This window comes from Coffea arabica, chromosome 1e (genome assembly GCF_036785885.1).
Source record: "Coffea arabica cultivar ET-39 chromosome 1e, Coffea Arabica ET-39 HiFi, whole genome shotgun sequence".
NCBI lineage: Eukaryota > Viridiplantae > Streptophyta > Magnoliopsida > Gentianales > Rubiaceae > Coffea > Coffea arabica.
In genome coordinates, this window is record NC_092311.1 from 38,357,331 (window position 1) to 38,501,509 (window position 144,179).

General features: G+C 34.3%; 8 protein-coding genes, 3 long non-coding RNA genes and 1 pseudogene across 21 annotated transcripts; 2 read left to right on the forward strand and 10 right to left on the reverse strand.

The window, feature by feature from the left end:
- Positions 1–22,189: 22,189 nt before the first annotated feature.
- On the reverse strand, positions 22,190–23,823 carry LOC140016908 (uncharacterized). Its single transcript, XM_072071074.1, has 3 exons — positions 23,597–23,823; positions 22,927–23,464; positions 22,190–22,828 (listed from the first exon to the last, which is right to left on the reverse strand). Exons 1-3 carry the CDS (start codon positions 23,821–23,823, stop codon positions 22,190–22,192), a joined length of 1,404 nt encoding a protein of 467 aa, XP_071927175.1.
- Positions 23,824–28,505: 4,682 nt separating this feature from the next.
- Positions 28,506–30,285, reverse strand: LOC113703073 (glucan endo-1,3-beta-glucosidase). The gene is made up of 2 exons (XM_027224297.2): positions 30,162–30,285; positions 28,506–29,695 (listed from the first exon to the last, which is right to left on the reverse strand). The coding sequence occupies exons 1-2, from the start codon at positions 30,217–30,219 to the stop codon at positions 28,734–28,736; spliced, it is 1,020 nt and encodes a 339-aa protein (XP_027080098.1). The 5' UTR covers positions 30,220–30,285; the 3' UTR covers positions 28,506–28,733.
- Positions 30,286–46,208: 15,923 nt separating this feature from the next.
- On the reverse strand, positions 46,209–47,387 carry LOC113703080 (glucan endo-1,3-beta-glucosidase-like). The gene has a single exon (XM_027224307.2). It carries the CDS (start codon positions 47,295–47,297, stop codon positions 46,434–46,436), a length of 864 nt encoding a protein of 287 aa, XP_027080108.2. The 5' UTR covers positions 47,298–47,387; the 3' UTR covers positions 46,209–46,433.
- A 6,934-nt stretch (positions 47,388–54,321) lies between these two features.
- On the reverse strand, positions 54,322–56,155 carry LOC113689276 (glucan endo-1,3-beta-glucosidase-like). Its single transcript, XM_027207072.2, has 2 exons — positions 56,074–56,155; positions 54,322–55,389 (listed from the first exon to the last, which is right to left on the reverse strand). The coding sequence occupies exons 1-2, from the start codon at positions 56,126–56,128 to the stop codon at positions 54,425–54,427; spliced, it is 1,020 nt and encodes a 339-aa protein (XP_027062873.1). The 5' UTR covers positions 56,129–56,155; the 3' UTR covers positions 54,322–54,424.
- A 2,937-nt stretch (positions 56,156–59,092) lies between these two features.
- LOC113689285 (uncharacterized) lies at positions 59,093–62,108 on the reverse strand. Its single transcript, XR_003448182.2, has 3 exons — positions 61,948–62,108; positions 59,564–59,783; positions 59,093–59,344 (listed from the first exon to the last, which is right to left on the reverse strand). It is a non-coding gene; the product is annotated as an uncharacterized lncRNA (long non-coding RNA).
- A 3,667-nt stretch (positions 62,109–65,775) lies between these two features.
- LOC113693991 (glucan endo-1,3-beta-glucosidase-like) lies at positions 65,776–68,371 on the reverse strand (annotated as a pseudogene).
- A 2,360-nt stretch (positions 68,372–70,731) lies between these two features.
- On the reverse strand, positions 70,732–73,536 carry LOC113703113 (glucan endo-1,3-beta-glucosidase-like). Its single transcript, XM_072055359.1, has 2 exons — positions 73,283–73,536; positions 70,732–71,877 (listed from the first exon to the last, which is right to left on the reverse strand). Exons 1-2 carry the CDS (start codon positions 73,335–73,337, stop codon positions 70,916–70,918), a joined length of 1,017 nt encoding a protein of 338 aa, XP_071911460.1. The 5' UTR covers positions 73,338–73,536; the 3' UTR covers positions 70,732–70,915.
- Positions 73,537–81,154: 7,618 nt separating this feature from the next.
- On the forward strand, positions 81,155–97,570 carry LOC113703090 (GDP-mannose transporter GONST1). 7 transcript variants are annotated; one of them, XR_011816963.1, is made up of 11 exons: positions 81,155–81,534; positions 82,969–83,139; positions 85,303–85,429; positions 86,914–87,151; positions 87,259–87,398; positions 90,317–90,446; positions 91,582–91,680; positions 94,443–94,577; positions 95,448–95,564; positions 97,010–97,107; positions 97,194–97,570. XR_011816963.1 is itself a non-coding variant. In XM_072055341.1 (11 exons), exons 3-11 carry the CDS (start codon positions 85,386–85,388, stop codon positions 97,244–97,246), a joined length of 1,074 nt encoding a protein of 357 aa, XP_071911442.1. In that variant the 5' UTR covers positions 81,157–81,534; positions 82,969–83,139; positions 85,303–85,385; the 3' UTR covers positions 97,247–97,570. The 7 variants fall into 7 exon arrangements, 6 of the variants coding, with proteins under 6 accessions (XP_071911442.1, XP_071911447.1, XP_027080137.1 ...); XM_072055341.1 differs by having other exon boundaries at positions 81,157–81,534; positions 94,443–94,597; XM_072055346.1 differs by having other exon boundaries at positions 81,157–81,534; positions 82,983–83,139; positions 94,443–94,597.
- Positions 97,571–100,459: 2,889 nt separating this feature from the next.
- On the reverse strand, positions 100,460–105,560 carry LOC113703120 (uncharacterized). Of its 2 annotated transcripts, none has more exons than XM_072055378.1 (8): positions 105,291–105,560; positions 105,102–105,169; positions 104,495–104,596; positions 103,284–103,357; positions 103,143–103,200; positions 102,969–103,070; positions 102,257–102,365; positions 100,460–100,853 (listed from the first exon to the last, which is right to left on the reverse strand). In XM_072055378.1, exons 1-8 carry the CDS (start codon positions 105,359–105,361, stop codon positions 100,718–100,720), a joined length of 720 nt encoding a protein of 239 aa, XP_071911479.1. In that variant the 5' UTR covers positions 105,362–105,560; the 3' UTR covers positions 100,460–100,717. The 2 variants fall into 2 exon arrangements, with proteins under 2 accessions (XP_071911479.1, XP_027080182.1); XM_027224381.2 differs by having other exon boundaries at positions 104,495–104,614; positions 105,291–105,550.
- Positions 105,561–107,118: 1,558 nt separating this feature from the next.
- On the forward strand, positions 107,119–111,505 carry LOC113703129 (uncharacterized). The gene is made up of 2 exons (XR_011816967.1): positions 107,119–109,009; positions 110,962–111,505. It is a non-coding gene; the product is annotated as an uncharacterized lncRNA (long non-coding RNA).
- Positions 111,506–121,974: 10,469 nt separating this feature from the next.
- On the reverse strand, positions 121,975–122,451 carry LOC113694001 (non-specific lipid-transfer protein-like). Its single transcript, XM_027212833.1, has 3 exons — positions 122,320–122,451; positions 122,097–122,266; positions 121,975–121,987 (listed from the first exon to the last, which is right to left on the reverse strand). Exons 1-3 carry the CDS (start codon positions 122,449–122,451, stop codon positions 121,975–121,977), a joined length of 315 nt encoding a protein of 104 aa, XP_027068634.1.
- Positions 122,452–136,665: 14,214 nt separating this feature from the next.
- Positions 136,666–138,795, reverse strand: LOC140021468 (uncharacterized). Of its 4 annotated transcripts, XR_011825273.1 has the most exons (6): positions 138,452–138,795; positions 138,204–138,267; positions 137,923–137,968; positions 137,768–137,835; positions 137,507–137,632; positions 136,666–136,909 (listed from the first exon to the last, which is right to left on the reverse strand). It is a non-coding gene; the product is annotated as an uncharacterized lncRNA (long non-coding RNA). The 4 variants fall into 4 exon arrangements; XR_011825269.1 differs by having other exon boundaries at positions 136,666–137,632; XR_011825272.1 differs by having other exon boundaries at positions 137,507–137,968.
- Between the last annotated feature and the right edge of the window lie 5,384 nt (positions 138,796–144,179).

Consider the following 144,179-nt stretch of genomic DNA (forward strand, 5'->3'; position numbering starts at 1 on the left):
CCCTTTTTGATGATGACAAAACAAAAGTTTGAAATGAGATTTGATGATTGCAGTAAAAACTCCCCCTTTCTTAATAGATAAGAACTCCCCCTTACTTAGTGAATCATAAAAATTTTGAAAAAGTTCCCCCTCACTTGGCTGCCCAACCGAATTAAACAATTATCCACAATATGACAATTAAGCAGCCAAAAACCAACATTTTACAAATTCAATCCATCAGCCAATCCATCAGCCAACATCATCAATCATCAATCATCAACCAATCAAATCATCTCCCCCTTTTTGTCATCACAAAAGGGCAAACAATTATATCCATCTCATCCACACACATTCATCAATGCAAACCAAAAACTTCATTACATCCACACAATCATCATTCCAAAATACTTAAGCATCTATTAAACAGTACCAAAAGAAACATAAATATAATCAAAACCAAATGTTGAATTCATCTACATATCCATTGTTGAACACCACAAACACATGAAATAGACAAACAAAATGCAAATGTCCTAAATGGTGAACTATGTGGATCCAGGAGTTCTTCGAGAGAGCTGATATTGGGAGAGGTCCTCCTCTTCAGTTTCTTCATCAGCTTCAGCAGCCTCTTCAACTGGTGCCTTGCCTTTATCTGCTGTGGAAGGGCCATGAGGAGTCACAGGAGTTGATGAACCAGGGTCTGGAATTGATGAGTTGGGATCAGTGGGGTGTGGCTCTTTGTCATGGGACACTTCCTCAACCACAGGTGGGGGAAAGAGAAGGTTCTTTTTGTCTAGAAAGGCAGTTTGTTGCTCAGAGGACATGGTGAGCATTAGGCCATGTTCTAGAAGAAGAACATGCTGTTTGAGTTCATGAAGAAGCTCAATCACTCCATCATTGGAGGAGGAAGATGCCTTAGTGGCAGATTTCCTAGGATGAATGGGAGTGAGTGGAATAGATGAAGGATCATGTGCAGACTTAGACTTCTGTTCACTAGATGATGCCCCCTTATAAGCCCACAGATTATCTTTAAAAACAAGATTTTTCCTTTCAAAATATCATTTGGTAAAGGCATAAGAAGTGCTTCTTTAGGACAAACACCTAGAATAGGGACTTTGTAAAACTCAAAAATCTTTTGAAGAAACTTTCCATAAGATAATTTTCTGCGAGAATCAGTGGCATAGCGAAGTAAAAATTTGCATATGACAAAACCAAAATCAATACGAATTTTTTCTCTAAAACAATAAAAAAGGTACAACTCCATTTTGTTTGCATCAGTTCTATGGCCATCAGTAGGCACAAGCAGGTTTGAAATGATAGAAAAAGCAATTAAATTCACAGGGGCAAGATCATTCAGTTTAGCATCAGCAGGGGAGGAAAAACTTCTTTTAAAATAGGTCAACATTTTAGCCCCATCAAAATGATTATCAGCATTAGGGTGCTCTTCATAGGAAAAGAAATTTGCAATTTTATCCTTGCACCCACGTTCAATGGTAGTATTTAAAATGGAATTCACAATTTCAGAGTCAAAGATTAAGTCTACCCCATTAACCCTGAAAAAGATTTCAGTTTGGTCAGAGCCTTTCCTAAGATTAGCAAAAAATTGATGCAGCATTTCAGGATAGTAAACATTTGGCATAGAAATGATATGCGACCATTTCTGAAAGGCAAACAACTTCAGAATGGGTTCTAAACCTATGAGACGAAATTCAGAAGGGTTTACAGTGCGCTGAGGGATGACACCTTTCTGGGATATCAAGGAGTGTTTGTCTCTCACTGTATCATCAAAGAATGTAGGAGGAGGGGCTGATTTTGGAGGTGGTTGTGAAGATGTCCCCTGTCCAGATTCAGGCTGAGAGGAGGGTTATGGTGTAGGCCGTGACATTTGACCCTTGATAGCTCCCCTTTTGAAGCGTTTGGATGTCCGTTTGACAGTAGGAAGATCCTCATCCTCATCCCTGAGTGGATGCTTGCGTCCGACAGTAACTTTTCCTCCCCTTAGATTCACCATTGTGCGAAATGTGTGGAATGAAGGATGCAAATGATGCACACAGCAGTAGGGAAGTGAATCGCACAGAAATTTTGGGACACAAAGTCCTTGAACAAGATTTGACAGAGCGGTTATGAGAAAGTAGGGTTTTGAGGAAAATTTGGGAATTTACGAAATGTTTTGCGATTCGATGAAATAATCAGGAGAAATGAATCGCAATCAATCAGGAAAAGTTTTGTTTGAGTCAATTTGGGAATGAGAGCTTCAGAATGGTATGAATTTGAGAGTGAGAAATGAGAGGGTTTTCGTCCGAGAGGAAATAGAAGAGAAGAGTTTGAAGCAAATGCGGGAGAAAGTTAATTTAAAAAGTGAGCCGTTGCACTGTCGGACGGCCGAACGAAGTCGTGTGTCCCACAGCTTCGTCCGAACAGATGTTTTCTGGAAAAAAATATCTGAAGAACATTATCGGACGTCCGTTCATCTTCTTTCAGACGTCCGAAGACTTTGAGAAATTTTAGGATGATTTTTCGATTATTCCTAATTTTGACCTTAGATGAATGAACTGATCTAATGGCAAAACTTTTGTAAAAATATCAGCAAATTGATCTTTAGAACTCACATAATTTACACATATTTCACCTTTTTGAACAAGATCACGAATAAAGTGATGCTTTATGTCTATGTGCTTTGTCCTAGAATGATGAATAGGATTTTTGGTCAAATTTATAGCACTAGTATTATCACAGAATACAGGCATGCAGTCATACAACAATTCAAAATCATTCAAAGTGTGCTTCATCCATAAAAGTTGAGCACAACATGCACTAGCGGCAATATATTCCGCTTCGGTTGTAGACAAAGATATTGCATTTTGCTTTTTGCTAAACCAGGAGACTAAACAATTTCCAAGAAAGTGACAAGTTCCACTAGTACTTTTTCTATCCACACGACAACCTCCAAAATCAGCATCCGAATAACCATATAGTGCAAACTCATTAGATCTAGCATACCAAAAACCATAGTCTAATGTACCTTTCAAATACCTAAAAATCCTTTTTACAGCATTCAAATGTGATTCTTTTGGACAAGATTGAAATCTAGCACACAAGCAAACAGCAAACATAATATCAGGTCTACTTGCGGTTAAATAGGGTAGGCTTCCGATCATACCTCTATAATGCTTTTCATCCACATGATTACCTTCTTCATCTTTGTCAAGCTTTGTAGAAGTGCACATTGGAGTTCCAACTTGCTTTGAGTCCTCCATGCCAAACCTTTTCAGCAATTCCTTGGTATACTTTGCTTGATTTTTAAAAATTCCCTCAAGGGCTTGATGTATTTGAAGTCCAAGGAAGAAATTTAATTCTCCCATCATACTCATTTCAAATTCACTTTGCATAGTGGTGGAAAAATTCTTGCATAGATACTCATTAGTAGCACCAAAAATAATATCATCAACATATATTTGCACAATAAGAAGATCATCTACATATATTAGCATTGTGTCTAACTACCCACATGCATTTCATCCATTTGTTCAGATTTCTTTTCACATAGCAATCTCCTTTCAAATGCCCTCTTTGACAACAAAAACCACACATAATGGAAGAGTCCTTAACATGTACTGGTTTGACATATCTCAATCCACCTCTTCTATATGTTGTGAAACCATGTGCATTTTTGTTGTGTGCTAATGTTCTTTGATGAGCAGTAAGAAAGGTAGATAACATGTTCTTTTTGAGAAAATCTTGCTTTCTTGCTTTCAAAGTCTCATCCAAGTTGTCCATTCTTTTCTTCAAATCACCATGTCTTTCCTTCAGTATTTCACAAATACTTGTCTTTCTATCAAGCTCATTTTGAACATCAAATCCGGCTCTTACAAGACATTCATTGTCAGTCTTTAATTGTTTATTTTGTTGAAGAAGACTTGCATTTTCATGAATGAGAAAAGTAATTTTCTGTTTTAGTTGCTTGTTTTTATCATAAGATTCTTTCAAGGCATTATGCAGTTTTTCAACAAAGGATTCAAGATCATCATCTTCTTCATCATCACTTTCAGATTGAGAGTGTATGGAAGTTACCTCATTATCTCCAATAGCCATGAAAGCCATTTGAGCTGATTCTTCTTCTTCTTCAACTTCGCCTTCGGAGTTGCATTCATTCCATGTAATCTGGAAGTTGTTGAACCTTGGCTTTCGATCAGCTTTTCCATCTTTCTTTTTCTTTACAGAGCATTCGTTTGCATAGTGTCCAGGCTGTCCACACTCGTAGCATTTGTCCACTTGCTTCTTGTTGAATTCTTGTTTTCCTTTGTTCCTTGCATTTGATGAATAATTTTGGAATTGATTGCTAGGTCCTCCCTTTCTAAACTTCCTTTTATTCAAGATTCTCTTGAAGCCTCTTGTGATGAGAGCAAGATCATTATCATCACCATCCGAATCTTCATCATCCAAGTGAGCTGGATCATCTTCACTTTGAATAGTCTTTAGAGCAATATTTCTCTTTGCTCTAGCATCCTCTTCCTCCTGCACTTTAGATTTCAGTTTTAACTCATAAGAGGTTAGTGAGTTAATGATAGATTCAATAGGCACAGAACTTAAATCCTTAGCCTCCTCTATTGCAGTCACTTTATTTTCTCATTCTTTACCCAATGCATTGAGAATTTTTCTGTTCTTCTCTCCCAAGGTGTACTCTTTGCCCAACACCTCGAGATCTTTGATCAAGTCAGTGAACCTGCAATACATTTTGTCAATATCCTCAAGAGGTTCAATCTTAAATGATTCATACTTTGTGACCAAGATGGCCTTTCTCTGTTCTCTCACATTGTCACCACCCTCATGGATTTCTCTTAACTTATCCCACATTTCTTTGGCTGATTTACAGCCTTTCACTCTAATTGATTCATTTGAATCTAAGGCACTATAAAGAACATTCATGGTCTTGGCATTCAATGTGAGGTTAGTCCTATCTTGAGCATTCATTTCAGCTCTCATTTTTGGCCGAAACAGCCCTGTATCTGCATCAAGAAAGTTAGCTTCATGCGGTCCTTCACTCACAATAAACCATAGCTCAATATCAATAGATTGCAAAAAGATAATCATCCTTTCTTTTCAGCTAACATAATTGGAGCCACTGAACATGGGAGGCCTAGTAACAGATTGCCCCTCAACAAACATAGCATGACTGGTTGTCATCTTTACTCCAAGCCGTTAGAGCTTAATCTCAAGGAGACCAAGCTCTGATACCAATTGTAAGTCCCAACGACAACCAAGAGTGGGGGTGAATTGGGTTGATTAAAATCTTAACCAATTTTATGCACTTTTTCTTTAATAAGAATTTACCTTCTTTTCTAGTAATGATCAACCAAGTTGATTAGAAGACAATAGCAATATTGATCAGAAAAACAAGTATAGATAAGCAATGAGAATTTTATTAAACAAAAAGTAAAATAGGAAATCAAACCAATTGTCTACCAAGCTTTCCTCAAACTTGAAGACCAATCACAAGGTTGAGCAACTTCTCTTTGATGAAAGATGATCAACTAGATGTACAATGGAGGGAGCACTTCCTCCTTGCCCTAAGCCTCACTTAGTCAAGCTAAGAAGTTTTACAAACACTCAGATAACCCTCAACAAAGCTACACTAATGAAACTTTCAACCACAAGAGAAAAGCTCACAAGAAGTTCACACCACTTCGAGAACAAATCTAACTTTGGAGACTATTTTCTAGCTAAAATATCTCTTGAGATCTTGTAGACCAAGTGTGCAAAAGTCCCCACTTCGTTCAGAACAGTTTGATTTTAAAGGGGAACAGAAATGGACTTCATTAAAGCTTCCAACGGATAGAAGACAGATGAAGAGTCAGCTAGCCGTTGGGGCTTTCAGACGTCCGACGATCAGATTATCGTCCGAAAACAGCCAAGATGAAGTTCGGACGTCCGATGAGTTTTTGTCGTCCGACAGTACAGCGTCCGATCGTAGGCCGAGAGTTGACAAGTTATCTTGGAATTTTTCGGACGTCCGATCTGGTTGATATGCGTCCGAGGTGTGCGTCCGATCCTTCCGGACGTCCGATGCTTCCTTATGAGCGTCCGACAGAGCTTCCTTCCTGATGTTTTTTATCCTTTCGGATGTCCGACAGATTCCTTTCGGCCGTCCGACATGAGTGTCCTGTTTTTGCTTCTTCTTTTGGTTGATTTGCATTTCATGACATTTTAGTACCTGATTCTTTGATAGGCAAAAACACTTATATGTGAAGAAGGTTAGATAGATATTTCAAAGAACTTTTGTGATCATCAAAACCAAGAATAACATTATACACTATTATTACTGAATCAACAATAGGTGTGCAAAAGTTGGAGTTCAAATTCAAATTTTGCATAGTTATCATTCATTTAATACTATACACTATCAGTGTAAGAAAGATTAATCCCTACAATGTGAGAGCAATGCTCCTTTTTTTTCAGACGGGATCCTTTGTCCATTATATCTGTCCATTTTTCCCGTCCAATGCAAAACTACGTAGTTCCACTTATTAATATTGCTGATGTGGCACATAATATTAAATGCATATTTAGGGAGTGTTTGGTAAATGGATTACAAATTCAATTTTAGCATGGATGGCCTACTTTTTGAATCAACATGACTGCACGTAACTGCAACTCTGACAAACTCAAGGATCTCGTCCTCAAATACTTACCTAATCTCATCTAAATCATACGGCATGAAATTCTAAAGTAGAAGACTATGGGTACAATTAGAATATTATTGAATTTGAAACCCATTTACCAAGCACCCCCTAAATATGTATTCAATGTTATATGCCACATCAGCAGTATTAATAAGTGGAACTACGTAATTTTGCATTGAACAGAAAAAATGAACAGATATAATGGACAGAAGATCCCGTTTGCTTTTTTTTTGGGAGAATGAACAGATCTTAATTGATTTCCCTTTTTCCTACCTGAATATTTTTGTCTTTTAACTTTAGAATCTGAATAAAATTGATCGCTTCTTGTCTAGCTGCTTGTATGGTGAAGAAAATTGAACTCTAATTTTGGTAGTAAAAAAGATCTGCATTCTCATTTTTAATACTTGGGTTTAGCGAAAAGAACTTGAACCAAAAAAGGACAAAGGATGTTTGTTGTAAGTTTTGCTATTACACTCTTGGTACATTAACAGATCAGACAAATTGTTGTCTCATTTATCAAGTATACAATCTCGTGATCAATAAACTATTGCCTTTTAATTGAGTTTAATAAAATCTAAGCTAACAAGTTATCTACTTATTCTGCTTAAATAGTGCAAATTACATTAATAGTTCACAAGCAAAATTAATGGTGTTTGATTATAATTTAATGGATCTTAAGTAGTATAGTACACTGCAAACCACTGACCTATTTCGGATTCTCGTTTAAATTTTTGTGTCAACCCACTAACTCTTGAAAGTAACTTTTTACATTTTTGGATCCAACAAGGTGTTACGAGGGAGGAGGAATAGTAAGTGAGGATAGGGACCAAGGCCAACACATTGTCAGAATAATCATTTGGGGCGATTTTTGTTCAAAACACACGGGATATAATATCATTTGTTCAGAATATAATTTACTTTTAACAACTTGTAAATATAGAACAAAAATTTATGAAATCCCACGTGTGGGGAGGGACTGTCGTGACCAAACGAGCTGCCCAGGAGGGGCGTATAACAATATGATTTGATTGTACACAATCAAAAGTGTAACTGCTCAACATTTATTGTTTAAGTTCATACAAGTTTACTTATTTGTTTGTGCATACACCGGTTGACGACTATAGAGTCCTTAATCCACTTTATATCTCTAAATTTATATCACTTTTTCACTTTGTGCCCTAAACTTAAATTTTAGACACTTAGCACCCTAAACTCTCAAGTTTTATCCTATTTTTGTCCAATTAATAATTAATTTTCCAAAATTAACGAGATAAAGAATGGTAAAAATTAATGAAAATATACCATTTTATTCTAATTACGATGCCTTTGCTTTTCTGACCACTTTTAGCATATCATCATTGATTTATATGATTTCAATTATCAATATTGTTCGTAAAATTAGCAAGATAAAAGGTAGTGTAAATTAATGACAATGTATTATTTTATTTTTGCTATGAATTAGCACCTTATGACTCCTGTCGGTACATTGTCATTGATTCGCTGAGTCCTCTATACCGTTAATTTTGCTAACATTGTTATTGACTGGATTAATTGGATAAATTTGAGAGGATGCAAAGTATCCAAAAGTGAGAGTTTAGAGAGTAAAGTGTCTAAAATTGAAATTTACGATTTAAATTAGGAAATGATACAAGTTTAGAAGTACATAGTGGAGTTAGTCCTCCCCAGTTATGAGCTCTTAGCGCCCTTGACTGCATGAACTTGACTTTAGTTTCATTTGAGGGCTTTCAACGTCTTATTATTGTCTGTGGGAGTACTCCTGTCCCAGATCATGCTACTGGAATAGAGAATTTAATCAGATGGACCAGAGATGTGGACCAGTTGATTTTCAGTGTCTGCGAGCGTTGTTCACATATTTTCCGACCCAAGACAAGACCATTGACTTCATATTTGCCCTCGTCAACTAAAAATTGATTGGCATCCCCACTAATTAATTATAAAGCTTAGAAAAAAATATTAATGATTCCAAACCCAATTTTAAGTGCTCAAAGAATAGTCTCTGGTGATTGTAGAAAAGATGCAATCTAATACTAACATCCATGTGTACTCGTCAAGCCTGTGATCCCCAGTGGACAATTTAGCCAATGATTCTAGAAATTCAATATATATATTGGTCAACTTAGAATTTTCCTTGGGCAACTCAAAATTTAATAGTAGGGTTAATTACAATTAATTCCTATAAGGTATACCTCATGTCTCACTTTATTCCCTAATCCTTATTTTTCGTCACATATTCTCATATAGGACAAAGTTACCCTTCCATTATATTAATTTTTCATTTATTCTCTTTCCTTTCCCCTTTTTTCCCTACTACATTTATTTCTCTCGTGTTTTTTCTTCTCTCTTCCATTATTCCTAATAGATATCTTCATCCCAATACAAAACTTTATTTGTAGTTTGTAATTGGGTCTATGTGTAAAGGTTGGAAAGACAACAAAAGCTAATTTCAATCTTTTGTACAATGCCATGCGTCGCAAATTGTAATTATTGATCATTAATCAAGTCACAAATATATTTTGTGATTTTTTTTTAGAATAAAATGAGAAACTAGGATGGGAAGGTGAAAAAACAAAAAGAATTGAAAAGTAAAAAAAAAAAGCTATTTAATTTGGGAAAGGAATTTGCATATTTAATGACCATTTGAGAAGAAAATAGATCTTTGCAATTTCCTTTTTTTTTTATTTTCAATCACTGAGATAAAGTTTTTTGTGGAAAAGCAGAAGAAGTAAAGAAAGAATAAAGAGACAAAGAAATAACGGAGAGAAAAAGGGGAAAAAAAATAAAAGATAAGAATCTAGAATAATAGAGAGTTAATTTTGTCCAATAAGAGATAAAGTGAGATTAAAAAAAAAGGTTAAGGAAATTGAGAATTGGGGTAATCTGAAGGGGATTAATAGCGATTAACCCTTTAATAGTATTTCCACTAACAAACTGAAATTCCCAAAGAATATCATTGTTGAGCACTTACACACACATATATAAATCGTGCAAATTGCATTGGTAGCACGCAAGCAAAAACTAGTCGTGTTTGACTACATTATAATGGCTGTGAATTGTTATATGAGTGTGAGATTGAAGAATTAATAAAACTTAAGAGCCATAATTGTTAAAGCTTTAATAATCAAACTGTGACTTCTCAGTTATAGATGAAGTATATTATCAATTAGGTTGCAACTTTGTTGTTATTTACCTTGATATGGTTCGATTTTCATAACTGAAATTGAAGTTGGGCTATATTTTGATTTATATTTTTAAGGTGCAAAATTCTAGTTGCTATTTCATCAAGAGTTAGCCTTATTAAATAGGCCTACAATGGTTGAACCCTGATAATGCATGTAAACCTTTCACAGGGGCAATCATTTTCTCTTTCATTTCCAGTTGTGCCTTAAAGCTCAGTAAAGATGCTTTCGCATTGTAATGAGTATGAAATTGATTAAACTAATGAGAATTTATCTCAAGAGCATGGACCAAGAACATATTTATTTTCTTCAATTTGGACTTTGTCATGAGTACGTCATAGATTGGATCTTAGTTGCCTAACAATGAACTCTGTCTATCATTATATTGGGTTTATTTGGATTCAAAGTAATTTGAAAATTTATTTATTGTTCACTATAACACTTTTTGTAAAGGCGACTGGAAAGATAAAAATACAGTCATGAAACATGTTTTAGAGAATAATATACATAACATGGATTATCCCCATTATCATTTCACCTCCGAGATTGATCAGCATGGTTAATACAAATTTTATGCAATAGTTCTTGCATCTGCTAGTTATATTAAACTAAACGTAGGAAACGTTTTCTTGATTATATGAGACAAACTAATTTTGTCTGTCTTAGCAATTAGTGATTGTTAAAAATCTTCATTGGAACTTTTGGCTCGAAGAAACCTTAATGGAAATTGCTGAAAAAGTTTTAGGATTGCTACTTCAGCAAAATACATATCTAACCTTCCGTCTCTTCTTATATTGAGGGTAAATTTTATACACATTGGCAGTTTATACACTATCACTATTGAATCAACAATAGGTGTGCAAAAGTTGGAGTTCAAATTCAAATTTTGCATAGTTATCATTCATTTAATACTATACACTATCAGTGTAAGAAAGATTAATCCCTACAATGTGAGAGCAATGCACCTTTTTTTTCAGACGGGATCCTTTGTCCATTATATCTGTCCATTTTTCCCGTCCAATGCAAAACTACGTAGTTCCACTTATTAATATTGCTGATGTGGCACATAATATTAAATGCATATTTAGGGAGTGTTTGGTAAATGGATTACAAATTCAATTTTAGCATGTATGGCCTACTTTTTGAATCAACATGACTGCACGTAACTGCAACTCTGACAAACTCAAGGATCTCGTCCTCAAATACTTACCTAATCTCATCTAAATCATACGGCATGAAATTCTAAAGTAGAAGACTATGGGTACAATTAGAATATTATTGAATTTGAAACCCATTTACCAAGCACCCCCTAAATATGTATTCAATGTTATATGCCACATTAGCAGTATTAATAAGTGGAACTACGTAATTTTGCATTGAACAGAAAAAATGAACAGATATAATGGACAGAAGATCCCGTCTGCTTTTTTTTGGGAGAATGAACAGATCTTAATTGATTTCCCTTTTTCCTACCTGAATATTTTTGTCTTTTAACTTTAGAATCTGAATAAAATTGATCGCTTCTTGTCTAGCTGCTTGTATGGTGAAGAAAATTGAACTCTAATTTTGGTAGTAAAAAAGATCTGCATTCTCATTTTTAATACTTGGGTTTAGCGAAAAGAACTTGAACCAAAAAAGGACAAAGGATGTTTGTTGTAAGTTTTGCTATTACACTCTTGGTACATTAACAGATCAGACAAATTGTTGTCTCATTTATCAAGTATACAATCTCGTGATCAATAAACTATTGCCTTTTAATTGAGTTTAATAAAATCTAAGCTAACAAGTTATCTACTTATTCTGCTTAAATAGTGCAAATTACATTAATAGTTCACAAGCAAAATTAATGGTGTTTGATTATAATTTAATGGATCTTAAGTAGTATAGTACACTGCAAACCACTGACCTATTTCGGATTCTCGTTTAAATTTTTGTGTCAACCCACTAACTCTTGAAAGTAACTTTTTACATTTTTGGATCCAACAAGGTGTTACGAGGGAGGAGGAATAGTAAGTGAGGATAGGGACCAAGGCCAACACATTGTCAGAATAATCATTTGGGGCGATTTTTGTTCAAAACACACGGGATATAATATCATTTGTTCAGAATATAATTTACTTTTAACAACTTGTAAATATAGAACAAAAATTTATGAAATCCCACGTGTGGGGAGGGACTGTCGTGACCAAACGAGCTGCCCAGGAGGGGCGTATAACAATATGATTTGATTGTACACAATCAAAAGTGTAACTGCTCAACATTTATTGTTTAAGTTCATACAAGTTTACTTATTTGTTTGTGCATACACCGGTTGACGACTATAGAGTCCTTAATCCACTTTATATCTCTAAATTTATATCACTTTTTCACTTTGTGCCCTAAACTTAAATTTTAGACACTTAGCACCCTAAACTCTCAAGTTTTATCCTATTTTTGTCCAATTAATAATTAATTTTCCAAAATTAACGAGATAAAGAATGGTAAAAATTAATGAAAATATACCATTTTATTCTAATTACGATGCCTTTGCTTTTCTGACCACTTTTAGCATATCATCATTGATTTATATGATTTCAATTATCAATATTGTTCGTAAAATTAGCAAGATAAAAGGTAGTGTAAATTAATGACAATGTATTATTTTATTTTTGCTATGAATTAGCACCTTATGACTCCTGTCGGTACATTGTCATTGATTCGCTGAGTCCTCTATACCGTTAATTTTGCTAACATTGTTATTGACTGGATTAATTGGATAAATTTGAGAGGATGCAAAGTATCCAAAAGTGAGAGTTTAGAGAGTAAAGTGTCTAAAATTGAAATTTACGATTTAAATTAGGAAATGATACAAGTTTAGAAGTACATAGTGGAGTTAGTCCTCCCCAGTTATGAGCTCTTAGCGCCCTTGACTGCATGAACTTGACTTTAGTTTCATTTGAGGGCTTTCAACGTCTTATTATTGTCTGTGGGAGTACTCCTGTCCCAGATCATGCTACTGGAATAGAGAATTTAATCAGATGGACCAGAGATGTGGACCAGTTGATTTTCAGTGTCTGCGAGCGTTGTTCACATATTTTCCGACCCAAGACAAGACCATTGACTTCATATTTGCCCTCGTCAACTAAAAATTGATTGGCATCCCCACTAATTAATTATAAAGCTTAGAAAAAAATATTAATGATTCCAAACCCAATTTTAAGTGCTCAAAGAATAGTCTCTGGTGATTGTAGAAAAGATGCAATCTAATACTAACATCCATGTGTACTCGTCAAGCCTGTGATCCCCAGTGGACAATTTAGCCAATGATTCTAGAAATTCAATATATATATTGGTCAACTTAGAATTTTCCTTGGGCAACTCAAAATTTAATAGTAGGGTTAATTACAATTAATTCCTATAAGGTATACCTCATGTCTCACTTTATTCCCTAATCCTTATTTTTCGTCACATATTCTCATATAGGACAAAGTTACCCTTCCATTATATTAATTTTTCATTTATTCTCTTTCCTTTCCCCTTTTTTCCCTACTACATTTATTTCTCTCGTGTTTTTTCTTCTCTCTTCCATTATTCCTAATAGATATCTTCATCCCAATACAAAACTTTATTTGTAGTTTGTAATTGGGTCTATGTGTAAAGGTTGGAAAGACAACAAAAGCTAATTTCAATCTTTTGTACAATGCCATGCGTCGCAAATTGTAATTATTGATCATTAATCAAGTCACAAATATATTTTGTGATTTTTTTTTAGAATAAAATGAGAAACTAGGATGGGAAGGTGAAAAAACAAAAAGAATTGAAAAGTAAAAAAAAAAAGCTATTTAATTTGGGAAAGGAATTTGCATATTTAATGACCATTTGAGAAGAAAATAGATCTTTGCAATTTCCTTTTTTTTTTTATTTTCAATCACTGAGATAAAGTTTTTTGTGGAAAAGCAGAAGAAGTAAAGAAAGAATAAAGAGACAAAGAAATAACGGAGAGAAAAAGGGGAAAAAAAATAAAAGATAAGAATCTAGAATAATAGAGAGTTAATTTTGTCCAATAAGAGATAAAGTGAGATTAAAAAAAAAGGTTAAGGAAATTGAGAATTGGGGTAATCTGAAGGGGATTAATAGCGATTAACCCTTTAATAGTATTTCCACTAACAAACTGAAATTCCCAAAGAATATCATTGTTGAGCACTTACACACACATATATAAATCGTGCAAATTGCATTGGTAGCACGCAAGCAAAAACTAGTCGTGTTTGACTACATTATAATGGCTGTGAATTGTTATATGAGTGTGAGATTGAAGAATTAATAAAACTTAAGAGCCATAATTGTTAAAGCTTTAATAATCAAACTGTGACTTCTCAGTTATAGATGAAGTATATTATCAATTAGGTTGCAACTTTGTTGTTATTTACCTTGATATGGTTCGATTTTCATAACTGAAATTGAAGTTGGGCTATATTTTGATTTATATTTTTAAGGTGCAAAATTCTAGTTGCTATTTCATCAAGAGTTAGCCTTATTAAATAGGCCTACAATGGTTGAACCCTGATAATGCATGTAAACCTTTCACAGGGGCAATCATTTTCTCTTTCATTTCCAGTTGTGCCTTAAAGCTCAGTAAAGATGCTTTCGCATTGTAATGAGTATGAAATTGATTAAACTAATGAGAATTTATCTCAAGAGCATGGACCAAGAACATATTTATTTTCTTCAATTTGGACTTTGTCATGAGTACGTCATAGATTGGATCTTAGTTGCCTAACAATGAACTCTGTCTATCATTATATTGGGTTTATTTGGATTCAAAGTAATTTGAAAATTTATTTATTGTTCACTATAACACTTTTTGTAAAGGCGACTGGAAAGATAAAAATACAGTCATGAAACATGTTTTAGAGAATAATATACATAACATGGATTATCCCCATTATCATTTCACCTCCGAGATTGATCAGCATGGTTAATACAAATTTTATGCAATAGTTCTTGCATCTGCTAGTTATATTAAACTAAACGTAGGAAACGTTTTCTTGATTATATGAGACAAACTAATTTTGTCTGTCTTAGCAATTAGTGATTGTTAAAAATCTTCATTGGAACTTTTGGCTCGAAGAAACCTTAATGGAAATTGCTGAAAAAGTTTTAGGATTGCTACTTCAGCAAAATACATATCTAACCTTCCGTCTCTTCTTATATTGAGGGTAAATTTTATACACATTGGCAGTTTATACACTATCACTATTGAATCAACAATAGGTGTGCAAAAGTTGGAGTTCAAATTCAAATTTTGCATAGTTATCATTCATTTAATACTATACACTATCAGTGTAAGAAAGATTAATCCCTACAATGTGAGAGCAATGCACCTTTTTTTTCAGACGGGATCCTTTGTCCATTATATCTGTCCATTTTTCCCGTCCAATGCAAAACTACGTAGTTCCACTTATTAATATTGCTGATGTGGCACATAATATTAAATGCATATTTAGGGAGTGTTTGGTAAATGGATTACAAATTCAATTTTAGCATGTATGGCCTACTTTTTGAATCAACATGACTGCACGTAACTGCAACTCTGACAAACTCAAGGATCTCGTCCTCAAATACTTACCTAATCTCATCTAAATCATACGGCATGAAATTCTAAAGTAGAAGACTATGGGTACAATTAGAATATTATTGAATTTGAAACCCATTTACCAAGCACCCCCTAAATATGTATTCAATGTTATATGCCACATTAGCAGTATTAATAAGTGGAACTACGTAATTTTGCATTGAACAGAAAAAATGAACAGATATAATGGACAGAAGATCCCGTCTGCTTTTTTTTGGGAGAATGAACAGATCTTAATTGATTTCCCTTTTTCCTACCTGAATATTTTTGTCTTTTAACTTTAGAATCTGAATAAAATTGATCGCTTCTTGTCTAGCTGCTTGTATGGTGAAGAAAATTGAACTCTAATTTTGGTAGTAAAAAAGATCTGCATTCTCATTTTTAATACTTGGGTTTAGCGAAAAGAACTTGAACCAAAAAAGGACAAAGGATGTTTGTTATAAGTTTTGCTATTACACTCTTGGTACATTAACAGATCAGACAAATTGTTGTCTCATTTATCAAGTATACAATCTCGTGATCAATAAACTATTGCCTTTTAATTGAGTTTAATAAAATCTAAGCTAACAAGTTATCTACTTATTCTGCTTAAATAGTGCAAATTACATTAATAGTTCACAAGCAAAATTAATGGTGTTTGATTATAATTTAATGGATCTTAAGTAGTATAGTACACTGCAAACCACTGACCTATTTCGGATTCTCGTTTAAATTTATGTGTCAACCCACTAACTCTTGAAAGTAACTCTTTACATTTTTGGATCCAACAAGGTGTTACGAGGGAGGAGGAATAGTAAGTGAGGATAGGGACCAAGGCCAACACATTGTCAGAATAATCATTTGGGGCGATTTTTGTTCAAAACACACGGGATATAATATCATTTGTTGAGAATATAATTTACTTTTAACAACTTGTAAATATAGAACAAAAATTTATGAAATCCCACGTGTGATGTTAAAATCTATGTACAAAATGTGATTTGGATCTTATATTTATTTTTGACCAATTTAAGGCGTCAACTTTTTTGGATGATTGCAGGTACATTTGTTATTCTTTTTTTTTTTTTTTGTAAAAATTTATCAACGGTGAGTGACTCATCACTTGCTCCCTTGATAACTTAAATTGTCATTTCAAATGTCTTATCAAATTGGTTGCGTTTCATTGTCACCATTTACTTTGATATTTCATAACTAAAAATGAAGGAAGTTGGGCGTGTTTTGGTTTACATTTTGGGGATAATTTCATAAACCTCCCCTGAGGTTTTATAAAATATCATCTAGTTCTCTTGAGATTTTTAAAATCTCACTTAGCACCCTTTGCATTGACATTTTGATAACATTGGAAGCCCTTCTAACCAAAAGTAATATTAAAAAATTCATGTTTGAGGAGAGAGATTATTTTAGTGCCTTTAATACCCTTAGGCTATAAAAAAATGAACATTTTACGAACCAAGACAAAAAGTCCTAAATTGGAACCATCTTAAAAGTAAAAAGATGAAAATTGGTAAGATTTTATGTTACAGCCAATAGTCACTTCTACAGTAGAAAGAGATAGTAAAAACAAATACTATTTTTTAAACCATTTCTACAAATAGAACCCTTCATAGCGTTGAAGGTAATTAGCATGTAAAATCATACATTTGAACAAAAAAATCTTAGTAATAGATGAAATTCAACTTCAATATCAAACAAAAAATTTACTCAAAATAGACAGACTTTTTTTATGGGTGTGAAATATGAAAATTTTATTATAGAAAAAGTCAGACTTTGAAAAACTTTTCGGAGTTTCAATTACTTTTATTTCTCTTGCACTCTACATGAATAGGAATAAATAAATAAATAAAGTTATGAAACACCAAAAAAGGGAAAAAAATAAAAAGACTTGCAGCTATTCTTCTTCAAGTGCATTGAATATTTCATTGATTAAATATTATATTTCATTGACATTTGCAATTTAATTATACATATATATATATATATATATATTTATGTATATGTATGTATGTATGTATGTATGTATGTTTGTCCAGACATTGTTAAAGAAAAGTAGGAAATTTAGAGAAAGAAAAACAAGTTTAGAAAATTTAAATATGATGGTATTATTGACAATTCATCACCTTTGATATTAGTATATGGCCCTACTATCACTTTAAGGGTGCTAAGTGAGATTTTGAAAAGTTTAGGGGAGCTAGGTGATATTTCATGAAACCTCAAGGGAGGTTTATGAAATTATCCCTTACATTTTTAAGGGGCAAAAGTCTAGTGGCTATTTCGTCAAGAGTTAGCTTTAGAAATAGGTCTATAATGGCTGAAACCGTGCATGTAAACCTTTCACCGGGGCAATCATTTATTCTTTCATTTTCGGTTGTCCCTATCTTGTACTAGTGAGAGATTTATGTATTGCTTGAAAGGACTAATTTTACTTTATACTCCTAAATTTGTATCACTTTTTTATTTTTATTTTAGATACTTTAAACCTTAAATTTTCACTGAACTCTCAAGTTTGTCTCATTTAAATCTAATTAATGACAACCTCAGCAAAATTAATAGCAAGAGAAGTCAACAAATCAATGATAATGTGTCAAAAGTGATCAAAAGGTGCCAAGATATCGTAGTAAAAAAGATAAAATACATTGTCATTAATTTACACAATTTTTTATCTTATTAATTTTGATTATATATGAGTGATTGAAACCATAAATCAACAACAATGTACTAAAAGTAGTAAAAAAAGCTAAGAGATCATAGTTAGAACAAAAATGGTACATTGTCAATAATTTTTAGTATCATTTATCTAGTTAATTTTGTAAATGTTATTATTGATTGGACTTAAATAGAACAAACTTGATAGTTTAGGGTGCAAAGTATCCAAAATTAAGTTTAAGATGCAAAGTGTTCAAAATTCAAGTTTAGAATGCAAACTAAAAAGGGCAAAAAGTCCCAGTGGCCCTCAATCTATTATCCGGATGAAGTTTTGGCCCCCGAACAATTAAAAGTAAAGTTTTGGCTCCCGATCTATCCAAAGTACAAATTGTTAGACCTTCTGTCAAATTCATCAGTTAATACCGACGGAATCTACGACCATGTGAGAAGCACGCCGAAATACGAAGGGCATTTTTGTCCATAAAGAGCTGTCATCCACTTGGTGAAATGGAACTTCTTCCTGAACTTGAACAAAGAAAAACTCAATTGCAGCCAAAGAAGTTGCTGAACTGGAAGCATGCGAGAAACCAACAATCCGGATTTCCTATTGTGCAAGTGTGAGAAAATGTTGAGGGTCATAACTTCGTGGACCTCAAGAAATCCTGGACGGAGATTTGCGGTGTGCGCGGATGGTGGTTGCAGATTTTGGCAGTGGATTGACAAGGAGATGTGCAGCCGGTCAACAGAGATCATACCTGGGCTTCTGAAAAGAATTAATGTAGCTGAACAGCAAAGAGATGCGTATGAAGAAGAAGTAAGAAGACAAGAAAGGAAAGTCGCAAAGTTGAAGGTCAAAGTGAAAGAACTAGAAAAAGAAATCCGTAGCAAAAAATGGGTGAACAAGTGTCTGGTGAGATTGTTTTTGTTAACATGGATGCTTACAACTATAATATTAGTTAGTTGGGGCAAAAAAAATGAAAATCTCACAGTTTTTAGGCAAATAGAAGGAGCAGTATGAAGATGAATGAAGTGGGTGCACGTTATCGTTTCTGTACTCTGTAATGACTGTATCGGTAGATGTGCAATGAAATCTAAGTTTTGATTTGTTGAATGAAAAATCAGGCATGCTTTGTTGGGAAAAAATCAGACTATATTTGTGCCTGCTTTATTGTTTCACTTGTTTGTTGAAGTACTCTGTAATGTTGTTTCACTTGTAAAAGAACTGCCTAGCTTGAAAGGAATGACAAAGTGAAGATCAATTGAGTCCCAGTGGCCCTCAATGTGAAGACGCGACACAATTCCATTAACTAGATATACTAACCAGACAAAGACATTAACATTTGCAAAAGTGGAGTAAGCAAATATAAACACCATCAGATTATACTGACCCTACATAACCAATGCTAATGTCAATGGTCTACAAAAATATAGCCAGAATACAAAACGTAATCAGCACTAACAAAAGTTGATTGGAATTCATCCACTAACATCCAACGAGATTCAAGATTGTAAGACAAAAAACAGTTGGCAAAAAATACGACTAGAGGTCCCTCTTCAATCAGTTCTTGACTGTTGCCCCTCTTTAATTAGCTCTTCCCCGTCCCTTGTCTTTTGTGGCTTGTCTTCCTCTTCCTCTACCTCTTCCACTCCACTTTCCTCTCCAAGAACCAACTGTGTACGGTGGCTCCTTACCCAAATATGCATAGTTAGCATTTATGGCTCATTTTTCTGCATCAGTGAGTGGTTTTCTAGTTGAAGTTTTCCTGCTACGGGTTGGTGGACAAGCCCTTTCACTCGAGCCTGGGGTAGATGTTTGTTGCTGCTGTTGTGGTTGGTGGTGCCCAGGTTCATGATCATGGACTTCATGTGGTTGTTGCTGGCCTGGTTGCTGTTGTGGCTGCTCATGCGCAGCTTCATCAACCTGTTGTTGTTGTGGTATTTCTGACTGCATAACCTGCAAAGTTTCATGAACCATGTTAGCTGCTAAACAGGGAAAATTAAAAGTGAACGTTGTTGGTTGTACTTACTGTCTGTCTCCTCCTTTTTGCACTTGATTGCTGCGTCACAGGTTCAATTGAAGTGTCTTGCTGCCCTTGTTCATTGGTTGGCTGCTTGCATGTTGCTGCATTATGACCAGCCTCCCCACATTTTCGACAATGAATAATGATCATTCTTCTTAGTCTTCTACCGTGATTCTTGCCTTCAGTTGTGTCCCTTCTTCTAGCCTTTCTAGGCCTTCCAGGTTGAGTTACTGATACCGGGGGCTCCAATTCAGGCATTGTTGATGGGGGTCAATGATCCTCACCACTAATAGGTTGTAACACATTTTCATAAAGCTTCAAGAATAGCCCCCTACTATAACAAACATTCAAGTATTGCCGTGGGTCTTCATTGACGGGTTCTTTTTGTATCAATACAAGTTTAATTCCGATTTTACACCCGTTGGACTGCAAGTATACAGGTCGCAATTTTAGTACAAGATGTGTATCGGGTCGATCCCACGAGGAGCAATTTAAACAATTACTAAGCCCCTGTTCTCTCTATTATTTAGACTTACCATTAATTTTGAGCAGAGAAAATCTAATGCTGTAATCTACAAATCTGATATACAAATCTAGTTTAACAAATGCTGAATGCAAATAGAGAAATTTCGCTTAATGAAGATTCTAGGGATGTAGATTCCACTTATGGCATAAACTACACAAATAAATGGATTTACTTCTTGCTATTATTCTTGCTTAACCAGAGATTTATTTCCAAGATTACCAAGTCTCATTTCCATGATGAAATGGCTTAGAGCAATATAGATTTCCCTATTTCCATGGTGAAATACTACTACAACTCTGTTTTAATTCATGAAATACTAAGTAATCCACTTAAGTGTATTTCTATTTTCATGAACATACAACTCAAGCTCTACTCATGTGTTTCCATTGTTATTACCAATTCTCATTGAACAATAACAACTGTAAACAAGTTATTGGTGATCAAACAATAACAAGAAATCACAGCTACACAAGTAGACAAGTTAACTCAAGATATAACAAGTGTAAATCACATTCAATTAGTATTATTTAGCCATAAGTTTCATCTACTCCCCAGATGAAGGAGTTTAGCTACTCATGAATGATTTAACAATCAAATTCACAAGTTTATTAATGTAAAACATCATAAAGTACAAGTATAAGAAAGATAAAAGAAAGCTTAGCCAATTGAAGGTGAAGCTCTCCAATTCCTGCTATGTTCTTGCACAATATGATTACAAGTGAAAATTCTCCAAAAAAAATGCTTCTCCAAGTACTCCTATCTAGAGAGAAAACTTGTTGCAAGAAGGAAAACTAGCTACGTATATTTTTTGCTATTCCCTTGTGTTTCTGCATAAAAGGTGGTAGAAATTCCATTCCTCTCACTTCATAATTTCCTCCACTTAGATTTTGTAAAAAGAAGTCAAAGATATGATGTTCCTTTTGTCCACACTCATTTGGTCTTCTCTTTTATTGCAGAAGCATGTGCCACCGATTTCTGTCCCTCAAAATAGCTGTAAAAGTTGTGAGAAAGGTAAAGAAAAACGGCTGTGCCACTTGCTGAGGAGAGAGACAGATCCGAGCCTCGGATCCGAGGAGTGATAATGGATCCGAGCTCGGATTATAGGATCCGAGGCCTTCCCATGATGGATCCGAGGTCGGATCGTCCTGACCTCGGATACACTCCGCCAGAAGTACAGACGAGGGGTCGGATCCCTCTTGTACACACGGATCCGAGCTCGGATCCGTGTTGAGCATTTTTCCAGTTTTTCACTTCTTCCCTTTTTCTACATTTTTGCTCCCACTTTCTTGTGTACTTTGTCCTCTGGATGACCCTGACATTTCTTTCAACTTGTGCATGAATTTCATACATCAATTACCTTCACAATTTCACAAAATTACGCATTAATCCACTCATTTATCAATTTCTTAACTCTTAAACAATATTTAAGCAATTATCACCAAAAGAGTTTAAATATGGCTTTAATCTTCTCAAAACATACCAAAAATTCATGCCAAATTCATACAAAATGTACGTTAAATATTCACTTATCATTCATTCCTCAAAAGAATGGCAGCAATGGCGTGACAACATGGAATGCCACTAACCTCCCATAACCTGCAACTGCAGTTCTTTTTCTCCATATCTACGGCAAATTGGGCCCCTCTTGGTCCTTTCACCTGGTAGCCATGCATTGCATTCCAAATAGGCATCCACTGACTTGCAATTTTTACCCTATTTTCAATAATTTCGTTGATTAGAGGTCCAGTTGGGCTATCATATCTTTCCATTGCTGATTTTCTCTTCCGGATCCTATCCATAAGGTACTCCCTGATCATTTCCAGCATTGTTATAATTGGCTGGTCTCTAGCCTCAAGAATATGTGCATTAAAAGACTCACACAAGTTGTTGACCAGCATGTCACTCTTTGTATGAGTCGGAAAGAAGGCCTTGCACCAATGCCGAGGAGCTAGAGCATTTTTTACCCACTGATATGCCTCGTTATCAAAATCTTTGAGTTCTGCCATTGCTTTATTGTAGAGTTCCTCTGTTGTGCTGTTGGCAATGTTCCACAGCCTATCCTTAAGAGGCAAACCTGGATGTTTCTTCTTGAAGTTTCGATACATGTGTTGGACACAATACCTATGCTCACGATTTGGAAGAACTTCAGCTAATGCTCTATCCAACCCCTGTAAAGGAAGAAACAAAATATCAAGGGAGGTTACTATGTATATACATACACATATATACACATGTTCACATTATTGCAAAGTGTATATGTGTATACCTTTTGTTGGTCAGAAATAAAGGTATAATGAAATTGATTTTCAATTTCCAAATCATCACTGAGGTATTTCAAGAACCACGCCCACTGCTCCGTAGCTTCTCTCTCTACAACTGCCCAGGCAATAGACCACCACCCATTATTAGGGTCAGCTGCAATGGCAATCAATAACTGCCCTCTATAAGTCCTCTTCAAATGGCACCCATCCAATGCTATCAATGGCCTCAAATCATCCTTAAATCCTTTCTTCAATGGCCCTAGACAGCAGTAGAGTCTCATAAATTTTGGGTTGCCCCCAGGCCCTCTAAATGGAGTAAACATCACCTCCATTGTGTTGCCCTCATGTGTCTTTTTTATCTCAGCACAATATTCCCAAATTCTCTTATACTGTTGTTCAGCTGATCCCTTTATCATTTCAAGTGCCAGTTTCCTTGCTTTGGCTGCTATCCATCTGGAAATTTGAGCTTGGTACTCCTCATTCACAGTTTGCCGGATCTCCCTAATTGGGATTCGAGAGTTCGACTTAATCCTCTCCATGTACCTGTTAGACAACCACTTAGACTTCAGGTTTTTATTTTTTCAGGCGTGATTGCAATTTTCATGCTTGTCATTCATGCTTTTAACTACCAAATCAGTACTCCCAAGTGCTTTTTCAATTGAGACAAATACAAACCATTGGCATGGGGCCTTGCACTTGGCTCTCACCCTTTTACTCTCATTTCTCTTGGTGTATACTGGTCTCCCCATCTTGATACCATATTCTTGAACAGCTGCCTTAAACTGGGCTCTTGAACCAAATTTCATACCCAACTCAAATCTGGTATCAATCTTGAACTTCTCCATACAAAAATCTTTGTACCTTCTTTGGAATTGGTCACCATCTTCTTCTTCTTCCCTCATCACTGCTAAGGTGGTATGGGATTACATCTTCAGCCAATGTATTAGAAGCTTCTGGTTCATTTCCAGCTTGTTGCTGCTGTGCTTGTACATTTTTCCTTCTCCTGACCTGTTTTTTTTTCTGTTGTGGCTGCTGTGCATCATGCTATTGTGAAGAGAATGTGCCTGTTGCTTTATTATTTTGCTGTGAATCAAGCTGCACCTCATGTGTCAGTGGCTCATCAAATTGCTGCTCTGAAGTTCCACCCCCTGTTGTCTCTGGTATCAAACCATCCAGTAGTGCCTCATCGCCACAGTAGTCACCAGTGCTAAATCTGTTAGAGTCATGCTCTGATTCTGATTCTGAAACATCTTCTATGACTCCTTCCTTTGCAATAGGTTGTTCACTGCTATGATGGCCAACAGGTTGCTGGATAGTAGAAGCTTCGAATGTGCCTTCTTGCTGGTCTGTTGAAGCAGAGGCAACACCTCGTTCTGGATTTAGTTCACTAGCTTGCTCATGCTGGATAGTAGAAGCAGAGGCAGCACCTCGTTTGAATGTGCCTTGATGCTGGTCTGTTGAAGCAGAGGTAGTAGTTCTCCCTTCTAGATCTAGTGCACTAGGAAGCTGCTGGATGCTCTGCCTATGTCCAGCACTATGAGGCTGTTCTGATGACCCAATTTGTTTCTGCTGTAAACCTGAGTTCTGTAACACATCTTGCTGTAAACCTGAGGTAGTAGCTCTCCCTTTTTCAGAACATGGTTCCCCTATTATTCTTCCATGCTCATCCAACTCCTCAATCACAACACCACAACGTTTTTTTTCTACTTGTTTAACAATCAAAGGAAACCTAAATTTTTCAATTTCTTCAGGTATCAGGTGGTTACAAAATACCTCCATCACCTTAAACTTGTAAGCCCATTCTGAAAATTTGTTAACATCCTCATCGGTGCATAACTCTCTTAAACCATTGGATAGATTTTTGTTTGGTTCAACATAATAATACAGTATAGCAGCTCTACGATGTCCCAATTTTCCCACCATCTTATTCAGTTCAAGAATGGACATTCTCTCGGCGCTGCAAAGATCTATATCATCTACATCTCCATCAACATACCCCACATATTGTCCCCAATTAATTCTCCCCCCATAATGCAAACGTATAGTAAACCATTCAGAATCAGCCACTGCAACAATAATTTTACCTTAGGTCAATACAATATTTAAAATAGGAAGAATAAATTATCTCACAAATTATGAATCAAAACAGTTGTATTAGGCCAATAAACTACTATTTCAGTAGCCCCTTTTTGTCGGACATGGTCAATGGGTAAAATAAAAAAACAATGTAGGACCACTGAAGCGAATATAAATTTCTACAGTAAAAGATACCAACATATAGGACCACCAATCTTCCCGACAAACTGAAAATTTGACTAATACCATCTTTTTAAACGTTATTGACAACGCTTTGTTCCTCTGTTATATACAAACCATCACTGCTCAGACGAAAATGGAACAAAAATAGGGTCAGACCATTTACCGTAAACAAGAAATGGATCAAAGTACACGTCTGGCTTCCTTATTTGCCACTCCATTTCGCTTCAATGTCTACTTCCACGGTGCTGGTAGTAGTGCTCGTAGTCGAAAAGTTGCAGCAACAACCGTTAATGGCAGACAGAGGGAGAGATAGTGGAGAAAGTAAACAGTTTGGTCAAAATCATTTTTCGCTCCATTTCACCAAGTGGATGACAGCTCTTTATGGACAAAAATGCCATTCGTATTTTGGTGTGCTTCTCACGTGGTCGTAGATTCCGTTGGTATTAACTGATGAATTTGACAGAAGGTCTAACAATTTGTACTTTGGATAGATCGGGGGCCAAAAGTTTACTTTTAATTGTTCGGGGGCCAAAACTTCATCCGGGTAATAGTTTGAGGGCCACTGGGACTTTTTGCAAAAGTGTTTCAAGTTAGGGGTGCAAAGTGAAGTTAGTTCTTGCTTGAAATAATCCCATTAAACTATAATTTTAGGTTTTTTGGAGTTGAAATTTGAAATTGACGAGACTGTGCAAACTGCAAAGGCTAAATTATAGGCTCTAAACATGCTAAAACAAACGCAAGTTTAATTAAAAGATATTTTTCTTGAAGGGAAAATCGTTTAAAACGTCCCTCATATTTTGCAAAATAACTTTTTTCGTCCCTCACTTTTAAAAATGTAATTTTACGTCCCTTACAAATTTACATTGGTTAAATTTGGTCCCTACTTAGGTTTCCGACTAGTTTTTGGTCGGAATTTATCACATACCTTGCATGTGATCATATTTTAAGGGCAAAATTGTCAAATCAAATTTTATATAATTCGATTCATAATCCCTCACATTTCATAAAATAAATTTTTTCGTTACTTACATTTCACAAAATGAATTTTTTCATCCTTCACATATTTCAAAATGAATTTTTTCATCTTTTATTGATCATGTGTGTGAATGATTTTTTTTTTAAATCCATGTATATATCTATTTGATTTCACTTAAATAGTACGAATAGCATGTGAAACCAAATAGAGATATATTACATACTATTCGTACTGCTCAAGTAAAATCAAATAGATATATACATGGGTTTAAAAAAATTGTAAGTTTTTCACTTATATGCATTTTCTTTTGCTCGAAATTTGAAAATGAAGAAGACATTTAATCCTAAATATTATCGAGTGTTTATATCGAATTAAATTTGGACAGAAAAATAAACAAAAGAAAAGTATGACAAAAAGAAATAACTGATTGACACTTTCAAATTTTAAGACAATCACAAGGCAAGTAATTTAACTGTTGGTCTTAAAAGTGTCAAGTAAAAATTTCAGATTTAAACTGAAATTTGTTATCACAATTATAAAATTTGAGTTAGGACCCATTAAATAGATGACATTATTATACAACTCAATAAATAAATTATTACGAGAAGAGAAAGGTCATAAATATTGAATAGGTTCAAATTGTGAAATCATATAAATATATACATGGGTTTCAAACAAAATTATTAGTTTTAAACCCCTATATATATCTATTGAATAGCATATGTATAACTACGATTAACATGTTTAGATTAAATCCAATATAGATAAATTACATGTTATTCGTACTGTTCAAGTAAAATCAAATAGACATATACGTGGGTTTATAGAAAAAAAGCTATTCGTACACATTATTAATGAGGGATGAAAAAATTTATTTTGAAAAATGTGAGGGATGGAAAATTTCATTTTTTGAAATGTGAGAAATGAAACAATTCATTTTGTAAAATGTTAGGGACGAAAAAATTCATTTTGTAAAATGTTAGGGACGAAAAAATTCATTTTGTGAAATGTGAGAGACTATGAATCGGATTATGTAAAAATTTGATTTGACAATTTTACCCTTAAAAATGATCACATGCAAGCCACGTGGTGGATTTCGACCAAAAACTAGTTGGAAACCTATGTAGGGACCATATTTGGTCAATGTGAATTTATAAGGGACGTAAAATTACACTTTTAAAAGTGAGGGACGAAAAAAGTCATCTTGTAAAATATGAGGGACGTTTTAAACGATTTTTCCTTTCTTGAATAATTGCACAAGAAAAAGATAGTATTTGCTTGTTGAAACTCTTATCCTATTTACTACGTTACTTTAATTAGTTTACAACATGGTTGAGTTTTTCTTTTATTATAATTTTTTATTATTCAAGAAAATGCTCTAAACTGAATATAGACATGATACTAACTGTAAAATACTCCTGAAGAGTAGCATTAGCATTTTTCTTGTTTCTTTTTTTTTTCTTTTGAAATACAAACAAACATGTTGTCATTTTTTTAAGGTCATCTGGAGGCCGAAGCCAGAACAAGCTTATTTTCATTACCTAATAACAAACGTTACATCATTCTAGCTTAGACAGCTTTTTCACGCGGTACAGCTACTTGGTTTCTATCTACATTGACTAAGAATGACTTAGCAAATAAACAGGAAGTATGAACCATGCATTAACGATATCATGGAGAATGGGTCTTACTTACAGTTGGATAAAACAGTTCGTTTTGATAAAGATTTTTTTTTTTTGTTCGTTTTGATAAGGATAGAATAATGGGAAGTCCATTAATCGTACCCACTTGATACAGTATTTGTTATCTCTGCTTCTGAAACTCTTTTTGGAAAGAATAGATGGATAGTTCTTGAAATAACATTATTGAAGTCCAAAATAGAGAAATAGTAGCATCTATTAGTATGTCTTTAAGAAGAGCCGGAAGGTTATATATATTATGTTGAACTAGCAATCCTAAAACTTTTTCAGCAATTTCCATTAAGGTTTCTTCGTGCCAAAAGTTCCAACGGAGATTTTTAACAGTCACTAATTGCTAAGACAAACAAGATTAGCTTGTCTCATGTAATCAAGAATAGCCTCATACATCTAGTTTAAGCACCATTGCATAAAAATAAAATTAACCATGCTGAATCTCGGAGGTGAAATGATAATGGGGCAAATCCATGTTATGCATATTATTCTCTAAAACATGTTTCATGACCGAATATTTATCTTTCCAGTCACCATTAATTATATCTAGACATTTATCATATTACAAAAAGTATTATTCTAAACAATAAATAAATTTCTGAATTCATTGTTAGGCAACTAAGATCCAATCTATGACGTACTCACAACAAATGTCAAATTGAAGAAAATAAATATGTTTCTTGATCCACGCTTTTGAGATAAAGTCTCATTAGTTTAATCCATTTTATACTCATTACAATACGAAAGCATCTCTATGGAGCTTTTATTGCTATACTAGAACTTTTGTACTGTCTCCTCAATGTCCTCATCAAGAAGTAGTGCATACTAAGTATGACAAATACAGGAAAAGACTTTCAAACGGTTTAGTACATGTTTGACCCTTGAATTAGTTGAAACTGATTCCATACTTAGACTGTTGATTTGGAAAAAAGAGGCCAAAATGTCTCTCTGTCTCTGCTCCAGGCTTCTGGTTTTCATCAAACATGGCAAACAGATAAGTTTCTATACCTGTTCCAGGCCTTCTTGGAGTCCCTTGTCCACTCTTAACATGGCTAATCACATTCCTATAGTAAGTGCCCGCATTTCCAGATGATGCAGCAGGAGGATTCCCATCCGATGGCCAGCCAGTTTCCGACACAACAATGTTTACATTAGAACCACCTTCTTTTTCTAGAGCTGAATAATGAGCATCCAAAATTGCATCAAAAATGTTTCGATATCCAAACGAGCCATCTTGAACAACAATTCTTTGTGAGGTGAATAATGCATAATCTAGATGAATGTTGACTGGATCACCGATATAGCTGAAGTAGGGATACACATTGACTAGCAATGGTGCATTATTTTGGACTAGAAGATTAATTATAGGTTTAATGAAGCGTTTAGCCTCGTTTGAAAATGATCCTTGTGAGGGAGGAGAAGAAACGCTTAGCAGATTTGCAGCTATTGATGTTGAAACCTTGATTTGGTTCTGAAGCCCCGCCGATGCTAATGCACTTTGTATCCTTTCCATGGCTGGACCGACATATTGAGCAATGCTAGAACTTAATGGTACTTCATTTCCAACTGCTATGTACCTAAACTTCACAGCTGGTGAGTAGTTTTTGATGTTGTTTTGAACCCAATTTGCCGCTGCCGAAGGATTGGTCGCAATGGATGGAATGTCTTCATTGGCAACATCAACTAGGAGTTCTATATTGGTTCCTCTTAGAGCATTGAGAACTTCATGGTCTGGGCCATAAATTCTCATTCTTTGGATGCCATATCTATTGTAGAGATTTATGACGTCCTGTTTTGATGGTAGCTTGTTGCCATTTAGTCCATAACAAACGCCTATAGATTGTACCCCTGCATAAGAATAGCTGTTCATTTCACTTAGTGTTTAAAAACAAGTCTATGTGAGACTTTGGGTCATATGATTTGCATGTGATAACACTACCACAGTTTAAACAAAAGATTCTTCATTTTAATTACAACTAAAACTTGGAAGGGTACGAATCTGAAGTTGCAGCTTTATGCATGAGTTATGAGTCTCACGTTAAACAATCTAAATAAGCGAAGAACCTATGACATGCATGAAGAAAATAATGTATGGTGAAAGAAAAGAATTATTTGTGTAAAGTGGTCTAGTTGATATACTGCATATTCACTTGCGGACTCAAGAGTCTATGTGCTTAAATAATCCTGCATGCATGGTTAAAACTATTAGAAAAAACAAAAGATTAATTCGTACAAAATAATATAACTAGTCAATTTCCATAAACATATGATGCATGGAAACAAGCAAGGAACATGTAAAGAGGTTAAGATATACCTGTGATTTTAAGACTAACCAAAAACAACCCAAGCAAAGTCAGGATAGTTGTCATCATACTTTTGTTGATAAATGGTACAGAATATAGCTGAGGGAAATTGGAAGAAAAGAGCAATAGAATGGTTTGCGGAAGAAAGGTATGAAAGAATAGAGTGGCCAAGGTGCTTCTTAAAGGAAAATATTGTCGATTTTTCCGGACGGTTGGCAGGCATAATTAATTAAGCTTTGCCAAGTCAATACTTCACAGTCCAATACATTGACGAATTCTATCACAATTTTCTCAAGACTCTTACACAATATTTGGTAGCACTACAATTTTTCTTTTATGAAACTATCCCTGTATATATTGCCACTGAGATTCAGGCAATATGTACAGGGATGATATATTGAGCGATTATGTTGTGTCTAGTTTCGTCCAATTATTGTATATGTTAGTACAATCACATTATTTTGTTATATGAAATATATGTGAGATACTTTCTTTTTTATACTAAATATTCCACTAGTATAACAATATGATTTGATTGTACACAATCAAAAGTGTAACTGCTCAACATTTATTGTTTAAGTTCATACAAGTTTACTTATTTGTTTGTGCATACACCGGTTGACGACTATAGAGTCCTTAATCCACTTTATATCTCTAAATTTATATCACTTTTTCACTTTGTGCCCTAAACTTAAATTTTAGACACTTAACACCCTAAACTCTCAAGTTTTATCCCATTTTAGTCCAATTAATAATTAATTTTCCAAAATTAACGAGATAAAGAATGGTAAAAATTAATGAAAATATACCATTTTATTCTAATTACGATGCCTTTGCTTTTCTGACCACTTTTAGCATATCATCATTGATTTATATGATTTCAATTATCAATATTGTTCGTAAAATTAGCAAGATAAAAGGTAATGTAAATTAATGACAATGTATTATTTTATTTTTGCTATGAATTAGCACCTTATGACTCCTGTCGGTACATTGTCATTGATTCGCTGAGTCCTCTATACCGTTAATTTTGCTAACATTGTTATTGACTGGATTAATTGGATAAATTTGAGAGGATGCAAAGTATCCAAAAGTGAGAGTTTAGAGAGTAAAGTGTCTAAAATTGAAATTTACGATTTAAATTAGGAAATGATACAAGTTTAGAAGTACATAGTGGAGTTAGTCCTCCCCAGTTATGAGCTCTTAGCGCCCTTGACTGCATGAACTTGACTTTAGTTTCATTTGAGGGCTTTCAACGTCTTATTATTGTCTGTGGGAGTACTCCTGTCCCAGATCATGCTACTGGAATAGAGAATTTAATCAGATGGACCAGAGATGTGGACCAGTTGATTTTCAGTGTCTGCGAGCGTTGTTCACATATTTTCCGACCCAAGACAAGACCATTGACTTCATATTTGCCCTCGTCAACTAAAAATTGATTGGCATCCCCACTAATTAATTATAAAGCTTAGAAAAAAATATTAATGATTCCAAACCCAATTTTAAGTGCTCAAAGAATAGTCTCTGGTGATTGTAGAAAAGATGCAATCTAATACTAACATTCCATGTGTACTCGTCAAGCCTGTGATCCCCAGTGGACAGTTTAGCCAATGATTCTAGAAATTCAAGATATATATTGGTCAACTTAGAATTTTCCTGGGCAACTCAAAATTTAATAGTAGGGTTAATTACAATTAATTCCTATAAGGTATACCTCATTTCTCACTTTATCCCCTAATCCTTATTTTTCGTCACATAATCTCATATAGGATAAAGTTACCCTTCCATTATATTAATTTTTCATTTATTCTCTTTCCTTTCCCCTTTTTTCCCTACTACATTTATTTCTCTCTTGTTTTTTCTTCTCTCTTCCATTATTCCTAATAGATAACTTCATCCCAATACAAAACTTTATTTGTAGTTTGTAATTGGGTCTATGGGTAAAGGTTGGAAAGACAACAAAAGCTAATTTCAATCTTTTGTACAATGCCATGCGTCGCAAATTGTAATTATTGATCATTAATCAAGTCACAAATATATTTTGTGATTTTTTTTTAGAATAAAATGAGAAACTAGGATGGGAAGGTGAAAAAACAAAAAGAATTGAAAAGTAAAAAAAAAAAGCTATTTAATTTGGGAAAGGAATTTGCATATTTAATGACCATTTGAGAAGAAAATAGATCTTTGCAATTTCCTTTTTTTTTTTATTTTCAATCACTGAGATAAAGTTTTTTGTGGAAAAGCAGAAGAAGTAAAGAAAGAATAAAGAGACAAAGAAATAACGGAGAGAAAAAGGGGAAAAAAATAAAAGATAAGAATCTAGAATATAGAGAGTTAATTTTGTCCAATAAGAGATAAAGTGAGATTAAAAAGAAGGTTAAGGAAATTGAGAATTGGGGTAATCTGAAGGGGATTAATTGTGATTAACCCTTTAATAGTATTTCCACTAACAAACTGAAATTCCCAAAGAATATCATTGTTGAGCACTTACACACACATATATAAATCGTGCAAATTGCATTGGTAGCACGCAAGCAAAAACTAGTTGTGTTTGACTACATTATAATGGCTGTGAATTGTTATATGAGTGTGAGATTGAAGAATTAATAAAACTTAAGAGCCATAATTGTTAAAGCTTTAATAATCAAACTGTGACTTCTCAGTTATAGATGAAGTATATTATCAATTAGGTTGCAACTTTGTTGTTATTTACCTTGATATGGTTCGATTTCCATAACTGAAATTGAAGTTGGGCTATATTTTGATTTATATTTTTAAGGTGCAAAATTCTAGTTGCTATTTCATCAAGAGTTAGCCTTATTAAATAGGCCTACAATGGTTGAACCCTGATAATGCATGTAAACCTTTCACAGGGGCAATCATTTTCTCTTTCATTTCCAGTTGTCCCTTAAAGCTCAGTAAAGATGCTTTCGTATTGTAATGAGTATGAAATTGATTAAACTAATGAGAATTTATCTCAAGAGCATGGACCAAGAACATATTTATTTTCTTCAATTTGGACTTTGTCATGAGTACTTCATAGATTGGATCTTAGTTGCCTAACAATGAACTCTGTCTATCATTATATTGGGTTTATTTGGATTCAAAGTAATTTGAAAATTTATTTATTGTTCACTATAACACTTTTTGTAAAGGCGACTGGAAAGATAAAAATACAGTCATGAAACATGTTTTAGAGAATAATATACATAACATGGATTATCCCCATTATCATTTCACCTCCGAGATTGATCAGCATGGTTAATACAAATTTTATGCAATAGTTCTTGCATCTGCTAGTTATATTAAACTAAACGTAGGAAACGTTTTCTTGATTATATGAGACAAACTAATTTTGTCTGTCTTAGCAATTAGTGATTGTTAAAAATCTTCATTGGAACTTTTGGCTCGAAGAAACCTTAATGGAAATTGCTGAAAAAGTTTTAGGATTGCTACTTCAGCAAAATATATATCTAACCTTCCGTCTCTTCTTATATTGAGGGTAAATTTTATACACACTGGCAGTTTATACACTATCACTATTGAATCAACAATAGGTGTGCAAAAGTTGGAGTTCAAATTCAAATTTTGCATAGTTATCATTCATTTAATACTATACACTATCAGTGTAAGAAAGATTAATCCCTACAATGTGAGAGCAATGCTCCTTTTTTTTCAGACGAGATCCTTTGTCCATTATATCTGTCCATTTTTCCCGTCCAATACAAAACTACGTAGTTCCACTTATTAATATTGCTGATGTGGCACATAATATTAAATGCATATTTAGGGAATGTTTGGTAAATGGATTACAAATTCAATTTTAGCATGGATGGCCTACTTTCTGAATCAACATGACTGCACGTAACTGCAACTCTGACAAACTCAAGGATCTCGTCCTCAAATACTTACCTAATCTCATCTAAATCATACGGCATGAAATTCTAAAGTAGAAGACTATGGGTACAATTAGAATATTATTGAATTTGAAACCCATTTACCAAGCACCCCCTAAATATGTATTCAATGTTATATGCCACATCAGCAGTATTAATAAGTGGAACTACGTAATTTTGCATTGAACAGAAAAAATGAACAAATATAATGGACAGAAGATCCCGTTTGCTTTTTTTTTGGGAGAATGAACAGATCTTAATTGATTTCCCTTTTTCCTACCTGAATATTTTTGTCTTTTAACTTTAGAATCTGAATAAAATTGATCGCTTCTTGTCTAGCTGCTTGTATGGTGAAGAAAATTGAACTCTAATTTTGGTAGTAAAAAAGATCTGCATTCTCATTTTTAATACTTGGGTTTAGCGAAAAGAACTTGAACCAAAAAAGGACAAAGGATGTTTGTTGTAAGTTTTGCTATTACACTCTTGGTACATTAACAGATCAGACAAATTGTTGTCTCATTTATCAAGTATACAATCTCGTGATCAATAAACTATTGCCTTTTAATTGAGTTTAATAAAATCTAAGCTAACAAGTTATCTACTTATTCTGCTTAAATAGTGCAAATTACATTAATAGTTCACAAGCAAAATTAATGGTGTTTGATTATAATTTAATGGATCTTAAGTAGTATAGTACACTGCAAACCACTGACCTATTTCGGATTCTCGTTTAAATTTTTGTGTCAACCCACTAACTCTTGAAAGTAACTTTTTACATTTTTGGATCCAACAAGGTGTTACGAGGGAGGAGGAATAGTAAGTGAGGATAGGGACCAAGGCCAACACATTGTCAGAATAATCATTTGGGGCGATTTTTGTTCAAAACACACGGGATATAATATCATTTGTTCAGAATATAATTTACTTTTAACAACTTGTAAATATAGAACAAAAATTTATGAAATCCCACGTGTGGGGAGGGACTGTCGTGACCAAACGAGCTGCCCAGGAGGGGCGTATAACAATATGATTTGATTGTACACAATCAAAAGTGTAACTGCTCAACATTTATTGTTTAAGTTCATACAAGTTTACTTATTTGTTTGTGCATACACCGGTTGACGACTATAGAGTCCTTAATCCACTTTATATCTCTAAATTTATATCACTTTTTCACTTTGTGCCCTAAACTTAAATTTTAGACACTTAGCACCCTAAACTCTCAAGTTTTATCCTATTTTTGTCCAATTAATAATTAATTTTCCAAAATTAACGAGATAAAGAATGGTAAAAATTAATGAAAATATACCATTTTATTCTAATTACGATGCCTTTGCTTTTCTGACCACTTTTAGCATATCATCATTGATTTATATGATTTCAATTATCAATATTGTTCGTAAAATTAGCAAGATAAAAGGTAGTGTAAATTAATGACAATGTATTATTTTATTTTTGCTATGAATTAGCACCTTATGACTCCTGTCGGTACATTGTCATTGATTCGCTGAGTCCTCTATACCGTTAATTTTGCTAACATTGTTATTGACTGGATTAATTGGATAAATTTGAGAGGATGCAAAGTATCCAAAAGTGAGAGTTTAGAGAGTAAAGTGTCTAAAATTGAAATTTACGATTTAAATTAGGAAATGATACAAGTTTAGAAGTACATAGTGGAGTTAGTCCTCCCCAGTTATGAGCTCTTAGCGCCCTTGACTGCATGAACTTGACTTTAGTTTCATTTGAGGGCTTTCAACGTCTTATTATTGTCTGTGGGAGTACTCCTGTCCCAGATCATGCTACTGGAATAGAGAATTTAATCAGATGGACCAGAGATGTGGACCAGTTGATTTTCAGTGTCTGCGAGCGTTGTTCACATATTTTCCGACCCAAGACAAGACCATTGACTTCATATTTGCCCTCGTCAACTAAAAATTGATTGGCATCCCCACTAATTAATTATAAAGCTTAGAAAAAAATATTAATGATTCCAAACCCAATTTTAAGTGCTCAAAGAATAGTCTCTGGTGATTGTAGAAAAGATGCAATCTAATACTAACATCCATGTGTACTCGTCAAGCCTGTGATCCCCAGTGGACAGTTTAGCCAATGATTCTAGAAATTCAAGATATATATTGGTCAACTTAGAATTTTCCTTGGGCAACTCAAAATTTAATAGTAGGGTTAATTACAATTAATTCCTATAAGGTATACTTCATTTCTCACTTTATCCCCTAATCCTTATTTTTCGTCACATAATCTCATATAGGATAAAGTTACCCTTCCATTATATTAATTTTTCATTTATTCTCTTTCCTTTCCCCTTTTTTCCCTACTACATTTATTTCTCTCTTGTTTTTTCTTCTCTCTTCCATTATTCCTAATAGATAACTTCATCCCAATACAAAACTTTATTTGTAGTTTGTAATTGGGTCTATGGGTAAAGGTTGGGTCTATTGATCATTAATCAAGTCACAAATATATTTTGTGATTTTTTTTTAGAATAAAATGAGAAACTAGGATGGGAAGGTGAAAAAACAAAAAGAATTGAAAAGTTTAAAAAAAAAGCTATTTAATTTGGGAAAGGAATTTGCATATTTAATGACCATTTGAGAAGAAAATAGATCTTTGCAATTCCTATTTTTTTAATCTTCAATCACCGAGATGAGGTTTTTTGTGGAAAATCAGAAGAAGTAAAGAAAGAATAAAGAGACAAAGAAAATAAAGGAGAGAAAAAGGGGAAAAAAAGATAAAAATCTAGAATAATAGAGGGTTAATTTTGTCCAATAGGAGATAAAGTGAGATTAAAAAAAAAAAGGTTAAGGAAACTGAGAATTGGGGTAATCTGAAGGGGATTAATTGTGATTAACCCTTTAATAGTATTTCCACTAACAAACTGAAATTCCAAAAGAATATCATTGTTGAGCACTTACACGCACACATATACATATGTGCTTATATGTAGTGCTTGAGTTTAATTTAAATTAGTTTCATCCAATCTCACTTTTGTGGAGTCTTGGAACCTCAATCACTAGAGACTATATTGCCTTAGAATCTCCAGAAACGAACTGAAATTCTCAAAAGAAAAGCCCCTGATTTTTTGAAACAATTTATTAGTTCCTAAATTGAGCTTATAAACTAAAACGTGAAAAACTATCCTCGACTTACAAATTCATTTATAAAATTCTTGACTTACAAATGAAAAAAAAATAAATAAATCAAACATGGATAAGAATTGTAGTTCCTCAATTACTAGTCATTCATGTACAAGTTGTGGTAACTATAAAATTTTACAATACTTTCACTCTTTCATATCTTAGGTTCGTTTGATAAAACTGAATCTGAATTCTGAAGTCTGAATTCTGAAATCTAAATACTGAAATAATTAATTTGCTGAATTTTAAGTACTGAAAAGAAATATATGAATGTCTGAATTTTAATGCTAAACTTATTTATACTGTTTGATAAATATTTATAACTGAATGCTTAATAAGTTTAATTTGACAATTTTACCCTTATATCTTTTCATCCAAAAAATAAATAGAACCTATGATTTGATTAGCTCAAAATTATTAGGTATAAAAATGACAATATTTATTTTTAAATCAAATTAATATAAAAGATAAAATGTATTATATGAGAAGTATAGAGAAGATGTGAAAGTCATTAAAAATGAATAAAAGAGAAACAGAAAACCGTTAGATAGAGAATATCAGGTTATTTAATTAGATAAGAATTTTGAACATAATTAACAAATAAGGGTAGATTTGGTAGATAAGATAAGGTAGTTGAAATAATTCTATTGATTCTTATTAGAATTAAGCATTCAGTTAGAATTTTTGTGCTGAAAAAAATATACACAGGTTCAGTACTGCTTAACAAATTCAGCAGATGGATTTTCATTTATCAAACACTCACAACATCTGAATGTCTAAAAAAGGTTCAGTTTCAGCACTTTTTTATGTTATCAAACAGGCCTTTAGAACAGATCAGACAAACCTCTGTCATATTTGTCAACTATAAAAGCTTGTCATCAATAAACTATTGCCTTTAAATTGAGTTGAATAATCTACATAGTCTATATAAATCGTGCAAATTGCATTGGTAGCACGCAAGCAAAAACTAGTTGTGTTTGACTACATTATAGTGGCTGTGAAGTGTTATATGAGTGTGAGATTGAAGAATTAATAAAACTTAAGAGCCATAATTGTTAAAGCTTTAATAATGAAACTATGACTTCTCAGTTATAGGTGAAGTATATTATCAATTAGGTTGCGACTTTGTTGTTATTTACCTTGATATGGTTGGATTTTCATAACTGAAAATGAAGTTGGGCTATCCTTTGATTTATATTTTTAAGGTGCAAAAGTCAAGTAGCTATTTCATCAAGAGTTAACCTTATTAAATAGGCCTACAATGGTTGAACCCTGATAATGCATGTAAACCTTTCACAGGGGCAATCATTTTCTCTTTCATTTCCAGTTGTCCCTTCTCTTGTACTAGTAAGACTTTTATGTATTGCTTGAAATAATCCACTCAAATTACAATTTAACGTTTTTTGAGTTGAAATTTGAATACAAACTGAAAAGGCTAAATTAGTAGTCTCTAAAAAATGCTAAAACAAACACGTCTAATTATAATATATTTTCTTGAATAATTGCACAAGAACATGATAGTATTGCATGTTGAAATTCTTATCCTAGTTACTACTTTATTTAGTCAAATATATGGTTGAATAATTTTCCTTTTCATTATAATGTTTTATCAATCAACAAGATGCTTTAAGCTGCATATAGACATGATACTCAATTATCAAAAAGTCGTAAAGAGTAGCTGACAAGAGTATATTTGACCTGTTTTAACTGTGTTTTATTATTTAGTTTTGGTGTGTTTTAATTTTATAGCTAATTAACTAAGATTCTAGTGAAAATATACATTTTGTGGTTTAAATGGTAAAAATTGCATTTCTATGAATTTTTATGGCAAAAACTTCATGTTTTGTAGGATTAAGGATTCAATCATCAAATGGCATGAATTGAGAATATATTTGGATAATTGATGATGATTTGAAGTGGTTTAAAGAGAATATGAATTGCAAAAGAGGAAATGCAATCAAGAACAAAAGGAAGCAAGTTTCACAGCTTTGACACCTTTGTGGTATTTTAGAAGTATCCTGAGTGACAAGCATTGGATTAAGGTGATTCTTAAACCTTTTTGAAGTTGAGAGATAGATCTACATTTGGTATGAGACATCGAAGTCCAGATCAGTTGTTTTCCTTGTCAAAAAGTCGAAATACAGAAGCGCAAATTCTGTGGTCGTAAGCTGAAATAGAGCTCTGACAAGTTTTTGGTATTTTGATCATATCTCGATCCACAGAGCTCCAAATTGGATGATTCTTGAGGCATTGGAAAGCTAACTCAAAGGGCTACAACTTTCATGTTTTGTACAAGAGTTGGTTCGGCCTTCATCATTAACAAAATAGTAGTTGAAGTAGTGCAGAAGTGAAAACGCGACTCAATGAATACGTGGCTTGAGTTGCGTATTCTCAAGTCACGTATTCTCACCTGTTTTCTGCAATTTGCTCACCAACTTGCCTTGTTTTCACACAACTTTTCCAACTCAATTCCAGCTAGCAATTCCGGTTGTATCTGACCAAGAAAAGGCTGGAAAGTTGGAGAAACAACTCAAGAGAGTTTCAAGAGTCAATTTTGACAACTAGAAACAACTCATATTAAGCTTGAATTCTCTATAAATAGAGGCCTTTGGAGAACATTTTCACAACTTTGGAAGGTTAGAAAAACTCACAAAAATGTGGTCTTCACTAGTTTTTCTTAGTTCATTAGTATAGAATAGTTAGTGTAGTTTATCCATCTTGTATTTGTAGCTATATTTGGATGAAGATTGGAGGAGCAAAGATGGAAAGTTTGAAACTCATGTGACAAGGGTGACATCTCTCCTACCACTTTCTCTTGTGTATTTGATTTCATGTTTAACTATAATACAAGTTTGGACCTTATTTTCATGTTTAATTAATGTTTATGCCTAGAGTTATGGTTGAACTTGCTATATCGTGCTTGTGATGTTTATTTGGTTATTTGATGATATTATTTTGAACAAGTTATTTATCACTTTTGCTTTTCTAATCATGATTAATCGGCCATTAATTGTGATTATCTAAAGGTATTAAGTTTACAATGAGAATTGGAATTTAACACTAGTTCAAGGAAGTGATAAATTTAGGAAGTACACTCACGAGAGTAAAGGTGCACCTATGTGACTTAAGTGACTTGTTTCATATAATTTCATAGAAGAAATGAGCTTGTAGTTAATTCATAACCACGAGAGTAGGTATGGCTTAATTACAAGTATAGTTGATTCACTACGAGAGTAGGTTTCACATGTATAAGGAAATTACGCCATAATTAGCCAAGATAATAGCATTCACTTAACCGGTAATCTCATTTGCAAGAGTAGTAAGGAATTCCATATCTCTAGGGGCTTTCTAGTGTATTTTTTATCACTTTTATAGTATAGATTTAATTTCTTATACTTGTGATAGTCTAAATAATAAAAGAGTTTGAAAAAAACCAGTAATTGCACTCTTCCCTGTGGGATCGACCCTTAATACCCTATACTCGCTCAGGATTCGTATACTTGCGATAAATCGCGTGTGGGGTATTTAGAAATTTATAAATGTAAAACTTGATTGTGGATGAGTTTATTGTATATGTATATCCCGTGCACATTAAGTTTTTGGCACTAAGATTTGTCAATATCGGTGCTAAGAGTAACTTTATTAATTTAGATAATTTTTCTTGTTTTTGTTGGGTCAAGTGTCTTGTTTGTTAAGTTTAGTGTCTTTTCGAGTCTTTGTTTGTGTTTTGTTTGTATGTTTAGAGTCATCTATTCTCTTTGACTAAACTTGTTTTTAAGTTACTTTGAAAGCATGTTTAGGGGTTCAAGGAGAGTAGAAAACATGGGAGAGCAATACTTGAGAAGTGAAAGATCGGCAACGGATGGTTATTATGTACAAAGCTCCTTCAATAGAAGTAACCAAGAAATTACCGAAGGTATGTCATTTGAAGATGGTTTAAGGAGTTTAAAGGCTAAACTTGATATTATAACATTACAAATTCAAATGGACACTTTTATGCATGAAATTGAGCAAAAGAGGAATATTAATGCTTTTAATTCTTATCATATGATTTGTGACTTGTATGGAGGTTATCATGCTAATCATACATGTAGACAAGCACAAAATGTGGATTATTTTGATGAATTAGGGCATTACAATCCTTGTTTTGATCAATTTGGAGCTTATTGGGGTAATTCTTATGCTTACGGTTGGGATAATCAATATGTATATAGCGATTCTTCATGTTCTTATGATTACCAACCCGAATGTGTCCAATATGAATCTAAATCATCTTGGGAATTGGCAATTGAGAGGTTAGTTAATGCACATTCACTTTCAGAATTAGAAAGTGAACTATTAGCTAACGATTCTAAGCCATCTTGGGAATTAGCTATAGAAAAGTTAGCAAATGCAACCTCCGACCATTTTGATAGGGTTGAGGAAAGATTAGATGAATTAGCTCTCACTTTGGTAGAATACAAGAACAATTACATGTTTTATGTGAAGTTATTTCTTCTAATGATATGCACTATGACCCTAACATGAATGGTGAGCATTGCAAGTGAAAGTGGATTGTATTTTGATGAAAATGATGAATCTAATGTGTGTTTCAATGAGAAAATGTCTATTTTACATGATAGTACCTTTGAAACTAACCTTGAACCTCAAGAGATGAGCCTTAATGACTCATTTTTCACCTCTCTTAAGGAATGTGTTGAGAGTATAGGTTTTAAAGGTATTCTTGCCCAAGAAGATCAAATGGACGTTCCTGTGGTGAGTTCTCAAGTGGTGCACATTCAAGGTAATATCTATGAAACACTTGAAATAGGTAAGTCACTTCTGCCTCTCACATCTTTAGAACATGTGGCTTTTACTATAAAGTCACCTCTTAATGATCCACCATGACCTAAAATGGTGGATTATTCATTAACAAAGCCTCCTTGAGAAATGAGGTTCAATAGTCGAGCCAACAACTATAAACAAAAGCGCTTGTTGGGAGGCAACCCAATGTTTTAGTACTTTATGTTAATTTGGTGTGATTTTAGGTTTAAATTATGTGTTTGAGTTATGTTGTTGTTTTTTATTTGTAGGTATTGGAAATAGAAGCAAAAGTGACTAAATGAGGTGAAAAAGGCGAAGTTCAATCAAAGAACTCAGCCCCTTGATTTGTGTTAAAGGTGTATTTGATCCTTTAAAAAGGGGTAAAATGCATGTTTTGATCGTTTTACATGTGCGTGCATTGATAATTTTGGCAAAAGAATGATCTATGATGCATTTTGAGTAATTGGGGTAACATGTGTAATTTTCCAAAGTTGGCATTTCTGCAAAAATTTGCACCAGAAAACGTGGATGACTTGAAAACGCTCTATCGAGCCACGTTTTACATGAGCCACGTTTTCAATTCTGCAATTTTTGTACAGAAAGCGCGGCATGAAAACGCTTCATCAAGCCATGTTTTACACGAGCCACGTTTTCAATTCTGCAATTTTTGTATAGAAAACGCTGTTTGAAAACACTCCATCGAGCCACGTTTTACATGAGCCACGTTTTCAGTTATGCCCAGAAGGAAGAAAACGTGTCTCACACAAAACGTGGCTCGAAGGCATGTTTTGTCAAGTCATGTTTTGCCTTCTTGTCCGAATTCTAAAAACGTGAGATCTGATTCATTCTTCATTATTCTTCTTTTCCTTATGTATTCCCTTGTACCTTGAATAGTTTATTGTGTATTTTCTATAGGTACATCACCACCACAAAGGTTTAGGAGTTACGAATCGCCGTTATATGTTTATTAATGTCTTTGTTATCATCTTTGTTTCTCATGTTTCATTTTTAGGTTTATATCACTAATGGTTATCCAATGGAACTCATGAAGTGTTGGAGATACACGTACAATGGATCTTGAAGCTTCATATTCAATCGCAACAATAGGGGAGTATTACTTTCTTTATCTTGGTTTCCCTTTTTACACATTGAGGACAATGTGCATGTTAAGTGTGGGGAGGAGAATTGAGATTGTATGCATTGTATGTGATTGACTTGTTGATTCCAAAATTGCAAAATTACCCAAAAAGTTTCAAATTATTTCAATTTTATCCAATGGGTAACCAGTTCCATACCATTAGTAGTTCAAATTCCTTCTACTTTTGAGATAAATATATGTGATTTAGAAACCTCTTTTCTCAATTAACTTGGAAATGACTATTATGTGATTATAATTTGTACATTTATAGGAAAGTATATCTTTTAAAGTGGAGAAAATTATGCCTATATTTTGCATATTCAATGAAATTTTTTCTCTTTATTTGATTTTATAAAATAAGTGATAAATATGGTCAATAAATGTAGCACTCTTCTCATGATTATTCTTTTGAGGAAATATTTATTATCTTTGCTTAAAAAAAGTAGAAAAATAAAAAAATAAAAAAAGAAAAAAGAAAAAAACAGAATAAGAGTTGTTCTATTTCAATGGTTCTTGTGCTTAGTAATCGGGAGTCTTCATCTACAAATGTCGACTTTCGCATAAAACGGTACTTGAATTAAGAGTATGCAACGCAACTAGAGTATGTGAAGTGTTGAGTAACCGGTGATCTTCATCTAAAAATGTCGATCTTCGCGTAAAAAGGTACTTTCACAATTTAAGTATATATTTAGCTAAATTATATGAATAAATCCCTCTCTAAGTTGAACAAAAAGATGATCATGGGATTAGATAGCATTTTTATTAATCATATGACTTACTTGCTTGTGAAATAGGTGAAGATGAGAAATTGAATTGAACTAGTATAATTAGGGTATAATTAGCTCTCTTTTACTTGATATTATGAGTACTTGAGCTTAATTGGATGATTGTATAATGGTTATTTGCCTTATTTTTTAGGAAATGAAGTTGAATGGTACACATATGTTTATTTTCAAAGTATTGGATCATTGTTGGTTTGTATTTCTTATTGCTTGAGGACAAGCAATGGTTCAGTAGCATTTTCTTTCTTTTTATTTTACCTTTTTTTTTTGTTTGAACAACAAACAGACATAATTTCATAACTTGATAACAAACGTTGCATCATGCTAGCTTGGACAGCTTTTTCATGTGCTACAGCCACTTGATTGTTAACTACATTGACTAATAATAACTTTGCAAATGAATAGAAAGTTAGGAACCATTAATAATATTGATGTCATGGAGAATGGGTCTTACAGTTGGAGGTGCATTATGGATTTGAGCCTGATATTCCAGAAGCAATAAATTAAAACAGTCCGTTGAGATCGTTGATGAGGATAGAAGAATGGGAAGTCCATTGTACCCACTTGGTAGAATCCAGACAAGTTTGCTCTTCAACTATTTGTTGTCTCTACTTCTAAAACTCTTTTCGAAAAACAGATGGATAATTCTTGAAACAACATTGAATTGAAGTTCGATGTACGAGACAACAATAATATCTATTAGTATGTCTTTAAGAATCACTAATACAACACTGTTACAATTGGTCTTATATTAGAGGAAAGAGGAGGCAGATGAACCTATCTAATCTATTAAGAGGTTTGAAGAATGTTAAATAACCTTCTACCAGATACCAAAATATTTTAGAGAGAAAATGCAATCAAGAATTCAGCCCCCTAACCTACGCCCAGGGAAGGACTTAGTTCCTCTTTCGATGGCCAACTGAGATCAATTGGTTTAGTATTTCTTTAAGAAGAGACAGAAGGTTATATATATAATGTTGAACTAGCAACCCTAAAAGCTTTCTCAGCAATTTCCGTCAAGGTTTCTTCATGCCAAAAGTTGCAATGAATATTTTTTAATAGCCACTAATGGCTAAGATAAACAAGATTAGCATGTTTCATGGAATCAAGAAAAGCTTCCTAAATCAATCGTTGGGGTTGGCTTAGTAGCCAAGGGAGGACTCTTGGAGTTCTGCTCGTTGTCAGGTTCAAGATTCAAATCTTGAATTTGATAGTTGAGGGTGGGAAGAGTCTGGAAAGGGTTGGAAGGTTAAAAAAGGAAAAAACTGCATACACTAACGAAAGCTTCCTAAATCTAGTTTAAGATAACTAGCCGATGCAACACTATAGCGATAGGAGATTATTTGAAATAACACTATAGAATTTTTTATGATATGATATATATTATATAAAAAGATGGTTAAAAGAGTAAAAAGTTGGTTAAAAAAGTGTTTATGAAACAAGCCAAAAAAATATTTTAAAAAGGATAAATTACATATAATCTCCTATAATTTTGAATAATGCCAGATGACCCTTTAAGGTTTTAAAATAGCCACATAATCTCCTGTGGTTTTGTATAAAGTGAAAAATGTATGGAATGCATAATCAGTTATGGAAATAAGATCACACGCACACCAAAAGTGGGTGTGATGAAATCATAATATTCACTTAACCCCCTATAATTTGTATAAATATCTACTTTATCCCCTGTAATTTTTGTATTTAACCATGTAATATCCCTATAGTTTTGTATAAGATGGCTAAGAAAGTTGAGCCAAGATTAGTGAAGAAACTCCCAATGATCTTCTATTTCTTCAACAAAATAAGTTGTTTAATGAAGTCTCCAATTGTTCTCATAAAAGTTCTAGCTAGAAAGAACAAAACAAGACCAACCACTAAGCTCTAATTCTAAAATCTGATGAGAACCAATTTGTTTAGGAGAAACACCTCGCGAGAGTCCACCAAAGAATTCAATATGTAAGTTAGAAACCCAACTCTTGATCCAAAAATTTAAACGACTAGATCTCGGACTTTTACTTATATATTAACCGCTCTTTTGTTATCTCTCGGACTAATGTGGAATATAATCTTTTACTCATGAACTTAACAATTTTGGCTAAACATATATCTCATTACAAAAAGTATTATAGTGAACAATAAACAAAATTATGTAAATTACTTCGAATTCAAACCCAATTAATCATACACATTGATTTCCTTGTTAGGCAACTATGATTCAATCTATCACGTACTCACGACAAAGACCAAATTAAAGAAAATAAATATGTTTCTTGATCCATGCTTCTGAGATAAAGTCTCATTATTTTAATCCATTTCATACTCATTACAATAGGAAAGCGTGTCTGTGCTGTGCTAGAACTTTTTTACTGCCTCTCAATGTCGTCATCAAGAAGTAGTACATACTTTGTATGACCAATATAGGAAAAGATCTTCAAACGATTTATTCTAGTACATGTTTGAAACTTGGATTTAGTTTCAGAATTATTCTAGTATATGTTTGATACTTGAATTAGTTGAAACTGATTCCATACTTAGACTGTTGATTTGGAAAAAAGAGGCCAAAATGTCTCTCTGTCTCTGCTCCAGGCTTCTGGTTTTCATCAAACATGGCAAACAGATAAGTTTCTATACCTCTTCCAGGCCTCCTTGGAGTCCCTTGTCCACTCTTAACATGGCTAATCACGTTCCTATAGTAAGTGCCTGCATTTCCAGATGATGCAGCAGGAGGATTCCCATCCGATGGCCAGCCAGTTTCCGACACAACAATGTTGACATTAGAACCACCTTCTTTATCTAGAGCTGAATAATGAGCATCCAAAATTGCATAAAAAATGTTTTGATATCCAAACGAGCCATCTTGAACAACAGTTCTTTGTGAGGTGAATAATGCATAATCGAGATGAATGTTGACTGGATCACCGATATAGCTGAAGTAGGGATACACATTGACTAGCAATGGTGCATTATTTTGGACTAGAAGATTAATTATAGGTTTAATGAATGGTTTAGCCTCGTTTGAAAATGATCCTTGTGAGGGAGGATAAGAAACGCTTAACAGATTTCCAGCTATTGATGTTGAAACCTTGATTTGGTTCTGAAGCCCCGCCGAAGCTAATGCACTTTGTATCCTTTCCATGGCTGGACCGACATATTGAGCGATGCTAGAACTTAATGATACTTCATTTCCAACCGCTATGTATCTGAACTTCACAGCTGGTGAGTAATTTTTGATGTTGTTTTGAACCCAATTTGCAGCTGCCGAAGGATTGGTCGCAATGGATTGAATGTCTTCGTTGGCAACATCGACTAGAAGTTCTATATTGGTTCCTCTTAAAGCATTGAGAACTTCATGGTCTGGGGCATAAATTCTCATTCTTTGGATGCCATATCTATTGTAGAGATTTATGACGTCCTGTTTTGATGGTAGATTGTTGCCATTTAGCCCATAACAAACGCCTATAGATTGCACCCCTGCATAAGAATTGATGAATAAGTGATTAAATATGAGTATAGAATTGTGAGAGATTTAGATTGTGTCACGATCTCTATTCATCTGTTTCTGAATTGAATTTTTTTTTTACCGCTGTAGCTTATTAGACTCCCTTTCTACTGTTCATTAGCACAAAATTTTTCGCTTAAAAAGGGTGTCTAATTTCCAGTTCCCCTGTTGAAAACTTGACATGTACAATATTGCATAGGATTTATCTATGATGATTAACAAAACTAAACTCATAAATGATTTTTTTTTTCGATAAATGAACTTTTAAAAATGTCCAATCACTCGATTTGCATGTATTATCTGATGGTACAAAAGCAGCTAAGATCACTGTAACATAAATCAAACCACTAAATTACTTTGTAAAACAAATCAAAATGCTTAAATAGTTGAATAAACAATTTTTGCTCTTTGTACAACCCTAATGTAGATAACACCTACCATAGTGCAAACAAAAGTTTCTTCGATTCAATTACAACTAAAAAATGGAAGCATATGAATCTGAATTTGCAGCTTTATGCATGAGTGATGTGTCTCACGTTGAACAATCTTACTGTGCGATTATAACCTCATTAGTAATGACATGCATGAAGAAAATTATGCACAGTGAAAGAAAAGGGCTGATTTTGTAAAGTGGACTTCATAGTCAGTTACAGATTTTAGAGTTTATATACTTATATACACCATCATCCATGTTTAGAACTATTAGGGGAAAAAATGAGATTAATTCCTACAAAATAAGATAACTAGTCAATTGCAATAAATATTTGATGCATGGAAACAAGCAAGGAACGTGTAAAGAGTTGAGATATACCTGTGATTTTAAGACTAAGCAAAACCAGCCCAAAGAAAGTCAGGATAGTTGTCATCGTACTTTTGTTGATAAATGGTAGAGAATATGGCTGAGAGGGATTGGAAGAAAATAGCAAACGAAAGGTTTGCACAGAAAGGTATGAAAGAATAGAGTGGCTAGGGTGCTTCTTGTAGGAAAATATTGCCCATTTTTTCAGACGTTAGGCAGACATAATTAATTAAGTTTTGCCCGGTCAATACGTCACAGCCCAATATATTGACGAATATGCTATCACAATTCTTGATTGATTGTACAAGATATGCAGCTTGTTGGCATATTAAATCAAGGTTCAAAATTAGAAATTTTCATATTATTATTTAGTAGTATTTTAGTCAAGTTAGAATTTTAGTAATTCTATTGGAATCAAGTTATGGTAGTTTTATTATTTAGAAATTTGTAGTTTATTAGGAAATTTCTTATAGTTATAATACTTGTTTACCAAGTTATCTAGTTTATAACTAGCGCGGGAGTCATGTTATTGTATTTAGTTGAAAAGAGTGAAGAATTGAAAGCCTTATTCTTATGATGTGATTAATAAATTATTATTGGTCTTATTTCTCTTCTCCCACACATATTTTTATGCGTGTAAATTGCCTCCCCATATATATTGATTTTATGAAATATATCTCCTATATATTTTTGCTTAATTTTTTTGGTTGATACCACTCTGATGGACCCAAATTGATAATAAATCATAAACTCACAAGAACAATCAAAGGGAAAAAACGAGATAGAGGCAAAGGGAAATTTTCCATTAATCAAAACGAGGCTCTGGCTACACACGAAGGCTGCTACTTCTTAAAAACTCAAACGGATGCGGAGGCAACAAATACTAATCCCTTGCTGACTTCTATCAGTAACATTATATATGGGCCGAATCCGACATGGCCAACCTTACTAATTCACAATAGAACTTATTTAACCAGCCAATAAAATCTTATTCTCAACCACATTATGTTGTTATACAGAATATATGTAAAATATTTTATTTATATATACTAACTATTCCACGAATATAACAATATAATGTGATTGTACATTTAATAATATAACAAGTATAATAGCCGCACAGAACCAAACACAGTACAGCTGCTCAATGCTAATTAAGTTCATACAAGTTTACTTTTCTGTTAGTGCATATACCATGGCTGACAACTGTAGAGTCCTCATCCTCAATTAGCCCCCTTAAGTGCATGAGTTTGACTTGAGTTTCAATTGTTGGTTTTCAACGTCTCATTATGTTTGTGGAGTCATAGATCATGCTCTACTGGACTAGAGAGGTGGATCAGTTGATTTACACTGTGTGAAAGTTGGTCACAAATTTTCCAACACAAGACAAAACCCAAAACTTCGGATCCGAGGCCTCACAATTTGTATTTCGTACAATTTTACACAAGTTAACATCTAGTATAAATCAATATAACCACTGAGTTTAGCTCAGTGGCCACCAGGGAGGGATTACCTTGTGCTGTAGGTGAGGTTTGGTGAGCATTCAAATCTCACCTGTAGCAAAAAAAATCTAAGGGTTGTGTCATAGCACTCCCTTGATCTAGTTGACTCTGTCTACCCACTAGTTTCTAACACAAGCCTCCTGAGGCTCCTCCTCCCCCTAGATTAGAATAGAGTAGGTTATACGCTGTATCGTTGTTAGGAAAAAAATAGTATAAATCAATATGATTTCGGTATAAATTAAGTCCGATTTGATGTAAATTAGGTGTAATTCAGTGTAAGTTGATTTGTTATTATTTGGTGTAAATCAAGTACAGTTTGGTATAAGTTGATTATTATCATTTAGTGAAAACTGAAAGTAATTTGGTATGAATTGAGAGTAAATTGTTAATCTACACCAACTTGTGCGAAATGGAACTTGTGAGGCCCCATTTCCGAAAAGTTCATATTTGCCATGGTCAACTAAAAATTGGTTGGCATCTCCACCAATTAATCATAGAACTTAGAAGAAAATATTAATGATTCCAAGCCAAATTTTAAGTGCTATAGAACTGGATTAGAATTGGATCAGTTGATTTACAGTGTGTGCAAGTTGGTCACATATTTTCCAACACAAGATAAGACCACTCACTTCATATTTGCCATGGTCAACTAAAAATTGATTGGCAGCCCCACTACTTAATTATGGAGCTTTAAAAAATATTATTGATTGCAAACCAAATTTTAAGTGCTACACAATAGTCTTTAGTGATTGTAGAATAGATGCAAACTAATAACATGATGTATACTCGGGCAGGCCTGTGATCCCCAGTGGACAGTTTGGCCCATGATTCTAGAAATTCAATATATATGTTGGTCAACTTCAAATTTTCCCTGGTCAAATCAAAATTTAATAGCATTTCCACTAACAAACTGAAATTTCCAAAAGAATATCATTGTTAAGCACTTATACACATATATGTATACACATATATATATCCACACACATATATGTATGTATACATACATATATACATGTATACATATACATACATGTATGTGTGACACACACATATATATACATATATATGTGTGTGTGAATATATACATATGTATGTGTGTGTCTATATATATATATAGACATATATGTATCCACACACATATATGTATGTATACATACATATATACATGTATACATATACATACATGTATGTGTGACACACACATATATATACATATATATGTGTGTGTGAATATATACATATGTATGTGTGTGTCTATATATATATATTCACACACACATATATATGTATGTATGCATGCGTGTGTGACACCCATACATATATATGAGTGTATGTATATGTGTGTGAGTGTATCATTTGTGATATATAAGATAAAATTTAATTTTGTGTATTATGCAATGTGAGTTTACCACTTCCAAAAAATATTAGTGAGGGATCCTTTTCCAGCGCCAGACATGCTTGCACTTTCTCCGAGTCAATACGCCAATCTATGAAATTATGACGCCAAAACTTGGTCTGGTAGGCGGGCATACTTATAGGCCCTACAATCACGCCAAATTTTTTCCAGCTGTTGTGAGAAACAAGAACATCTCCAAGGGAAAATGTGATATAAGCTTGTTTTTTTTTTTTTTCCAAAACTTGTTTTAGTTTGAAAAACCAAAATATAATACAACAGTACTTCTCAATTATTTATTGGTGTGGTTTTTCTATCCTCATTTTTGTCAGTTATCTCTCCATGGATATACATGCTGCTTACGTCTAGATTAACCAAACGGATTGTTCACATCGTTCCTTTGACTTGCATTCCAACATGATGTTTAAAAGGAAGCATGGTGCATCAATGTTAGCAAATTATCCCGAAGTTGCCATTGTGCACCCATCTGGTCTAAAGGTAGGTTCTCTCTATCTCCACTGTCAATGTGTTTGAATTGAATCTTCGTCGTTAGCGTAGGAATAGATTAGTATCGTTGCCTCTTGGGGAAAAATAGAAAAAAAAATAGTTTAAATAAACAAAGTAAGCATGATAAACTTAAAATTCAAGCCTCAAATAATTGATTTGAATATTTTAGGGTAAATTACATATAATCCCCTGAGATTTCATCTATTACCACATGATCCCCTTAACATTTTAAAATAGGACAAATTACATTTTATTCCCTGTGATATAGTTAATTTTCACATAACCCCCTATAGTTTTAAAAGCTATATATAACTCCCTCATAATTTGGATTAAAGTGTCAAAGTGACAAAAATGATTATCCATAGCTGAACTTATGAAAATATCGAAATTACCCTTGTTTAAAAACTAAAATAGTTGAAGTAATCAAAATATATAAATATAATATGCATGACACTCTAACCCCGTATGATTTTATATTTTATCATATGACATTCTTATGGTTTAGTATTTTACTATATAACTCCCTTATGATTTTCAATAGATATACCTAACCCTCCTGTGGTTAATAAATAATTTTCAACTTTACATAGGGGTATTTTTGATATTTTAGTTGACTTCATTATGGATTACAAATTTCGTCATTTTGACACTTTAATCCAAACAATGAGCGGGTCATGTATAACTTTTGAAATCATAAGGGGGTTATGTAAACAAATACTAAATCACAGGAGGGTAAAGTGTAATTTGCCCTTCAAAATATCCACTTTACCCCTCTATAGTTTTATATAAAGTGGAAACTTGGCGGAAAATAATCTATGTAACGTCGTTAATTGAAATATTAATAGTGTCTTTACTTAAATGCTAAATCAATCAATGGCTTAACTACCTTGTATAAAATTATAAGGAGATTACGTGAACAAATGCAAAAATTACATAGAGATAAAGTAGATATTTATACAAAACATAAGTGGGTTACATGAATACTAAGGTTGTGTTTGGATTGCATTTTCCGTGATTTTTCATGGAAAAATTACTGTAGCGATTTGATGTATGTGAGGGAAAAAGGTAATAGGGAAATGTGATCACAGAAAACGACGTAATTTTTCGACGGAAACCGGCAATCCAAACAAGGCCTAAGATTTTGTCATATGCACTTTTAAAATACATTTGTTATAAACACTATAACTGATTGTACATTTCGTCCATTTTTCACTTTATATAAAATTATCGGGGGGCTATGTAGTTATTTTAAAATCTTAGAGGGAATCATCTGATATTATCTAAAATCACAGAGGGTAACAAGTAGTTTACCCAATTTTTTATGGTCGAGAGGTCAGAATTTCTACAATGAGGAGTTGAATAATCGACTGAAAATTCCTATAGTTGGGTGATCAAAATTTTTACATTTAAAGTGGCTTAGTATCACTTTAGACACTTTTTACTCGGTGGTTTAACACTCAGTCAGATTGAGACAGGATAAGACATCTCCCAATCTTTTTTCAAAACACAAGAAGCTACTAATCTCATATTCTAATAATAATAAAATATATGATTGCAACTATTAAGATTTGATGAAAGGGTCTTAGGTCTTCTCCTAATACTTTTAGCCTTAATAAACAACATTACAAATGTAATCCTGCATGTGGACCGAATCATTACCCGTTCTACATCAATCCAAATCGATCTGCACATCAGAATCAGCTCCAGTTTCCTCTTTTCCCAAATCGGGTAGGGTCGTTGTCCAGTTTTTTGGCTTTCCCGGTTTACTTTTAATCCCCCTAACTTGCTTTTACATCTGCATTTTCAATATGTTAGTCTGCCAAAAAATGCAAAATTTAGAATCTACTAAAATGTAACTTTAGCTGATTCTAATTGTTCACCATAATCACTTTTAAAAATCTAAACCACATGAGAACAAACCCTACATACTAGACGATCCTAGTGAATTACGGTTAAAGTTAGAACATGGTTCTTCAGCCATAGCCCCAGAATTCAAATTAGAAAAGACAGAAATAGAAATTATCATGGACATTGATTTCCTAGTTTGACAACTAAAATCACATCAATGACGTACTTAAGCCAAAGACAATATAGGGCAAATTACATTTTACCCCCCCGGTGGTTTAGCCTTTTTTTTACATAACCCTCCTATGAATTCAAAAGCTATACATAATTCCCTCGTGATTTGGATTAAAGTATCAAAGTGATGGAAATAGTCACTCGTAACGAAACTTCTAAAAATGTCGAAATTGCCCTTATAAATACATGACACATTAATCCCGTATGATTTTTATATTTTACCATATAACCCTCTTATGGTTTAATACTGTACCATATAACCCCCTTATGATTTTCAAAATATACACATAACCCCCCTTGGTTAATAAATAATTTTCAACTTTACATAAGGGTAATTTTGATATTTTAGGTGACTCCATTATGAATGATCATTCCGTCACTTTGACATTTTAATCCAAACCATAAGTGAGTTATGTATGGCTTTTGAAACCATAGGGGGGTTATGTAAAAAAATGCTAAACCACAGGGGGTAAAGTGAAATTTGCCCAAAAATATATATATAAATTTTTTTTTATTCCATGCTTTAGAGATAAACTGTCTTTAGTTTAATAAATTATATCCTCATTACAATAAGAAAGCATCTCAAGGAGCTTTCATTGCTATAGAACTTTTGTCCTCTTTGCTCAATTTTGTCATGAACTATTATTACATACTTAGCATGATAAATACAGGGAAAAAACTTTCAAATTATATTTATTCCAATACGTGTTTGACAGGTGAATTAATTGAAACTAATTCCATACTTAGACTGCTGATTTGGAAAAAAGAGGCCAAAATGTTTCTCGGTCTCCGCTCCAGACTTCTCGTTTTCATCAAACATGGCAAACAAATAAGTTTCTATACCTCTTCCAGGCCTTCTTGGAGTGCCTTGTCCACTATTAACATGGCTAATAACATTCTTATAGTAAGTGCCAGCATTTTCAGATGATGCAGCAGGAGGGTTCCCATCAGATGGCCAGCCAGTTTCTGATACAACAATCTCCACATTAGAACCACCTTCTTTTTCTAGAGCTGAATAATGAGCATCCAAAACTGCATCAAAAATGTTTTGATATCCAAACGAACCGTCTTGAACAACTGTTCCTTGTGAGGTGAATAATGCATAATCGAGTGAAATGTCGGCTTCATCACCAATATAGCTGAAGTAGGGGTACACATTGACCAGCAATGGTGCATTATTTTGGACTAGGAGATTAATTATAGGTGTCATGAATGGTCTAGCCTCGTTCGAGAATGAGCCTTGTGAGGGAGGATAAGAAATCCCTAGCAGACCTGCAGATATTGATGTTGAAACCTTGATTTGGTCCTGAAGACCCGCTGATGCTAATGCATTTTGTATATTTCCCATGGCTGGACCAACATATTGTTGAGCAATGCTAGAACTTAATGATACTTCATTTCCAACTGCTATATATCTGAATTTCACATCTGGTGAGTAACTTTGTATGTTGTTCTGAACCCAATTTGCAGCTGCTGAAGGATCGGTTGCAAGGGCCTGAATGTCTTCATTGGCAACATCGATTAGAAGTTCTATATTAGTTCCTCTTAAAGCATTGAGAACTTCTGGGACAGGAGAGTAAATTCTCATTTTTTGGATGCCATTTTGATTGTAAAGATTTATAACATCCTGACTTGATGGTAGATTGTTGCCATTGAGCCCATAGCAGACGCCTATAGATTGTACCCCTGCATCAGAATTGATGGACAGCCGTTGAATTCACTTGGAAGTTCAAATAATAAGTATAGAATTGTGGGAGATTTGAATTGTGTTACATTCTTTTTTATTACTTTGCAAAACAAATAAAAATGGTTAAATAGAATTAAAAATGTTAGACTTGAAATATCATTTCACTACTTGAATGAACTGCAAAATCAGGTAGAGTTTAGCTCTTTCTACAACCTAATGGAGATGGCAATCCCACAGGGGAGGCAAAAGATTCTTCGTCTAATTACCACTTAAAGTTTTGGAAGGATCTTAATCTCTGAAGTTGCAGGTGTAGGCATGAGTGATTTTCTCACATCAAACATCATGCATTTGCAACTTTAAAGAATTAAACAAGATGCATTGCACTGTTTAAGATAATCTAACATTGAGATTAATTACATCTTCATTAGTTATGAAATGCATGAAGAAAATAATGCATAGTAAAGAAGAGTTTACTTGGGTAAAGTGGTCCAGTTGGTATGCTAAACATTTTCACTTACTAACTCGTGAGTTTATATACTTAAATACACCACCATGTTCAAAACCAAACGAGAGAGTGAGAGAGAGAGATTCATTGCTACCAAAATAAGATCATAACTAGTGATTTCCATGAACATTTGATGCATGGAAACAAGCAAGGAAATTGTAGACTGGTTGAGATATACCTGTGACTCTGAGACTCAGCAAAAAAACCCCAAGCAAAGTTAGAATACTAGTCATTGTATTTTTGTTGATAAATACGGCAGAATATAGAAAGGAAAATTAGAAGAAATTAGCACTCAAAAGATTTGCAAAGAAAGATATGAAAGAATGGAGTGGCCAGGGTTCTTCTTATAGGGAAAATTTTTCGATTTCAGACCGGTGGCAGTCATAATTAATTGAGTTTTGCCCGGTCAATACTTCACAGTCCAATAAATTGACAAATTCTAGCACAGTTTTTTCTCAGGACTGAAGTATCCAATAAAAAAAGGACTGAAGTATTCAAGCAGGCAAGTCTTTAGTGATTGTACAAGAGATGCAACTGATAATATCTTTGAATATCCAGTCAGGCTTGGGATCCCTAATGGACAAATTTAGGCAATGAATCTAGAAAATTCAAGATTTAAGATGGCTTAAGGACTCGTGCAATTAATAGTCAAAATTATCCTCTACAAAATACGTAATTGCACTAGTAACCCTCAAAAATATTTAAGAAATTGTGATTGTTTTGCGCTCGTTGTTTAAGTTAGTAAATTTGTCACATTGATTCGTAAATTATATTTGACAATTATAGATTCTTACACATTTAAATGCATTGTAATAGAATTCTTTGCTACCTTAAGGAAGCAAATTTGACTAGAGAATTGAATCAAGTGGTTTATACATCGTGCAAGACAAGGCCATCCACTTGCCATGGTCAACTAAAATCTCATTGCCAAATTATGCAACTTCAAAAAATGTGAAGGTTAAATGACTTCAACTGTCCCCCACTTTCACCCATACATGTATGTGGTCCCTCAACATTTAAAAGTTTGTATTATGTTCCTCAACTTATCAATTTTGTTCTAAATGGTCCTTCCAAACCAAATCCAAGTATACTCGCTGGGATTTGATTCATTTCTATTTTTTGCAGAATACTATCCTATTCATGTTGGATTAACATTTAATTTTGTACTTTTTTATTTATCAGAATATAAGTTAAGTGATAACTGAGTACTATAGCAACAACAATAAATGCAGTTGATAAGATTTTGTAAACTATTGAATAGTAATTCTTCATCTTTTTTTTTATTTATGTAAATTGGAAGATTAGTATTTTTTTTTAATATAAGTCAAATTAGTTAACTATTGAAAGATTAACCAAGACTATTAAAAGAGGCACATATGCCTTGTTTTAAACTTAAAGGACCCAAATAGACATCAAGTTTGACTTTAGGGGGCAAAGTGAAAATTACCATATTAAATTTGGCTACGAGGGACCATTTATAAGTTGAGAGACTTAATAGACAATTTTAAAGTTGAGGGATCATGGGTAAAAGTTGGGTAAAATAGGATCATGGGCAAAATTTGATGGAACGTTGAACTTATTTACCTAAATAAGAATAATAATACAACAGGAGTGATGTCTACAAAGAATAGACCTCATCCCATGCGAAATTTTTAATGCCACATAATAGTCCTCAAAGCCAAAATCCCCACCCCAAAAGTTTAAAAAAATTAAAAATATTACAAAAATAAACAATAAGGAAAGAAAGATAGGAAGAATAAAGAATATCATTTGCCCCTGACGTAACTCAAAAGTCTAATTTTATGATGGAGGAGCGGACAACTCGACTGATAAAAAATTTAAATCCATTTTTCTTATGATAGTATAAGAAAAATTAATCTTATAACCAATGGGATGTTTCTTTGTTCTCATCTTTCTTTGGAATCTTACACTGTTATACAAGACATTCTTCTACTTACAGAATAATAATTGCTTCAGGTGTGTACCTTTCTGGTATGCAGTAGGACTTAATTATCCAAATTGGTGACCATGCATTCCAAATTGGACATCTAATATGACCTGCAATCCGGGCTAAATTTTTCCACATGTTATGAGAAGCAAGAGACAATAACTTTGCCCAAGGAATACTTCATGGAAAAACTTGATTACAAAACCAAAGTAATAAACAATAGTACTTCTCAACTATATATCTATGAGTGTGCTAGTTGATGGTTTTTCAATCCTTAGCTCTTTTTCAATTGTCTTTTATATGGAAGTAAATTCTACCTAAATTCAGATTAATCTAACTAGATTGAGTACGTCCTTTGACTTCCACTCCCACATGGTGTTTATTAAGGTAGCATAATCTTCTGGATTAGCCAAAAAAATCCTCATGTAGTCATATTATATCATTTTCCTTAGCATAGGAGTATGTTAGTAAGGTTGCCTTTTGGGGATAAAAAATAAAAATGAAAAAAAAAAGAGCAAAACATATAGTTCAAATAAATGAAATAAGCATGATAAGTTTATAATGGAGTTGACTGATTGATTTGATTTTGTAGTTGAGCGATCAACGTTTCTACACTGCGAAGGAGATGAACAATTGACTTGAAATTCTTATAGTTGAAGTGATCAAAACTCCTATGTAGATGTAAAATATTTATAAATATTAAATATTATAAATGAAAAAAAGAACTGTTAAATATCACAACAACAAAAACTGCCTTTAATGGCATTTAAAAGTGTCAATATAAATAATCTAAATTGACACTTTATCTTTCCTCACACCTCGGACGAGTGTCGTCCCTTCCAATGTGGGGATATACTCATAGCATTCAAATGTATCAGGAAAATTATGCTGTTACAGTGTCCCATTTGCCAACAAAAACCTTTTTTCTTGACAATCGAAAGTGTCAGGATAGCTGTAGTACAGCATTAGGATATCGAATTCTATGAATGCATCTTGAGTTGTCTTAATATATGGCTTTTAAGGACACTTAGTCATGTCCTAAAACACTGCTTTGGACGACATGTCCATGTGTCATTAGATATTGCTTTAGAAGCTAAGCTATGCTGACACTTTTAACTGCCAGGAGTTTTTTTTTTTTTTTTTTTGATATAGAAGCAACCTGCAGGTAGTGCTCTCTACTATATATTCCGTCAATCAAAAACCCAAAGGACTTATAAAATTATCTCAAAGAACAAAATGCATGTAGTAATTTAAAAGCAAAAGTCAATGCTCAAATATAATTTGTTGAACTAAAAGTCAGTAACAAGTACTAACATAGCAAATCCCTTCCAATGTTTAAAGTAGTGTAGCAATGTTAAACAACGCCACTAGCTAAAATTAAAATAAAAGATTCTCCTAATGTAAAAAGTTGAAAGAACTTGCAGTAGCTTCCAAACTTTCCAATGAAATGAGAGCCTTTAGTTATAACCACGAAGACCCATCAATCTTCAGTTGGTTTCACCTGTGCACAATGTAGTTTGGTATAAGAAATAGACCTAATCATAAATATTTTAGTTTGAGCAACAAGCAGAAATGAAGCTTCAAAAATAGAAATTCTCCCTCTGTTAACTATTAGAAAAAGAACTATTTGGACATTCCATACAAGGTGGGGATCATCAGATCATCATAGCTAGCAATAAAATTCCAAAAAAGTCACAAAGTAAATAAGTGCATATATTACCAAATGACAAGGCTAAGCAATCGGTTCACCAAGTGCATCTTGAATTGTTTGTTGCAAATCATATGGTCTAATCAATTGTTCACTTGGACTCGTTGTAACTTGTATCTGTATCTCACACTAGTTTGGTCCAAGAGCTTGTCCCCCAACCTCATCCAATGGATTCAAACTCCGTAAATATCCCTTTGCCACGTTTTTTCAGCATGAAGTTCTTTTTTCAGCACTACCCCAATAAAAAGAACAATCATTAGGACATGCATCGATCTTTTCATAACCCAACCCCAATGTATTCATCAATTTCTCAGCCTCATAGTAAGCAGAAGGCAAATTAGTCATGGCCTCTGGAAATGCTTCTCTCAACAGCTAGCTCAAGAAGCATATTAAAAATCTTGTTACTCAACTTACCAAGGCATTTTAGGTGAAGCAAAAGACAACTTCAAGAAATTTTTGTAACCATTATACAAATCCTGTTGAGAATCATCAATCAATTTGTAAAATTTTTCAGCCTCTAAAACAGGAATGTCCCCTACTCCATTCAATTCATTTGTTCCATGTGGTATCCCAAATACATCATGGACTAAGTCTTGCATGTCATTAGTTCCATTTGAAACTCCAATTGATGTATTTTCAGAATTAGATGTGGCTTCATTGTAGTTTGAAAGTTCTCTATGTGCTATCCAATTATTATAACTCTTGATAAATCCTATCACTTTCAAATGGTCATATGCTTCCATTTTAGTTACACAAACACCCATGCCGCAATCTTTGCAAGGACACAAAATCATTTCGTCACAACTTGATCTAGAAAATGCAAAACCTAGAAACACTTTAAGTTCTATCTCGTACTTTTCACTTATTCTTGGGAAATCCATCCAACTTTTATCCATACTTTTAATATAAAAGAAATGTCTCCAACAAGCTTTCAATAGCACGAAAATAACAACTACAAATTAGTTCTTAGAAAACTGGACAAATGACAACAACAACATTTTCCCATCAAATCATTGAGAATAACAAAGCAATGAAGATTTGGAACACAACAACAGCTTATGCAAGGCATCAGGATTAAAGAGATCAAAATTAAGTTGCAAGGGAACAGGAATTGTTCTGGAACTATTCAGCCTGGATCATGAGAAATTCCAAGATGTAAGTCCTGGTCATTCATGTACACTTTGGCAGTTAATGTGGTAAGAACCACACAACTCCTAGAAATTATTTTGGTTGCAACTAAATCTGGAAATCTAAAATGTGTATCACCAACAAGGTAGAGCAGAAGTTGGAAAGAAAAATCTTTCATGATCTTCAAAAGTTAGACCTGTCTAATTCCATATCCTCTCGCATAATCTAGAGGAAACAAACATGTGGTTACCTTATATGGTTGAGATTTTTCACTAGATTGCTTTGGAGGATATTTTGAACAGGCAAGAATAGATTGTATGCCCTAAATATCGCAAAGTTGCAAGTATGATTGAATAGGGTACAATTTGAAGATGCATTAAACTGAGCCTAAACTTTTAAGAAAGTGCCAAACTGACTACAAATATCTATGAAAGAACTATGTTCTTTATAAGTTTTATTACCTTTTGGTATCATTCAGAAGTGATGCTACCGATATGTGGTTGGCCAAAATGGAGTCTAACCGTAATGAGTAAGGGGCATAATATGCTTTTAAGAATTTATGTAAATTTTAGGGACTTTAAAGAAGAAATAAATTCTATATACTCATCCCTGACTAGATTAAAGGAAAGAAGAAACATTGATAAATCCTACAATCACATCAGAAGACAGCTTTTATATAAAAGCAAGAAGCCAGATTCAAAATTAGGGAACAAAGAAAACACATCTTATTAGAATTGAAGAAGTACAAAAACTGATAGAAGGAGAAAACTCTATTAAATCTGTACCAACAATCAGAAGTAAGAAATAATTCAAGAAAACAAGAAGCGCCAGTTATTGTGTTCTCCAAATGCATTTTGGTTCTCAAAATTGCATGAAAGAAAGCCTAATAAACTTTTACTAACCAACACGTCTCTGGTGTGTAACATCAATATTAGAAATTGAGTTTCTTTTCACTAAATTTCTATTAGTGTATATATTATTGAGTAAATTAATCATAGTACCAAAGGAAAGAAGGTTGACATTTCATCGAACAGGTTATGGACAACAAATCCATAAAACTGAACAGGGAGATTCGGCAAAAAATATTATATCAGATTTACCGAAAAACATTTTATCAGATTCAAGTAGACAACCGAGAGGAATAAAGTTGAACAGGGAGATTCGGCAAAAAACATTACATCAGATTCAGCAAAAAACATTATATCAGATTCAAGTAGACAACCGAGAGGAATCAATTTAGGGCAAAAATTTACTATGCAATTACATACCTTCAATGGGAAAGTAAGGGTAGTTTGATTGCAGAGACATTCAGCAGAAAAAACTTTGTTGGGAAAGCAAAATTTTGGTAGAGAGTTTTGAGAGATAGTTTGCCAAGAGAGAGAGTTTGTGATAGAGACGAGAAGAAGCAAAATTTCACTGGCAAGCAAAATGAAAATTTTGAGATTTCACTAAGTGTTTTGGTAAAGGAATCCTCCACCAAAATCAAATGACGTCGTTTTGTGTTTTAATTTTTTTTTTTTTGATCTATCTCACATTTTCTCAACTGTCATGATAGGGAGTCTAAAGGCACATTATTATTTTTATATCCGATAGAATAAAAAATTTAGAATATATATTATTGAGTTGATAACAAGTGTCATGATAGAAGTGCTATAATGACACAAATCAGCAAGTGTCCTTATAGGTGTGTCAGAAGAGGCCATTTTTGTTGTAGTAATTCTAAATGTTAGGCTTAACTACATTAAACCACAATGTCATTAGGTGTTTGTTAAATTTGTCCCTTAAATACTTTGTATCTGCATTTTTCCCCCATAACTAAAAGTTAAAGTTCATAGTTAGTATTTTATCTACAAATATGACACTGTGACTTCTAGACCTTAAACAATAAGTTGCCTAGATTTACTTACCTTTCTTCTTTCATTTTCTTTGCTTTTTTTTTTTTAATGCACTATTTGACCTATCACCACTATCTTCGATCTGCTTTGTGTTCGTATAGTTAGTTTTTTAAGATCTAGTGTATCTCATTTTTAATACATCTTAAGAGCTACAATACAAGATACTATCTGCTGCTTCAATATGCACTCATATGTAATCCGGTGATTATATGTTTTATCGATAACATAGAGATAAAGTTAGAGATTATTATGCTTACCAAAAAAAAATTACAGCATTATCCTTAATTAGTTGTTGGCGCTTAAAATAACAAATAAGAAATCCAACTAATTCCATAAAGTGTCAAAATAAATCACAAGTTTTATTATATACGCGTGACTATGTGTGGACACAGTGATCAACACCTAGAATGCTAGAAAAGAAGAGAAGACGAACTAAGGAAAGAAAAAAAGGGAAATGTGAATAGTTGATATTGGCACATAATGTTCAAGAATTAGTTAATCTTAACACTTGATATACAAGGTCTTGAAAGTTATTATATCATATGAAAAAACAAACCCTAAGCTTGACCATCTTTACTAAGGGGTAATTTGTTGAAAAGAAGTCTTGTGGGGGAAACACTACAACAATCACCTAACTACAATAGGGGTTTAGTGTGATTAAACCAAAATGTTATAATGCTTAGAGTCACAGGGTCATAAGTAGTACAACCTGCAGCGCAATGAGAAAGTCCAATACATAGTAGTACCAAACGAAATGCGAGTATTATTGGAAAGAGCAATCCAAATGGAGCTAGTATATTGCTTAATTTCATATTTCTACCAACTAAGCCTTTGGGCTGGTGGCCATCACTAAGCTATTTAAGGCTTGGTGAGGTGGGAGATAAGAGTTCAACCATTGCCTCCCACCAATTACCACATTAAGTGGTTTCTTAAAAAATTCAGACGGGTGCGTAGTGCATTCGTACTCTTAGATTAGGATAGTATAGGATTCTATAGATAAAGTGATGATTGACAAAAAAAGAAGAAAAGAAAAAGATGAACTCTAAAGACTAAGGCCTATTTGATAAATCAGTTCAACATTTAAACTTAATTAATTCAAATCTTAACATGTTTAGATGCATTTAATAACTAAAAATTGAATATTTAAATTAATTAAATGGCATCAAATTTCCTAGATAAAATTTGTTTTCAAAAATAAGTGATAAACTATTCACTCATTATTTATGTAATACACACTCAAATGTATCAAATTTAGTATTCAAAAATATAATGGATTTAGATTTCAAATTTCAAATTTTAATTTTCAAACTTTAATTTTATCAAATGCATCCTAGGTACGAACATGAAAGGTTTTGACATGATCAAAATATATTTGAACTTAAAGACCCGTGATAACTTGTGAATGTCTACAATCTACCCTTTGATGAATTGTGTGGGCTTGACTTGTTGGAGTAGAAAATTCTTCTTTGAATTTGAATAAGTGGCTAAGGGTCTGTTTGATAACATAAAAAAGTGCTGAATCTGAATTTTTTCAGACATTCTGATGTTTTGAGTGTTTGATAAATGAAAATCTATTTGCTGAACTTGTTAAGCAGTACTGAACCTGTGCGTATTTTTTTCAGCACAAAAATCCTAACTGAATGCTTAATTCTGATAAGAATCAATAAAATTATTTCAACTACCTTATCTTATCTACCAAATCTACCATTATTTGTTAATTATGTTCAAAATTCTTATCTAATTAAACAATCTAATATTCTCTATCTAACGATTTTTAGTTTCTCTTTTCTCCCTTTTTAATGACTTTCACATCTTCTCCATACTCCTCATATAATATATTTCATCTTTTATATTAATTTGATTTAAAAATAAATATTTTCATTTTCATACCTTACAATTTTAAATTAATTAAATCATAGATTCGATTTCTTTTTTGAATGAAAGGATATAAGGGCAAAATTGTCAAATTAAACTTATTAAGCATTCAGCTATAAATATTTATCAAACAATATAAATAGGTTTAGCATTAAAATTCAGACATTCATATATTTTTTTCAGTGCTTAAAATTCAGCAAATTAATTGTTTCAGTATTCAGAATTCAGACTTCAGATTCAGTTTTATCAAACGGAACCTAAGACAAGTTACTAATAGCTCACACTTTTAAATATTAGTAATTGATCAAAATATCATGTACTCCCAGTGTACGATGCGGGGATCATATTGGAGAGAAACACCCGGAAGACCCCTACCAAAGAGATTTAATATATAAGTCAGAAATTGAATATTGACCCAAAAATTGAAACTACTAAGTTTTGAACCCTTACCTATATATTAAACATTCTTTTCCATCCCTCAAAATAATGTGGGATACTATTCTTACTCATGGAATCTAATAATTTCTTCCTCCATACGTAGCCTTCACATTAAATTCAAGTTCACAAACTTTTAGCCAAACCTACTCTAATACTAGGGCAAACCCACATTAACACCTTAAAACTTGTGAATTACTTTGATATTTTGTTGAATTAGTTGTCTTCTTATTCGTTATGGACAAATTTAGACCAAAAGTTATACTATAAATTATACTACTCATTTCGTTCCATTGAAAGTGTCATATTTTTCATTTTGAAATATTCCAAAACAACTGTAATGTTAGAAAAGTCAAAACAGTTTTTAGTCTCTCTTTCTAATCATATACATGTTACCCTTCTTTCTAATCATATGCATGTTACTATTCAAATTTAAATTTTGAATTTGTGGGGATAAAATTGGAAAGAGAAGTACAAACATCACTATCAAACCATTATTTTTAAGAAGTTGAATTTCTCAAACATAACTAAATAAATGGGACAGAGGAAGTAACTAGTTTCAATTGGACAAAACTCATCTTATCAGGCATTTTCATAGACACCAATTCCCAAGTTCGATGAATAAGATCCTATATCAATAACGAAATCACGGCAAAGACCAAGTTAAGGAAAATAAATCTGTTTCTTATTCCATACTCTTGGTCATATGAGCTCTTATTATTTTAATCCATTTCATCCTCGTTACAATTAGAAAGCATCTCTATGGAGCTTTTATTGCTAAAGAAAGCATCTCTTTCCTCAATGTCCCCAGGAAGTAATACGTACGTAGAATAATAAATACAGGAAATCTTCTTCAAAGTACATGTATTATAGTCAAGATTGACACTTGAATTAGTTGAAACTAATTCTATACTTAGGCTGTTGATCTGGAAAAAAGAGGCCAAAATGTCTTTCTGTCTCCGCTCCAGGCTTCTGGTTTTCCTCAAACATGGCAAACAGAAAAGTTTCTATACCTCTTCCTGGCCTTCTTGGAGTCCCTTTTCCACTTTTAACATGGCTAATCACATTCTTATAGTAAATGCCTGCATTTGCGGATGAAGCAACTGGAGGATTTCCATCAGATAGCCAACCAGTTTCAGATACAACAATGTTTACACTAGAACCGCCTTCTTTTTCTAGAGCTGAATAATGAGCATCCAAAATTGCATCAAAATGCTTTGATATCCAAACGAGCCGTCTTGAACAGCAATTCCTCGTGAGGTGAATAATGCGTAATCGAGTGAAATGTCGCCCGGATCACCAATATAGCTGCAGTAGGGGTACACATTGACTAGCAGTGGCGCATTATTTCGAACTAGGATATCAATTGTAGGTTTAATGAATAGTTTTTCCTCGTCCAAAAACAAACCTCGTGAGGGAGGATAAGAGACGCTTAGCAGACCTGCAGATATTGATGTTGAAACCTTGATTTGGTTCTGAAGCCCAGCCGATGCTAATGCATTTTGTATCTTTTCCATGGCTGGGCAATGCTAGAACTTGATGATACTTCATTTCCAACCGATATGTACCTGAACTTCACAGCTGGTGAGTAATTTTTTTATGTTGTTTTGAACCCAATCTGCAGCTGCTGAAGGATTGGTTGCAATGGACTGAATGTCTTCATTGGCAACATCAATAAGAAGTTCTATATTGGGCCATCTTAGAGCATTGAGAACTTCAGGGACCGGGGCATAAATTCTCAGTTTCTTGATGCCATTCCGTTTGTAAAGATTTAATAACATCTTGTGCTGATGGTAGGTTGTTGCCATTTAGCCCATTACAGACGCCTATAGATTGTACCCCTGCATAAGAATTGATACTATCATCATAACAACCGATCTATATAATCATCGGCCCTCTTCTGTGGTTCTTCAACAACTGTTTCGCATTTTACTTTGAGGTCCAAAATTTAATTAATTAATGGCCCAACAGTAGTCATGTTTCGTCGTCCATCCGCGAATGACCCAAAGTCTAATACGCGTTGGGTCTAGTTTTGCTCAACAAGATTAGCATTGAGTAAAACAGAAATAGCAAATAAAGTGCTCTCACAAGGGTAGTCCAGCGGTAAGCAGGCTCTTAAGAACTCTTGAGTAGACTTGTCAACAGTCCGGGTCTAGATCCGGATCCGGACCGGATCCCTGAAATTATTGCGGGTACGGGTAGGAATTTAATTCCGTTACTCGGAGCCGGATCCAGATCTGTTTTGTCAAACAAAAAACGGTTCGGATACGGAATATAGTATTCCGATCCGTATTAGACCCAGATCCGGATTTAACTAGATTAATAATTTAAAAAATATATATTTATCAATATAACTTGATTAGGGTGATATATTTGAGTAAAGTCAATTTGATTTCTTTTCTTATTTGATTTTTTTTTGTATTAGTTAGAATTAGTTTACAAAAATATTTTTTTCTCATTTTTATTAAAAATTGTAAGTTTTGATAAATTTTTTCAGCTAGACCCGACTCGGATTCGAGACCCGTCGGATCTGGATCCGGAACATAGAATAGAAGACCCGTCGGATAAACGGGTCCGGTATGGTATACCGGGTTCGGAATAATGAATTTCGGCCCGTTGACAGGCCTACCCTTGAAGTCCTGTGTTCAAATCTTACCCTGTACTTAAACCACTGTGACTCGCCCGTAGTCGCTGCGTGGGGCCGTGGCGCACTCTTCCGGTTTGATGTGCCAGCTCGGATTCTAAGGGTTCGAGTCGGGTATATTCCGGGTACCAAAAAAAATAAAAAAGAAATAGCAAATAAAGCAACCTAAATTATCTCTCAAGCTCCAGAGGTTTTTTAGTTCTTTTTTTAAAAGCAAGAAAGAGGTGGGATTTAATAAGCAGGGAAGAGCTCCAAAATTTTTTTTTCTTTTTTTTTAAGTAGGGAAGGGGTGAAATTTAATAAACAAGGAGGGGGAGGAGGATTAGAATTTAAGACCAAAAAACTTAAGAACTAGGAATGGCAACGAAAATGGATGCCTACACGAGAGTAATGGGCAGGGGCAGGGGTACTACAAATTTGCTTTCAATTTGATTACATGGCCATTAATTTGTTGGATTGATTAAAAATAACATAAAATAGAATCATGTGTCTGTTATCTCTTATCTCTTGGGTTAGTTGAATCATTAACAATTTTGAGACTGGGAAGCATGTTTTTTTAAATATTTTTCTTTTGGTGATACTTTTTAGAGTGGAGAATTTGATGATAGTTTGTTATATGCTTTTTGCTCTATTAAATCATCAGCAATCCATTTATTCTTGTTTATTCATAATTTTGCTTTAGTATATGATTTCTTGTAAAGTTCACCATTGTGTGCATATATTTTTATTGTTGGCTTCTTCCCCCGCGGTGGAAACAGGGCAGGGCGGGGCTGAGGGCTGGGAGATGGGGCGGGGGACGGGGGACGGGCAATGGGTTCCGCCCCTACCTTGTCCTGTTGCCATCCATATCGAGGACCTTCAACAAGGAAAATGGAGCCTTTATAAATAAATTTCTGGCGATGCCATATACAAGGAGCACATCCAAGTTATTTCTCTCCCTTTCTGCAAACTTTTTTCAGCCAATAGGTATAGGCATGGTTGGACATTGATGAAAATTCAATGGTGTCTAGTGTCAAAATCAAATTATCGTTGGTTAATAATTAGACTTTGCATTTTTGGTCCTCATTATTTGGAATTTAGGTGAATGTGGTCCTTGGGAGTCGAATAGTTAATAGTCGAAATTTTGAGATGAAATGAAATGCCAATTGAATTAAAGTATTAAACGCAATTGGAATATGTTTCAAAGTCCATAAATAAATCAAAACAAGAAAAAGCAAATAAAAAATTGTTTGATTTTAATTATGATCTAGTAAAAATTACAGAATAATATTTTTTTCAGAATGATAAAGAATTCATCATCCTCTAACATCTAAAGAAAGTTATTCAAAAAATTCCCATAAAAGTCCATTCAAGCATTTCGTGTCAACAAAAATATATTCTCAAGCATAAAGAGCACTATCGTTTTAAATTAGTCTAATTAGACAGTAAATGGAAAACATAGTGGCTAAGAACAAGGTTTCAGGACTCAAAGATCCTAAGTTTTAATCCCCTTCCGCCTCCTTACTTCTTGAATCCCATCCCTCTGTGCTAGAAAAAAATTATTTTTAGAAATTAAAAAAGATAGTGTAAGAGTAGCAGAAGGCTAATTCTAATACAACTTTGTCCTAACTACTATTGCTACTACAAAAATTCCACCACAACTTTTGGATTCAAGTTTCAAGTGTTCCTAAGTTGGAATAACTAGTGAAGGCAAGTAGCTGTAAATGCTTGTAGGGAAGTTGCCAATTTATTGAATTAGTTTAACAATTGCTTTAAAAATCTAAGTCATTTAAAACTTAATTGTGTATAACCTAATGAAATCCATAGAAAAGGAAGATAACTTAATGTACACAAGCATACATCTACATGCTTACATTTTAAAAGTTATATCCAATTGAGTGTTAAGTGCAAACTAATATAGCAAGATATTCATGTGTAAGATAATGTACATATATTACACTAAATGAATTTAGTTTTCCTTTCCATTACTCGAATGGTTATATTTGGTGACTAACTCTACTATGTGACTATGTGATTATATCTTGTATCTCCTATTGCCAGATAAGGTGGAGATATTTTAGCATTCCTACATTCTTACAACCTATAAATAGAGGTTCTAACATAAATGTCTTGAATCCACATTCTACACTTGTTGATCCTAATCAAAAGTGGATTCTTGTAGTATAGTCTCTACTCCTAAAACAAGTGTAAAAAAGACACTAAATATATATCGGACAAAGTACACAAAAGGAGATTCTTGTGGTATGGTCTCTACTACTAAAACAAGTGTAAGAAAGACACTGAATTTATATCGGATAAAGTAGAGTGTTAAGTAAGGTTTTAGTCTAACTTTAGGTTTCAATTTGTAGATTGGAGTGGACAATAGTAAGGTTTCAATCTAACCCTAGGTTTCAGTGTGTAGATTCGAGTGGACAATAGTGAGATAAAGGCTATGGGTAAATTGGAGTGGACAACAATAAAATAAGGTTGTGTGTAAATTGGAGTGGACAATAATGAGATAAGACTGGTTGTTTATCTTGGATACGATTCACAGAGACCTATTACACCAGATTACACACCAATTCTATAAGGGCTGTTTATCTTGACACGATGAGTTGAGACCTTTTACATTGGATTACACTAATTCTATAAGGGCTATTTATCTTGAACACGATGAGTTGAAACCTTTTACGCTAGATTATAAGCGTGTGAATCATCTGAAACCTATTGCACCGGATTATACTAATTCTATAAGGTCACGAATTGTCTGAGACCTATTGTAGCTTATTACACTTATTTTGTAGGGGCGCATATCGTCTCACTAATTTTGTAGGGGTGCATATCTTGAATAGAACGACCTAGTCCACACCTTAACCTATGCCAAATTTACTTTAAATGGAACAAATTCTTACATTTTTCATGCACTATGGAGGTAAGGTTAATTTTGTCCAATGTTCTGTTAAATTTGATTTGGAAAATTACTCTAACTAATCTGATTATTTTACCCCAGAACCAACACTTTCTATATTCATTTTTTTTGCACAAACCCTACATATTAGAAGATACTTGTAGCATAGGGTTTTTTGCTTAATAAAAACAAAAGAAATGAAACAAATGAAGTGGAACCATTATCACAGACATCAATTTCCGAGTTTGACAAATAAGATCATATCAATGACCGGCAAAGACCAAGTTAAGGAAAATAAATCTGTTTCATGCTCTTGATCAGATAAACTCGCATTATTTTAATCCATTTCATCCTCGTTACATTAAGAAAGCATCTCTATGGAGCTTTTATTGCTACAGAGCTAAAGAAAATATCTCTCTCCTCAATGTCCTCATGAAGTATGACAAATATAAGAAGTCTTTTACATACTAAATGTGGTCTTGTCATGCATGACACTTGAATTAGTCGAAAGTAATTCCATACTTAGGCTGTTGATCTGGAAAAAAGAGGCCAAAATGTCTTTCTGTCTGCGCTCCAGGCTTCTGGTTTTCATCAAACATGGCAAACAGATAAGTTTCTATACCTCTTCCGGGCCTTCTTGGAGTCCCTTTTCCACTCTTAACATGGCTAATCACATTCCTATAGTAAGTGCCTGCATTTGCAAATGAAGCGGCAGGAGGGTTTCCATCAGATGGCCAGCCAGTTTCTGATACGACAATCTCGACATTAGAACCGCCTTCTTTTTCTAGAGCAGCATAATGAGCATCCAGAATTGCATCAAAAATGTTATGATATCCAAACGAACCATCTTGAACAACAATACCTCTTGAGGTAAAAAATGCATAATCTAGTGAAATGTCGACTGGGTCACCAATATAGCTGAAGTACGGGTACACATTGACTAGCAATGGTGCATTATTTCGGACTAGCAGATCAATTATAGGTTTAATGAATGGTTTAGCCTCGTTCGAAAACAAACCTTGCGAGGGAGGATAAGAAACGCTTAGCAGACCTGCAGATATTGATGTTGAAACCTTGATTTGGTTCTGAAGACCTGCTGATGCTAATGCATTCTGTATCTTTTCCATGGCCGGACCAACATATTGAGCAATGTTAGAACTCAATGGTACTTCACTTCCAACCGATATGTACCTGAACTTCACAGCTGGTGAGTAAATTTTTATGTTGTTTTGAACCCAATTTACAGCTGCTGAAGGATTGGTTGCAATGGATTGAATGTCTTCATTGGCAACATCAACTAGAAGCTCTATGTTGGTTCCTCTTAGAGCATTGAGAACTTCAGGGACTGGGGCATAAATTCGCATTCTGTGGATGCCATTTCGATTGTAAAGATTGATAACGTCTTGTTTTGAGGGTAGACTGTTGCCATTTAGCCCATAAGAGATGCCTATATATTGTGCCCCTGCACAAAAATTGACGGACAATAGTTCAATCACTTGAGAGTTCAAATCAAAGTATTGAATTCTAGGAGATATGGATTGTGTCGCATTCACTTTCTTATTTGTTTGTGAATCACATACTTGTTTTTTTTTACACACCCTTTTCACTATTTCATAGCATCAAAATTTTCGGTTAATGGGTATGTAAATTTCATTTTCCTTCTAAAAACTTGAGATGTGCAATATTGCGCAGTGATACCTATCATGATTAACAAATTATTAAGCTCATCAATGATTTTTTTTGGGCAAATTTCACTTTACCCCCTGTGGTTTAGCGTTTTTTACATAACCCCCCATGGTTTCAAAAGCTATACATAACCCCCTTATGGTTTGGATTAAAGTGTCAAAGTGACATGAATGATCATTCATAACGGAGTCACCTAAAGTCAAAATTACCCTTATGTAAAGTTGAAAATTATTTATTAACCAAGGGGGGTTATATGTATATTTTGAAAACTAGAAGGGGGTTATATGGTAAAATATTAAACTATAAGGGGTTTATATGGTAAAATATAAAAATCATACGTGGTTAATGTATCATGTATTTATAATGGTAATTTCGACATTTTTATAAGTTCCGTTACGAGTGACTATTTCCGTCACTGTGACACTTTAATCCGAACCATGAGAGGGCTATTTATACCTTTTGAAACCATATGGGGGTTATGTAAAAAAAAAGGCTAAACCGCATGGGGATAAAATGTAATTTGCCCTTTTTTTTCACGTATGAACATTGCAGAAAATGTTCAATCACGGATGGTGCAATAAAAATATTTGAGATCAATATAAAAAGGTTAAAGCAGTTGCATTACTTTGTAAAAAGAAGTCAAAATGCTTAAATACAATGTAATATTTTATGTTGGACATCCATTTCTGCTCACTGCTTGAATCAGCTATGAAATCAAGTGGTTGTTTTGCTCTTTCTAAAAAATCCTAATGGAGATAATAATTGCCACTGTGTAAGCAAAGATTCTTCGTCTCATAACCACTACAAACTTTCGAAAGTGTAGACATGAATGAAGGATGAGTCTCAACTCCCAATCAAATATCATCCAGTTGCAATTGTAAAGATGTAATTATGATACATTGCACAATTTAAAACAATCTAGAATTGTGATTAAATCTTCATTAGTGAATATGGGATGCATGAAGAAAATAATATAAAGTAAAGGAAAGGGCTAATTGTCTAAAGTGGTCTAGTATACATGCAACACATATTCACTTGCAGACTAGACTCTATATATTTCATTACACCTACATGCTTAAAAGAAAGGGACAAAAAAGGAGATCAATTAAAATAATAGTCATTTGCATGCACATATGATTCGTGGAAACAAGCCAGGAACATCTAGAGAGGTTGAGATATACCTGAGATCCTAGCAATAAGCAAAAACAGCACAAGTAAGGCCAGGACAGTAGTCATCCTACTGTTGTACGTTGCTAAATGGTAGGGAATATGGTTAGGGGAAAAGGGAAGAAAATAGCTCTCAAAAGGTTTACAAAAGAAAGATATGAAAGAATAGACAGGCCAGGGTTCTTCTTACAGGGGAAAAATGACAGACTTCAAAGAAAAGAAAAGAAAACATGCAGCACAAGTTTGATCCTCACCATTCTTATATCCACTGTTTATTCCCCCATCATCCAAATCTTTATGTGGTTGAGGTGCATGTTCGTCTGTACCGGTCATTGCTCACGCATATGTACTTCATTCAACTCTTTCTAATTCATGCAATTTTTCTATCCTACTTTTGTGCTAAATTGAGGATTGAGTGTTCTTCAGGTAAATGGGTGCAAGTAGAAAAAAAAAAAGTAAGAAACTGGTACATATTCAATTAAATGGATTGTTACTAGATAATTGGCCACCATTATCCGTTTAAGTACAATCTATTTATAACCATTTAGTAAATGGATCTAAGTGAACTAGATCAATTCGATCCATGAACATTTAGATGGAACCGTCAATGATCCAAATATCCATTTTGCCACCTCTAAACGTCGAATTCTATCACAATTTTCTCAAGACTCAAGAATTTAGGCTGAAAACTCTTTGTAGTTTGTATATCAATATAGCACCATCCCTGTATATTCCAATAAAGCTAGAAAATTGAACATTTATGTAGGCTTAAGGACTTTCAATTATACTCTACAAAAATATGTAATAACACCATAAATGTGTCCGCTAAGATAACCAATATATGCACTACTAGAATAATACTTATTGCCACAGATCTACTCTCAAAAAATATGTAAGAATTTCTTTTTTTTTTTAAGCAAAATTCTTTTTATTGACATAGAAATCAGTTTAAACAAAAAGAGGGAAGCCTCAGTAAAACAAGGTAAACACACGAAAACTATGTAAGAAGTTGTCATTCTTTTACGCTTGTCGGTTAAGTTCATAAAGTTGGTTTCAGTTGAGGGTTTTCATCCAATATCGTTCTTGTCTGTGAGATCATGGTCCTGGTCTAGATAACATTGCGTGCAAGTTAGTCACAAATTTCCAACATAAGACAAGATCATCCACTTCATGTTTGCCATGGAAAATTCAAAGTTAATGCATTTGGAATTTAAGAATATTAATTCAAAAGAATGATGTCTACAAAATAAAATTAAAATCTGTGCGAACCAAATTTTTAATGGTACAAAATAATTCTCAAAGCTATGATTCCTTCCGCAAAAAAAAAAAAAGAAAAAAGAAAAGGAAAGAAAGACAGGAAGGGCAAAAGAATGTCTGGTAATTGGAGAAGTCAAAGGTCTATGATGGAGATTCAAAAAACTTGAGCGACAATGAATAACCTACAGCAATGTTTCCTAGACTAATGCAGGTTTTTTACACTGGCAGCTTGGATGCGTTTGATGTTAAAGCCATAAAAGTTGGCCCTCCATATATCAACTTTATCTTTTATTTTTAGATCGGGTGCATTTCTTTTTTTTTTTTTTTTGTGTGTTTTAACTTTACTAGTAAATAAGTGAATATATTGATTCTATTATCTAATATTCATGTATATATGAGTTGGTATTTCACAGTATTAAATTGTGACACCTCATTTTAATCAATTTACCTTAAAACCATTCATCTCTAATTTTTTTTATTCTTGAGAATAAACAAATTTTAAAACGAAATTACAAATACCAGAGTTCTCAAATTTTCATGAAAAACTCCGTTATTCTACTTTTTCTTTTTATTGGAGAGAATTAAAACTCTTAGTTTTGATAACTTTTATTTTTTTTTAACGTAGAGGAAACAAACAAGAAAGGCAAAGGATAAAACGTGAAACCAAAATCATTGCAAAGTTTGATGGCTTTGCATACAATTAGGTGCTACCAATGTTGTGCAATTGTACAGTTTGAAGAAAAGAAAAAATTTACTACATTGATATGAGATCGAGGTCTATGTTATTTTGGAAATCAATAGGGAGGTATTTAACTTTTGAAAAAACTAGAAGAGAGTAGAGTTAGTGTAATTTACTCTAGCTATATTATAATACTTCTTTTGTTTCAAGTAAATTATATGCCATCTTAAATGCCCAATAGTCATATTACTACATTTTTTGTGACCATTTGCAGGGGCCAGAATTCCGTGCACTTATGCCCAGTTTAAAAACCAAAGTGAAAAATAGTTGTACTTCTAAATTATGTAATTGGTTTTCTACTTGATTGTTTTTTTATCCTTATCTTCTCCGCTAAATTGCTTACCCAAAAAAAAAAATTCTTCTTGGCCAACCTCTATATGAATGTGTAAATTCGGCTAAATTCAGATTAATCAAATGGACCAAAGAGTTGGGTCCTTTGAGTTCGCGACTCCCAGTTGTTGTTTAAAAGGAAAATATTAGGGTTCCCAAGCAGCAACAATTCAAATGGTGCAGTTGTATGTCTAATTTATTTGAGGTATTTTAGTTGATTTGGTCCAAATTTCTTAGCTCACAATAATTTAATATCTTTTTTGGTACTTTGTTTTTGGGTTTAAGAATCAGTTAGTCAGTTTGAGGTAGCACCATGCATCTCCTTAAGTAATTCTCCACCATGTAATGTAGCCTCGTTTGGAGTTGCGATGATTTTGATAAAAAAATCACTTTTAAGTGGTAAAAGTACTTTTGAGATGTTTGACAAACACCATCTCATAAAATTAGAAGTAGAGATTTTGGTGTTAAAAGCACTTTTAGTAAAACTCAATATGAGAAGCAATACAAGATTATTAAGATAGTCGACTGAAAATTATTCAAAGCAATACTAGGCTTAACTACATTAACCACTAAAATTATGTTCTTGTTGCACTTTGACCGCTAAGTTCTTTGTATTAGCAATTTGCTCCTATACCTAAGAGTTTAAGTTGATAGCAATATAGTCCTAAAAGATGATATATTGATTTCTATTCTTACATACTAAGTGCCTAGAACTACATACCTCTCTTCTTCTTCTTCTTCTTCTTCTTTTTTAGGGTTAATCACATTTTATCCCCTTAAAGAATACTTCATTTCTCAGTTTACCCCCTAACCTTTAATTTTACTCATTTAATCCCCTTTTGACTTTTCATTTACCTTGTTTTCCTTTCTTTTATTTCTTTTTCTCTTTCTTCTTTATTTAATTCTTCCTCTTTCCCACAAAAATGTTCACCTTAATGATTGAAATTAAAAAAGAGGAATTGCAGAGATCTATCTTTTCCTTAAATGATTAAAAAAATATTCAAATCACTTTCCTAAAATACAATTTTTTTAGCCTTTCAATTCTTTTAATTTTGGTTTTCCTCTTTCCTTTCTAGTTTCTCATTTTTTTCTCAAGAAAATATCATAAGATGAAATTATTTTCCTTTCTTTTATTTATTTTTCTCTATCTTCTCTCTTTCACCCTTCCCAATAGAAATTTCATTTCAACGAAAATTTTTGTTTTGAGTTTGTAATTGCATATTTCTGGGTGAAGGTTTAAAAGGCATCAAAAACTAATTTTGATTTTTTGTATGATGCCACATGTCACAAATTTCAATTGATGATTATTAATCAGGTCACAATTTCATCTTAAGATATTTTCTTGGGAATAAAATGAGAAACTAGAAAGGAAAGAGGAAAATCCAAAATTAAAATAATTGAAAGGCTAAAAAAATTATATTTTAGGAAAGTGATTTGAATATTTTTTTAATCATTTAAGGAGAAGATAGATCTCTGCAATTTCTCTTTTTTAATTTCAATCATTAAGGTGAAGATTTTTGTGGGAAAGAGAAAGAATTAAACAAAGAAAAAAGAGAAAAAGATATAAAAGAAAGGAAAACAAGGTAAATGAAAAGTCAAAATCATGCAAGGGCAATTTTGTCCTAAAGGGGGTGAAGTGAGCAAAATTAAAGGTTAGAGGGTAAACTGAAAAATGGGGTATTTTTTAAAGGGATAAAATGTGATTAACCCTTTTTTTTATTGTTGTTATCTACCACAATTTCCTTCCATTTGACACAAATAATTGGATACTTGGAATTTTTATTTTAGATTTGTTGTACCTGATTCTTTTATTTTTTTTCATGGTATTTTGGTATCTAAGTTCCCATTGTTAAGACCTACAAAATTAAAGGTTCCCTATGTATAAAATTGTGTTTAATCTAGTAATTGTATGTTGAAAACATATAACGATAAAGGTAAAGATTATATGCATTAGTTGTTAGGTTTAAAAATAACAAATAAATGAGCCAACTCATGCACAAAAATTTTGTTAAAGTAAGGCCTGTTTGATAACCCAATTCGGCACTTAAACTTGATGAATTCAAATCATAATATGTTAAGACGCGTTTGATAGCCAAAAATTAAACATCTAAATTAATTAAGTGGCACTGAATTTCTAAGGCAAAACTTGCTTCCAAAAATAATTAATAAGTTATTCACTTATCACTGAATGCAATATTCATTCAAATGTATTTGATTTAATAATTAACAATTCAAAAACTTAATGAATTCAAAGTTTGGATTTCAAATTTCAAATTTCAGTTGTCAAACTTCAGTTTTATCAAATGCACCCTAAATCAATATTATTATTTTGAATATACAAGTAATTAGGAGACAAAATTATTGCAGCATAGAATGCAAGAAAAAAAAAAAGAAGAGATAAAGTTTAAAGAAAAAAGGAAAAGAAAGTTTAGTTGGTCTTAGCAATTAATGTCCAAGGGCTAGTTAATTAGACACTCAATATATATCAAGGGCATGAAAGTTATTATGGATTCCCTAAGCATTAACTATTCGTTATAGGGGGCAAAATGTTGATAGAAAGAATTTTCATGGAAAAAGTGCAACAAACGCCAAAGTACAATAGGGTTTGATGTGATTAAGCCAAAATGTTGCAAGTAATTGTATCCACAAAGGCCTGCAATACAATGAGAAATTCAATACTCAAGTTGCATTAGTGATTACACAAAATGCAAGTATTATTGGAAAGAGCAATCAATCCAAAAGGAACAATGATTAAACAAAATGCAAGGATTACCGGAAAGAGCAATCCAAAAGGAACAATGTCATGGGCACATGTTCGTTCAATTGGCACTCCACGAAATGGTGGTTTGGGTAGAAAACGACCCCGCCTTGATGTATTATTGTGGTCCTCAGTTAAGTTGAAGCTTCTGGTGCAACAAACCTTAGAAACACACCTTGGTATATTCTTGGAAAAAGCCTCAAAGAAAAGTGCATTACTATTATGTCCTTTGTTATTTTTATTTTTTTCCTTAAATTTTAGACTGATCTATATATGTTGCCTAATGAATTTGATAGAGTATGATTGGCACATTCTTCTTAATTTGGCTTGAGTTGTTTTGAAGTTCTTTTACCAGAAAAAGAGATTATAGTCAAACCTAAGTTGGTTTATGCTTGGATCTGACTTTCTTCTTAATTTGCTTTTAATTTATTGGGTTTAGGCTGGACCAAGTTATTGAGCAATGCTAGAATCTAAAAGCATGTTATTTTCCAACAAGAAAGATTTTGGAAGCCAAAAATTACTTTCAAAGAAAAAAATAAAGGTTGATTCTCAAAATTCACCTTATCTTAGCTTGAAGTAAGCTAAACAAACAGGGGAAAAATAGTCAAAAGAGCTTTTATTATTATTATTTTTTTACCGTAACGATAACATTTTTATAACCTAATTTATTCAATTCTGCAAGGAAGGGGGCTTAAAGAAACTATATAAGAAACTAGCAGGTATAGATCTAATTAGATCAAAAGTGTGCTTCGACAGCTTCTTTGGATTTTTTCCACTGAAGGTGGAGTTTGAATCCCGACCTACGACCCAAAGAGGGATTTAGTTCATTTTTGGTGGCGAGTTAAAGCTCTTTGTGGTTTTTTTTTTTTTTTTTTTTTTTTGCAACTGCTCTTAGTGGTTCAAAAGAGCTTTTGATAATGGGACAGATTTTGTACATAGTCTAAAAAAGAACAAGTTGACATAATAATTTATGGGACGAGAGTGTGCGGAGAAATAGTCAAAATAGAACCAAAAGTTAAAACTTTGCATAAAATTCTAAAATATGAAGAGGTCAACCAACAAACAGCATTTATAAATATTGTGGGCGAACTTAAATAATAACATTTTGCTTAGAAAATGACATCAACAGCCAAAGTCAGGCAAGTGATTGCCTATCCTAAGAAATAATCTAAATTTCATTATCAAATTACCAGGAAATATAGGTCACCAACCATTTCTTGAAAGCAACTTTGCTATTCTTCTTAAACGCTTTGTTAAGTTACACAGTTATTTTACTTCTTTCATCATTGCCATGTACTCTCTTTCACTAGTTTTTATTCTAAAGAGTAAAATATTTTGCGAAGCCAGTTTGATAGCAGTTAAAGATAATCTTGTTAAACAACTTCCTTGAAGGTAAAGGTTATATTTGAAGTGATAAATCATTTGGATTAGAGTTTCTGAAAGTTTGTGTAGAAAAATGTACTGTAACGATCTAGTGTGTATAAAGTAAATAGATAGTTAAAACTAAGTTAAGGGAATATTTTAAAAATTTTTCATATATAACTTGCAACCCAAGCGAGATCTATTTTCCTTAAATCATGTAAAGTGGACAAGAAAAGCTAAAGTTAAGGCCCTTTTAACATAAACAACTGCTTGATACAAGTTGCTATGTACGTGTACGTGTGTATCTATATATATATAGGCCCACAAGTATGAAAAACGGACCATGGCCCCACACTGCTGAAAAGCGGCCAATGGCCTTCGGCCACGTGACATTGGAGTACAGTGAATATATATATATATAATAAAAATTACAATGTTAAGCTTCATACATACTCAAAATCAGATAAAGCACTGCAAATCCAAGAAAATTTGTGCATGTTTTTCCAACTACTAATCTTCTAATAATTAACTTCTTGATAGGATAATATCAATCTGACCATATCCTTCATAGTGTGATGCAAGATCTCAAAGTTTTAGCCATGTGCTAACATTTACTTCTCTTCTCAGACAAGAAGGAAAAGAGAAGTTCTTGCAACTCCAAATAAGTGGAAATAATAAATAACGTTAGCTTGGATCTAGATTTTTTTTGTTTTTGTTTTCAATCTCCAATAAATACTAATGTAGGTATTATCTATCATTTAATTTTATTACTTCATATTCTTCATTAAATTAAGAAATAAAACGACACAATATTCTAATTAAGCTTACACTTTAGGATCATTGCATGTTTTTAAGGGATTTTTTTTTGGGTGTTAAAAACTTCTTTTTATAGTAATTACCAATTCAAACAATCAAGATCCAAAAACTATAAAACTTGATTCATTGCGTAATTCTTATCGCTCATCATAAATACAAAAGGGTGATGTTAATGATACTCTGAAAATTGTTATTCACACTCCTCTTTAACTTTTTCACCTGTGAAATGATTTTTATGATAATACACAAAGTTATATTTATGTTTTCAGATGTATTTAACAATAAATACTAAAAACTAAACAACTTGTACGAGAATGCATTACAAATCTGTACTTCATATTTTACAATAAATTTTTTTTAAAGTGGGAGGTTTTGAACCCAAACCTTCTAATTACAATAAGCTATTTGTGTATAGTTGAACATAATCATCCAATTGCTAATCAACGAAAATTTGCATTTAACAAGCACCATGTTTAATCGAACTTAGAAGTCACATAATCAAAAAGCTTAGAAGTCACTTATTAATTAGTCAAGACACATGAAAATAGATCAAAAATAAAATACCTGAGGGTAGAGCTGGTATTTCATCGGATAGTACTCTGGCATGATGGCTTTTGCCCTGGCGTAATTTATTCTCCATGGCAATTTGAACTCCCCAATTGCAGAACTAGAGAAAGAGACGGGATTGGCCATTGGGTTTCTGCCAAATTGCCTGCCACTTTTGGGAAATTGTCAAATTAATTACAATTATAAACCCCATCTTTTAACAGGCAAAAAACATCCTTTCTTTCTCCTTGCCATTTCTTTGTCTGACTCTTTCTGATTCTGATACCTTGAGCACTTCCAAACTGGCCTTGTACTAATATTCCCACAATTGTTCTCTCATTATGTATCAATCCAATATTTAATCTTAAAAGGGTTCTCTCAGATTGGTGTAAACTGATAAGGGTTCTTCTCAGATTGGTGTCTGGAGTTCATTAGCTACAGTCTTGCATAAATTCATGGTGAATCCTTTTCTTAATTTGCTTGATATGTTGAATTTGAAGATTATACTTGCTGGCATTAGGGTTTGATCAAGTAATTCAAGTGTTTTCTTTTAACTTTTATATGATTTAGAACAGTGTATAATCCCAGATGAGGATTTTCTTTTATACCTCTTTACCTCATCAGATAGGATTGCTGAGTAAAAGTTCATAAAGAGATGGTCTCTATTATCTTTTTTACGTTTTCCATATCTGATTGCTAAAAAAATCGAAGCTTCTATTTTAAAACTTTAGAACCTTTGTGCAATAACTCCTCAATTTGCTCATGCTCACTGGGTTAGATTGTATTTAGCAGTGTTTTTTTTTAATTAAGGATTTGACTCCTAGATTTTGCTTTAATGATATTTAAACTTCAGAGTGCAAAAATGTGAGCAGTTGACCGAATAAATGCAAGATGAATTTAGCTCCGCTCCCATATATATATATATATATATATATATATATATATATATATATATATGCTTATAACTGTATCAAAGGCTAGTTTACATGTATCCTTGTTTATCACTAATTCTCGTTTGAGTATTGATGGTATACCATTTCAGATTGTAATTTGTTGTTGGGAAATCACTGGATTTCATTAGCAGTCTACCTTTTTCAGTGTTGATATTCCGTACCTAGTATATGCATATATGTTGTGTAAAAAGTTGAGAATTTTACTTGCATTGGATAAGTGTTCTGGGGCTTTTGACTGCAACTTTGGACGAAAATGGGATTTCTGGGCACAAAATACTTTGCTCTGTCTGGTTTTGATAGTGAGTAGGATGTAAAGGACTGGATGTGCTCCTATGCAGAATTTTTAACCTCCTTTTTCTTAAACATTCCAAGGAATTTGTGTAGGATTTTGAGTGTGACATACGTTCGAGTAGGGGAGAGGATAAGAGTGATACCATAGAATTAGAAATTTAATGTAGTTGCAGAGACCGTAATTATACTCAGTTAAAACCCAACCAAGCAATCCTAAAAGTTGATGAGGCCAGATTTAAGAGATTTGGTATTGGCCCTTTTTGAGGATTTTGATGATCTTCTGTAAATGACTATGATTACATTTTCTTTAAACAGTCGTTTGTTTCTATCCTGGCTGTCAAACCTCTGAAGATTTGACCCACACATCAGAAAGGATTTAGAAAAAGTGAAAGCATTTTTATGTTGTACAATACAACTTGGTTCCTTAACTGTACCATCTCCAAAATTGGATAATTTGGCTGGCTTGTAAGAATTATGGAATGGCAAATTATTGCAACTCATGATTTTTGTATCTTAAAACAAATCCCATGAAAATTTATAGCTTTTCTATTGATGTTTAGGTTGACTGTAATGTTTACTTGGAATTTTTGCTTCTTTCTTCTTAGTTCTTAACCATATTTTGAAGCTAATGGCATTTTAATGTTGAAGAACTTTGTCTATAGGTTCCCCTATAGATTCTCCTGACCTCGTAGTGGACACAATCCTCATCAACAATATTGGTGGGGCAACGGAAACTGGGGAGAGAATCCTCAAAATTCATCAGTCAAAAAGCTTAGCAGATCAAGTCTACAGTCCAGTCAGAAGAGAAGTTTCTAGTAGGTAGGTTAGTATATGTAATCATTTTTAATGAGGCACATGTGGCTGTTATGCCATCGCACAGTTCTGATGCAGGCTTATATGCTGTCTACTTTTATATCTTCTGCCAATCAAATCAAAAAGTTGAAACAGAAATTATTTGATTCGTTGGATTATGAAAATCTGATGGTCTTCTTTTGAATGTTGATATATTCCCTCATTTCTTGCTAGTTATTTTCATTTTTGTGTAGTAATGGCATGAAAATAAGTATGTACTTTTCTTGTCAGTGTTTTTGACATATTCTTGTAAGTGAATCTTGCACAGTGAACAATTTGATTGTCCATATGGTAGGCGCTTCACCTTTATATTTGCAGAAATGAACTTTGTTTTTGTGCTCAGCAGTATAATTTAGTTTTTGGACATAAGAAGTTTATTAAATGGAATATGTATTCTACTTGGTGCATTAGAGGTCGTAGATAGTTCAAAATGGTGTGCTTCCTTGAAAATGCCCTGAGAACTCATCATTTTCCTCTGTAATATCTTTCTTATCTTGGTGACCTCCTGGGGAAAAATTATATCTGGTATTTGATATTTCAATTCTGCGTGCCTTTTTATATTTGAAAAGCTGACCTTGGGTTGGCTTCATGTGAGCTTTGATGGTGTGGTGTACGCTGACACCTATTCGATAGATGGGTTGCAATGGATGCATGTTTGCTTGAACTTAAACTGATTGCCATCCAATTTCATTAGTAGATCAAAAACAGGAAAGCTAGTGCTTGTCATTTTGCGTTAGACAGAAGATTCAAAACTCTCTGACCTTTTGAATTTTCCATTTTAACACTGAGAGGAGCAGTAGTATGTCGATTCTGACATTGAAGGGATCAATCTACATGTTATTTGGTTCAGACATACAGGGTATCAGTCATCTGCACTTCAGTTGGATTTCATTTGTTGTTCTTGACATGAAATACTATTTTGAATCACTTCTCGGGACTCTTAGCGTGTTGATTTTTGTGGAAAAGAAGGCATTGACATGGATCCATGTGTCAGAAAATGATGGAAAAGTTTCAAAGAGAACAAAACCCCTAAAAGGATACTACTGATGAGAATTTGCACTCTTCCACAAGAATATTTTTTAAAGTAAGTGGATTTTTTACATAATTTTTTATCACTATTCTAAGAATCCTTGAAGATCTAGTCAGAATTGGCTTCTCTGGAATTGCAATTGGAACCAAAGTCAGCGCGCATGAGACTTCTTACTTGAGCAGCACTTAACCTTTCTCTTTTTGGTGTTTTTGATCCTTCATCTAAAATTCAACTCGACTCCTAATCCTGAATCAACAATGAAGATTCATCATTAAGTTCTTTTTTTTTTTTTTCTGGTTCTATCTGGTTTATTACATTTATCAATCTGTATCTTTTATCTGTTTTACTCTTTCATTTCTTAAAGGCTGGTGATAAATTTTCAATTTTGGAGCCTCATGTGGTAGTACTACAGATTTTTGGAGTCGCATGAAGTTATTCATTCTCGTATGTCAACCTTCTCACTCAGAACAGAAAGGGTGTGAAGTATTTGGATGCCCTAGCAATTATTCCCTCTGTCTCACTCATGTTGTCACACTTGCTAATTGAGACTTCCCAAATATAATGTCAACACTCTTAAAAATTCAATAATTTAGTATACTATATTAGATCTCTTACTTTACCAAACACAAATTACAACCTTTTGTTTTATCTTATATCAAACATGAGGGATAATGTAGTTAAGGGAATCATGAATTGATTCTACAAAGAAGCGTGGCCACAGCGTGGTTGACTATGAAAGCGGGATGGAGGGAAGTAGTAGATGGGTTCTTGGCAGAATGTGTTTCTTGAAATATTATAATGCAATACGTAGTCCATATATAGAATTTAAGTTTCATGAGCAAGAGCACAAAAGCCAGTGAGTACAGAAATGATAAACAGAGAGTGTTCCCTCGAAGGAAAAGTTTAATGTATGCCAGATCTAATGTGTACAGGACAGTTAATGACTCACTATTTTTTTGTTCATAAATGACTTCACAGCCCTTTAGTAACTCTCAAATAGCCAAAGGCTGGTTGCAGCCCATTTTGCAGATTCCTGAGTATGTTTGTTCAAGACTCCTATATTTTTTGATATTCCAAATTGTCTGACTTTGTTGCCAAAGCTCTTGGATTTTCCTATAGGTATTGGAGAAACTTGAATTTTAAACTGGAAAAGGAGTTCAGTATACTTTTAAGTTTACCGCAGATGAGAGATCCAGCATATCGGTTGTTTAGGAACCATGAGCCTAGGTAAACAAAATGCACAACAGCTTGGCAAAAGTTGAATGAATAATCCTTTTACTAGCATCATGCTGCTTTGTTGGTATATAATTAGCCCTTCTTTGATTTCATTAACTTGGTTTATTTGGAAAAAAAAAAAAACTATGTCATGATTAAACTTGTTATAGCTAATTTCTACAACATCGTGTATCTAGTCCTGCCATAGTTCTCATGTCAGGTCATCTGTAGATAGCGTACTTGGTAGAATCAGTATTAAAGAATCATGCCGGGTTCAATTAACCAAGATGATTGCATTGCTGGGGAAGGAATAACTTAAAGATAAAAATCTTGCAAGGAAAATAAGTAGATAGGGAGAATCTGAAAATTGTGCTTAACTATTCATGATCAACTCGTATTTATATTTGATAGCATTGTCTCCTTTTGTTTTACTCCTGAAGTAGAGCTGGGTGGTAAACTACATTTTGGAATCTCCAGGACTTTGAAGCTTATTGTTGGCTTTTTTCCCTCTACGAGGGATAGTATATAAAATGTTGAACTTTCTTTTTTCTGTCTACTTGGCATTGCAACAGAATCTGGTGATGAAATCCATTAGGTGCAGAAAGAGAATTTTGGAATGTGCATCATTTTGGTCTCTTACTTGATATATTACCTACAATCTATAGTAGATTTGCATTCCCTTCACAATTGCAGAGTACCGACAGTATCCAACTGAAGAGAATGTTTGCCTTTGGAAAATGAACTCATTCTCTCAGATGTATATCTCCTTATATGGGTAGCTTAGTAACCTTTTGAAGTATGAGGTAATAATTTGTGCAACAGGTATAACTTACATGTTCAACCATTTCAGGATCTCTATTTAGTCATGGTGGTCCCGAAGTGTGTACCTACTCTGCTTTTGTCCATATTAATTTTCCTGGTGGTTAGTGGAAGTATTTTTCTAAGAGAGAAATGGGAATCCTGGAGGCCAGCTATATTGATTTATACATCTTACTTTTGTGCTAGTGAAAATATATTTTCTTGGCATGTGATGTGAAATATTTAAAAAGTTAGTTTCTAACTAGACACTAATCAGATACTATGTTTGTCATTACTTAGTACTCAAATTGCACCAAAAGTTTCCTTCTGTCTTTTCTTTGAACAAAGATTGCTAGATTTTGCATTCGATTTTACATAACTCACTGCAATTTTCAAGGCAGCAAGCAGAAGAATTCTTATATGCAAGTTTAATAGTCCTCTCACTGAAATTCTGCAGTAAATGTTGACATTCTTGTTGTTATTGAAGATTGAAAACACCAGTGATCTTTTTGGTGATGTCATTTAAGCAATCAATGTATGGTATACTGGTAATTGCATCATTTCTTATCTAGCTTTGGCACTATCTTCTGAGGTCCATAACTCTCTGTGAGGGATCATGGCATTATTACTTTTCTTGATATAACAATTCTTTTATCTTAGATATCACTGGCTCTTGATATTTATCATTTTAAGTGTAGATCATCGTTTCTGATGAAGTCTCTTGACAAAGATGATGAGACTGATTTGGAAAAAGGAAAATTTCTGGAGAAAGACCGAGAAAAGACAACAAGAAGCCATAGAGCAATTGCAGCTCACAACAAGGCATTACTTTCTGGTCTTGCATATTGTATCTCTTCATGTTGCATGATACTGGTTAACAAGTATGTCCTCTCCGGTTATGGCTTTAATGCTGGGATTTCTTTGATGCTATACCAGGTATTTTACAGTTTTTGTTTGTGCTTGTAATCTAATTAGAGACATGCATACGCTTTTTTTTTTTAACTTGGAAGCCTAATTAGTTACTTTTTTGTTCTATGATGCAGAATTTTGTTTCAGTGGTGGTTGTTTCTGTTTTGAGTTTCTTTGGTGTAATATCTACCGAACCACTCACATGGAGACTGATTAAGGTCTGGTTGCCTGTCAATGTTATATTTGTTGGGATGCTTATTACAAGTATGTTTAGGTATGATGTTTTCCACATTTCATGTTCAAGATTTGTTTTCTCTATAAATTGAGTTAATCGAGGGTTTAGAGCTTTCCAAGATAAATTGTAGTCATGCTGACCTTGTCCTGTTCTTTGCACTGTTTCTTTGCTCATGTCCAAGCTTAATTTGTTCTGAACTTTTGGGCGGTACTTTTTTGTGCAAACTGCATAGTGGATTGTTCTGTTCATGAGTTGAATCCACCACCAATCCAAGACATACCATATGATCAGAGAATAGAGGTCCTCTTGCTAGTTTCAAATGGCAAACAGTGTTCTGTCATCAGCATTTTTACGTTTGAATAGCGCTGTATTTCATAATGCATTTACATTTGGCCTCATTAGAAAAAGCTTCAACTTGTCAATATCAATTTTTACCTTCCACATGGTATTTTTGATTGTGCCCTTTTATTTTTATGGCATGCAATGTATGAGCAAAAGTAATGATATATGAGGAATTCTGCATGTGAAGCTCAATGTGCCTTTAGGACAATTTCATGATTTTTCATGGATGCTCCCCTTATGCTCATGCGAAAATAATAAGTAGATAAATAAAAGGATGTTTACCACATCTGATACTGTAAAAGTTTTCCTTTCCTCAAGGAAAACTAAGGGTACACTACTTTCCATGGTCAAGTTACTGATTTTCAGTAAAACTTACACCTTAATTTGTATGGTATACATCCTGAAGTTATCTGTGTTTGTTGATTACCCTGACTTTGACCAAATTGGCAGTAACTTTTTGCCAAGTACTTTGTCATTACCTTTTAGCAGCTAAGAAATCAAGTTTTGGTATTTTTTTAATGTACAAAGGAATGAAGCATGGTTTAGGAAGATGTTGCCCCAACGATTTGTAGTTAAGTATATTTTCAGTAGGTTCTTGGCATTATTTACTATAGTTCACTGATTTATTCCCTTATGCTAGCAAATTTTGGCACATTTTGGAAAGCCGAAACTGTTCTCCTTGCAAGCTTATGTATTCGGTACAATTTCTCTGGGGAAGTACACTGAATTACGTTGAGGTTGTGCCTTGGTTTCAAACCCCTAAAGTTGTTTTGCATTACTTAATTAACTATGGTTAAGTTCAACATAAAGAACTAAAAAATTGACCAGAATATCTTTTGGAGAGATGAAGCTATGTTCCCCCTTTACATCAAATACCATCATTTTACTCCAAGATGGTATGTTGCTATAAGATCTGTTGCCAAATTTAGTCAGACTAATACATGTGTATGGTTTTCATGCACAAATCCTTTACTGAGCACCAATACAAAATATTGCATACCCATTATTATAGTATATTCATATGTATCATGCATGATAGGATATATGTTATCCAGGCATCATTGGTCGTTCAGTTCAGAAAACTTCAAAGCAAATTCTAGCTGTTTATGTAAAGCAGATCTTTGATGAGTGAGAAACAGGGGAAGAAGAGTTCAAATGGTTGATGGATGAAAGGATTTTAAATTTGGCCATCTCATATGTGTAGGAATTTAGGACATCTTTGTACTCAGTTTATATCAATTATGAATCACAACTGTATTATTTTCTTCAAAAGATGTAGTCCGGATATTTGTTCACTGTAAAGTTTGTTAACGCGTGTAGGAATTTGGGACTTCTTTGTACTCAATTTATGGCAATTATGAAATGCAACTGTATTCTTTTCTTTGGAAGACATACTCTGGATGTTTGTTCACTATAAAGTTTGTTAACATACTCAACGGGCTGGCTAAGTTCAATGAAAGAAGTTCAAGGGTTAAAGTGTAGCTACTTATGATTTCGTGCTTTGGTCATTTTGCATCCTCATTAGCTTTAGTTATTTATTTGAAAGGATTAAGATATTGTTATGTGGGTCAAGAGGTTAACAGATAGTGGGTTAGCCACTTTTTCATGGATATTTATTGGTGTAAAATCATATTCATGGGCCTGACCCAATATTTCTGAAGATAAATATTAACTAGAAGTCCTGTAAATTATAGTTTGTCTGGAACTAGGAATAATGTATTAATTCTCATAGTGGATTAGAAAGAATTGAACTCCTGGTGCTGGGTCATGAATGAGAATTTGGTGCACTGGATGCCAATAATTGCTGCACTTTTCTGTCGCATTTCGTTTGTTCTTCTTTCATTGAAGAGAGGTGGACCGCCATGACTGATTTGGTGGATGTTATATATGATTAATGTTCCTTGTAGAAACATTTGTTGTTTTGGAGTAGTGGCTTTGAGTATGTCTCCCTCTCGTCCTGTAAAACTGCCTCAGTTTGGTGAACCAAAAGTTAAACATGACAACTAGCTTCAAAAAGTGTTAAAATTAGCAAAGTGATGATAGTGTCATTTATATCTAGTTTCAGTGGGCTTAACATGAGAAATGATCTCTTGCTGGAATCTTGGCAAGAGATTTCTTGTTTACACTGTCCCTGGGTAGTTCATAATCGCATCATTAATCTTTTTCTACATATGAGAGGACTCTTATGAGATGTTAATCCTCAGGCATGGAAGATCTTTATAATTAACCTACAACCATGAAGGATGTGAGCTCAATCAAAGAATTTGGCTTTAGCTTTACAAAAATATAATCAAGCTATGTCACTAGAAATTGATCCATTTGGTTGAAGTTATATACTCTATCGGGTAGGACTATCCACACAAGTAATGGAAAAGGTGCAATATTTAAGATTTTGTTTTTAAACAGATTCTTTTGTAGTTAAAAATGTAAATGTGGCTCTTTTTGCCTGGCTACTTGTTACTGCTCCTACTTATGACATACATAGCTAAGTATATTTTTTGTGAGCAACAAGGAGGACTTTGTGGTTTAAACTTTTCTGTATTATTGTCATATATTTTGTTCCAAATGTTGTCTAATATCTTAGTTTTCTAATTTTGATGCATTGACTTTTGCAGTTTGAAGTACATTAATGTTGCAATGGTCACAGTCCTGAAGAATGTAACAAACGTGATAACTGCTATTGGTGAAATGTATCTTTTTAATAAGCACCATGACAACAGAGTTTGGGCTGCTCTTTTCCTAATGGTATGTTTCAACAACTATAAGATAATTTTCCACAATATTTTAGCTCTTTACTGAAGTTAAAATTATACAAATTCTGAAAGACTTGTATGTGTACATTTTATGTATGCACATTTTTTTATCAGTGAATTTGATTTACGTACATTTTTTTAGTCAGTGAATTTGTTGGATGCACATTGTAAATGATTTTATGTATAAACCATTTTAGTGAAAACGATTTGGAAAAAATTGTAGATGCAGCTAGAAGTGAAATGCTGAAATTCATCTTGAATGTGTATAAATACTAAGAAAACTGAATTTTCAGCTTTTGAAGGAATGGAATTGGTGAAACTTGTAGGATAAAGTATTTAGCTGAGTTGAGTGCTTCAAGAGTTTAGCTTAAGATGTTCATTATGCATTAATCATGATTTCCCATAGAGATTAAAGCAGTTTTGATGACTTTAGTGCTTCAATAGCTTTATTTGGGTTAGTGGAGATGACTTGCAAGTACTTTAGCTTTTCAATGTGACTAAATATGTTCTTGGATGAATTGTTGGGCAACTTAGATGCACCAGTCTTTCAAAAAATTGCAGCAGCCATGTTAAGTTTCGAATAAATTGGAGATAGATGTTTCATGTTCTTCATATGTGTATAAGGTAGATTTTAAATTGAAGAGTTAATGGTTACTTCACCTAAGATGATTTATACTTGTTTACGATTAACAAATGAACCAGTTAGCATTAATGATTAAAGTATCAAAAATGAAGTCACAAGAATAAACTGACTTAATACCTAGTATGTTTTTTTGTTCAACTGTCATGCTTTATAGGGCATGATAATGTAAATGTGGAAATCTAGAGGAGATAATTGTGAACCTCCCTTTGTAACTCTTTAAGGACTATGCATTTTAGTGAAAGTCCAACCCCAGATATATGTATAGTTGCTCAGCCACTGCTGCTTGCAATCTCATCCATATTTAACTTTCTCACGGAATTTTGAAATGTTTCATCTGCCATTTTGGTGGTTAAAGTGGCTTTGTTTAACATATGCATGCTTACAGCGCATTTACTCTGATTGTATTTTCTTGTTGATATGGTTTCAAGTTTTGAACCTACACTAAACTGGAGATAATCAATTGACAGGAAGTTCTCTTGTGCAGATTATTTCAGCAATCTCTGGGGGGATTACGGATCTCTCCTTTCATGCTGTTGGTTACACATGGCAGATCATCAATTGTTTCCTGACAGCATCGTACTCTGTAAGTTCATTGCATTAAAATGCTAATCTTTTGCTTTCGGTAATTGAATATAGTTGTGCGCATAGATGATTGAATTTTTCTCCCCTTTTTCATACTTAGTTGTACATTCTACTTATTTATACAGATTGCTGTATGGCATGGATGATTTTGCTTTTATAAAAAATGCGGTTGCTTCGGGGCAGATTGACTTCTTGCTTGCACTTGTATTAATTTATTTATTCTGTTGATTGTAGGTACATGTAACAAAGTGGCAACACGTGCCATTATTTTCTTGCTTGACATTGTTTTCTGTTGGCGTATCATAGATTGCGTGAAGAATTCAGTGGAAGGGGTCAAAATTGATTTTCCTTGCTTAATTTAAATGTATTATCTTAAAACTAGGTGGCATGCATGCCTTGGAAGCATGTAAAAATATTTTCTATCTGCTATTAAACATTTTCCAATTAATATTTTTCTGCAAAGTAACACTTTTCTGGTTTTGTTTCCTCCAGCTGGAGATGCTTTGCTACTTTGAATTGTGCAAACTTTTCTTTTGTTGGTGGGAAATTAGAGTAAAATCTGTTACCTGATGGCAAATCATTAATAGTACTTCTTTCTTTTTTTTTTCAAAATTTCTAGCAGGGAGGGGTGGGATTTAAGAAGCAAGGAGGGGCAGGGGGATTAGAACCCAGAACCTTTTAAGTCCTTCATTAATAGTACTTAAATAATGTCCATTACTAAAACTTAATGCGGCCCTTTAGTCCTTCCTCTTTCCCCTGCCTGAGTGCCTTGCCTACTTAGGTGGGCCTCAACTTATCATGCATGGTACAGATATGTACATGTATCTCACTAGGTAACCTATTGCTTATAATAGTGCTATACATGATAGCAGATTATCATATTCTTACAATTACTATTAGTGCAGTTAATGTGATAGCAAATCAAAGTTATAAACTTTGCAAGTACAGAGAAGATAGGATTGAAATATGATTGAAATCACAATCTCAGAAAACATGCTAGGAAAATGACTTTCTCCAGGTAAAATATCTTCAAAGCAAATGGTTTATAGGTTGAACTTTGATGACAACATCTCATGACCAAGGTAAATGTAAAAATAGGGGGAAGTTGTTAAGGAAGGAAAGCCAAAAAGTAAATGGAGAACTAGAAGCTCAATATTGGGAAAGTGGACTCTTTTCTTTAGAAATCAAGTTATATGGGCTGATTCTGTATCTGATACTGATTCTGTATCTGATATTATATGAACGGGTTGATTGGTTCACTGGGATCAATTACATGAGCACTTCTGTCTCTGGTGGGCACTAAGCATTAAAATACCTGAGGTAGTTGCAGCAACAATAGCATGCTTAAACCATTGGATCATCGAAGAATCAATTTTGAACAGGCAAAATTGACTTTTTCTTTGGTCTAATTATAAAACCTTTGCTGGTAATCCAGGAGGAACAGATTAAATCTTTCATCTTTTAGAACAATGTGTGTTCGAGCATATATACTGTTTCAGAAATGGACAATAACTTCAAACATGCAATGGGAGAATTAAGTGTTTTGGTTTGAAGCATAGACTTATCTATGATATATAAAGGTCTGCAAGTTTATGCACTATCTTCATTTTGAAGAGCTGCATATGAATATATATTTTATCTTCTTCTGTTACTTTCTATGATGGGGTGCATATGGGCACAAATGGAGATAGAGGAACAAAATTTAAACCATTGTTGTGAATAAAGATATTTAATATGGTGTTTCTTGGATTTTGTATTTTGTTTAAATGAAACACATAGTTGGGGCCTCCTCTAGTATTTTAAATTTGATTGTTTATGTTGAAGGAATTTCTTACCGGCTCTATTTATGCTAATCTAAAATAAAAGAACAATCAAATGAAAACTTACTAGCATTCTTGACCTCAGTACAGAAGTAAACTGATAGTTTACACAAAAGAACTCATCTATAATTTGAGTTTGACTGTGCCTTTAGCTTTTTTTATTTAGGAAATATATATATGGTGGGTAGATTCACAAATTTTAAATTGTTGAAGATAATGAGTTTCAGCTGGAGTTTTTCCTTTTTGCTTTTAATGTCTAGGGTACTTGGTGTTTCTAGGGGCTTGTATTGTTTGTCAGGCATCCATGTTGCCTTGCTTTCCTGTGGCAAAGGGTATGCTTATAAATTTGGATTTACATAAGAGATTAATGTCCTGTTACGTGATTTATTCTGCAATGTATTTTCAATATAGTCTCTGGTTTGGCATAATAGTAGAAAAATGTATTTGCATCTGTGTTATCCCATTAGAGGGACTAAACTATGTTGGAAAAATAACAATCAGTTGGTGCAATATGCTTGCTGATAGTTTAAACGTAGTTGAAGCTGTCGATACAGATGGACCCATGACTTAAATAACAAAGTTGTATGTAGAGCCTAATGCCATCTCCACTTTGACAGAGGAGTTTAAAGAATAGCTTCAAACCAAGTCTTCCTTTAAGGCTATTAGTAATTCAAGTTATGACATCAGTCAAATCCTATCTCTTTTTAATCTTTCCATTACCTGTGTCATCAATACAGCATCATCTTATGGCTTGTGAGCCTTGATTTTATCATCTATATTATCTCTTGGACTGGGGTTTGTTTTTAATATGTTGTGACATCACTAATTGCTTCACTTACAATTCCATTGTTTCCTGCTTCTGAGATTTCTTGACCTTTTGCATTGTGTTTTATGGAAGATGCTGACAGTTAGCTTGTTTTCCTATTCTTCTCTTATTCTGCAGTTAACGTTGCGTAGGGTCATGGACACAGCTAAGCAAGTCACCAAATCAGGAGACTTGAACGAGTTCTCTATGGTCCTGCTAAACAACACCCTTTCAATACCTTTAGGGGTTTTGCTTATATTAATATTTAATGAGGTGGATTATCTATCTAAAACGTGAGTTTTGTTATCCTTCTGATGTATTGTGATATGGGGGTGCTTGTGAGTCTCTTCTATACTCTGACTTCTTTTGCGATCCATGTTTATTAATACTTTATTTTAGATGAGTTTTTTAAATTTTAGGAGGTCCACTTCAATTGTTCTTTTTAAATTAATTCTAGGCTTTCTGCTTTTGAAGGTTAGTTGTAAGCCTTACCCAGTTTTGCTTATGAAATTTAGAACTTGTAGCTGTCCCCCGTTACAATTAGCTTTTGTGAGAGTTTAAATTTTACCTGTTAAACTTTGGCTGACACACGATACAAGCCCCTAGAAACACCAGGAAAGCATTTCTGCTCCTCTGGTTGAGCCCCTGATTTGATAAACTTTGGCTGTATATTTGAATGGTACCAATGGCTAATGTTTGGACTTGCTACTTATTTTCATGAGAGAGAGAGAGAGGGGGGGAGAGAGAGAGAGTTAGATACTCGTGTATGAAATTATTTCTGTAGGAGCTGCCATTTTCTGATTTTGATATCTAGCTTATAATTACTTATTCCTGTGGAGTCTTTTTCTAGGACATTATTACATAAATCATGCTTTTCTAATGATATTGATACAAGTGGATCAATGTTTTCTGTACTTCTAAAAATACACCATATTGCTGTAATATGTTGGCATTCTCTGTATTTACTCTTTCATACCTTTTTTCCTAAATGGTCTAAGTGCGTAAAAATAAATAAATAAATAAAAAGGTTATAAGTGCATAAAAGCTAGTGCAGTTGAGTACAACTACATAAATGTTTATGACTAGTTGAAGATTTTAATTATTTCAGCTTTTCATCTTATTTATTTTTGTAATTAATGGCAGGCCACTTCTAAGATTGCCCATCTTCTGGTTGGTAATGACGTTAAGTGGACTTTTGGGGTTAGCAATCAGTTTTACTTCCATGTGGTTTCTCCATCAAACAGGGGCTACAACCTACAGGTGAGAGTATGAACCCATCAGTTCTTTTTAATATGCAGAAGATTTTCATTATGAGTTCCGAATAGGCTTGTATTCAAAGTGTTACATCAATATTATATGTACGGAAATATTATTCTTCTGTCTTTCAAGGATAGTTGGGTGACCAGATTTGTTTGCATAATAACCCATTCTCTAATTTTATGACCCAATTGCCTTCTCACTCTACATGGATTTGCACCTACTTTCAACCTCCAAAAAGTAAAGAATTTGCACATATACTAGCGTAAAAAGTAAAAAGACGCATGATCTAATCCTTGATACCTTAAACTTCATGGCATCATGCTAGATCTTTTAAAATTAGTGCTTTTTCTCTTTCTGAATTTGCTTAAAGTTTTGGTCTCCATTGATTCATCCTGGAGTAATATTACTACTTCTGTAAACAAGAAAGTCTACTTATAACAGAAAACTATAGTGGTTCTTAAAGTATCTGAGTTTCTCCTTGAATTTACATCATTAGTATGGTGACCCCAACATGTTTACCACTTGTTCCTTGAATTGTTATATTTGTTTAGATCATGTTAAAAATACTCATGCCAAAAGCAAGATTGAAAAAATACTTTCTCCGGTCAAACAATTAGCTTAAAGATTAATGGATTCAGTAATGCCAATTTATGAAGAGCATGTATACCAGGCGTGTAGCATGTAAATTGCGGAAAAATATAATTTCAGACCCAAAAGGCAAGGAATAGTAAGGATTTTCCTTTTGCTATAATCTCAGAAAACAAGAGCACAAGGTTGCAAAGTTAGAAGTCAATCTGTGGTTATGTGTAAGAAAGTAGATAGTTTTCAATTGTGGTAAAACATTAAGAGATGTATTTGGTAATTAAGAAGTGTTTTTAAGATCCAAACAACTATATAGACAACTGTAGAACAAAATGTGGAAGGAAAAATAAATCGGCAGATGCTCGTGACTGTATTTTTGAGAACTGTCACTTTTCTCTCTTGCTCCTGCCTAGTGGAACATACACACTGGATTTGGTTTGGAATGATAAAATAGGATGTTGTTTCGACTATGGTCCCATTTGAGGGCTAACTGAGCAATCTTTGTTTTATTACTGATCTTTTTGTGGTTCCCTTTACATTTTCCTTCTCCTGATGCTATATCATTTGCAAGAGAATTAGATATAATCAGTTTAGAAGCTTCAGATTTTATCCAACATAACTTTAAAAGGAGCGTGTGCCATGAACACAGAGCTGTGACCATTTATGAAGTCATTCAACCAAAATGGATTTATAAACTGCACTTCTTCATTTTTTTTTTCCAATTCTATACGCTTGATGAGGAGCTCAAGTTTAGGTGATTCGTAAAAGAACTGACAAAAGAATCGTGCTTAGTGTTTTGTGATTTCTCTGATATAACTCTTATCCAGTGTTTCTTTATAATTTTCCCTTCTACTATTGTGCAGCCTGGTGGGTTCACTCAATAAAATTCCCCTGTCTGTTGCTGGCATTCTTCTTTTCCATGTTCCAACCAGTCTAGAGAATTCTGCGAGCATATTTTTTGGTGAGTTTGTCATGCTCTGTTGAGCCTCTGAAAGTTTTAATCAAGCAATTCCTTGTCAAAATCATCTTGTGTGATCCATTTTCCAGGCTTGCTTGCGGGAGTGTTTTTCGCCAGAGCTAAGATGCGGGAGAGGTCTTAGTCCTGAAACCTTTAAAAGCACTTCCTTTTGGAAACCTGTCCCACCCAGGAGAAATTTCGCTTCCATTTCTAAGTTCCTGCCTATCAACTCAGATGGTCGCAAAAACAGTTTCTGTTGATGAGTATCTTTTCGTTTTTGTATAATTTGGCACATCATAAGAAATGCACGGCTGCTGATTATTTAGCTTCCCGTGTTTGTTGTTGTAGGAAATGTCTATTTTTGCTAGTGTTATTAGAAACACCTAGCCCAGAAATCAGAGAGATTGATGATAAACCACAAGTTTAAGTACTAATGGTATCTCTTTCGCACTGTGTTTGCTCTTTTTTTCTCTTTGGCACTATTCCTTCCTGGTTGTTTACCCTTTTAAGTTGGTTCAAGGGCCAAAAATACTAAATGTTGATTTGGAAGTCGCGCGTTTTTCTTTCCATAAGTGACTGTAAGTGAAAGTACGTATCATAAGTGAAATATAAATCATGTGCATGTGGCATACATTCGCAGCTGCTTGTGTAAAAAAAATTACTACGCTGTTAATGCATAAAAAGTTAATTTATTATCAAATATAAAAAGCCTGATAGTTCAAGCAAAGTGAGAATGTACCCAACACAATTTCTACCATGCTGTCCTCTTATATGGCTGCTATGAGCCCTCTAGGAGCCTTTGGTGTTTCTGGCCACAGCAACTAATCTTGCTATGTTAAATGTAAATTGTCCTTCACAGTTTACTGTTTAGGCATATGGGGGAGAACTTTGGTTAGCTAGATGTCCTATGTGGCATTAAAACAGCAATTTCAACAATGGAGAGACTTGACCTACCACAAATTACTCCCTGGACTGCAAATGGAAGTAATGTCTCAGGCTTATAGATGTGTATTCTGCGCATGGAGATGCAGCTACGATGTTCACATCTACATATTTGCAACGTTCATTCATGGTCTCAGCAATTTGAGGTCTTAATTCTTTTATGAAAACATTTTGTGACCAAGATTCTATCACATCTTATAGTCTAAGATAAGCTAATGGATAACAAGGTGAAGAAATTTAATGGCAAATGGGATGCTAACCAATTGACTACCTCAATTGCTATGCTTCCAGATCCAACATTATCAAATATTCCCTAATTTTTCAAGTAAAATGGCAAGTGGGAGCTCATTGTTTCTTGATGATTGTGAAGCATTATATGTCTCTTAAGTTTCATCAACGGCTCCATTTGGCAAGTGAGTTTTTTGGATGTTTGTCTAAAATTTTACTGTAACTTAAAATTTTTGAAGTCTGTAAATTTTTGGACATTTTGAAGTGTATAGTTTAAAAACTTTGAGAAGTTTTTTAAGATTACTGTAACTAAAGTTGTTTAAAAACTTGTAGCAAACAAACTTGGTCAAAAATTTGCTTGCCAAACAAGGCCAACAGTTTTGCAATCAATGTCCGCCAACCTATATAAATAGGTAGATGGCATGTGAAGAAGGCAATTCAACTTTATCGAAAAATCAATTATCTTGAAAAATTTTCTCTCATGTCTAGTTAATAAAGAGAGAGAGAGAGAGAGTAGCATGCCAACCTATCTTGTACTACAAGATCTATTAATAAAAGAATCAAGTTTCTTAATAGCTTTTCATACCTTACATTTGAGTACATTTAGAGAAAAGAAATGAAACTAAATTGTGCTAGAAACTCTAAAGTGGCCTTTAAAGGAAGTCACTCTAGTCGTTGGAGGCTGCAACGCCCAAGTAAGAAAGTCCTCGGGAAGGTAGCCGAAGTTTTGTCGGTCAAAAATCAGATTTAAGGTATGAAAGCATGTTGGACCCTTTTTTTTGTTAATAAGAAATTGTTAATCTAGACATAGCATGCACTCTATTCTCTTGAAAATTTTATGGAAGATACATCAAACCTATTTAGTACTTTATCAATAAATATAACGCATCCTAAATACACTTTACAAATAAAAAGGGAAAATCGTTCAAAACATTCCTCACATTCTGTAAAATAATTTTTTTCGTCATTTACTTTTAAAAGTGTAATTTTACGTCTCTTACAAATTCACATTGGTCAAATATGATCCCTATCTAGGTTTTCGACTAGTTTTTGTTCGGAATCTACCACGTGCCTTGCACATGATCATTTTTTAGGAATAAAATTGTCAAACACGTTTCACATAATCTAATCCATAGTCCCTCACATTTCACAAAATGAAAATTTTCATATCTCACATTTTGCAAAATGAAAATTTTCATCCCTCATTGATCATGTGTATGATAGTCTTTTCTTATTTTTGAAAACTCATATATATGTGTATTTGATTTCACATGAACAGTGTAAATAGCATATAATATATATGTATTTAATTTCATATACAATTACAATTAGCTTATTTAGGTGAAATAGAGATGAAAAAATTCATTTTTCATCATGGGTTTAAAAAAATTAGCTATTCGTATATATCTGTATTTGATGTCAAAAAAATTCATTTCACATGAACAGTACAATTAGCTTTTCTTATTGTTTATGTGAAATTAAATAGATATATACATGGGTTAAAAAAACAAGAAACTATTGGTCCACATAATCAATAGAGATGAAAAAATTCATTTTATAAAATGTGAGGGATAAAAAAATTCATTTTTTGAAATATGAGAGACAAAAAAATTTATTTTATAAAATGTGAGAGATGAAAAAATCAAATTATGTGAAATTTGATTTGACAATTTTATCCTTAAAAAATGATCACGTGCAGGCCACATGATAGATTCTAGCAAAAAACTAATATAAAACTTAGGTAGCGACCAAACTCAATCAATGTGAATTTATAAGGAACGTAAAATTACACTTTTAAAAGTAAAGAAAAAAAAAAGTCATTTTTCAAAATGCGAGAGATGTTTTGAACAATTTTTCCAAATAAAAATGGCATTTAAACAACAAATGAAACACCCATTCCTAGAGAAATGAGATTGGCATTGCTTCCAATCTTTAGATCCTACTACGACAGAATGCCTACATTTTCTGTTTTTGCTACATTTCATCAATAGTTCCTAGTTCCTTCCAAAAAAGACGCTTTGACAGCAAAACGCAAAATCATAGACCATATACACACAGGCACAAACTGGTGCAAATGCGCTGGGATTTTGTTTAGTGTGTTCTCCATTTTAACTAATGGCTGTCAATAATAGCAGCGGAAAAGAAAGGAAAAAAAAAAAAAGAAACGTCTTTACTGACTGCAAGAAACACAAAAGCAAAATGCACATAGTACTCACCTGTTAAGTCTTTTATACAGGAATAGAATATGACAAGCTACACTTGTACAACTGAAATTCAACTTGATCCTTTAATTCTTGCTTTCTCTCCACGACTACAAGAATACAGAAAAACATGATCTCATATGCTATAATTAATGTTGCAAATGGGGGTCACTAGAAGCTACACTCATCTCTTTACTCTGACAATAGTAACTTTTCCTTGGTGCAGTACCGCCTGGACATCCTTAACTGCAATTGTTTATCTCTAAGGTGATCTCAAAGATAACTCCTTCAAGATTTTTAACCAAAGCACGAGTCCCATCAACTTCATTCATCTGTAATCCATGCTGAATGGCTTCATGAACAACGAGCGTATCCATGCTGCACAGATAAGTAATGTTACTGAACGAATGATGTATAACATGATCAAGAGAAAATTGGCATCAGACACAAGCTTATTATAAATTTCCAACGCCTACAGCTCTTGATCAACTGGGTTGATGCTGCAAGCTCATGCACACGGTAGGAAAAGATAATTGGAGATGTGTATTTGAAAATATTTACATGTGGATTTTTTATCTAAATCAGTATCTTCATCCTATTGAAACAATTGAAGGTAATCTAATGGTCCAAACTTAATAGTAAACATATTTGGATTCATAATGATACTGATGAACTGATGTCAAGTCAGGTTTATGGTATATCATGCAGTAATTTCAGTTGTTGGCATAAATCCAGCAATCATTACACTGTCAGACAGTAGTTATGCAAACTATGCAGTATGATGAATCTGATACATAGAAATTATTGGAGATCTGACCAAAAACCCCTTAAATTCTAGTCAAAACCAAGGCTAGGAATCATAGGCAAGAGATGCCTCTGGTTTGTTTTGCCTGAATTTCCTCTGCCCCATTAGTCCTTATCCAAGCTAGAGTAAGGCGCACAGTATGTTGAACCTCAACTATACAGTCACCATCATAAAATCTAAAGACTGTACCAGCAAGAATTGGTAATACAACAGTTCAAGTATCACATGGTGATCTCTTACTCCACTTCACAAATCTAAGCAGCTATTTCAGCATTCCTACAACGAAAATTTAAGGACTGCACTAGAGCATTGTGGTCCGGGCATCTTTTGCATCACAATTTATTGGTTTTTTAAAAAAAAAAAAATTATGGGTGATGAGGCATCATGTAGTAATGAAAGATATGTCAAAGAAACTTTTTTAATTGTGCAAAGACCTGCGAGGTTGATAGGAATCAGAAAATAGATACTGGTCGGAAGCAAATCCCACAAAATTATTTTGCTGCATGATCATATTCTTGTTTCTAATCAAAGTAGGACAGATTTCTCAAGGTATTTTTAAACTGTGTACCAAGTATACCTGAAACAGAATGTGCTTCTCACCACAGTAATATTAATAAGATGATAAAGCTGAGCTCCCACTTAAATATATAGAAAAGCAAAATCTCTATTCCTCCAATTTTTTGAACATATTAAGAATCTACATAATACACCTTTCCAATTTGACCTAAGAAAGTTGATATGCACATATTCATTCTTTTGCACCTCAAATACAGCACCATTAGCAAAGATGATCTAACAACATTTTCTCTTTCTTAACAAGAATTTTTCAATCCAACAAAGAAAGAACAAAAGAGGAAACTGTGTAGCGTCTGCAACCGCATTTGATTTGACAATTGTATGCAAGGAAACAGGGATGAGTAGCTCTTAAAATGCATATGAGCAGCTGACGATCATAAATTCAAATTTCATCACTTACACTTTTGCTCTGGATACGTAAGCCAATATAAATTTGCATTTTGGTGCAGCATGAACAAGGAGCTGTTTAACCGTATCAAAGAGCAGAGGAATACTTGACTGCTGAAAACTTATATATTTGGTTAAGGGCTTTTTCCTTCTGTTTCCTTCACGAACAATATGCTACTCATAGAAGAAACTAAATATTGTTGGGATGGAGAATATGATGTTCAGTATTGTCTAATTTGACTATGTACTACAAGCTATGGATATCACATTACCTTTAAGGACATAACAAAAATGATTCATATACCTATCTGAATACATCAGAAGGCAAGTTTGTCATGCATTTAAAGCTTGCAAACACCATTACTCAAATGTTTCGAATACAACCGAATGCATGGAATTACCTAAGAAAGCAACCTACTTTATGTATTAGTATGAAGAACATTGACTTAAAATCCCATGAATATCTGTCCTCAAGGGGTCTTTGGCACCACTTTAAATCTTCACCAAGAGAGAGAAATGGGTTTCCAGTTTCTAACTGAAAAAAATTGTTTCTATTTTGAAAATTGAAAAATTTACCAATGACCAGCTAGCATGGATTATATATTAACCACTAAAAGTAAAACAAACATGCACAAACGAGACTAAATAAATAGTTAACAAACATGCACAAACGAGACTAAATAAATAGTTAAAGTCCAGCAGAGAAAATGTAGTGATTTGGATATAGATATCAGCTCCAAGGACTAAATCAAATCCTTCTGGATTTTCCAGTAAAATATGGTTGAGCTGGTCAGAGTTCCCCCATTCTAGCTTCTTGGGCTTTAAACCTGAAAATAGCACACTAAAGCAAGGTAAATTTCATCAAGTGAGCATCTGCTTTCTCAATTTTGTTCACTTACCAGCACAAGAAATGGAACTTTGAGTAGATACACATAACTCTGAGTTTTTCTCAAGAATCTGAAAATGTACATAGAGATCAGATACATCAGGTATCAAATTGCAGAACAATCAATCACTAAAACTGAACTGCAGAACCTTGCCTTAAGAACCTCTTCATTATGATCTGTCAAAACAACTTTACGACAAAATCTGCTGCACAGTATTCCAGTAATGCCTGCACTCAACAGAAATTGCTAGACATTGTCATTGCTCTAGAGTACAGGAGAGTATGAAAAATGCTGGAGAGAAAAACTAATTTTCCTCATTAATTCTTTGTCTCCCCTCAAAAGAACGAAAGACCAAGTCTTCCATGAGTAGACGCTGAGCTAGTGAACCTTGTGCCTCTACTTGCTTCGCCCCTGCTGTGACAACCACTAATGGCCTTATCTATTGCCAAAACTTAAAAAATAAGCTTGTTCATGACTTTTCTTAAGCCAATAATAAAGGTAAAAAGATCTCCAATTCTATATGAACCTTTGGTTCAAAATTAATTTGAGATTTACTAAGAATCTAGTCTCAAGGTTCCCACTTGTAGAAGGTTCAACAAACTTTATACTTGAGGAACTGAAAAACTGAAATGGTTACAGGCATCACAGCTTAGACATTACAAGTCATCCTGTGCTGACATTAAAAATCTAGGCAAAAGAGCACATATGTGAAAGCTTAGGCAACAGTTTAGCATTTAGACCATCCCTATAGTTTAAAAGCCATTTCTAACTAACTCTGTAAGTTGGCTTTTACAGAATTCTCTCAGCATGCATAGCACAAGCATGCATAGCACAAGCATGCAGCATTGGCAGAAACAGACCTATTGTCTGCATACACATATGGCATACCAAATGAATGATATACTCTCTAATTAATTTTATGTCACCAAGTTGCACTGTTCCTCTGCATCCCAAATTTTTGTTGTTTTGTTAAACTGCTATCTATATGAGAATGTTCACTCATTTTGTGATTATAATTATTCTTCACAAACTATGAAATAACCCATTCTGTAGATGTAGATAAGTTGTGTGATTAGCTTTTAGCTATTGCAATGAACTCCTGAAATATTTTTTTTTAAAGTGTAAGTGGGAGGTCTCGAACCTAGGACCTTGACCTCGAGACCTCCCACTTACACTCCCTCCCCTTACCCATCCCTCCCCCCCGAACTCCTCAAAATTGTTCTCCTTTATTTTGTGAATTTGGAATTGTCCTCATGAAGTAGTATTTCACCAGCTGGACTTACAATAACAGGAAAACTTTTTTCTGTGTTTCCCTTAAAAAATCTGATGCATTAGAATAATAGGATCCGATGACTAACACTAACCTACACCAGAGCCAAGTTCAATTACAGAACACCCTTGCAGAATGCCAGCATTTTTGGAAAGATAATCATTCAATAGCACTGCCCCAGGCCACACCAGCTGACCTGTTAAATCAAAATCAGCTGTCTTACAGCTAGTCAGTCCACAATATTCTATTTTGGAAATAGCTAGTCAGTCCACAAAATTCTATTAGCAAATAAAATTCAAAATCAAAACAAAGAACAAATTCGATATATTTGGTTACAGTACTGACACGAGATGTACTGATCAATAATATTCAACTACAACATGCTGGTTTCTAATTAACTCCAATTCTTAACCAAATCCCTGATTTCAATTGGTGTTTCCGAAAGTTACAATACCAAGTTTTTTATTCAACTAAATTTTCAAAATTCAAGCGCACCTACAAGGCCCAAAAAAAAAAGAAAAGAAAAAAACAATATGAATATCATGAGTTTCTACATCAATTCCATGATTATCTAAACATGAAACCAATGGAATAACAAAAAAAAAAAAAAAACAAGTGCACATTCTTGGCCAAGAGGAATAACAGCAAAAATTAAAAAAGCAGGTAGAATAATTCCCAGATAAACGAAAGAGTGAACTCACTCGAAGCAGCTTGGAGGCAATAAAGCTGAAGAACATGAGACCCAAAAGTAAAGGTTGTGAGCTGGTAACTGCAGCAGACAATGGATTCTCAATCAGTGACAGAAAAATGAATTCAAGAATGTACACAATGATCCAAAATATACACATAGAAGTGTGTGTGGATGTGGGTTTTCTGTATTTGTTTCATACTTGTCATTGATGAAGAATGATTCATCCAAGCAAATGATATCCTCTTCTTCTTCACGTTCTTTTCCTTCCATTCTAATGAAAGTTGGTGTTCTGAGTTTTGAATTAAGTGCAAAGCAAAGTCTAATGACAGGAAATTAGAGGGGTTTTGTGGCTTTGGGCTATTGGGGTTTTAGGTTCGTTAGGCCCCATATTCCGTTGGATAGGGGAATTCAGGCCCTGAGATGAGAAAGGTTTTTTTTTTTTTTTTTTACACTTAAAGTATTACAAGCCAGACTAATCTCTTAAAATTATGTAAAATATTACCTAAAAAATACATAGCGAAATAGCATATGGGAGTCAATCACGAAACTTACTGATAACTATCAGGTTACGGAACTAGTCGGACTACGCGGCGGTGAGATGACAAAAGATTTGATTCAAAGGAGTGTGACCTTGAATTTAGATGACAAAGAGATCTAGTAATTCAATAAGAGTTTGTTTCAATTTAATCTAGTAATTAATGAATACAAATATGAAGAGTATTTAATGCTCGTTAAAGTTTCAAATTATGCTTGAACTTAGCTCAATTACCATAAAATTTAAAAATATATATATAAAAAAAAATTCAAGTAACTCAAGCTTATCTCAAATTCGAGTAAATTGGCCTCGCACGCCGCTTCCCCTGCCCGTTCGTTGAAAATATTTACAAACTAAACTTTAAGGCAATCTTCATACTTGTTAAAAATGAGCCAACTAGGTTGATCACTAGATTGAAGCTCGAGACAGATAAAACTCATTGGCCATATTTAGGAATTCCCAATTTTTCCATGGTATATGGCTATAGGACACTCAATGGGGTGAGGCTAGCAGAAGTTTAGCCCAATCAGCTTGAAATATGGGCTGTCAAAATGTATACTTGACTCGCATAAATATTAATGATTATATTATATAAATAATCTAATAATTATAAACTAGTCTTAATTAATAATTAGACTAAAACCTTGACGAATTATCTATATTTGCAACCTTAATAAGTTTATATGTAGGTTAGTTTAAATGGTTTTAATTTTATTTATATCCTAAACATAAAACATCAAATATTAGAGAAACTAAGAAACCTATTAACATTTAATCTAACCCTCTTCCACTTTTCTTTCTTTGGTTCGTTTCTTTCTCTGTCACATATCTTTTTTTTTTTCTTTTTTAACTGCCACTCACTCTCAATTTGATGAAATTGTGTCAATTGCAAGAATTTATAACTATTTTGCTAACCTTTTCTTTGCAATCTATTAACACTAATGCTTGCTTGTCCACCAATAAATAAATCTTATTTTTGAGGACAAACAGTTTGAATGTAATGTTCTCTTAAACTACTAATTCACATTGTAGACACCAAATTTTTGGTGTAATTTCATTTTTAGTTTTTTATTTGTCGTGTTCGTTTTATTCGATTTTAGTTTTTTTTATTTTTAAGTTTTTAGCATAGAATTTCTTGAAAGTGGAAAAAGGAAAATTTGTTCACAAAAATATGTTTATTTTTTTTAAATTCAATCTTTGGGCACATTAGTTATTTTTATTAAGTTATTTTGAGAAAAAGAAAATGATGAAAAATACAAAATTAAAAATTAAAAATGACCATTGTTGTTAGTTTTGTTTAAAATTATTTTTTGTTTGTTTTGTTATTATTATTATTGCCTGGTTTGTGTATTTTTGTTATTTATTATTTTATTTCATCTTTTTCTGTAATTCTGAAAAAAAAAAAAAAAAAAAAAAAAGCTTGTCGCGGCATGCACGCTGCAATTTTTTGCAGCGTGCAAAGGACACTCACAGCAGACAATTGGAGGGCTGGATCTTACAGGGGTAACAAGCCCCTCATCCTCATCGTTGAGATAAGGGTTTAGGAGAATCGGGAAGTAGATATAAAAGGGAAGAAAGGTAGCCGCAACAGAGGTTTTTTTTTAGGGGGATAAAGGATTGACGGCTGAAAACTGGGCAGAGGGCTACGAAGAGAGAGTGAGGGATCAACGGGGAGGTTTAGAAGGCAACAAAAGAAAGAAAAAGGAGAGAGCTTTGACGGTTGAAGGCTGGGAAGAAAGAAACCAAAGGAAAGGTGACGGTTGAACAAATCAGAGAAGAGGACGGTCGGACAAAGGAAGCAGAGCATCCCAGTGACGACGGAAAACCAAAAAACCAGCAAAGGAAACCACCAGAGCAAGAGGAAAGACCGAAGCTTTCACTTTCTCTCCATCAATCAAAAAAGAAAGAATTTCAGGTATCTTCCTAAAACTGGTTTCCTTAGCCTTTCCAAGTTCTTTCGTGACTGAGTTGGAATCTTGCCTTTGGTTTTCTGTTTTGTTATTTTTTGTCGTTGTCTCTACCTGCTTCAATCTGGCCTGCGGAGTGTGTATCTCCAAATTTTGTTAGGCAGTGAGTTTGAACTCTAGAGTTTTGTGGGTTTGTTGATTCATTGGGTTTATTACATCGGATAAAAGCTGCTGAAAATAGCCAAAGTTTGCATCTTTTGCTTCTGGATTTTTGGGGGGGGAAAACACAAAGAGTCGCAGCACCAGAAACCAGCAAGTAATCAAATAAGTTCTTTGAAAACTACATATTTTGTTGCGAAGCTCCTTGTGCAAAAAGCTGTCAAAATTTTCTGGTCATACGCCTTGTTCTTTCTTACTTTCTTTGCCTAGATCAGTTTAGTTGATCGATGAATGAAGGTTATGTGAGTTTGAGGGTGGTGATATTGCAAGTCTGATTAGATTTCCTGCACGGACACAGTTGCACGATATAAGCTGCAGAATTGCGGCAACAAATTTGAGATTGTGGCTTTTCTCTGTTTTGACTTTTTTCGTTTAGCATGATTAGCTGCTGTATGTGATGTCGGTCTTATGGAAACTAATCAATATTGAGCTGGGAATTTGTTTGAGCTGTTTGGGTAATTGATGAGAGGTTTTGGCAGATATTTAGCAACCAGAAATGCAGCAGGCTTTACATTCGGCATGCTGAAATCTTTTGAGTGTTTAAATTACTTAGTCTGTTTGTTATTTGAATTTTTTTTGGAGAAGTGTTTAGGTGAAAGGTTTGGTTAAAGAAGGTGTGCTGAAGTCCCAAGTTTATGTTCGAAACCTGTTTTTTTTTATTTTGAAAGAAAGTTATGGGCAGATTTTCTGTTTTGCCGAAATTGAAAGAGGTTTGCGCATGAAAATTTTCCAGCACTTATATAATCACTTGCCAAGTTTTTTGTTTTAGTCTATTTTTAGATGTTGAAGTTATGTACTTGGTGGTTTAGTTTAGAGTTTTGGTTTTGTTTGAGAAAGTTTGATCAAAAGTTGCCTGGGGACATGAATTTGCAAACAGAAAGTGCAGTAATTGCTTGTTTCTTGTTGAAGAATGTTATCTTATGTTAGTCTGCATGCATGCAAAATAATTCTGAAAATTGCACTTTGACCCCTTGGTTTCTAACTAATGCCGCTATGACCCAACCAATTGAATAATTTCTTCAATCTGGTCCTTGGAGGTTTTAACTCTACAACTTCATGGCTTGTTTTGTTTCAATTAACTACCATGCTTTGTTTAAATTGCACTTCATGCATGAATTTAAGAGCTTTATGACCATGTGAGCTTGTGTTTGCCTATTTTTTTTAATTTTTGGCAAATAAATTGGTACCTTGACCATTTCTTTTATTTTGGAAGATAAATAAGTGATTTTACTTCATTGGGGCCCAATTTCAAGGGAGGTACACTCTATCTCTCATTTGCACTACATTTGACCTTACGTGCTCCTACGTGTTATGTGAATATGCATGTCTACGTTGCTTTCCTTACCTCCTTGCGTGCATTTACTTACTTTTACTTTTATTTAAATTTTATGGGGTATGTGTACACCTCTTGGCTTGTAATAGATAGGGCTCGGAGAGCATCTTGTCCATTTCCCTTTCCCCTTTTATGCTTTTATGGGGTATGTGTACACCTCTTGGCTTGTAATAGATAGGGCTCGGAGAACATCTGGTCCACTTCCCCCTTCCCCTTGGTCGCTTGTTCTTGTTGCTACATGTTTAATTGCTTTATTAGGCTCTTGCATCTAGTCGAGCATGCTAAGTGTTATGTGCTACGTGTTTATAAGTGTTGGACATGTCTACTCGCTTTCCATAGTGTGGATGAATGGAATGGATGAATGTACGTCACCACACTAGTCCAACGCTAGTTGTGGCTTCTTTTATTGTTTCCACTAGTCTAATGCTAGTAGGAATTCATAGAAAGGGCTAGTCCAACGCTAGACCCAATAGGATATTTCCTTTGTTTTTCATTAATGCATTATTTGCCTGTTCACTACATATCATGCATTTTTCCTTAGTTTTATCATCTGGCATGCTCCTCGATTCCCCTTTCCCCTCACTTTAGGTCTTGCATCTCATGCTAGTTAGGGTACATTTGCCTGAAGAGTCCCCTTCTGATAAGGGAAACGAGCGAGTGTGGCTACTCGATAGCCTTAGCACGCTAGTTCCCCCTTCTATCAAAGGGAAGATTAAGTCACAAAGTTAGGACTCCCCGTTCCCGTCTTGATGCATTCCTATAGGATTCATGCATTCTATTCATTCACTATCACATACACTTACTTTATATTCTAACCCTTTTTCCACATTCTCACTTCACACTACTTTTGGACGTTTTCACTTAACTACTCACACCTTACACTTTTATTTGCACACGTGCACCTTTATATCCCTTCACTTGCACACGAACACTTTTTATCTTCATTTGCACACCTCCACTTACATCCTATTATTTTTATCATTTTTCTCATTTCACACAAACTCACACTTTCACATGGCATGCATTCCACTCATTTTACGTCATTTAGGATTACGTGTGACCTCTCCAAAGGATCATTATTGGGCTTCACAATTAATGTGATTGGCACCACTCAACCTTTGAAGAGAAATTTCCCCCATGTCCCCCTAGGTCTAGGTTTTTGCATTCATATAGACATATCCAACACGCGATACATACCTTGGGTAGAAAAATTAGGAAAAATTGGTTTAAGTCACGCAACTAGCCTTGGCTAGGTCGAAGGGGTGCTTTGGATTTTTTATCCTTGCCTTCCCCTTCGTCAAATGTGACCCCCGATCCCTCTTTTGGTTACGTAGACCCAAAAGTTCTCAAAAAGGGTTTATTTACTTTTTTTTATTATTCAAAAACAAAAATCATTTTTGGGTGACTTGGTACACCCTAACTCTATACCAAGTGGCGACTCCATTTTTTATACAAAAAACCCTTTTGAACTTCACTTGGCCAAATCGTCGCATTCTAAGTCTCATGGCCTTTTACTTTTCACTTTGCACACGTTCACACATTACACACCACACATCACACATTCACACACTCATCGAAAAGTGGGGCGCGACACACATATATTGCAGAGATGGATTTACTTAAAAATAAAATCCTTCTCTTCAATACCAAAAAAAAAAAAAGAAGAAAAGAAATGGTCACCCGTGAGGGAAACGGGGCGGGAGTAGGAGAAATAGAAGCGAGAGAAAGGGGGTGGGGGCCAGGGGCAGTCTTTTGACAACGGCCCATCCCGTTGCCATCTCAAAAACCTATGTGCAGTTCGTGTTGCTATGGCAATTCAATTCAATATTCCTTCCCAGATTATTCATTCTTATTCTCTAGTTGTTGTGGAACGCAGGTGCAGCCCTCCACATGCAAGCCATAAAAAAGCAAATTTGATCATGCATTGTCAGGAAAGAATGAAGCAAAGAGGAAGAAATGAGCCATGAAATGGGGCTATGTATGTAATGAGTAAATTTAAGATCTTGGCCTTAGCAATATATTAACGTTGCAAATTTACCGTTGCAAAAAATAAACCTGATCGAAGTTGCTGACCAAAATTAGAGTCAAGCTCTTAAATTTTGTAATGGAGGCCCTGATGATGCGTGTAATGGGTATTACACGGTCACAATGTCACAATGGATGGCCCCGATGATGCGTGTAATGGGTATTACATGGTCACAATGGATGGCCGTGTAATACCCCCATTACAATGTCAGACATTACACCACCGTTGGAGATGCTCTTACCATGCTACCAGTCAAAAAGTATCTTTTTTATGACAAAAAAATACTGTTTATTATTGTAATGGCAACTGGAATTGATAACATTTAGTAATTAACTCCTATTTATTCATTGCCTATAATGGTGAGGAAGAAACTAATGAGGCTTGGATTTGCGTAGACGACGACTCTTGGCTTGTTTAAACTATTAGGAATGTGCTATCATATGCTCTCTTACCTTTTATTAAAAGTCAAATGTAGATTTTCATTCACAAAAGCAGAGACTTTTGAAATTTTTGAGCAATTAACTATTGACAATTGACTGCAAATTCATGAATGGTTTGAATCTCAAATTTTGATATTGTTTTTCTAATGATAAATAAAAAATACAAATCGATATATCAATACTGAGTTGAAAACCTCTCACCATCTCAAGTTTAATACAGTTTTATCTATAAACCGTCTAGCAAAAATTGTTACATAGATATCTAGTATCTTATTTATATATGTTATATTTTGGCTAGAAGAATTTTTTAGAAAATTTTCAATCTCCATTTTATATTGAATTGGTTGCTTGCATGCTAAGGTGATATTGACCCCTGCTGTCATGTCACATGACTAGGCAAATTTACATAATTCTCATTTTTCAATGCGAAATCTTGCAAGTTCTGGATTAGAATAATTCTAAGATTTTCCACAGCCCATTCTTCTATATTTAGTTAATCTCATGTTAATGCCAAAGCAATTTTCCTGTAAAAGCAAAATTGCCCTTTACAACTGAGCTCAATCAGTTCACTTCTTCTGTCTTCTTTTTGTGTGAAAACTTGAATGCCCAATTATACAAGTTCCAAACAAATTAAAATTTGCCTCAGACAAAAATAAACAGAACACAATTAGGCATTCCCAACACAATTAAGTTATTTAATAAGTTCATTCCAAATTTCATTTACTATTTTCCCAAAATTAGGCTTGAATAAAATAATTATTTTACCTTATACTGAAATCCATCTATCTTTGGCAGCACAATGAAATAAATTACATGACCAATAATTTTTGCTGTTCCAAATATTCCCACAATAGTTTAAGATAAACCAGGCAACAGATACATTCAGTAGTTATAGTTGCCCATATATATGTAACACTCAAAACTAATTCATCTTGAGTGAAAAGTAACTTTATTCAGCTAGCTAGTAATGACTATACCATCGCAGAAGTGGTCCATGAGCAAAGCAGCTTTGATCATCAACCATGCAATCAATCAGAAATCCTGCATCCATATGCAGAAGTACTTGTCATTTGTCAAGAACAATGTCACACGCACAAATACACACTCATGGATCACACACTAAGAGGGATTGAGATGGTGACTTACTTGGAGCAATCGTAGTTGGGATCAAAAGGGGGAAAGTTACTGTTAACTCCACAAGCTTTGGGAAGTCCAGAAATGCGAGCAAGCGAAGCATTTTCTATCGAAGGCAATGCATTTTTGATGCAGTTGCAGACGGCTTCAAGGTCTGCTTTGGACGCTGCCGAATCAGATACCTCTTTTACACCATTGCAGCAAGCACTGCTCGGTTGACTGCCTTGGTCTATTACATATGGCTCGCAAGGCTCCAGCATAGTACCGACAACTGAGCAAGATGGGGCAGCAGCTGCAACTTCTGGCCTTGAAGTTGAAACAATGGCTACCGATATTGCAAAGAAAGCTAGTGCAATCAACCTTGCCATTTTTAAAAATGGAGAATCCTATGTATTGCAGATCAATTCTATGTAGTATATCAAGTCTGTGGTTCCAAGTCAAGTATTTTCGTCCTGATAAAAGATTGCATATATAGTGGCTGGTTCCCGTAAATTAGGTGGTTCATTTACGTGCAACTTTCTTTAGTCATTGCCATGCCATTGTCGTGTTCGCCTGTTTTAGAAGGCATACCACTATCATGATGATCAGTGTTTTAGGAGGGGGAGACGCTAGGCGTTTCCTATTACACGTACTGTAAAATATATCTTGCCAGCACTGCTCATTAAGCTTCGAAAACCTCATAGTTTTGTTACAAATGCAGAAGAAAAATAATCAAGAAAATTGCTGTTAAATTTGTTGAAGTTCAAGAATCGGTAGGACTAGATCTGTAAATTTTGTCAAGCAGAAACGTAACATCAAGATCATTTGAGAAGAGACGGAATGATAATACTCAGTTTGAGACCAGAATTTCCTTAGGTGGATGCTCTCTGATGGAGATTTATCAAAGCTTACTTTGAGAAAAATTCCCTCCCGAACTTAATTTGAAAAGATGACAGGAAAAAGGATATTTCTTTCATATACATTGAATTGAATTGGGACAATACACTTTATATAGAAGTACAATATCTATTTCTGCTAATTCCTATAATTGAACTAAATTTTGCTAAGCTACCAATTTACAAAATCTTTCCTAAAAACGCTTTGATTACAATAAAATCTATGCCACTAGTTGTGGACTTGCCATCTCAACACTCCCCCAAGTTGGAGAGTGAACTTCAAGAACTCCCAACTTGCGTTTCATGATTGAAAACATCTCTTTTCCCAAAAGCTTGGTAAACGTATCCACAAGTTGATTCGTGGAAAAAACATATTGAGTTGTAACTGAACCATCTTGTATCCTGTAACAAATGAAATAATAATCTATTTCTATATGTCTTGTCTCTCATGAAACACCGGATTGGCTACTATATGCAAAGCTGCTTTATTATTGCAATGCAGTAATGCCGGCGGTCTTGGATATAATATTCTCAAATCTTTTAACAATAAATGCATCCGAGATAGTTCATAGCATGCTCTAGTCATAACTCTATACTCAGCTTCAGCTAACGAGAGTGACAGTTTTTTGCCTCTTAGCCTGCCAAGAAACAAGAGTAGATCCCAAAAAAACACAATAACTTGTGTTTGATTTTCTTGAAATAGGACAAGAATCACAAAAGATTCTAAAAAATAGATCATTCTGAGAAGGAAAAAACAAACTTTGTCCTGGATCATTTTTCAAGTAACACAATAACTTGTGTTTGATTTTCTTGAAATAGGACAAGAATCACAAAAGATTCTAAAAAAATAGATCATTCTGAGAAGGAAAAAACAAACTTTGTCCTGGATCATTTTTCAAGTAAAGCAGACTCCAGATGTGGTTTTCGAGGTGCATGCATAAACCTGCTTAATACATGTATTGAATATGTGATATTTGGATGAGTAACAATCAAATGTCCAACAAGTCATCTATATTGAAATGGGTCCTTGAGTAAATCCCTTTCATTTGATACTTTGACATTTTGTTCCATAGGAAAATCCACTGCTTTAGCTCCCAAATATCCTCTATCCTTCAAAATGTCCAAAGCACACTTCCTTTGCAAAATGAAAATTCCCTTCTTTGATTGAGAGATCTCGGTTCCCAAAAAGTATTTCAAATCATCCAATTCCTTGATTTGGAAATGATTGTGCAAAAAATGTTTAACATCAGAGATAACTGTGAAATTATTTCCTATTATTTGAATATCATCAACATAAATTAATAAAGCTGTGAGTGACGTGCCTTTCCAACGTGTGAATAAGGAATAATCTGGCTTAGATTGTACCAAACCCACAAATTGAATGGTTATAGAGAATTTGGCAAACCATTGGCGAGAGACTTGCTTCCAACCGCACAATAACTTGTTGAGGCGACACATAAGATTCTCCCTTTGTCGCTGAAAATTAGGAGGTAAAGACACATAAATTTCTTCATGAAGGTCACCATAAAGGAAAGCATTATGAACATCAAGCTGGTAAAGAGACCAATTTTGAGCAACGGCTAAAGTCAATAAAAAATGGACAGGAACTATTTTAGCAGTGGGAGGAAAGGTGTCAAGATAATCAATACCTTCCAGTTGAGTATATCCTTTGGCAATAAAGCAAGTTTTACTTGCGCTCTATTTATAAACCTATTGGCATCCAATGGGTTGCTAGCCAGAAAGGAGAGGAGTGAGAGTCCAAGTATATTATTGGCTTCCAAAGCATCCAATTCCGCTTGCATGGCATCTAGCCAGTGAGGTTGGGATGCTGCCTCATCATAAGAGACTACTATCTCAGCTAATAGCGGCAAGAAAAGACCTGTGCTATGGTGAGAAACAATGATAAGAAAGAAAGTTGGAAAGGGGCTAACGAGTACCTTTTTGAAAATGTGACAGCCCCATCTCCCCTAAGGCGAACTAAAGGGTTCGGCGGACCGCCCGCCCAGCTCTCGCCGAGATTCAGTCGTACTTCAATCAAATCCGAAATAAAACCACAAGCTCAAACGAAATAACAGTCCAAAGCTTAAAGTGAAACTTATATACATTTCTATCTCAAAAGGGAGTACAAATATCGAATAGACAAAAGTTCTCAATTCGTTATACATCCAACCCGTGCCAAGCACTAGGGCGAGAACCATTACAAACCAAAAAAATGAGACTAGGCTAACCTACACTGGGCTCTCGTCCTTGCTCGCATCCCCTTGTTAAGGAAAAACAAAACTAAAGAGGTGAGCTAAAAGCTCAGTGAGGTTCCGAACACATAGGCAAACAATAAATCCAATGCATTCACTACATATCACCAATAATTCAAGATACATGTACAATATAAAGCGATAAACACATTCATTAAAAGGATACGGGCTCATAGGAAGCCATTCATTCGTTCGTTCATTCGTTCTCCTGTCATTTCCCCTTATTCCTCCACTCATTTGAAAATATATTTTCGTAAGTAAACCCTCGTTCGTTCATTCATTTCGTTCACCCCCTTCCTGGACGTTGGCCAGGCTCCACCAGAATTCAAGGTAATACTTAAGGATACCAAATTCACCCAGGGTCACCATATCGCCCGACCGAATCCGCTTCTAGCTCGAGTCGATCGGTAACGAAGGGCAGGGCCCAGTTCAGCCAAAAGGCTTACATACATGCGCATATAATCGTTCAATTATTGAAAATTTCACAATCATTTAGGTCGAGTGCGATAAAGTACACACTCGCCTAGAAAACTCGTTTTGGCAATCATTAAGAGCAATTAACACATTACCAAACAATAACAACAAGCCATGAAGTCAAGGAAAATATAGCAACAAGGAACACTCACCTATTTAAGCAAAATAACGTCCAAAGTTTCCTTCCAGATACACCCTCAATCACCAAGGTATCCTAATATAATCAAACGAACACATTATGCTTCAACCATCAAAGATATAAATGACTCAAAGAAAAGTCGCATACTTACTAGTATAAAGTATAAATATGATTTTGGTAGTGAAAAGAGTACATTGAAACCAAATGACATAAGTAAAATATTTGTAAACTTAGACTCACTTGTAAAACTTTAAAATCGCTATTTGAGTCGAAGCGGCAAAGAAAACATAAATACCCTAGATGGTTCGCGTGGTATTCGCTCTCAAGCCTTCCTCAAGTTGCAAGTATATCGACCTAGTTCTCGAGCGTAAATTTGGGCAGCACATCCTTTGTATTTACCTATTTTCCAGCCATTTATGGCTTCATTTTTTTCCTCAATCAATCCCAAAGTTACACACAAAATCATCTTATTTCAATAGCCATTCCATAGACTCCAAGTCATACAAGTACAAAATCAAGCTAGGAGCATGTGCGGAAATGAAGGTTGAGTTGGAAAACAAAAGACAGATTTGACGTTGTTTTACGTAACGGACACAATCGAAACTACGCTTATCAGATTGGGGTGCAATTTATACCGTTTCGAAACTAAGACAGAGGGTTACAACTTTTATGAAGACAACTCAGTCCAGTTTGTAGTGTATCTAAGTCAAAATTCCAAATTACAGAACCAGCATCTCACATTCGGGCTTGTTAACTGCACTATGATTCAACGACAATAACTCAGGCTGCCGAAGTCCGATTGAGGTGTATCTTATGGCGTTTCAAAGCCAAGACATATACCTACATTTCTTATGAAGACCTCCAAAGCTAAATCATGCATTTTCAGAGTCAAAAATTGAAATTCCCACGAAGATAGAAAACTGTCCGTGAAAATAAGGGTTATGGGCAGTCAAGGGTATTTCCGTCATTTCACAAGATATGTTGCTCCGATTGAGCTGAAATTTTTCAGACAACTATAAAACATCATTCTCTACAACTTTTATGTTTTGTACTAAGGCTAGTTCGGCCTCTAACATGGTGAAATAGAACCGGGCAGAAGCAGGGCAGGTTATCATCCAAGCTGGAATTTATGCTTACAAACCAGAAATTTCTTTAGGCCAAGTAAACTAACATCTAAACACTAGCTATTTCACATATCAAAGCTATCAAACCATAACTAATCATTAATCTTCATATTAGGGCAGAAAATTCACCAAGAAACTGAAATTTTCATAAACCTACTTCAACCCATATAATTCTTTCACAAAATTACTAATTCAACAACTATAACCACAAATTGCCCATTAATTGAAGTAAAGAAGGAGTTTCTTGACAATTTACCTTATTTCCCTAAGAAAGATGGTAGCTTAGGCTTTGTCCTCCAAAAATAACTCCACAAACACCTTCGAAACTACTTGGGAAGTAAGTTTTATGGAGTAGTTTGCAAATTAATCGGTTGAAACTCAAGATTTGGGCAAGAAATTGAAGTGAAAGATGAAGATTTTCTCTCTCTTTTGCTCTCCAAATTTTGGCCAGCTCTAGGAGGAAATGAAGATGATCTTGGTCAAATTTTGGGTTTAGTAAAGGTGGAGGAAAAATAGTCAAAATCCAACACCAACCAAATCGCGACACTTGGCACCTTTTGTTTTCAAACTTATCCTCTTGTCTCTCAATGGTAATCTATCTAACTAACTTCCAATTATCTCCTAGCACCCTGTACAGTAATATCCCCTTGTGTACGTTTCACTTATTTATCGAAAATTTATCGCACTTACCGCACTAGCGGGTCCCACGTCCTTACTACACACCAAACGTATCATGAACTATCTTATACTGGAAAAATAATTTAAAATATAGACTTGCTTATAAAAATCTATGAAAATTCAATATAATAAAGTATAGTACGAAAATACATGAAAGAAAATAAAATTAAACGATTAAAAATAAGACAAATTTTCGAGTCCTCACAGAAAACAAGATGGCATAGAAGATGTTGTTGGAAAAGCCTATACTTGGTTGCAAATATAATCTTACAAGAATGAAGATAGAACTTGAGTTCGTTGAGTGCGTCTTAGAGGAGGCATAAGAAGAAGAAGGAATCGGGGTGATTGGATGCAATGTAGTTGATTGATTCTCCAAAAAAGGAGATTCATCAATAGCGACTGGAATAACAGGTGTTGAATTTGAAGAATGAGCAATAGACTCATATGGGAAAACACCTTCATGGAATATAACATCTTGACTAGTGAAAACTCGATAGCCAATGAATACACAACATCTAGCACGAGAAGCAAACTTGTGAGAAATATTTACAGTGGCAGCGTAGGTGAGGCATCCAAAAATACGAAGATGCCGAAAGTTTCCCATATAATTGATCAAATGGAATTTTGCAGGAAAGCACAGGAGTAGGCAGTCGATTAATTATGTGAACTGAAATGAAAATACACTCAGCCCAAAAAGATAAAAGCAGATGAGATTGAAAGCAAAGTGCACGAGTTGTCTAAGTATATGTCTATGTATATAGTCAATAACCCATGAGTATCGAGAGTAGTTATCCACAATACTTAAAAATATTTTGGCATTAGAAAGGGGATTAACTTTATATGTTCCCCAAATGTCACAATAAATTAATTCAAAAGATTTGATGGTAGAAATGGAACCGGTAGGGAAAGGAAGACGGGTTTGTCTCACAAGAGCACAAACATCACATCTATTATTCTTCTCAAAAGAAAATTTGAGCAAACTTTTGGACATAAAATCCAATTTGGAAAAGGAGAGATGACTCGACCAACATTGCCACAAATTAGTGAAAAGAAATGGCAAGGCAGAGACTGAGTATGAGCATTGAATATTGAGTGTTGTTGTTGCTGTAGATCTTAGAGAAGCCATTGCAACCAAGTAATAAAGGTTTTGATGATGTTTACCCAAACCAATCATCCTCTTTGTCATCATGCCTGGCAAGATACACCAATATAGAAAAAAGGTTTGAAACAATTGAGATCTCATGTGAGTCAACTCACAGAGGTGAGATCCACTTTATAAGTAGGGACACCAAGCACATTTTTTAAAGAAAAAGCTGAATTTAATTAAGGGTAAAGTTCCGGTTAAAAAAAATTGGAGTCTTGTCTCTAATCGGCAAAAGAGCTGGTGGCAAAATAAAAGTATTTTTACAGTCTACTAGTGAAGTTGGAGACGAAGTGAAATGATCTGAGGCACCACTATCAACAATAAGTGGTTTTCTAGACAAACCTGAAGATGGTTCAATGATGCTCACCTTCGGATTAGGAGTGGAAAAGTGTTTTCCAATAAATGGTGCTGATTTGTTGTGCACAATAGATAGAATTTGCTGTAATTACAATTTAGACAACCCATTCATTACACTTCGAATATCAGGACTATTTGAACCATCTTTAACATTGTGAATCGAAGATGGAAATTTTCCTTTGATTTTTCCAAGAGCATCACTGCCATACTTTGGGTTGGATAGATGCTTCGGATATCTAGGAGGAAATCCATGTAATTTCTAAGATATTTTTATAGGGTGATGATCCTTGTCACAATAATCACAATTTAAAGGTTTACAATTAGAGAATTAGAGCAAAGAAGAACCTTGTTTGCTTTGAGCAGCAAAAACTGTAGATTCGGGTTGTTGAACATGCATGGCAGAATTCTGGGTTATCTCTCTTGCAATACCCAAATTACACAACTATTTTTCTTCCTGTGTAACAGAAGAGTATGCTTGTCCGACATTTGGCAGAGGTTTCGTCAAAAGGAGTTGGCCTCGAATTGCACTGTAGGACTCGTTAGGACCCATAAGAAATTGGGTCAATTGCCGTTGCTCTGATACCATGAAAAGATGATAAGAAAAAGGGATATTTGTTTCATATACATTGAATTGGGACAATACAATTTATATAGAATTATAATATCTATTTCTGCTAATTTCTGCAATTGAATTAAATCATGCCAATCTTTCAATTCGCAAAATCTTTTCTAATTACATTCTGATTACAATAAAATCTATGCTACTAGTTTTGGACTTGCCTTCTCAACATAATCGGAAATGGCTTTGGTAGCTTCAAGTTCATCCTCAGCTCAAGCACATCTTATGGTTGCTTGGACATGATAAGTTGCATGTAGCGTCGAAACTTTTCGTAATGCATCGCATGCCTTCTGACTTGCGTCCATTATGCTCCCAAAGGTGTGAAACTCTGTATCATTTCTAGAAGGACCGCCTTCTCAAAATGCAAGTTTGGATGCTCTGGACTTCGCTAATGCAGTTTAGTGATAATTCAGTATTCTACTTAACTGGCAGCGATACTCACATAAGCCATCTTGATCTCTACATAGCATGATGACTTGCAAAGCTCATAACAATTTTATATTCCCTCAAAGGCCTTACTTAACTGGCAGTGATACTCATATAAGCTATCTTCCTCTGTATATTATACACTGAGTTGGTCAGCTCGGAATAATAATGGCCTTTCAATCCACAAAATAATCTAAGGCTAGCCAAATTGAGTCGGAGTACCTCCCCTCACCATCCCACCAAACCAATTGGTTTCTTCTTAACATAGACGGGGCATGTACTCAGAGAGGGAATGCTGCATTGGTGGAGTATTCAGAGATGATGATGGATGCTTTATTGCTGGATTTCGGATGAACATAGGGAACCAAACTAACATATAATAGCAAAACTATGTGCATTTCGTCTTGGACTTGCTATGGCCATTCAATTCAATATTCTTTCGCAAATTATTCATTCTTATTCTCTAGTTGTTGTGACATACATGCGCAGGCCTCCACATGCAAGCCATAAAAAAGCAAACTTGATCGTGGATTGCCCGGAAAGAATGAAGCCAAGAGAATTTTAAGCACATAGAATGCAATTGGCCAGTCGATGCTTTGTCAAAGCATGGTTTAATAAGTAGATGTCCAGAAAAATGGATGTCCAAGAAAGAAACTGTTATATCTAATTATATAACTAAGAAAACCCTCCCCATCTCAATTTTAATAAAGTTATATCCATAAACCGACAAGCAGAAACTATTACACAGATGTCTAGTATCTTATATATATATATACACTATTATATAGTAAAGATTCTATTATTAAAAAAATCAAGAGAAATTCTGTCATTTCTTACTAACAGATTCCTAAGTTATTTAATGAGTCCATTCCAAATTTTCAGTCCCAAATTTCATTTACTATTTTCCCAAAATTAGGCATGAATAAAATAATTATTTTACCTTATACTGAAATCCATCTGTCTTTGGCAGTATAATGTAATAAGAGTACATGACCAGTAATTTTTGTTGTTCCAAATATTCCCACAATAGTTAAGATAGACCAGGCAATAGATACATTCAGTAATTAGTTGCCCATATATATGTAACACTCAAAACTAATTCATCTTGAGTGAAAAGTAACTTTATTCAGCTAACTAGTAATGAATAAACCATCACAGAAGTGGCCTTTGAGCAAAGCAGCTTTGATCATCAACCATGAAATCAATCAGAAATCCTGCATCCATATGCAGAAACAAGTACTTGTCATTTACCAAGGACAATGTCACACGCACAAATACACACTCATGGATCACACACTAAGAGGGTTTGAGATGGTGACTTACTTGGAGCAATCATAGTTAGGATCAACAGGGGCAAAGTTACTGTTCACTCCACAAGCTTTGGGAAGTCCAGAAATGCGAGTAGGCGAAGTATTTTCTATCGAAGGCAATGCATTTTTGATGCAGTTGCAGACGGCTTCAAGGTCTGCTTTGGACGCTGCCGAATCAGATACCTTTTTACACCATTGCAGCAAGCATTGCTCGGTTGACTGCCTTGGTCTATTACATATGGCTCGCAAGGCTCCAGCATAGTATCGACAACTGAGCAAGATGGGGCAGCAGCTGCAACTTCTGGCCTTGAAGTTGAAACAATGGCTACCGATATTGCAAAGAAAGCTAGTGCAATCAACCTTGCCATTTCTAAAAATGGAGAATCCTATGTATTGCAGATGAATTCTATTTAGTATATCAAGTCTGTGGTTCCAAGTCAAGTATTTTTGTCCTGATAAAAGATTGCATATATAGTGGCTGGTTCCGTAAATTAGGTGGTTCATTTACGTGCAACTTTCTTTAGTCATTGCCATGCCATTGTCGTGTTCGCCTGTTTTAGATGGCATGCCACTGTCATGATGATCAGTGTTTTAGGAGGGAGAGACGCTAGGCATTTCCGATTACACGTACTGCTCATTTAGCTTTGGAAATATATCTAGCAAGCACTGCTCATTAAGCTTTGAAAACCCTGTACTTCTATTAAAAATGTAGAAGAAAAACAATCAAGAAAATTTTTGTTAAATTTGTAAAAGTTCAAGAATCAGTAGGACTAGATCTGTAAATTTTGTCAAGCTCAAACGAAACGTCAAGATCATTCAAGAAGAGACACAATGATAATAATTCACCCGCACCAGATTCAGTTTGAGATCAGAATTATCCTCATTCTAGCAAAATGCCAACAGATTTTATGAATATCAAGACATAACTACCAACTCATAACATTACTTGAAAGCAAATACAGTACTATGTGTTTATGTAGCATTTTGTGTCCAGAGTCCAGTTTTCCATATCCCAACTTTCTAAGTTCGGTAAACACAGACTGTCTGAACACTATCGGGAAAGCTCTCTTGGTTGCTGTAATTGTCTTCGTTCCACCCTTCCCTCTGTCTCTTCCTTCTTGAGGGCTATCTTCCAGAAATAATCAACTACAACCTAAAAAATGGTGAATTCAATGATGGCGAATTTCTCCTAAGCTGCCTTCTTAAAATCCTATAAATGGAGCAAGTAATGATGCGAAGAAACAAAACAGAGATGAAATTCTGCCCCCTTTATATTTGGTATATTCTGTAGGGAGGATTTGATACATCATTGAAGTTGATTGCTTCACATATACACGAATTTTCACACAATTTGGTGAATCCATATCAGAATTTGGCATCACTGGGTCTTTTATTGTACATTGAGCTGAAAGTGGCTGGAATTTGGCAATCAGATCAGAATCAGACATTTAATTCACTTTCAAATCCTTTTACTTGTCTGTTCACTCCTTCCTTTTTATGGCATACAAAGCAAGGCATTCAAGAAGTCAGGCAACGTTGACACGAATACAAATTTGCATCAGCTGCTTTGAAACTTCCAAAAATAAGTGTACCCTACTACATTTACTTGAAAAAATCGTATATTCTGAAGTCCTAAAAGAGTTTTTCAAAGAGACTAAAGGGCGAAAATCGATCTCAGGGTGCATCTTGAAGTTTTGCCTGCAGAAACAACTTTTGTAGTTTAAGTAATGTAAGCAAATACGTATGCTTCAAAAGAGCTTATAGCTTAAAAATACAGAATCAGCTTATTATAATCCCACAGAAACAATCCCCAAAAAACAAACTATTTTGGATGCCTTTCAGTTATTAGGTCCTCTAATTAGAGTAACCATGTCGCATAGATGACTTGCCAAGTCTGGAGGTGTAAACAGCGATTAGCATATTAAGCTCCCAATTTCTCCCATTTTTATCGTACTATGAATTACTCATGATGAAGATGAATTAGTGACCATTGTATAGCCAAAGTTTATTAAGGTGAATTGGTAACTTTTTTTTTCTTTTTTGATAAAAAGGATAATTTTGTTCCAATAACTGCTGTTGATGATTTGTTCACGCATTTGTGGATGCAATTTGAAAATTGTCCAATTCAAACCAGTTAATGTAACTCTTACATCTTCTGCTGTAAAATCTTACAAATCGGGTATAAATTTGAATTTATTAACTTATATAACTATATTTGCGTAAAAAAATTCAAAATTATGCCAAAATTGTATGCATATATACCAAATATACTAATAACTATACAAACTCGTTTGAACTGGACGAATTTCCAACTTATGGGACCCGTGATGTTGCATTTGTATGCTAAATTTGGCAAATTGGCTTGAAGAATTGATCAGGCACCAAATTTGTGAACCGTGAGCTATACTAGTTTTTTTGACCTCTAATAGTGGCAACGCAATTAGAGTTGTAAATCGAACCAAGCAGCTTGGTAATCAACTGTCAGGCCCTTCCAAACAGGATGAAGGGAAGAAATGTGATCAGAAGATTTGGGGAAAGTTTGAATGAGGGAAGAACAGAAAAAAGGAGGGAAAAGTGAGAGAAGAGAAAAGAGAGAAATAGAAATTTAGGAGTGATTATTCTGATTGTATTTCTTGTCCTTCAATCCATTGCATTGCCTGGAATTTATACAATTTCACTGACGGTTCTGAGTCTAATTGGCACAGAATGCCTGACCCTAACAAATTCGGTTATAACTAACTTTTAACAGCTTTTGGCTCCAAGGAAACTAATTACCCTAAAGCCCCTGAAACTTTGGTCCAAATTGCAATTACGCCCTTGCTCCTGACATTACCCCTTCCTTGAAAGCAGCCTTGTCCTCAAGGCTGGAACTCAGGAAATTGACTACTGATAAAAGTTTGATCTTCCCACGATGCCTCTTCATCCCCCAGCTGATGCCACTTGATAAGGTACTGGATCACAGGAGCAGCATTGCGCATAATGACCCTCCTCTCTAAAACTTTCGCAGGTTGTAGGAGACACTGATCTTGGTGATTAAATTCAGGGAGTGTAGAAGTAGTAGCCTGATGTGGTTCCAACTTAGGCTTAAGGAGGGAAACGTGAAAAACTGGATGTACTCTAGATCCAGGTGGAAGCCTGAGCCTGTATGCCACAGCACTGATCTTCTCCACAATTTGAAAGGGGCCAAAGAATTTTGCAGTGAGCTTAAGATTTTTCCTGAGTGCTATAGTCTGCTGCCTGTAAGGTTGCAACTTCAGGAAGACCCAATCTCCTACCTCAAATTGCCTTTCCGTCCTATGTCTGTCAGCAAACAACTTCATCCTATTCTGAGCCTGATACAGATGTTCTTTGATTCTCTGCAGCATTTGAGTTCTTGTCTGCAACATGTTGTGAGCTGCTGGGATTACTGTGTCATGGTAGGGACCCATAGGCAGTGATAGAGGTTTGTAACCATATTAAGCCTCAAAGGGTGATACCCCTAGACTGGTGTGATATGCAGTATTGTACCAAAGTTCTGCTGAGCTAAGCCACTGACTCCACTGAGTTGGACTTTCACTGGTCATACATCTCAAATAAGTCTCTAAACATTAATTCAACCTCTCACTTTGGCCATCAGTTTCAGGATGGTAGGAAGAACTGTAGTGCAGCTCAGTACCAGCCATCTTAAATAACTCCTGCCAAAATTTACTGGTGAATACCTTGTCCCTGTCTGTTATGATGGATTCTGGTAAGCCATGGAGTTTGTAAACATGATCGAGGAAGACTTGTGCCACCTGAGCAGCTGAGAATGGGTGAGAAAGTGGCATGAAGTGGCCAAACTTTGTCAATCTATCAATGGCTACCAGAATAGTGTCAAATCCCTTGGAGCTGGGCAGCTTTTCAATGAAGTCCATGGTGATATGTGACCAAGCTTGGGTAGGAATTGGTAGTGGCTGCAGTAGGCCTGGATAAGGTATCCGTTCACTTTTGTTCCTCTAACAGACCTCAAATTCCTGTATGAACTGTATGATCTCCCTCTTCATCCCTGGCCAGTGAAATATGCTTTGCACCCTTCGGATACATGCTCTCTGGCCAGAATGCCCTCCAATAGGGGATTCATGCAAAGCCTTGATTATTTTCTGCTTAATTCCCCTGTTATTTCCTACAAACAGCTTCCCCTTATATCTGAGTAACCCCTGATTGAGCTGAAAATCAGAATCCTGTGGTGTAGGGTCTAACAACAGTTGACTCATCAATTCTCTGCACTGTGTGTCTTCAAAGTAACTGTCCTGTAATTCCTGCATCCATAGAGGTTGAGCACCAGTGATAGCCATCAGCTGTTGTGGTTCAGGTTGCAGTTCCATTCTGGCTCTTCTAGACAAGACATCAGCAACAGTGTTATCTGAACCCTTCTTATACTGAATCTCATAATCCAAGCCTAACAGCTTTGTCAACCATTTGTACTGGGCAGTAGTAGTCAGTCTTTGTTCTAACAAAAATTTCAGTGACTTGTGATCTGTCCGTATGATGAAATGATTCCCTACTAGGTAATGCTTCCACTTAGTTACTGCAAAAACCAATGCCATCAGTTCTTTCTCATAGACAGACAACCCCATGTTCTTGAGGGAGAATGCCTTGCTGATGAATGCTATGGGATGACCTTCTTGTAAGAGAACAGCTCCCATGCCTAGTCCACTAGCATCAGTTTCTACCATAAAGGGAATACCAAAGTTGGGCAACCTTAGTACTGGAGCACTACTGACAGCCTGCTTAAGGCAATTGAAGGCCTCGTAGGATTCTGTATTCCAGTCATAAGCATCCTTCTTCAGCAAATTTGTTAATGGCTTACAGATTGTCCCATAACCTTGTATGAAACGTCTGTAGTAGCCTGTGAGGCCTAGGAAACCCCTGAGCTCTTTGATATTCTTAGGAGGAGGCCATGAGAGTATGCATTCCACCTTGCTCATATCCATACTCACCCCTGTCCTGGACACTACATGCCCCAAATACTCCACTTCTTGCTGAGCAAAAGAACACTTTGAGAGTTTGGCATACAGCTGGTTCTGTTGGAGCACCTTTAGTACTTGTTCCAGGTGCTCCTTGTGAAGATCCAGGGTAACACTGTAAACCAAGATGTCATCAAAGAAGACCAAGACAAACTTCCTCAAGAATGGCTCAAAAACTTGATTCATTAGTGCTTGAAACATTGCTGATGCATTGGTGAGCCCAAATGACATTTCTAAGAACTCATAATGTCCCTGATGAGTCTGAAAGGCTGTCTTATGTGTATCTGCCATCTTAACCCTGATCTGACGATACCCTGACCTCAGGTCAATTTTTGAGAAGAACTTGGCTCCATATAGCTCATCCAAGAGTTCATCAATGTTGGGGATAGGATACCTGTCCTTGACTGTCAGGTCATTGAGATGCCTGTAATCTACACAGAAACGCCAAGTATTATCCTTCTTCTTGACCAACAGCACAGGTGAAGCATATGGACTATTGCTTGGTTTGATAATTCCAGATTTCAACATGTCTGCTATCTGCTTTTCAATCTCTGCCTTCTATGAGTGAGGGTATCTATATGGTTTCATTTTAAAAGTGTGTGCTCCTGACTTAAGAGGAATTTGATGATCCAAAGATCTGTTGGAGGGCAACTGAGTAGGCTCCTGAAATACTTCTGAGAATTGCTCCAAAACAGCAGTAATTGATCCAGGAACTCCCTGTGTGGTTGTGTCCTTCTCTCCAGGTTGTGCTGCAATAGCACAACACCTCCTCTTCTCCTGCAAGAAGCCTCTGAGATCCTTCCTTCTAATAAGCTCCATGGTGGCATCATTAACTGCCCCATGTAATGTGACCACCTCCCCTTGATGAAACATAGAAATTTTTAGTTGGCGAAAGTCAAAGGTGATGGGGCTATAGTTGTGCATCCAATCTACCCCTAGGATTAGGTCCTAATCACCTAATTCCATTATCTTGAGGTCAAAGCAAAATTTGTTGTTCTGAACATTCCATAGGACCTTTGGACAATGAGCTCCACTGGTTACCAAGCTTCCATCCCCCATGGTGACAGTGAAGGGCTTGACATACTCAAAGGGAATGCCTTGTGTAGATACCAGCTTGTGGTGGATGTAGCTATCACTGCTACCTGTATCCATTAATATCCTAACAGGCTCCCCTGCCAACTGCCCTTGCAGTAGGATAGTATTTCGCCTAAGGGAGTCTAATAGAGCATTTAGTGAAATTTCAACTGGTTCACCTGGGTTCCCGGTCAGTTCATCTTGTTCCCCTTGAGCATCTTGAAACTCAGTGTCCTCCTCTTCTTCATACAACATAAGGTTCAAGTGTTTCATCCTGCACTGATGCCCTACCCCAAACTTCTCCCCATACTTAAAACACAGTCCATTGCTCATTCTGAACTGTAGTTCTTGAGGAGATAACCTCTTAAACTCTGGACTTCTATCTGAATTCTTAGGAGCTACTTTGGAAATGCTGTTCTGAGGTAGCTTGTATGCACTGACTCCCACATTGGCAGAGGTTGGATGCCTGTACATCCCAAACTTGGGTTCAGCCATCACTCTGTTGCCATCCTTGACTGTCCTCCCCTGTAGCTTGAGAGCTTGTTCCTGCAAATAAGCCACCTCCGCGACTCCAGAAAGAGTATTAGGCTTGAGCATTTTCACCATAGGCTTAAGTTCTTCCTTGAGACCACTTGTGAAACTGGAAATGAAGTACTCCTCACTAAGGCTTGGATTCTGAATTAGCATCAATGTCTTTAACTCCTCAAACTTTTCCTGATAAGCCTCTACGGTACCTATCTGTTGTAGTTTATTGAATTCCTCTACAATATCTCTATAGCATGATCCTTTGAATCTCTGACAAAGCAACTCCCCAAATTCCCCCCATGTTAGTCTAGGTTTTTCCAATTTGATCCCTTGGAACCAATTATCAGCTCTACCTTCCAAAAACATTTCTACTATCAGCAATTTATGTTCATCAGACACTTTATTCAGCAGGAAGTATTTGTTGCATTTTCTGACCCATTCCCTGGGGTTTTCACCACTAAACAGATGTAACTCAAGTTTTGGAGGATTATAGCCAGGAATCTTACCCAGGAACTCGCAACTTTTGGTTTCCCCATCTGCTCCCAAGCTCAACCTTTGATGACTGGGAGGTGTGGGTAGTAATGGAGCACGATCCCTTCCAGCTCTGCCTTCTTCTTCTGAGATCTTCTCCTTGACCAGTAGTGACTTCATCATCGAACTGAGAGCCTCAAACTTCTGCTCTATTCCCAGAGTGATCGTATCCAGTCTCCTGTCCCTGCCTTCCATTTCCTCTTTTACTTGTAGCTGCATGTTCTTCATATCCTCTACAATTTCCTGTAACTTGAGTTCCTGTTTCCGGAGATGATCTTCTAGGGTCTTGAAGCGCGTGCTTTCTGCCATTGGTTGATCTCTGAGCTGCCGAAGGATCGTCAGCTCTGATACCAATTTGTCAGGCCCTTCCAAACAGGATGAAGGGAAGAAATGTGATCAGAAGATTTGGGGAAAGTTTGAATGAGGGAAGAACAGAAAAAGGAGGGAAAAGTGAGAGAAGAGAAAAGAGAGAAATAGAAATTTAGGGGTGATTATTGTGATTGTATTTCTTGTCCTTCAACCCATTGCATTGCCTGGAATTTATACAACTTCACTGACGGTTCTGAGTCTAATTGGCACAGAATGCCTGACCCTAACAAATTCGGTTATAACTAACTTTTAACAGCTTTTGGCTCCAAGGAAACTAATTACCCTAAAGCCCCTGAAACTTTGGTCCAAATTGCAATTACGCCCTTGCTCCTGACATCAACTTGAACTCGGCTCGAACCAAACTCGTTAAAGTTTGTTTGTTAGGTATCAATCCAAGTCCGAACATAATTTCAAACTCGAAAATATTAATAAACCAATCAAAATCTTCACGTTATCCGGCTCGATATGTTCAGGAACATATAAGGCAACTAAACTTCATACAAATATATCTAAAGTTTCCTTCTTTAACTCTATTTCTTTCTTTCCCTGTATATTGCTTATCTTATAAAATAGCAAGCATATAATACCCTTGTCTCATAAATAGGTATAATTGATTTAATCACATCTGCAATTCATTGTAGTAGATTTCTTGAATATTAGAGAGCAAAAATAAAGGGAAAAAAGGAATAAATTATGGTGAAAATCTCTACATAATACAATATGAAATTTCAAACCAATCCAAGCCAAGTTTTGATTGTATGTAGTTGAGCTCAATACTGAAACAAGCGTTTCGTGAACATACATAAAAAATTCAAGTCAAATGCGATCAGTTTATTCAAATATTTCTTTTAATTTTCAAACCAATCGTGAACATACCTCTGTTTGACTCGTTAGGGCTTGTTTTCAACCCTAAACACGATCAGCAATCATGTTAAATTTGTTGTTAGTTTGGTTACACAAACAATTTCAAGAATATGTGTTGTTATTTAGGATGATTTTACTGAATTAATTTTGTGTCTTGTTAATGATCAAATTGTTTAATAATATTCTCTTAAATCACCCCTATATTTGTAAATTTGGGATGTTGAGTACGACGTTGTGAATTGCATATCAGGCTAAGTAACGATATCTCAATTTGCGAATTGTGCTTTATTGAAAGAGACACAAAAAGAAGCATGTTGTGTTTGAATATTTCATGCCACTGGATCGTTATGTTATGTGGACCGCAAATGGACATATTCTTCCATGAATAATTATAAGCCATCTGTTCTTGATTTATTGTTCATTTGATCATGCTTGATTGGTCCATGCTGGGATTCTTGACTATACTAGAGAGAATTATCCAAAACCCACCCCTCATTTTCATAGCTTTTTGGTAGGGTTGTGGGCTTTGGAGTGATTCGGAGAGAATTACAATTTGCTTCTACATGTACATATGTGAATTTATTGCAAATTTATTTTATTTGTGTAACAAATGGATGAAAAGGAAAAGATATAGTGATTATTTTACCTTATTTGAGTTAGCATTATATGGAAGGCCATGTCACTGTTATAATTTGTGTGTGAAAATATTGATTGCGATAGTTTTATAATTTATATGTGAAATAATGATTGTGATGTCTTTGTAACTTATATGTGAAATTAAGGATTTTAATGTTTTAAAATCGTCACATATGACAAAGACTTTGGAACTTGACTCATCAGATGACCAAGTAGGAGACTGAAAATTTGTCACTCCTATCATCCTTCAATCATGCCAAGGTTTCGTTGTTTGTGATAGGCTGAACCCTCTTCCGTTATGATCCATTATGATATAGTCGGACTCCTATCAGCTTGGCAGATTTCGTTGTTTGTGATAGGCTGAACCCTTCCATTATAAACCGTTATGATATAGTTGGATTCTATCAGCCTTGAACCATTATGATATAGTCAGGTGCCAAGATTTCGTTTGTTGTCACTCCTATCATCAATTTCAGTGTTTGAATTTACTGAACTGGTTGTTTGAATCCCCTGAACTGAATTGTTATGATCCGTTATGATATAGTCAGACTCCTATCAACCTTGAACCATTATGATATAGTTAGGTGCCAAAATTTCATTTTGTGGTCACTCCTGTCATCGATTTCGTTTTTGCTTGTTGTCACTCCTATCAACGAAATCAAGATTTCATTGTTTGTGATTTAGTATAGATTTGTTATCTGGCTTTTCACACCGTTAAGGAACTTTTTTTAGTGTAAGTGAGAGGAGAACTCAAATCTGAGAACTCTCACTTACACTCCCACCCTCAAACCATCCTACCCATCTTCCTCCCTAAGGAACCATACAACCTCATTAGGAAACAGTTTGACGCTGCAGAGCAGTGAACCATGCAAATGCTTATGACCACAAAACATCGAATCATGCAAATGCTTCCATCTATTTCGGATCCCTCGAGTAGCCAGACTGCAAAAGTTTTTGTGCAAGTTTGCTTTGAAAGTGCATGACTGCAACGTTTTTGAGAGAGGAAGGGTCCTATGATTCGGCAGCCACATCCAAGAAGTTTAGATAGAATTGCTTAAATTTGCTACCAATGTGTTTGGAAAAATTAGAAATTGAAAATGGTGGTTCGACTGATAACCATGTTTTGTAATACTAGGAGGAGAACACTGCGCATCGCATGGTGTAATTTTTAGGGTCGACCAGAAATGTCCAATTATTCAAATTCAAATATTAAATATGAAAAGTTACATAAAGGTACACCAATATCTTTGCGATTATGTTTTTGTAATTTTATTAGGTAATGCAAATAAGTAATTTGTTAAGGAAATGCAAGACAATATAATAAGTAGATTAGTAAGATCATTAAGATGTTCCTTGTTTCTACATACAATGTATGATGTTGCTTGTTTCTACACGCAATGCGAGATGTAACTTGTTTTTGCATACAATGAAAATAGAATAAATAAAAAAGACAGATATAATCGAGGTGGCACAAATTCTTCTAAATGAAGATCTAAAATTGATACAGAGTTGAGACCAAACATAGTTCAGCATCTACCACAACAGCTGCCTAAGGATAACCACACACAGATGTACACAGTTCATAGATATAGAAATAATCCTTTCAAAAAGTTCTAAGCAATTAGTCAAATCTAGAATAGCAGACCAAGAAGGCAAAAAGTATCTAGTTCGAGTTGTACAAAAGTTGAATAGTATGAATTCAGCCTAATCTTGATTTCTTGATGGAGCAGCTGTCCGTATTTTAAGAGCCATCTCCTTCCACATTATCTGTATCATCAATATGAGAACCCGAAAATTTTCTTATTTTCAAGCCTTTATTTTATTTAATTGCAAGCCTTTTCTAGATTTTCTTTGTTGGAAAAATTTTCTAGATAACTTTATGAGTAAATATGATTTCAAAATCATTTTTCTAGTATAAGTTAGTTCATGAGATTTTAGAAGTGTATGCCGAGCGTGGGACCCGCTAGTGCGGAAAGTTCGGTAAAATTCGGCCAGTTAGGTTAAGTTTCGTATACCGGGATTAATTTAGCAGGTGTTAAGAGATAACTAGAGGTTATTAGATGAATTGGTGTGAGAGGGACAAAAGGATAACCATGTATTAAATGAAAGTGACAAGTGTTACTTGGAGATTAAGTCTTACTTTTTGACCACTATTCACTCTTTTACCATTTTACCTAATAAATAAAAAATTGACCAAAAATCTCTTCATTTCCAAGCTTCTTGTGGCCGAACTCCTCCAAGGAAAAAGAAAGGAAATCCTCTCCAAATTTCTAGCTCCAATCTTGTTCAATCTTCAATTCCAACCGTTTAATCTTGTATTTGCTCCATAAAAACCCTTAAGTGAGTGGTTGTGAGGTGATTAGTGAAGTGGTTTGGAGGATTAAGGTGCTAAGTTGCTCCTTTTCTTGGGTTGTGAAGGTGAGTAACTAAGGGACCTTTCTTTCTTCTCAATAATGTTTTATTATTGACTTATGTGAGATGAAGTGATGGATTAAGGTGTTGTTTCATGACTTTTGGTGGAATTTGGTGCATTTTTCTATTTAATCATGATTTTTCTGTTTTCATATGATTATTATGGTGTGGCCTTGGATGATGGTTGGAAATGATCTAAAATGAAGCTAGAGGGTGTAAGTTGTGGCTATTTGCGGAAAATTTTCGCATTGAAAGGAAATTTCGGAAGTTAGGGTTTCATTTAACCCCATTCTGCTTGGTACTATTTCTCCTAGTTAGAGGCTGAATTGGCCTTGGGTTAAAACATGAAAGTTGTAGAGGATGGTATTTTATAGTTGCCTGCAAAATTTTAGCTGAATCGGAGTAACGTAGCCTATAAAAAGATTGAAATACCCCTGCTATTCTGTTTCTGTCCGAACCTGATAATCAGCTTCTGTAATTGGTTGTTTTGACCAGGAATACTACTGATTTGGTTGTTTATGTCTTCTTAAGAAATATATCTTGGTATCTTAGCTTTCGAATGGCTTTGGAATCACTTGAATTGGACTTAGGTAGCCTGAATTATGGTTATTTAACCAGAATGCGGTTTGTTAACCTGTTTATGCAGTTCTGGTTTGGTACATTGACCTTTTGACCTAGTTTCACTACAAACGGGACTGAGTGGCCTTCTTTAACATTGTAGCCCTCTTCCTTAGCTTCGAAACGGTGTAAATTACACCTCAATCCGATAAGGATAGCTTCAGTTGCGTTAATTCCGCTAAGCAACAGCAAACCTGCCTTTTGTTTTCCAACCCAAATTTCGTTTTCGCATATGTCCTAGTTTGATTTTGCACTTATACGTTCCATATGATTTTACTCTAGTGATATGTGGATTCGGTTTATGACTCGTATTCGAGCCTTATGGTGGCTCTAATTAAAGGTGTTTGATAGCTTGTGATTGGTGAATGTTGAGGTTTGGTTGGAAAGTAAAAAAAAACAAGGGAAATGCTGTCAAAATTTTCGTGGAGCTTCTGCACAGTCTCGGAAAATTTGATATATCTTGATGTAGGAATGTCGGAATTGAGTTCCGTTTGTTGCATTTTAAACTAGATTCATAGGGCTATAAACCATGTAAATTTCAGACACTGTTTATGTCTGTACCATTTATGGTAATTTTTCAAAGTTGACTGAAATATTGTACCTGTTCTATCTTTCACTGGATAAAGCAGCAACTTGAGACTTGAATTTGACTGACTTGTGTTCTGAATCTTATGAGGGTGTTTTCTGGAAAGTTATAGCCCTTTGAATGTATTTTCCAACGGTATAACTTTTACTAATTTTGGAATTACAAAACTTGAGATATGATTTTTCATATAGGGTTGCGCGAAACTGAAAAATCCTGTTTTCCTAGTATCGATCTTACTTTCATTTTCTACTTCAAATTTGAAGTTGGTCAGTCATTGTAGGTAGGGTTTTGAGGTTGTTCATGCCCTTAGGACTAATCGTTATCTTTTCACTCCAAAATCACCTCTTCACTTTACATTAATGGTTCATTTGGATAGGCACCTGACTTGTAATCGAGTTTTACTTGCGAATTCCACTTATTAGGTTTTGAGTCCAGTCTTAAGTGTTTGCCTTGATTGTTCTAGGAGGTGCCGGCGAGTAAAGCCACACTTGGGAAGGAAACTTTTGAAATTATCCTTGTTTGATCAGGTGAGTGTACCACTCCCCTGAATTATTGCTAAACTGGTTTCCTGTACTTGCAAATTGCTAGTTGAATGTCTTTCCTGACTATTTATCTTGTATGAGACGAGGGTGTATTTTATCATACTCGTTCTCTTGCATGTACTGAACAAACTGGAATCTATTACTTGTACTTGTTATGTACTTGAATTTGTTATTTGCACTTGTTATGATGTCGTTTGAAAGAGTATCCAACGACCTTCCTGTTAAACATGAGCTCAACCTTATGGGGAGTTAATTAAATCGAGCCAGCGAGGGTTTGGTCGAGATAATTGACAATCCATGGGTGTCTGTTCTTGGGAGAATCTTTGGGTATTGAGACTCTTGATTCCGGTATACTCGAGTATTACCATTCCTGTTCCTGTTTGGCGTTCGGGCCCGGTAAGAGGTATGTTTGGTGAACGGGGTTTTGGCGTTAAAGTGGTGTTCTACTGGACTGGTTCCTTTCTTTGAACGTTGACAGAGGGTCAACGAGGCTGGATCAAGTATCGCAACGGGGATTTGGCTCCTGAGAGCCACCTGTATCCTTTACATTGTGATGTTCATTCATTTCTCGTATTTGATGTGAATATGTGCCTCCAAAGTGTTTTCTCATGAATTCTATTGTTTATATTGTTGGTACCTCATTGAGCTTTTAGCTCACCCCATTCCGTTATCCTTGTTTTCCTTACAGGAAATCACCTTTTGAAGACTATGATGTTTGAAGCATGAGTTGAGCTAGTTTTAGTATTCTTTTGTATAGCTCCTCGATGGTTGGAAAACTTTAAATGTATTTTAACCAAACAATTCCCTTTTGAATTGTAAATTTGCAACCATGTGTATATAAACGTGTTTAACCATGTTCCTAAGTTGATTTGGTTTGGAAATGTTCTTTTCTAGGGTTATCTAAAGTTGTTGTACTTGTTTGGGTTTCGGACAGTGAATGTTATTTTCTCGAAGTTCTTTTGAGCGGTTGGTAGGGTTTACGCTGGTTCCGGATCCGTAGTCCCGGCGAGAGTTGGGCAGGCGGTCCGCCGAACTCTTTGGTTTGCCTTAAGGGGAGGTGGAGCTGTCACAATCAAACTTTTCAGCGAGTCAAAGGCAAACTTTTGAAGAACCATTGCCTTCTCCTGCAATCATGAGTTTTCCTGTTCCTGCACTCATTAGTTGTTGTCTTTCATATCATTTGTTTTTAGGAAAAGACAAGTGTGTATGACAGGTTTAATTGAGTGTTCATTTGCTCGGAGTCAAGAGCTCCATAATTTCAGCTTGGTGGCTAAGTGACAGAGTCATTTTTGCTTTACCTGCTAACCGAACAAAAGTGCTAACGTCATTAGTTTCAAAATATTGTATCACTGTGTAGTGCTGCCTTACATCTGCTAACTGTGTTAGCACTGATTTAATGTACACCAGAAATGTCTTTGTTTTGAGTTGCTCATGAACAAATTCAAGAGGAAGCTCAACATTTTGTGAGCAATACTAAAATATGTCAGGTAACAAGTCTACAGAGAACTTGGACCATTTTGCAAAACCACTATAGAAAACTTGAATTTCACAAAGTTTTTGAAATTGCTAGCTTTATAAGCATTCAAACATCCTAACAACATACAGCTCTAATCAAAGATACCCACAAAAGATACTAAAGTGCATTCAACATCACTAACCTTCTTCCATTTCTACATCCTCAGCCCTATGAAACCAACGTATAACCAAAATCATCACTTTACACAATCAATTTACATGGGGTTTTACAGTAAGATCAGGGGCATAGAGAAACTTAGCAGAACAAATCATCATAAAGATAGTAGAACAACCAATAGGCACTGACAAAGAGAGAAACAACAAGAAAGCATATGTTTCTTGTGACTATTAAAACACAAGTACATGTACTATTAAAAATCCCCGAAATGGAATACAAAACTCTAAATATATAGGGAAGGCATAAGTTTCTACGAGTTACTCTCCAATTTTTCTTTTTTCTAAAATCTCAAAATTGGTTCAACATTGGTAATAAAGTTTCACTAATCTCAATATTACCAAGAGCACCAGGCTTCAAAGCAGATTCATCAAGTTCACTATTCCTTGATTGTCACAATCAGCATTAGTTTGTTAATTATGGTTAATTGGGGCCTACTTCACACACCTCACATGGTTTCAAATCCAGTTAATTGGATGAATTTCATAGACAATGTTGTGTTAATCGCTATCTTTTTCTCCAAAAGCAAAAATTTCACCTAGATATGTACTCCAATCATATCATATTGTTGAAAACAAGTTTTGCACTGACCTGTGCATTTGTTCCCATATCAGGCGCAGGAACATCAGTGTGAACTCCGATCAAATTATTCTTAGTGCTGCTAGTGTAACTCAAAATTTTGGTCAATGACTAACTTGACATGGAAGTTCCTGATTCCTAGAGGAGAAATATATTAATTCATCAAGTGCTAAAAACCCAATGAAGAAAAGGGAACCGGAAGAACTGAAGCAAATAGAAAGACATTTTAAAGATGAAAAAACCTATTTTAAACAAGTGAATCTTTTTAGTTACCATATGGATTGCTTTTTCAGAGCAGGAGATCAACAAAACACCTGAGGTCTGAATGCCAAAGAAAATGGCTAAAAGAAAAGCATACCATCATTTGAGGTCTGAAGAGAGCAATTTAAAGAAAAAAATTAAATCCAAATAATAAAAACAAAACTTACATTTTTTCCTCAACAGTTGTCTTTCACGAGTGGTAATTTTTCCTCCCTGCTATAGCAGAAATCCAAGAAAGGCAAAATCGAAAAAGAAAAATGGAACAATAAAAAACCAAGTAGGTACAAAAAATAAAGTAAACAAATATCTAAAAGTTAGCTAATCATCAATTATTCACCATCTTAGACCATATTAAAAGTTTTTCTTGGAACTAAAAATAAAAAATCAATGATAAAACTGAAATGAAACAAATAGATTAATCACGGAAAGAAAGGGGAAGAAAAATTACCATATCTGTATTCTACAAATTCGCATAGATAGTGGAGACGAAATATTGAACTCCCCTTTCCTCGCTGTTTCAAAAAAAGACACGAAAGAGGAGGGAAAAATTGGTTATTTTTAGCCAAGGAAATAGCAGAAAAATGGCAGAAAAATAGAAAAAATAGCTATAATCACTCGAGGAAGGGAGGTAGGGAGATGAAGAAGAACAAGAGGGAGAAATGGGAGAAATCGATACAGGGTGGGAAGGAAGATTACCAGCCCCTTTTCCATGTCAAGAAATGACGTTATTAATTAGTTATTTCTCCTCTGGACTCACGTTTAATTAACAAATCATCCAGCAACTCTATCAGAAGAAAAAAATCTGGCCCCTCCAATTAAGATTATAACCTCTTTCAAGTACAATCAAATGGCAGAAATTCAGAGGAGACCTATAAGGTCTCATGAAGAAGGAATTTTGTCCAAGGGATAATAGCAATAGGAACCGATCTTTAAGAGTTCTTGACATCGACTAATGCTTCTGCGCTTGAATGAAGGAGAGAGAAAGAAAGCGGAGAAAAAAGCAGTTGAAGATTCATCCACATACGATGCCGTTTGGTTGATCAAAGGGCAAAAAAAAAAACCAAAAAAGGAGACAAAAAAAAAGAGAGAAGAAAAACCAGTCCAACATCAGCTCCGCATCATCAAAACCAACCAATCTCCAAGCACCACATGGAGGGACGACCATGCTGACATGGCGGGGGCATTCCCTCTTATACTATATGGTTACGAAATGGTAGTTAAAATTACTTGTTAGGCAACTACATGCCAAAAAATCCAACAATTGATTGCAAAAGTTTGGTAATTAGATGTGGTTCATTTGACAACCAGAAAAAAGTGTAATAACTGCAAAAAAGTTGGTAATTAAATATGATTTGTTAGGCAATAAAAAGTGAAATAATTAATTAACAACTAATTGCAAAAAATTGATAATTAAATGTGATTTGTTAGACAATCCAAAATAAAAAAGGACATTTTTTGATAACATTTGAAAAAATTTTGATAATTAAATGTGATTTTTTGGGCAGCTAGAAAAAAGAAGTCAATTTTTTGGTAATAATTGTAAAAAATTGTTAATTAAACGTGATTTGTTAAGCGACAAAAAAATGACGTTATTAATTAGTTATTAACGATTAATTATGAAAAATTGGTAATTAGACATGATTGGTTGGACAACAAAAAAAGGAGATTAAATTTTTGTTAATGTGATTTGTTGGGCAAATTCCAATTTATAGCAAAAAATTGATAATTAAACGCGATTTGTTAGGTGAAAAAATGACATTATTAATTAGCTATTGATTGCAAAATATTGGTAGCTAAACAGGATTTGTTAGACAAAAAAAAAAAAGGGAGCCCAATTGGTTGTTAACATGATTTATGGTTGAAAAAAAAAAGAGGCCAAATTTTAGCACAATCCCACACGCAATTAGAGGACTATCACCAATTGACGAATCAGAAGATGACAACTCATCAAATTACAATTCATTGGAGGACTACCACCAATCGGCCAATAGGAGAGCACCACATCAGCAATTGAAATCAATTGAAACCATTGCATTCACACATAGACTAGATATGTTAAGTACAAATTGAAAATAACCATGTTTTGTAATACTAGAATAGCATTTATGATAAATATGAAGGTTGCAAAATTGGTGCTCGCTGTTCATTGTTATCGGCATATGCTATTTAGCCATTTAAGATGAAGAAAAAGGAAAAGGAAGAATTGTTCTATAAATACTTGAACTATTTTACGGATGCTTCCCATTTACAATCAATGTGCTCTGTTCTACTTCTTGTATAGATCTTGTAATAAATTTTAAATAGTTTTACAATAAATTCAAAATTTTTCTAAATGTTCTTTTTCAGCAAAATTTTCTTAAATGCTTTATTTTAATAGTTTATGTTTTTTAGATGGAGCTATTGTAGATACCATATTCGTCTTAATTTTTTTTAAAATTACAAGTATTAACCTTCAGATATTTGATCTCAAAGAATAAAAAGGAAATGAGTCATGTAAAATATTAATACTTTTGGTGTCAGGTATTTTTTTTTTTTTAACAATGTTTCAAATCTTTTTGTCAAAGCACTAGGATTTATATATGTCAACATGTCATGTAGTTTACATTATGACATAAGATTGAATTTTCGTCTAACTCTTTATTTTGTGTTTCTGTGCTTTTTATATCTGTTTACCTTATCTTTGTGTAGTTTTTATATGTATTTATCAATATTTCATGCCATATGCTGTGTTCTTTTTTACTAAGTATCAATATAGAGGATAGCTGTTGTAACTCGGTGGACACAGGTCTACATTGTTGCACAAGAAAGTACTATGAAAAAGAAAAGCTGTGTGCATTAACCATGACAAATTGATTAATATTAGTACAAAACATTGGAAGCCCAAAAAAAAATAAAGCTTTTAAAATTGGGAAAAGAAAAATAGTGATTGAGTTTTGCATATAATTTGTACTAAGGGAATTTCATACTAAATAAATTCCTTTTTCTTCTCCTATTATTTTTAACGTTATTTATTCATGCCTCTAATTTCTGTTATATTTCTTCTTCTTTTTTGGCATTATTGTCTCAAAATTGGGTTTAATATGCATATTTATTGTTTTGCACTATGAATAATTAATTAATAATGAATTTTGTCAATTTTTTTGTTTATGTTGAGAATTAAATACCACATTAAACTATAATTATATACTAAATGTAACATAAATTGATCATATTTCTTTCCTTGTTTCTTTTCTTTTTTTTCCTCTACATCCCACTAAGTTATCTGTTGACTTTAAACTGAAGTTGGTATTTTGTAGATTATTTTCAATAATCTCAATGTACACAAACATTAAAATAAATTCTTTAAAACTTTGCTATTGGAATTTTATACTCTAATAAATAGGAAATACAAAAAAGAAATAAAAAAGAGTTTTTTAAAAATTCCTAAAAGAACCTTAAAATAAATTCTTTAAAACTTTGCTATTGGAATTTTATACTCTAATAAATAGGAAATACAAAAAAGAAATAAAAAAAGAGTTTTTTAAAAATTCCTAAAAGAACCTTAAAATAAATTCTTTAAAACTTTGCTATTGGAATTTTATACTCTAATAAATAGGAAATACAAAAAAGAAATAAAAAAAGAGTTTTTTAAAAATTCCTAAAAGAACCTTATATTTGAACTTATTTTAATTTCTTTCAATGGAAGAGGGGCGAGATTTAAGAACAGGGATAAGGAGCCCGAGACAGAGGGAAAAATACGAGGTACTCTATTGCTCAGTCTAGTTTTTATGCCCATGGATTCAGCAATAGTTCGAAAGGTTGTCCTATTCGTGTATTTGAACCAAAAACTACTAAATCCTGGAATCTAATATTGATACTTAGGTTCTCTAGTTTTTATAATCACAACTATTAGTTACAACAATTTCAAACCCTTGTCCACAAGCCAAACCAAAATCTGCGTAGTATTTTTTCGAATATTAAAATTAGCAATTTCTTTTTTCTTCCACTAGCATTCCCCAATTATATCTAACTCAATATAGAGATGCTTTTATAGTCTAAATGATAATTTCAAGTTGATTATTAGAAATTTTATAGGGATTTAGGTACACATGTATCTCATATATTTAAATCATCTCATGTCTATTTATCTTAAAATGCTAACTGTAACGATTTGAAATCTAAGTGCCATCTTGATTGATACTTCAAACATTGGGAACAAAAGTGCAAAATCATAGCTATTGACTAATGACTAACAAGAATTTGATTTTTATAGTTAGTCATGAATAAAATTCAGTCAATCGTTTTATACATGCTTAAATTTAGAAATTTTAAGGATCAAATTTATTTTGGTCGGAATGTTAGGGACCATTTTGAGACACATACCAAACATTAGAAGATGAAAGTGCATTTATCCCTAAAATATTATCATCAGCACCAGAAAGCTACAAAGAGCCACTAGCAAACACCTTTCAGCGGCTAACATAGGAACAAATACGGCTAAAAATGTGCCCTTGGATAACGGGAAAATATTTCCAACAAGAGGTGTCGCTATTAAATCGAATATAAAGCAGGTTGTAGTATAAAGAAAATTGGAATGGGATTTTGTTGCTGAAAAGATTTTAACCTTTAGTCAATGAGTTTCCGTTAATTGTCCTAAATGTACTTAAAATTAAAATTTTTTAGACCAAATATGTTTTTATTGAAACATCAGGGACCATTTTGACATACAAACTGTATATTGGGGACCCAATTGCATTATTTTACGTTACCCTTTCATGTATATAGAGAAAATTATTCAAAATGTCTCTCACTTTTTCCAAATAAATTTTTTCGTCCTTCACTTTTAAAATGTTAACTTTGCTTCTCTTACAAATTTAAGTTAGCAAAATTCACTCCCAACCTTATTTTCAAAACCATTTTTTAGCTTAAAATCACCATGTGATATACATGCAGTGATTTTTTATATACAAAGAGGTCCAATTTCAACTTTTTTAGCAACAAATACGAATTTGATCAAATTCCAATTTTTTAGGAAATAAATGCGTATGGTTCCTGTTGAAATTTTTTAGGGGGTAAAAATGAATATGGATCGGGTCATTTATTTAACTACAAATGAAATCTAACTTTTTTCCCCAAAAAAATAATTATGGGTGGATCGTTATGGGTTCAGAGTAAAAAATGATCAAAAAACTAGGTTGGTACCAAATTTTATCGATTTGATTTTGTAAGAGATGTAAAATTACTATTTTAAAAGTGAATGATGAAAAAATTCATTTGATAAAATGTGAAGGACGTTTTGGACAATATTTCCACATATATAACCAACCTATCTAGGGATGGCAACGGGGCGGGGTTGGGGCGGGGGACTCCTCCCCCATCCCCCGCCCCGCTGCCTACAAACTCCCCCCGCCTCCCACTCCCCCCACCCTGCCCCCGCCCCGCCCCGCTTCCCCCACGGGGGCACCCGCGGGGTTAATAAAATTGTATTATAGTTAAATTTTAATAAATAATCAAGTACTAAAATATCAACACATCATCAAATTATTATTCATTTTAATTTTACAATTGAAACTCATAAAAACAATCAAACAAAAGTTATTTGAATACAATCCAACATGATGAAATAAATACAACTAAAATAGTTAAGTTTTTACTTTTGGTACAAATACAATCACTAATTCATTATTGTGTTTGTGCTTTTTTTTTGAGAAAAAAGTGTTATTTTATTAAGTGTAATTAGAAATTTAAGTATAAATGTATTAGTAAATTTAGTATAACTAATTAATAAATTCTATTAGTAGACATGTCTAATTATTCGTATAATTGATAATATCAATTATATTACATACACTAATATACATTATATAATACATCTAACTAATACTATCATTATCATAAGTTTATAACTAATTAAATTACATATTATATATAATTATATATATAATTTTTTTTTTGCGGGTGGCGGGACGGGGGTATACTCCCCCGCCCCCCGCCGCATTTCTAAACGGGGGGAAAAAATTCCCCCCCGCCCCAAGAGCCCCCCGCGGGGCGGTTGCCCGCGGGCACCCGCCCCCATTGCCATCCCTAAACCTATCCCATGACACCATTCTCAGCAATCCTGTTCATCAATTTATCAATAATTTTTTACTCCCTCCATTCCATTTTGATAGTCTTGTTTTTCTTTTTTCAACCATCCCAGATTATAGGCCACCTTCCAATTTAAGAATATAGTCAACTTTTAAATTCTCTAAAATACCCTTATTTAATATACTTCGTTATTAGTAAATATAGCCTATCTTATTTAATACAATCATTTTTTCACCAATAATTGCTTTGATACATGTCTTGAATGGTGCAATATACAATCATTATCATTATTATAATTAATGTAAAGATATAGTGGTTTGTGATACTCCTCATATCAATGTAAGGGTATTTTAGAAAA

Coding starts and splice junctions, on each gene's coding strand:
- LOC113703090 (XM_072055341.1), top strand. CDS start 85,386: ATGAGAGATCCAGCATATCGGTTGTTTAGGAACCATGAGCCTAG. Junction 87,152..87,258: donor TTTCTTTGATGCTATACCAG/GTATTTTACAGT, acceptor TCTATGATGCAG/AATTTTGTTTCAGTGGTGGT. Junction 95,565..97,009: donor ACAGGGGCTACAACCTACAG/GTGAGAGTATGA, acceptor ACTATTGTGCAG/CCTGGTGGGTTCACTCAATA.
- LOC113703113 (XM_072055359.1), bottom strand. CDS start 73,337: ATGACTACTGTCCTGGCCTTACTTGTGCTGTTTTTGCTTATTGCTAGG. Junction 71,878..73,282: donor GCTTATTGCTAGGATCTCAG/GTATATCTCAAC, acceptor ATTTTTGTGCAG/GGGCACAATATATAGGCATC.
- LOC140016908 (XM_072071074.1), bottom strand. CDS start 23,823: ATGAGGGAAGAAGAAGAAGATGGTGACCAATTCCAAAGAAGGTACAAA. Junction 23,465..23,596: donor TGCAAGGCCCCATGCCAATG/GTTTGTATTTGT, acceptor GTTGTCTAACAG/GTACATGGAGAGGATTAAGT. Junction 22,829..22,926: donor TTATTTCTGACCAACAAAAG/GTATACACATAT, acceptor CTTCCTTTACAG/GGGTTGGATAGAGCATTAGC.
- LOC113689276 (XM_027207072.2), bottom strand. CDS start 56,128: ATGACTAGTATTCTAACTTTGCTTGGGGTTTTTTTGCTGAGTCTCAGA. Junction 55,390..56,073: donor GCTGAGTCTCAGAGTCACAG/GTATATCTCAAC, acceptor ATTCTGATGCAG/GGGTACAATCTATAGGCGTC.
- LOC113694001 (XM_027212833.1), bottom strand. CDS start 122,451: ATGGCAAGGTTGATTGCACTAGCTTTCTTTGCAATATCGGTAGCCATT. Junction 122,267..122,319: donor TGGAGCCTTGCGAGCCATAT/GTAATAGACCAA, acceptor TGGTGTAAAAAG/GTATCTGATTCGGCAGCGTC.
- LOC113703080 (XM_027224307.2), bottom strand. CDS start 47,297: ATGAGAATTTATGCCCCAGACCATGAAGTTCTCAATGCTTTAAGAGGA.
- LOC113703120 (XM_027224381.2), bottom strand. CDS start 105,361: ATGGAAGGAAAAGAACGTGAAGAAGAAGAGGATATCATTTGCTTGGAT. Junction 105,170..105,290: donor TCATTCTTCATCAATGACAA/GTATGAAACAAA, acceptor TGTCTGCTGCAG/TTACCAGCTCACAACCTTTA. Junction 103,071..103,142: donor AAGTTCCATTTCTTGTGCTG/GTAAGTGAACAA, acceptor TGCTATTTTCAG/GTTTAAAGCCCAAGAAGCTA.
- LOC113703073 (XM_027224297.2), bottom strand. CDS start 30,219: ATGATGACAACTATCCTGACTTTGCTTGGGTTGTTTTTGGTTAGTCTT. Junction 29,696..30,161: donor GGTTAGTCTTAAAATCACAG/GTATATCTTAAC, acceptor ATTCTTATGCAG/GGGTACAATCTATAGGCGTT.